This window comes from Lactuca virosa, chromosome 8, assembly GCF_052849685.1.
Source record: "Lactuca virosa cultivar CGN04683 chromosome 8, Lactuca_virosa_CGN04683_v6, whole genome shotgun sequence".
Lineage (NCBI taxonomy): Eukaryota > Viridiplantae > Streptophyta > Magnoliopsida > Asterales > Asteraceae > Lactuca > Lactuca virosa.
The window spans coordinates 292342544-292486722 of NC_136433.1; positions in this window are offsets into that span (position 1 = coordinate 292342544).

The window sequence follows — 144179 nt, forward strand, 5'->3', positions numbered from 1 at the left end:
TTGTGTAATTGTTTGTTATAAACATCTTTCAAAAGATCGCTTATGTCTTTTATAAGTGATCAAAACATTTCAAAAGCTCTTTTAAAGTTATGTTACTTTATAGTTTAACAAAACTCCGTTTTTAAAGTACAATCATAACTTAGTAGAAAATGAGTCTTTTCAGTAGCAGTTCAAGTAAAACACTAGTAAACTATAAGGGGTATAGTTTAGGGGTTCAGTTCATACTAGATACGAGAGCATGCTATAAAGAGAAACAGGGAGGTAGAAACAATACGCGATAACAAAGAGAATATACTAAGATACTATAACAGAAAGAGCATACTAAGATACTATAACAGAACAAACTTACTAAGATACTATAACATTAATGTGAGATACTACTTCATGACGTGGCATACACAGCTATGTCATGTTTTGTACCAGAGTCTCCTGGAGGGAGACCGTGAATTTGTGTATAGATCTATATGTGATTGACCATCCCACACCTTGCTGCTAGCTACAGTGGGACTTGCAGGTCTACGGGTGACGAATGTCATATCTTTTCGACGTCTCGAACGTCGTGTTATACTAGTCAAATCAAGTATGGTTACAATCATATCACATTTTACCTTAATTAAACTAATAAGTTAAAGGTAATCAGTACTACAAGATGTCAATTCAAAAGACAACTGTGTACTTATAATTTCCCATTACTTTCGTTTTGTGACAGTTCCACTTGAAAGTTAATGCAAACTATTTTTGAGTCAAGATAGTTATAAACTAGGGAAAACTTACATCTTTTCAATCGATAAACGAAACAGTCGAGTCTAGTACATTTAGTAGAAAGGGGTCCTATAATGCTAACTTTATAATACCTTAGTTTATACATCAGGAATATATATTAATCGGGTCTGACGGGTAGTAGGATGTGTGCTTTCCGCTTCATTTCCTGTTCCTTGTTTGGTTATGGGCTTAGAGCAGATTCTGTTGGATAAGGTGTCTAAGTCCATAACTATATCTGGTGTGTACTTGACCCGACCCGGCATCGTCCATTTGGGTTGCATGACATCATGCATTTGGATAGACTAATTGAGAGAAATAATACTTGTGGTTTATTAATATATTATAAGTTCTAATATATTAATAGTATTATTTAATTAGTATTGATCAAGAATTAATTTGGAATTAATTAAGTGATCAAAAGATCACTAATTAAATATATGGGTTGATTATGTAAATCATCCATAACTTGTATAGTGGGCTAAAAGGCTCCATGGATTATCAAGTTGGGTTAAACCCATTGGATGCTCCATGGGAGTTACAAACCCATGGGTCATGGAAATGAAGAGTCATGTCACATTAGGGTTTACATGGTGTAACCTTAGATGTGACACACTATATAAAGAACATGTTGCTCACCAAAATCGGCTAGACTTAGAACAAGAGAGGGAAAGTCGATTTTTACAAGTGTTATACATTCTATAAAGTTATTCCAAAGCATTTGGTGTTGTGTGAAACATTTGAGGCATCACACTTGGGGTGCTAGGCTCTCAATGTTCTTCAAGGAATCATAACAACTACAAGGTATGTAATTCTAGCCATCTTTATGTATAAAGTTCCCCATGTATGCTAGATAGGATTATGAACCTTGGAAAAAAGTATTTTGCATGTATTTTAGAGAAACATAGATCCAAGGTTTTCTAGGTTTGCATGTACACTTAGGAGTGTTAGAATTGCTCAAAACCCATCAGTGGTATCAGAGCCTAGGCTTGTTTGTTGATACTTGATGCAAAAAAGTGAAAAAGTCGATTTTCTTGCTGTCTGCATGATGAACTCGCCAAGTCCATGGGGGGACTCGCCGAGTCCATGACCAATCTCATCCTACTCGGCGAGTAGGTTCGTGCACTCGACGAGTCGGAGCCTCATAATGCAGATTTTCGACTTTTGCTGCTGGAAATGGACTAGAAACATTACCCTAAACTGTTTTGGTGTTATTAAACTTGTTTTAGATAGTGTAATGATTGTTCTAATCCATTTACAATGGCTAATATCAAAATTACATGATTATATGTGTTCATATGTTCTTGAAATTTTGATATGATTAATTCATGTTCTTATGAGTTCTTGATAGATCATAGGAATTATTTGTTTAATGCTGAATTCATGATCTTTATGTGTTTTAATGGAGTCCATAACTTGTCCTCAAGTTATGGATAACCAAAAGTCTCTTTGTTTTAATTTCTTTAAAAGAACACACAAGTTACAAAAATGAAGAGTCTTCATTTTAATAACTAATAAGTTATGAATTGAAAAGGTTTTGTAAAGTTATAAAACTTTCCCTCAAGTTTTGGAACATGTAAAGCCATCTTAATAAACTTTAGTTCCAATCCCTAGAATTTTAAAAGTTAAAATTCAACCCTTATACTTTATAATATTATAAGTTTAATAATATATATATATATATATATATATATATATATATATATATATATATACATATATATATATATATATATATATATATATATATATATATATATATATATATATATATATATATATATGTATAAGATGAAGTCGTTTTACTGTTAGTAGGCCTCATTCACGAAGTCGGTCTATAAGGGGGGTATAAGGTTGTTGCCTATAAAATGGCAGCTTAATGGGTGTCCACTATCACCCACCGCTTCCTTGACTAGTGGAGGGTCGTTAGCCGAACGGGTAGGACAATGACTTAAAAATTCTCATTAAAAGTATAATGATTATTATAAAGTAACTAAATGTTTTATAAATTCCAAATCTTAGTTACTTTAGGAAAATGTGAATAAGGTGCTAACCCATGAAATTACACTTTGCACTTTGATTAAGTCGTTAGTGGAGCGTGTGTAGTTAACCGACACATTAACTTGGACTTAACAAGGTAGGCAAAGGGTGACTTAAGGTTTTTCATAGGTCGGTGGAGCGCGTGTGGTTAACCGACACATCGATTAAGTGAAAAACATTAAGGGTACCAAGTAATTTGCATGGTTACTTCACACCTTGTTTTGTGATCCTCGGTATCCCAGTCACAAAACATGAAGGGCACACTCGAGATTGAAACATGCCATTGAAAAATTTCAATGAATCTCAAAAGAATCTAGGAGTTTCAAAACCAAATAAAACCTAATAATTTATATTTCGTTTTCATGGTGGAAATTGGTGAATCGTCATTCACCTACCTTTCAAATATGTTTTAGCTTAGATTATGGCATCCCTCTTCTAAGTTATAATATATTGTGATTGGATCCTAGCCTTAATATTACATTTGGGTGTTTTATTAAGGACTATCTCTATATCTAAACTAAACTTGTCTTTTCTTCTTCTCAGATGTCTTCCAACAATGCTGCTCCTGGCTTAAACGCTACTGGCTCCTTCCCTCTCATGAACCTTTGTGGGAGAGTCATATTTGATGGATCCAACTTTACTGATTGGATCAGAAATATCAGGATGGCCACTCGATACGAGAACAAAGAACATGTTCTCGACAAGGAGCTTAAGGTACCCAAGCCAACTGCTACTCCTGAGGAGTTTGCTGAATATGAGGCACATGAAAGAGATGCAACCAAAGTGGCATGCATCATGATGGCCACTATGACAGCCGAGATCCAAAAGTCCTATGAGGACTACTATCCTTTTGAGATTCACCAGGATTTGATGGACCGCTACCATCAAATTGCTCGTCAAGAGCGATATGAAATCATCTCCTCCATGATAACAACTCGAATGAAAGATGGTGAACCCATCACGAGCCACATGCAGAAAATGCAAAGGTTTGTGGACCGTTTGATGAAGTTGAATGTGAACTTCCCAGAGGAGTTAGCAATAGATATCATTTTGCACTCCTTACCTTCATGTTATGATCAATTCCGCATGACATACCACATGAACAAGGAAAAAGTCACCCTCAGCAAACTTCAAGGACTCCTAAAGACCGCAAAATCAGGTCTTAAAGGTAAGTCGGTTGTTACCACTCCTACTCCTACTCCAAACTCCGCACCTGTCCTAGAAATCGGGAGAGGTAGAGGGAAAAAGAGGAAGAACCCTTCGAAGGGTACCAAGGGTAAGACCCTTGATGGCTCCTCTTCAAGCGGAACCAACAAAGGTTTCGTCACTCCTTTTTCTGACCCAAAAGAGGCTGAATGCTTCTATTGCCATGAAAAGGCACACTGGAAGCGGAACTGCCCGAAGTACCAGCAACATTTGAAGGATGGGAAAGTAAAACCCAACCATGCAAGTATTTACACTATATTATCTAATAAATCACCCTATTCTAACTCTTGGGTCCTTGATACCGGTTGTGGTATTCATATTTGTTCTGATTTGCAGGGACTAAGAAGAAGTGAGAATGTGGAGCATGGAAAGATAAACTTGATCATGGGGAATAGGAAAGTTTCACCTGTCACCAAGATTGGAGTTTATACCTTGTTGCTAAGTAGTGGGTTTTCTTTAGATTTGAATAAATGTTGTTATTCGCCTGAAATGGCAAGAAATCTTATTTCCTTTCATGCTTTGTACAAACAAGGTTTTACCTTTTCTTTTGATAATGAAGTTGGTGGAATAAATGCTTTCTTTAATAATGTGTTTTATTTTAAAGCATTACCTTGTGATGGTGTGTATGAAGCTGTGTATGTTGTAGATAATTTAGGAAATAATGTGTTGTGTATTGATTCTACTAATGATAATAACTTGGATAAAGCATCATTATGGCATTGTCGTCTTGGACATGTAAGCAAGAAACGCATAGGCCAACTCCAAAAGGATGGAGTCTTGGAATCATTTGACCTAAAGTCAGATGATAGTTGTGAATCATGCTTATTTGGAAAAATGACAAAGTCACCCTTCACAGGTTCGTGTGCTAGGGGTGAAGGTTTGTTGGATCTAGTGCACACGGATGCGTGTGGACACTTCAAAACTGCCACAAGGGATGCTAATCGTTATTACGTGACTCTTACAGATGATTATAGTAGATATGGATATGTCTACCTAATCAAGCATAAGCCAGAGACTTTCGAAAGGTTTAAAGAGTTTAAACAGGAAGTAGAGAATCAATTGGGCAGGAACCTTAAGATGCTTCGATCCGATCGCGGTGGTGAGTATCTTAGTACTGAGTTCCTCGACTATCTGAGGGAATGTGGGGTTGTCTCATAATTGACACCTCCCAGGACACCACAGTTGAATGGTGTAGCTGAGAGGCGTAATCGAACCTTGTTGGACATGGTTCGTTCCATGATGAGTTGAGCTACGCTACCTATCTCATTCTGGGGGCATGCCTTAGAGACTGCCGGCTATATCCTTAATCTGGTCCCAACAAAGAAGGTTGCCAAAACACCTCACGAGATGTGGACTGGAAAAGTTCCTAGTCTAGCCCACATCAAGATTTGGGGTTGCGAAGATTTCGTGAGACGCGAGACTCACGACAAGCTCGAACCTCGAAGTGAGAGGTGTATTTTCATCGGCTACCCACAGAAATCCTTTGGTTACCTCTTCTACAGACCTAGTGAGAATGTGGTCTTTGTAGCAAGGAGGGGTGTCTTTCGAGAAAGAGAGTTCATAAGCCAAGGAAACAGTGGGAGGCAAATTGACCTTGAAGAAATTCAAGAGTCAAGTGGTGAAGGAACCTCAAACCCTAGCAGTCAACTTGAGGAGGAAACTCCTGTTGATCCAATTGACGAGTCTGTACCTCTGAGGCGTTCCACGAGAGTTAGGAATGCACCTGAGCACTACTATGGTTTCCATATTACTGCGGAAGGTGAGACACTTATCAGTGATGAGACACTGGTAAGTCTGGATGAACCTAACAGCTATGAGGAAGCCATGGCAGGCCCCGAGTCTGCCAATGGACAACGAGTTACAGTCCATGTATGACAATCAAGTTTGGAACTTGGTTGACAATGTACCAGGTCGTAAGACAGTGGGGTGCAAATGGATCTTCATGAAGAAGACTGACATGGATGGTAATGTACACACTTATAAGGCACGTCTGGTTGCAAAGGGCTTTTCTCAAACTCCAGGAGTTGATTATGATGAGACCTTTTCACCAGTAGCCAAGATTAAGTCTATTAGGGTGTTGTTAGCCATTGCTGCATTTCATGACTATGAAATATGGCAAATGGTTGTAAAAACCGCATTCCTTAATGGAAAGTTGGCTGAGGATGTTTATATGAATCAGCCAGTGGGTTTTGTAAGTACAGAATACCCTAATAGAGTGTGTACGCTTGAGAAATCCATTTATGGATTAAAGCAAGCACCTCGCAGATGGAATCTTTGCTTTGATGAGAAAGTTAAAGAGTTTGGCTTTTCGAGGAGTGAAGATGAATCTTGTGTATATGTTAAGGCTAGTGGGAGTATAGTTAGCTTTTTGGTACTGTATGTGGATGACATACTACTCATAGGAAATGACATCCCAACCTTGCAGGAAGTGAAGTCCTGGCTTGGGAAGTGTTTTGCTATGAAGGACCTAGGAGAAGCTGCCTATATTCTAGGGATAAGTATTCTTAGAGATAGGAGTAAAAGACTAATTGGACTTAGTCAGAGTACATACTTGGAGAAGGTGCTGAAGAGGTTCAGCATGCAAGATTCCAAGAAAGGAGAGTTACCCATCTAGAGTAATGCTAGATTGAGTAAGACTCAGAGCCCGAGTATTGAGGTTGAGATAACATAAATGAGTCGAGTACCTTATGCCTCGGCTGTAGGCTCGATCATGTATGCTATGACCTGCACTCGTCCTGATGTAGCCTTTGCTTTGAGCATGGTTAGCAGGTATCAGGGGAACCCTGGTAAGGCTCACTGGACTGCGGTAAAGAACATTCTCAAGTACCTACGGAGGACTAAGGACTGGGTCCTTATCCTTGGTGGGAGTGATGACTTGAGAGTTGTAGGGTATAGTGATGCTACCTTCCAGACTGATAGGGATAATTTCCGCTCTCAGTCGGGCTGGGTCTTTACCTTAAACGGAGGAGCAATATCTTGGAAAAGTTCCAAGCAGGAGACAATGGCTGATTCAACTTGCGAATCAGAGTATATAGCGGCAAGCAAGGCAGCAAAGGAGGCGATATGGCTAAAGAACTTCATTGGAGACCTTGGAGTTGTACCAGCTATAAAGGAGCCCATAGAGATTTTCTGTGATAGTGAAAGTGCTGTTGCCTTAGCAAAGGAACCAAGGGATCACGGGAGATCCAGACACATTGACAGAAAACACCATTTCATTAGACATTGTATAGAAGGACTCCTCATGGCAAAGAGGGTATCATCGAATGAGAACCCGACAGATCCCCTCACGAAGGGACTGGGTAGGGTTAAGCATCTCCAGCATGCAAGGAGCATAGGGCTGAAGGATGATATTAGTTTTAGTAGTTAAATAATTTTGAAATTTGTAAAGTGTAATTGACATTTGATGATGAATAAAAGTTGTGTTTATTTATGAGTAAAGTGTTACTATCTTTTGTCAATCGTTTACTATTATTTCTTTTGCATGTTTTGACTTCCAGAATATTTATGTTGTGTTTTACATATTATTCAAATTTATCCACAGTCGGTCATATGTTGGAAGTAGATATGAATTAAGACTGTCATGAGTTGGTTGTAGAGGTCTAAGATGTTGGACATGGCCTCAACACTCATGAGTGCTCATAAGTTCTGAGTATTGGATTCAACCCACGGTCGCTGGTATCACTTCATGGAATTTATCTCGAGTGATCGCGAGACGGTAATATCATATAAGTCTTCAAACGTAGAGATATGACTTGTTGTCTATAAGTTGGTTATGCATTGATCGTGCGAAAACGCATTGGTAACTCGATGTTATAAAACGTGTGTTTGTGTGTGATTTAACAAGTAGTAGAACAAGCATATGAGTCGAAGTTTATCTGTTCCTTCTTGGATTAGAAGTGATATCTGGGCCCCTCGATGATTTTGTTTTGACCTATGTACCGGGCCCGGTCAGAACTAAGTTGATGTGTTCAATTAAGTTATATGTCAAACAAATCGGAAATCGGGAAACAAACTGCTAGACAAAAGTAAGACATTGTTCCATGTATTTGTCCGGCTGATATCTAGAACAGAGGATTATATGATCACTTATCTTAAATGGCGTATCATCATCTTCTCAGTTCCGAGAAACCTTGAAAAGAGCTACGATTGCTGATCGGTTCCTGAAGTCATACTTGCAGTTATAGTTATTAGACTTATCCAAGTGGGAGACTGTTGGATAAGGTGTCTAAGTCCATAACTATATCTGGTATGTACTTGACCCGACCCGGCATCGTCCATTTGGGTTGCATGGCATCATGCATTTAGATAGACTAAATGAGAGAAATAACACTTGTGGTTTATTAATATATTATAAGTTCTAATATATTAATAGTATTATTGAATTAGTATTGATCAAGAATTAATTTGGAATTAATTAAGTGATCAAAAGATCACTAATTAAATATGTGGGTTGATTATGTAAATCATCCATAACTTGTATAGTGCGCAAAAAGGCTCCATGGATTATCAAGTTGGGTTAAACCCATTGGATGCTCAATGGAGGCTCCATGGGAGTTACAAACCCATGGGTCATGGAAATGAAGAGTCATGTCACATTAGGGTTTACATGGTGTAACCCTAGATGTGACACACTATATAAAGAACATGTTGCTCACCAAAATCGGCTAGACTTAGAACAAGAGAGGGCAAGTCGATTTTTACAAGTGTTATACATTCTCTAAAGTTATTCCAAAGCATTTGGTGTTGTGTGAAACATTTGAGGCATCACACTTGGGGTGTTAGGCTCTCAAGGTTCTTCAAGGAATCATAACAACTACAAGGTATGTAATTCTAGCCATCTTTATGTTTAAAGTTCCCCATGTATGCTAGATAGGATTATGAACCTTGGAAAAATGTATTTTGTGTTAGGGTCGAAATGTTGTAATAGTCGAAGTTTGTATTTAGGGTCTTCGAACATTTTTGTAATGTATTTTACTAGGGCATAATATTCGAAGCTTCATGTTTAGTCCTTAGTATATTTTTTGTACGCTTTTCTCTTCTATAAATAGGAGTGGTTACTAGTGTCTTAGAAAAAAAGTCTTTACAGAATATTCATTGTACTCTGTAAAATTTGCAAAAGCGTAATAGAGCCAAACAGATTATATTTACATCGGTGTTCAAATCTTTCAATTCTACTTTGAATTTACACTCTAATTCGTTCAATACTTGATTCATTGTCTCATCAATTGGTATTAGAGCAGGAATCATATCTCTGATCTGATTTTCACTTTGTTCAAAAGGTTTTTGAGTCAATTTTTTGATTCAAAAGTTTCCGCACTTTTTGAAAGTGAAAAATTGTTTAGATCTAAGTCTGTGATTCGATTCTGCACTTAATTCATTGAATCGAGTGTTCTAAGAGTGATTGTGATTTGAATCATACATTTTGTTGTCAAATTCTCAAAGTTTCTTCAAAAAATCTCAAGGATCTATTCCGTACAACAATGGCGTCATTCAATCTGAATTCCATGACTTCATTTTCTCATCTTCTAGGATCATCCACCAAAATTCCTATGCTCATCCCTGAGTATTACGATCAGTGGGCTGATCGTATGCAAGATTATCTCAATGAATTGGATGAAGAATTGTGGAATTGCATTTCTGGCAATCTCAATCCACCATCGAATGTTCAACCAATTGGTTCTTCCTCTGGAAACTCTGAAGTTGAAAATCAATCTGATCGTCTGAAAAAGCTGGAGAAAAGGTGTGTAAGAGAGCTAAGAGGAGCTTTGCCTCCAGTTGTTTACAACTACGTGAGGAGTTGTACAACTGCAAAGGAAATCTGGAACAATCTCAAGGAAAAATGTCAGGGAAGTGAGAAGACGAAAGTTAATTCTGTGAAGCAATGTTTAGTGGAGCTGAAGGACTTCAGACAGAAAGATGGTGAAACAATTGAAGTTTATTACGATCGTCTTAATGAATTGATATATCGATGCAATCGATATGGTATCACCAGATCAGCCATGGAATTCAATCTGATATTTGTTATGGGACTTCGAAAGGAATGGCGTAGTGTGAACATGATGGTGAAGAATCAACAGAGCTTTGATACGTCAACATTGAATGACTTGTACAACCAACTTAAGACTCATGAAAGCGAAGTGAACGAAATAGCTGAAGAATCGAAGGCTATGTTGGGAGGTCCACTAGCTTTGGTTTCGAAGATCTCTGAAAAAGATGCTGAGAAAGATGCTTCGGATGAAGATGAAGGGTTCATCATGAACTCAGATGATGAGGCAGTTGCCTTTTATTCAAACAATCGTGTGAAAAAGTTCTTCAAAAAGCCTTTCAATCCGAAGGCAAAGTCGTCTGAGACAAAAGGGAACTTTCTGAGTAAAAGTGCTGGGGAAGAGAAAAAGAAAGATGAGATGAAAGATTCGAAGCCTGTTGAGGGAAAGTCTGAGAAGAAGCTAAAGGGAGATGCTGGGATTGATTGTCATTATTGCAATGGTGCTAATCACCTTGCTAATGACTGTATGCTTCGAAAGAAGGATGAGAGAAAGAATAAGGTCAAGGATGAGGCGTACTATGCTGAAAAGTTGGAGGAGGTTCGTGCGAAAGCCAAGAATTTGTCTCTGGTTGCAAAGGGTGCGAATGAGGATGAAGATGGTACTTATCAAATCTGGTCATCTGGATCAGATGATGAGGAAATGTGAAATCCAACCCATGGAGCTATGTTTGCAAAAATGGAGGAAGAATCAGAGGAGGAAACATACGAAGTGCATGGAAGATGCTTCGTATCAAAAGCTGCTGACAAATCACCAATGACCACAAAGGTACGAAACATTCTTGAATCTTTTAATATTCCAGTACATGCTTATAATTCTGAATTAGTATCTTTTGATGAAACTGTTACTTATTTTGATTCGATTGTTGTATCTGCTAGCAATGAGGCTAAGAAGCTGTCAATGCAATTGCTAGAGACATAGAAGAAATTAGATTCGAAAATCACTAAGATAGATTGTCTAGAACTTCAAATAACGAATATCATGGTTGATAGGGACAATTTATCTAGTGATAATAAACTGTTGATAGCACAAAGAAACATTTACTGTAATGCTGCTAAAATTTTATATAGGAAAATAACTGAACTTCATCATTCATGCGAAATCAGTAAAGAACAACATAGAAAATTGCTGCCATTTTTAGCTTATGAAAGAGCTAAGGTAGATAACATTTCGTATGACTGTGAAAAAGAAATAGCTGATTTTGACAAAGTTCCGAATGACAAGTATAGATATGGAATTGTCAAAGTTGATGAATGTCTTGATTCGAATGATTTAGTTAACATTGTAAATGATACTTTGACTAAATCTGAACAAATTCACATTTTGAAAAAGACTGAGAATTCATCATATGATTCTCAATCTAATTTTGCTGACATTGAAGATAATTCTGACAATATTAGTGAAATTAGTGAGCTTGAAGATGTTGATTGTTCTCAGTTGTCTATTGTTAATGTTGCTTCGAATTCTAAAGGGAAAGAAAAAGTTAAGGATTTGATAGTTGAGAAAGAAACTGATATTTCCTCAACTTCGAAAGTTGGTGAAATGAACTTCGTGGATCTCAAAGATTACCAAATTGATGATAGTGATGATGAAGATGTAGAGAAAGTTTCGAAAGAAAAGAAATCTTCAAAGAAAGAAGTAATTCCACGAATAGTTGTTGACCAAGTGTATGGTGATACACAAAAGTTCGAAAAAGTGATGAATGAAAAAGGTGAACATTATCTTGAAACAAACACGGTGGTTTTTCCAAATTTCAAATGCACAGATGATGTCATTTTTCCAAATCAAGTTTTCGTAACTACCGGAAATGTTGAGAATATCAAACCAGAGTTCAAGAAGATGGTTGAGGAGGATAATTCAAAAACAACTGAGGAAGGTTTTTTCGCAAATCAAAACACAGTTGAAAACAACTTAACAAAGAATTCGTATATTTTTCAACGACAAAAATCACAAAAACAATGGTTGAAAAATCAAAAGTTGAAAAAGAGAAAGTAATTCGTGTTGAAAAGGAAAATGAAAAAGTTGTCAAATTAAACTCTAAGGAATTTAAAGATCAAATTGACAAATTTTCGAAGGAAAACAACATTTCAAAAAGACAAGCACGAAAGAAAATATTTTGGCAAAATATTGAGTCTCAAAAGATGTCTGAATCACAATCCATCAAAAAGGTTTTCAACGTTAAAAATGATTCTTTTTCAAAAACTCAACAATCATCTCAATCAAATCAAACAAGGTCTGAAGTACATAAGCAAACAAAGTTTTCGAAAGTTTCTGAAACTAACAAAACAAGAGATTTTTCAGAAAGATCCAATTCAAATCAAAAAGTTTTTCAACGTCAACATTTTAAATCAAAAATTGATACATCCTATGCTTACTCTTATGTTACCAAACCCAAAGTTGATTTTGTACCTCAAAAGCCAAATTTTCCTAATTACACAAAGAAAGAAACTATGAGGACGTCACAGGAAAAAGGAATGACTTCAAGGAAGAACATTGATCATTGGCTTGACGGAAGAGGAAAAATGTATCAGTCAAATAAATATTCAAAAGAGCAAATTCATGAAGCATACGAAAAGTATGTCAATACTTCTTCGAATGGCAGCTCATCATCTAAGGATTCGAATATCTCAGTCAAAACATGGAGACCTGTCACAAAAGCGAAGACTGTTCAATCACAAACTCAAGATGCGAAGGGAAAAGTCAGTGAACATTCGAAACTATCAAACACTTATGTTTCAGTTCCTTTAGATGATGAAGTGAACTTAATTGATAGTCTCAAAACCAAAGTTTGTGATTGGGTTAAAAGTTCTTCATTTCATTCGAAATTGAAATCTAATTTCCAAGGACCCAAAAAGCCTTGGGTACCTAAAATTTTTCATTGATTGCAGGTATTGTGTGACGATCAATATGATAACAAATGGTACATTGATAGTGGTTGCTCTCGTCACATGACTGGAAAGAAGGAGAATTTAAGAGATTTTCGAAGTCTCAAAAATGCTGGAGTAGTAAAGTTTGGGAACAATCAAAAGTGTCAAGTCATAGGATATGGAAAAATCACAAATGGACAATTCACAGTGAATCGTGTTGCATATGTTGAAGGTCTTCAACATAACTTGATTAGTGTTTCTCAACTTGTTGTGGGCACTGACAATCAAGTTCTTTTCAACGAAGAAGGAAGTGTTATTTCGAATGTTAACACAAACGAAATATTACTGAAATCTAAAAGGAAAGGTGACATGTTCACTTTGGACATCAATCGAATTGTAGGCAAACCAGCAGCATGTCTTCTTTCGAAAGCTACATCTGATTTAAGCTGGTTATGGCATCGAAGACTTTCACATCTCAACTTTCGAAACATAAATAAACTTGTGGTACAAGATCTGGTAAGAGGTTTACCTGTACTTAAATTTGACAATGATTCTTTATGTGCAGCTTGTGAAGTTGGCAAGCAACATAAACAAGGTCATCCAATCACAATTGATTCGAAAATTGTTACACCTCTTGAGTTGATACATATTGATTTGTGTGGTCCTTCGACTGTTTCAACTCTCAACAATAAACGGTACATTTTAGTTATTGTTGACGATTTTTCCAGATTTACGTGGGTTTATTTTCTCAGGCTCAAATCCGAAGTTGCACAAATTATGATTGACTTTATCAAAAAGATGGAAACCACGTTGAAGAAGACTGTTAGAAAAATCAAGAGTGATCATGGAACTGAATTTAAGAACAAAGTTCTTGATTCATTTTTGGTGGACAAAGGAATTTCGCATAATTTTTCATCTCCATATACACCACAACAAAATGGTGTTGTAGAACGAAGGAATCGCTCATTATGCGAAGCAGCAAGAACCATGTTGGCATATGCAAATTTACCTCAATATCTATGGGCTGAAGCTGTTTCAACTGCATGTTTTACTCAAAACAGATCGTTCATTCATCGTCGATTCAATATTACACCATACGAAATTCTGAATAATCGTAAACCTAATGTGAAGTTTTTTCATGTTTTCGGATGTAGGTGTTTTATTATGAATCTCAAGGATCATATTTCGAAGTTTCAAGCAAAAGCTGATGAAGGAATTTTTCTTGGATATTCGCACAATTCAGTGGCATATCGAGTGTTAAATAAGCGAACACGAAAAGTGGAAGAAACGTTCAATCTCACATTCGATGATTATTATGTTAAATCAAATAAGCATAGATTTACGAATCATCCAATTTTACAAGAAACACAAGTTGAAACTGAATATATACAAATGGATGATACTGATTATGATTTGATTTTTGGAATTTCAGATCATGCAGTTGATGCTGAAGTTCATGCTCCTGATAATCACATACCAGAATTTTCAAAACTTACTGATGATTCACCATCGACTCCTCAAGAAGGCGAAACTATGAGTGATAGTCCACTGGAGGGGGAGCAATTGGATTTGAATACTTTAGATGATGAAGAGCATTCTTTCGAGGGAGAGAAAGAACAATTGAATGCTGAAATTGAGGGGGAGCATGTTGTTGAGGGGGAGCATAATGTTGATGATGCTTGTTCGAATGCAAGCTCAGAAAATGATGAAATATACGAAGATGCCCCTTTGGAATTTGATCCAGTATATCCACCCATGGAAAAATGGACAAGAGACCATCCGAAGGATCAAGTTATTGGGAATCCACAAGAGGGAGTTCTGACAAGAGCTCAAATTCGTGCAAAGAATGAGGTATTGAATACTCATCAAGAATTTTGCATGTTTAATGTTTTCATCTCTAAAATTAAACCAAAAACAATTAAGAATGCAATGGAACACTCAGATTGGGTTGTTGCAATGCAATCGGAGTTGTCTGAATTTGAACGAAACAAGGTTTGGAGATTAATTCCTAAACCTGAAAATGTTTCGATTGTCGGGTTAAAATGGATTTTTAAAAATAAAACCGACAAAGATGGAAACATTATTCGAAATAAAGCCAGACTTGTTGTAAAAGGATATTCACAACAAGAAGGAATCGACTATGAAGAAACTTTTGCCCCTGTCGCAAGACTCGAGGCGGTTCGAATATTTTTGGCTTATGCAGCTCACAAAGATTTTGATGTTTATCAAATGGACGTGAAATGTGCATTTCTCAATGGAGAGCTTGAAGAAACAGTTTATGTGGAACAACCCCCTGGTTTTATTAATGAAGAATATCCTAATCATGTTTATATTTTAGATAAGGCAGTTTATGGTCTGAAACAAGCACCAAGAGCATGGTATGCAACACTTACATCATTTTTGAAACAATCTAAATTTAAACAAGGATCAGTTGATCCCACATTATTTCGAAAGAAAGTGGGGAATCATCTAATGCTTGTTCAAATTTATGTTGATGATATTATTTTTGGCTCGACTGACCCTGCTTTGTCTAGAGAATTCGAAGAATTGATGAAAAGCAAATTTGGAATGAGCATGATGGGAAAAATCAATAATTTTCTTGGATTGAATATTCGTCAAAACAGAGAAGGGATTTTCATTAATCAGGAAAAATATACGAAAAATCTGTTAGAAAAGTTTGGATTGACGAATAGCACAAAGCTTCGTGTACCAATGGCAACAGGCATAAAGCTAACACCATCGTTGGACAAACCTGCTGTTGATATAACGTTGTATAGGAGCATGATTGGTTCATTACTTTATCTAACAGCAAGTAGACCTAATATCATGTTTTCTATGTGTAATTGTGCTAGGTATCAGTCTAATCGACGCGAACCACATCTTACTGCAGTGAAGAATATTTTTCGTTACCTTAAAGGCACAATTTCGTTAGGATTGTGGTATCCTTCGAAAACTGGATTCTTCGTTCAAGCATACTCAGATGCAGACTTGGGTGGTTGTAATCTTGATCGAAAAAGCACAAGTGGAGGATGTCAATTTCTTGATGGCAAATTAGTCAGCTGGCAGTCGAAAAAGAAAACGTGTGTGTCAATTTCCACAACTGAAGCAGAATATGTGGCTGCTGCTGCTTGTACTTCGCAAATAATATGGATCCAAAGTCAATTGCGTGATTATGCAATTAATATGAAAAAGATTCCATTATATTGTGATTCTCAAAGTGCAATAAGAATTTGTCATAATCCTGTGCAGCATTCGAAGACTAAACACATAGCTCTTCGTTATCATTTCATTAAAGATCACGTGGAGGATAGAAACATTGAAGTACATTTCGTGAAAACAGCTGATCAGTTAGCTGATATATTCACGAAAGCTTTGGATGAAAAATCTCTAATGCGAATAATAGAAGGTCTTGGAATGATCGATGGCAATTCTGTTCCATGCGAAAAAGAAGAATGATAGGCGAAAAAGAATGAATCAGAGGCGCTGAATAAAAGATAACACAAAGTCATTCAACATTCAGAGATTACTGTTCATGGTCAACGCTTCGACCGCTTCGAATTCGCATGATTGTCACTTATTTTCAGTGTTGAGTTAGTGGTTACTGTTCATAATCAACGCTTCGACCGCTTCGAATTCGCATGATTGTCACTTTTTTTCAGCGTTGAGTTAATGGTTACTGTTCATAGTCAACGCTTCGAACGCTTCGAATTCGTACATATGTCACTCTTCAAAGAATGCCAAATATTCGTCTGTTTGCAACAAATTCAAAAAGATTTTTTTTTTTTGTCTTTAAATTTTCGAAAAATCAAAAATTCAAAAAGATTTTCTTTTGTTTTGTCCTTAAATTTTCGAAAAATCAAAAATCCAAAAAGATTTTCGTTTGTTCGGTCTTTATTTAAAAAAAAAAATTCAAAACAACAAAAATATTTTTATTTTTTAGACTTTTGTTGCAGATTATGATGATGATTCAGAGGGGACAATGCAGGCAGTTTTAGGGTCAGGTAAAATTTTTCGTATGAATTGATATGTTTCTCATTATTCGAATTAGTTAGGTTGTCCCTAGAAGCATGCTGCTGCATGTCGTCCAAAGCCTCCATGACTCAATGTGTGTGTACGAAAGCCTTAATGAAATGTTTCGTACGAAAATTTCTTCCCAATCAGGCTTATATTCACATTAGTCTCTGAGCTACCTTACTCTTCTCACAATGAGTTAAGAGTTTCCTGTTTGGTCCAAAACATAACAGAGGTACTTTTCGTGTCTTACACCAATCTTTTTCATCCAAAACATTCTTACATGATCACACACAAAGACGTATATCCGAGAGGTCTCTGATCAAACCCATCGAGACTTAGATATATAAAAACTCTGTGTTTATGATCTGACATCATGAGTCCGTGATGGAAGTGAAAACCAAAAATCTTACAAATTAAGGAATTGACGGGGAACATTGTTCCAGATATATACGAAACTTTTGTTTCTGTACCAATGTTCGAAACTCCAAATCATATTCATTTCGAATGAGTGGTCTTGATCAAGCATTCGAAACCCACGATGTTTGTTACCCAACAAGATCCAGTATACAAATTTTTTATGAATATGATTTCCGTGTGAGTTTCATTCGAATGTCCTAGTCATGTTAAAATTTTTCAAAGCCGACTTGTCACTGACTACACTGGTCATACAAGTAATTTCTGTTACACTTTATCACCTTATGTTTAGGTTGACATGTAACGAAATTTTGAACCTACCCACGAAGCATTCTTAAAAGAAGCCCTTTGATACTTATCAAAAAATATTCGATTGTAATTCACGGGAACATACACAAGCTGTTGATCATCTCTCTTGATGATTAACGAAGCAACCTTTGCCTGGGGTTTAACTGCCTTCGTGTCAAATTAAATTTTGACATAACAAAATTTAAAATTTTTTTTTTTTTGTTGTTTCTTGTCTAAACTTTCTTTGGCACACTACACACACGAAATCCTTCAGGTTTTGAGTAATACCAACTCAGGCTGATGATTTCGAACATCTGGCAAATGACTTCGCTTTTTATCCCAAAAGTGAAAGAGCCTTGCCTCCATTCGAAGGGTTCTAACGGTTACAATTCTATTAAGGGGATAATGACAGGCTGTGTATACGTGACGTATGGTATTCTGCCCGGTTTTCTAGGTGATGTGACAGACACTTTTTGACGCATGGCTACCTTTCCGCTGTACAGGTCCGATTTTCAAGGTGCCACATCAGATCTCATTAAATGCATCCCGCTTCAAATTCAAATCATTTAGCGTTACATATAAAAGGGGGTTCAAGAGTACTTTATACGTTTACGCGATCAAAACTCAAAACTTCCCAAATTCTCTGTTCTTCATCTTTTTCAAACCCTAACAATGGCGACTACTGCTCATGTCGATCCTTCTACTGAAGATACTTCTTCTGCACCAGTTATGAAGATTCAATCTACCAATTATTATGTGGATGGTGAACTTTCTCAATGTCCAGAAGAATTCAAGATGCTTATTGTTTCTTTAAAACACTCTGTTTTATCCAAAGCAATGTTCAATTCCTTTTCTGTTCCAGTATCCTGGCTTTCTCAAGCAGGATTTACTGCCACATACAACAAAGCCTCTGATTCGATTACTTTTCACCTAATCAATGAGAAAAAGGTTAGGCTTTCCAAGAAACTGTTTTGTCAGATTCTTGACATTCCAAATACACCTCCTTTTGTTGAATTTCAATTCTCCCAAATAATTCATATGTTTAATGAAATGGGATATCAGCCCCCATTGTCAAAGATAAGTGACTTTAAGAAGTCTGGTCTTCCAAAAGTATGGAATTTTTTGTTTGGGATATTTTTGCGTTGTTTAACCGGAAGAACAGTTGGATTAGATAAAGGAAGGATGGAGGTTTATGCCATGGTGGCTGGTTTATACTATGATCTTCCAGCAGACTACTCTACACAGCTATGGAAGGAATTCCAAAAAGGAGTAGAACATACAAATGTTGTTCATGGCATTTCGTGTGCTAGGTACTGGAGTCTAATTCTGCAACATTTTTACAACAAGGAAGGCATCTTGGTTTCAAATGAAGAAGATAAGGTTACTTTTCAATCTTATCACTTTCCGAAGGAAGTTGTTGACAATGATGATGAATTTCCAAACGTTGCTCGGATTCCAGACGCGATGCTTAAAAGGGTGGATCCTACGAATCCTGTTTTGATTGCATATCTGAAAACATTCGATTCTTCTATTCCTACGGGAATTTTGTTGCCACGCGACGAAAAGAAGACCAAAAAGTCGAAGAAAGCTGATCCTGCTTCACCTGAAAAGAAAACGAAGGGTTCAACATCCTCTAAATCTCCAAAGAAGAAGACAGAAAATGTTGCAGTGACAGTTGAAGCAACACAAGTGATTGAGCCAATAGTGGAAGAGACTCAAGAGAACGTGATTATTCCTTCGAAAATAGGGATGTTTCGAAGAATCAAGATGAAATCCACTCACAAACGAAAGTCACCATCACAGAAGTTGATTCGCAAGCCTCAAATTACTCATCAATGAGTTTAATTCGTGAGGTACCTGTTCCTGTTTCTCCCGGATCCAAGAAAAGAGCAGCAGAAGATATGGCAAAACACTTGTCACAACCGAAAAAGAAGAAGACGAAGAAGACTCGAAAGATTGTTTTATCTACTGAGTCTACAGAAGAGGATGAACGAATACCAGAAACTCCAGAGTTCACTTCTATCATTACAAGTTCCATTCCTGAGAAGACTGTTATCATACCACCCGAAGTTTCGATTGCCAAGTCAATTTTTGAGGAGGTTCGAACTTCAGGCATCCCTGCACACGTATCTGATACGGATGCAAATGTCAACATGGGTGAAGGTGGTTCGAAAGATGCAGATCAAGGTCCAATTATCTCTACTCCTTTCGAATCATTGGTTTCTGTTACACCAACATCTACTATTCCTCTCACATCAACCACTGTTTCACCAACCTTTGAACATATCATCAATCAACCAATTACTTCTATTTTTTCCTCTCAATCCACTGATACACCCAAACCATCTTCACCCACTGAAACTGATAATGAAGGGTTTGGTGGAACATTCGAAGACTTAGAGTTTCATGATGAAGAAGAAGAATTTCCTGATCATATGTTAATGACAATGAAGCAATACAAAATTCTTAATCAAAAGTTGAACTCCATCATTCAATCCCAAGCTGATCTTGGCGGAGGTTCATCTATTTCAAGTTTGGAGGTTGATTCTATGCTCAAGATGTTTGAATCAAGAGTAATCAACAAAGTTTCTGGAATGATGAAAGCCTCAGAGTCTGTTATTTTAGAAAAGGTTGATTACACAGATCAGAATTCTGAGCTTCGTGTTAAAACTCTCAGATCTGATTTTATGGGAGAAGTTAAGGATCTGCGAAGCATAACAAAAGAACGACATGTTCTTTTTGTTCAGGAAGTCAAGGAAGTGAGGGAGGATGTTAACTCCCAAATTCACGAACTTCGTGAAGACATGAAAAAGGAAATTCTATCTGTTCAACATGATTATGCGTCCTTGAATCAGAAGGTCGATATCATTTGTGATGATGTCACTCGATTTGTCAAGCTATACGAAGGTTTGAGTCCTCAAATAACTCAAATCTCCAAGTCTGTAAGTGAAAATTTTGAAGGTGTGATCAAGTTGTTAAAGGAGTTGAAGGAGATCTCAACGAAACCGGTTTCGTCACCGTTGATTACTCCAGAATTTTTATCCCAGAAGTTTGTGCAGTTCGAAGCCATACTTAACAAACAACTTGCTCCACTATTTCGCATATCCAGTGTTCTTCCCACAACTACTGCCCCTCCTGTTTTCACAGGGGTGCAAGGGGGAGAAAGGAAGTCAACAGAAGAAGAAGCGAAAGTGGTGGGCAAGGTATTTTCATCTAGCATCTCTTCAACAAAACCAATAATTGTGTCTGCTCAACCAGTGACCTCAACAATTGTAACAACATTACCAATTACAAGAACAATTTCGAAAGGAATTGTAATTGGTAAACCTTTGGAATCTGGTGGAAGTGGTTCGAAGCTAAAAGACGTAACTGAAAAATCTGCTTCGAAAGACAAAGGAAAATTAATTCTGGTTGAAAAATCTAAAGAAGAAAAGAAGGCTGAAGCTGAAGCTGAACTCGAGAAAATGAGGCTTATTCAAAGCATCATGACTCAGAGGGCTGGTGATCCGAAGGGCATGAATAAAGGTGATCCAGCAAAACATTACAACTATGAAACAATCGAAGCCTTGGTTGCCTTTAATCACATGTACTCATTTGATAAGAAGCCAAAAAAGAGTTATGTGGTTACAAACACTGATGCATGCCAGTTGGATTTCCCTATAAATGAGATGATGTTCATCATGCCTCAGTTCAAAGCTGAAGGGAATTTCAAAGAAAAAGATGAAGGGACTCATATGAAAATTCGTTTTCATGCAGTACTTGGCAAAGCCCCTGAGGATGTTTGGTCACTGATCAAGATCAAGAAGGTGATAAGCATGAAAAAGGATGTGGTCTTTGAAAACATTGTTCAAAATGTTAAATATGTTGTGGCCAGGGCAAATGGAAAAACATGCGAATTCACTATTGCAGATTTTCCTCTGATGAACTTGTATGACCTTATACAAGTGGCATTGCTTCTGAAAGACAAATCCTTTTCTTTTCTGCAAAACACAGATCCAGAGGAATTCAAACTTGGAGTTGCTCACATCAAAATCTTCATTGAGAATTATTATGAGTGCCTAGCACTGACTGATGTGGAGTTGGCTACTACAAAGGGAATGGAAGTAAAAGTTCCAATGGCTCCTTCGTTGACTCAGACTGAGTTAAAGAAATATGCTGATGGAGAAATATGTTTAAAGCCATTTGGAATAGTTTTTGCTGGAAAGGATAAAGCTGGAAAAGCGAAGCGGTTTTTGTTCCAAGCTAGCGAAGTGGAGAGATATTCTACATCTCAATATACGAACTTGATTGTTCGTATGAACCACTGCAAAAAGAACAATGAAGGAGACAAGAAGGAATTGAAGAAAATTATTTCTTGGTATACTGAGGTTCGAAGAGTTTTGCTGTACTCCATTACTCTACTTACAAACTGAAGACTTCGACTTTGATTACAAAGGGGGAGATTGTTAGGGTCGAAATGTTGTAATAGTCGAAGTTTGTATTTAGGGTCTTCGAACATTTTTGTAATGTATTTTACTAGGGCATAATATTCGAAGCTTCATGTTTAGTCCTTAGTATATTTTTTGTACACTTTTCTCTTCTATAAATAGGAGTGGTTACTAGTGTCTTAGAAAAAAAGTCTTTACAGAATATTCATTGTACTCTGTAAAATTTGCAAAAGCGTAATAGAGCCAAACAGATCATATTTACATCGGTGTTCAAATCTTTCAATTCTACTTTGAATTTACACTCTAATTCGTTCAATACTTGATTCATTGTCTCATCATTTTGCATGTATTTTAGACAAACATAGATCCAAGGTTTTCTAGGGTTGCATGTACACTTAGGAGTGTTAGAATTGCTCAAAACCCATCAGATTCACCCAGCCTACTATCTATCTGATCTTAGCTATATATATGTTCCGTATACACCAAGTAATCATAAGGGGTACCAGGTATGGGCCAGGTCATAGGACACTAATTCAATGCACCATTTTCTAGTACAAACCATACTTTTCAAATAAGAACTTTTGGTATACAAAACTAGAAACTTACCCAGTAAAGGGTTTAATCCATTTTATTAAACCAGTATAACTTAAAGGATCTTAGGTGGTTAATTCTATAATACCTTAGTTTATACATCAAGGTTATATATAATTAATATCTGATAGGTAGTTGGATGTGTGCTTTCCGCCTCATTCCCTGTTCCTTGTTTGGTTGTGGGCTTAGGGCAGATTCACACAATTAACTATCTGTTCGATATTAGATTATATATAGCTAGTATGAACTAAGTGATTATAGAAGGAACCAATGTGGTTACCATTTTTATTATAAGAAATAAGGGTTTTCTTAAAGAATCTTTTCATCAAATATAAAGGAACTATTACAGTTAACTTCATGAGTACCAAGTGAATACGCCAGGGTTATATACAACGATGATCTAACAAATAATGGGATGTGTGCCTTCCACCTCATTTCCTGTTCCTTGTTTGGTAATGGGCTTAGGGCAGATACACACAACCAATTGTTTGTTTACTCTGAGTTTTAAATAACTTGAATCCATTTAGTACTCATAGAAAGGATTGTAGAGTCATTTTTACTTATCTGTCATCAAAGCAGGAAATACAGGATTTTCCGGAGGAACAGGCGAACTTTTCTAAACAGAACTTACAACTTACTACAACTTTCTTACAACTTACTTACATCACTAAAATCTTATGAAATCACCAGCTTAAAAGCAGATCTACACTTTCAAAATAACTTGTATTCTCAGGAGACCAGTAGACAAGTACGCGCACTGGGATTCAGAAGATGGAGCAGTATAGCTTCATGTCTTTTTATTATTTGCTATGTATTCTATATTATGTGAATCACATACTTTGTAAACACTTTCTTTCTAATGAAATGGGTGTTTATTACTTTGCTTGCTATGATGCATGACTTGTGATACTAAACATGACGTCCTCCACCCCATAACATTTCCGCCGTTCCAGTTTTGGAGTGTGACAGATTAGTATCAGAGCATTGTTTATAGTGAACTAAGTGTTGGGTCTAAGTGTTGCGTCTTTGGGCTCGGTTAATAGTCCATTTTGTTTACCCGGTTTGGGCCTGTCCAACCGTGGATTATTATTAGGGTTGGCGTATATATTATGCATGCATGTATAGCTTTCAGGTTATCGTTCTCATTAATTACTTTTGCATTGTAACCCTAGCACACCTCTACAGTCAAAGTTCTTCATCGAGCTCTTCTGAGGTGTGAGATATTAATCATTCGACACCATTTGATCCATTCCTGTGTTCTTTACTTGATTAATATTGTTTTTCTGTTTAGAATCTATCGATCTATAGCGCAATATTCTCATCAATTGGTATGAGAGCAGGAGACTGTGTAATACATACACATCTCTTCTATTTGAAGAATCCTTTAGGGTTTCCGCTTTTATCAATATATAGAAGCTGTCTTCTTCTTGTCGACGGTATCTCTTGTGTTTGATAAAACCCTAAGTTCAACTTTACAAGTGTGATTCTAGCAGATTCAAAGAAAAGGTTCATCATGTCTCACGACGACTCTCAAATCAATCCGATCAACATATCCAACAGTATAGGATCCACTACAAGGGTTCCCATTCTTTATATTCAAGATTATGAAGTATGGGCGCATCACTTCGAAGACTATGTCGTTGGATCTGAAGACAATGGCTATCTAATCTGGGAAGAAATAACATTGGGTCCGTTTGTTCGCTCTGGAACGAACAGAACGGTCAAGACTCAAAAAGAGTACAACCAACTCTTGGCTGACGTAGATAAGATCCCTCAAGACAAAAAAGACAAGGTGTTATGCAACGTTAAAGCCATGAGGATGATCAGATTTGCTTTGCAATCCGACACTTTTCATCTGGTAAGTTCATACACAACAGCTAAAGAAATATAGGATAGGTTGAAAGAACTATATTCAACTGATGAGGATCTACAGCACTCGATCCAAACCCTATTGCTCTCTGAATTCGGTGCTTTCGAACAAAAACCTAAAGAGAAACTCATTCAAACATTCGATCGTTTCAACCATTTGCTTAGAAAGATGATGAAGCATAGTATTGAAAGGAAGGTGATCGAACAAAAGGTTACATTCATGAATGGCTTAAGGCCCGAATGGATGGCAGTGGTCTCAACCGAGAAGGCTCATGAGCAATTTAAATCATATTCACTGGCGAAACTGATGGGTATACTCAAATCTCATGAAAGCGTGGTGACAAAGGAAGCGAAGGTAGTTTCGGGTGTGGGTTCATTGGCCCTTGTTTCTAAGAGCAAGAATGTAGCAGACGAAGAGGAGGAATCTGATATGTCAGAGTGTGATCTGTCCAATGAAGAATATGCTATGATGGTTACAAACCCAAAGAAGTTTGCTCGCAGAAAGTTCCCGGTCAACAAGAACCAAAACTGGCAGGGAAGTTATAGCTCAGAAAAGGTGAAAGAAGAAACCAAGAACACCACTCAAAAGGACGACGGAAATAAGGAGAGTAAGCTTGTGGGAGACTCTGGGTACGATTGCAACTGCTGTCATGGCAAGAACCACTTTGCCAAGGATTGCATGCTAAGGAAGATGGCTGAGAAGAAGGATGGTGAAGATAACGAAGCTTACTACATGAGAAAGTTGGAGGAGATAAAGAAGAAGAAAGCAACTAACGTCTCTATGAATGCTTTAATTGTGCAGGAAAATATTATTGATGATGAGTTTGGTGGAGTAGAAGTCTGGTCAACAGACTCTGAAGATGAAGATGTACGCAAACCCTCGCATGGAAGAGATTATGTGGCGAGAGACTGAGTTGCTGAGTCAGCTGGGAGATGCTTAATGGTTACAACCGAAAGTAAGCATGAGGAAGCGAAGCTTAAGGAAGACAAATGTTTCGCTGCCAAGCCTGTGAGTGAAAAGATCAGCGATTGCGATCAGTTGATCAAGAACGTACAATCTATCCTAGAATCACTTAAAGTACCAGTAACAAACCACGAAAAAGAATTAAATGAATTAAAATTCAAATTTTCTAACTTAAGTGGCAGTCTTATGCAAACTCGCTTAGCAAATTCTAACCTAACTGACCAACTCAGCAGGGAGTCTTCCAAGAGTGAGGAAAGAAGGATGTGGATAAAGCAGAAGGAGTTAGAGTTAGTTAGGGCGAGGGATGAACTTATTTATGTGCAACGAGACAATTTGAAGTTTTTAAAACAAAGAAATGTTTTCTGTTTGATTGCTAAACGCTTATATACTAACATCACACAGTTACATCTAGATTGTGAGATAGGTCAAAAGATTCGTAAAATGATTTTGTCATTCCTTAAATTTAAGGAAGACGAAGTCATTGCTGAATGTGAATATATTGTGTCTTCAGATGAGATTTCAGTAACCTACAAATATGGACTTGACAAAATTGAATCATTCATTGTGTCCAAAGAACATAAGTGCATGCTTAAGAATTTACTGGATGAAAACGATAAATTAAAAATCAAGACCGAGACTATACAAAAGTTTGACTCATCAAACGCCAAATTAAGTTCAGAAAATAAAATAAATTTTGAAACCACTTCTGAATTTGATGAGAACAGTGAGATGAGCAAAATCTCCGTAGAAGACGAGGTCGATTATTCAGAATTTCTTAAGAGCGAACCCGAAGCAGCAAAACCACTCATATCTGAAAATTCGGTTGAGTACGCTCGGGTGTCAAAGGACAAATCCAAGAAACTCAAAGAAAAGACCGTTGTCTATCAAAAGGTACAAACTACACCAAACCAAGTGTACGCAGTCACTGAAGTAACTAAGAAGCAAACGGCGGAGTTGACATCAATGGTTGACAAAGATAATGTTGAAGGTTGTGATAACCTCTTCTGGTCCGCTCCCATCGATAATGCAGACGAAACAATTGGTCTGTCAGAGCAAACCTCATGGAGAGTTAAGTGACGATATATTCCCGAACCACTCAACAATCCCTCAAGCTTTGATAAACCCAGTACAAGTGGTACAAAAGACATACCAAACAAACCACTGAAAGCTACCAGTGATTCATCAACAACAACCGAAGCTCATGAGAGGAAAATAAAACCTAAGGCCAACATTCACTTGACTCAAGAGCAACTTGTTGAATAGAAACGACAGAGGAACAAAAGATACATGAAGAATCTCAATGAGAGAAAGCAGTTTTGGCAATCCCAAAACCCTTCTTATGTTCGCTCTAAAAAAGCTTCTATTCTCAAAAAGGAAGCACATGCCAAGTCTCATTCTTGATATCACTGCCAGTCATGCAGTCAGGTAAACCGAACGACCCTTTTCGGTCCTAATTCTTGTAGTCACAAGAACCAAAAGTTAAGTTTCGGTCCCAACTCTTACTACGCCAAGAACCGAAAGTCCTGTTTCGGTCCCAACACAAGTGTTCAGAACCAAAAGTCAAGTTTCGGTCCAAAATCCTATCCTCCTCACTCTCAACCAAAGTCCAACTCTGTGAAGGATGTCAAAGGAAAGGGAAAGCTGTACTCAGATTCTGAAGTCCAAAATACCAAAAAGTCAGCTAACCCTAGGACTCCAAAGAAAACATCAACTGTGAAACCAACTAACAAAAACACACTCCAGTTAAAACAAGATAAAAATAAAATCAAAGTTTACACCATCAAACAAAAAGATGAAACCACTTTCATAAAAAGAACATATATGGTTTATCTTTCGGTTGTAGTTCCCTATTCTGTAAAAGACTCACCAGGGCCCAAGAGACTTTGGGTTCCTAAATCTGCTTAACTTTGCAGGTTATCAGTGACGAGCAGTTTGATGAAGAATGGTATATTGACAGTGGCTGCTCTCGTCACATGACTGGAAGGAGGGAAGAGTTTAGGGAGTTTCGGTCCCTTAAGGATGGTGGGTGTGTTAAATATGGAAACAACTCATACGACACGATCAAAGGGTATGGGATGATCACCAACGGAGAGTTCTCAATACGAAAAGTAGCCTACGTGGAAGGATTGCAGCACAACCTCATCAGTGTTTCTCAACTAGTCGTAGGAACCGGTTTGAAAGTCTCGTTTGACGATGAGGGCTCAGAGATAATTGAAAAGCAAACAAAGAAAGTTCTGTTCAAATCTGAGCGCAAAGGGGAGATGTATCCTCTAAATCTCAACCCGATAAAAGGAAAGCCAGCAATATGTTTGCTGTCGAAGGCGAACTCAGATGAAAGTTGGTTATGGCACCGAAGACCATCGCATATGAACTTCAAAGATATTAATAAACTGGTGCTTGGTGATCACGTGCGTGGACTTCCTGTTCTCAAAATTGACAAAGAACATCTGTGCACAGCATGCGAGATGGGCAAGGAAAGCCGAAAGAGTCACCCTTCTCGTATCAATACAAAGATCATCGAACCTCTTGAACTACTCCACATCGACCTATGTGGCCCTTCGGCTATCGAAAGCTTCGGTGGTAGTAAGTTTATACATGTAATTGTAGATGATTTTTCACGCTTCACCTCGGTTTTCTTTCTTAAACAGAAATCAGAGGTGACTGCCAAGCTGAAGGTTTTTATCAAGCAAGTGGAATTACAGCTGCGAAAGGTGGTAAGAAATATAAGAAGCGATAATGGGCTAGAGTTCAAAAACAAAGACTTTGAAGAATTTCTGGCAGAAAAGGGAGTAACTCACAACTTCTCTGCTCCCTATACTCCACAACAGAATGGGATCGTTGAAAGGCGAAACCGTTCTTTATGTGAAGCCGCCTGAACCATGCTGAGCTTCGCTTCACTTCCACTATACTTCTGGGCTGATGCAATTGTTGCTGCATGTTACACTCAGAACTGATCCTTCCTCAACAAGCGATTTTCCATCACTCCATACGAGATTTTGAATAATTGTAAGCCCAATGTAATGTTTTTCCACGTGTTCAGTGCAAGATGCTTTATTTTCAACTCCAAAGAGAACCGAAACAAATTTGATGTCAACGCAGACGAAGGGATCTTTCTTGGTTATTCGCTTACTTCAAAAGCATATAGGGTTCTGAATAAACGCTCGAAGAAGATTGAAGAAACCTACTATGTTACTTTTGATGACAATTACGTGAAGAAAATACGAACAACCGAAAGTCCAACGGAGGAAATCTTTCCAGAATCAGGTCAAGTCTCGGTTCCTATTTCCAATATGTTTGAAGAGTACATGCTGCTCCTTGATGAACCAGAGAAGGCGATCCACTCAGAAGCGAAAGTTACAGATAACAAAATCGATTCCTTGAAGAAAATCATCGATGAAGCTGCTAAAGTCATGGAAAGCGAAACTCATCAACCAACCGAGAAGCAGACTCAAAGCGAACCTACTGCATCAGGTGATCATCCAGCTACTGATGATCCTCCAAGAGAAAGCACTATACTCCTGGGGGAGGGTTCGTCTACACTAAAAGCAAACGACATGCCTTTCCAGGGGGAGAATCCATCAAAAACCCCAACCCATGAAGATCCATTTGAGGGGGATAGCACTGAACCTGACATAGGATTCGGTTCGCCATTTGAGGGGGAGAATGAAAATGCAAATGACGAAGGCGATATGTCAGAACTGGAAGAAGAAGTCAATGCTGAGCTGGATCCTGCCTATGATCCAAATTACCCTCCTCTAATAAAATGGACAAAGGATCATCCTAAAACTCAAATAATTGGTGAATCATCTGAGGGTGTTCTCACACGCTCTCAAATGATAGCGAAGCAAACTGCTTTATTCTCTCAAGGAGAATTCTGCATGTTTAATTCGTTTGTCTCTAAAGTCGAACCGAAGATGGTAAATGCTGCTCTTGATCACTCTGATTGGTTGCAAGCTATGCAAGACGAACTCCATGAGTTTGAACGAAATCGGGTTTGGAGGCTGATTCCCACACCAAAGGATGTATCTGTAGTCGGTTTAAAATGGGTTTTTAGAAATAAGTTGGATAAAGATGGTAACGTCATTCGCAACAAAGCGAGACTGGTGGTGAAAGGATATTGCCAGGAAGAAGGAATAGATTATGAAGAGACCTTCGCTCCAGTAGCAAGGTTGGAATCAGTAAGAATCTTTTTGGCATATGTTGCACATAAAAACTTCAAAGTTTTCCAAATGGATGTAAAATGTGCTTTCTTGAATGGAGAACTAGAAGAAACGGTATACGTTGAGCAACCACCCGGATTTGTGAACGAGAAGTATCCTGATCACTGCTACATTCTGGATAAAGCAGTCTATGGATTGAAGCAAGCCCCGAGAGCCTGGTATGAAACTCTAACACGTTTTCTCATAATTTCAAAGTTCAAACAAGGTTCGGTCGACCCATCCTTCTTTCTCAAGAAAGAAGGCGAACACTTAATGATTGTTCAAATTTACGTCGATGACATCATCTTCGGCTCCACGAATCCTAGCTTAACAGCTGAATTCAGATAGTTGATGGAGACTAAGTTTGAAATGAGCGCAATGGGTCCGATTAACTTTTTCCTTGGACTGAATATAAGACAGGGACCAGAAGGCATCTTCATTAATCAGGAAGCATACACGAAGACTCTGTTAGCGAAGTTCGGCATGACGGGAGACTCCAAAATAAAGGTTCCAATGGCATTTGGCACGAAGCTGACTCCATCTCTTAAGAAACCAGCTGTGATATGACTCTTTATCGTCAAATGATAGGATCTCTAATGTATCTAACAGCGAGTAGACTGGATATAATATTTTCTATCTGCTATTGTGCCAGGTTTCAAGCAAATCCTAGACAACCTCATATGCTTGCGGTGAAAAATATCTTCTGTTATTTGAAGCGAACCTCGTCTCTTGGTCTTTGGTATCCTGCAAAATCCGGCTTCTTTGTTCAAGCTTTCTCGGACGCTGATCTTGGTGGATGTGTATTGGATCGAAAGAGCACAACCGGCGGGTGCCAGTTCCTTGATGGCAAACTTGTCCGCTGGCAGTCAAAGAAACAAACTTGCGTGTCTCTTTCCACAGCCGAAGCTGAGTACATCGCTGCAACATCCTGTACATCACAGGTCATATGGATACAAAGCCAACTTAGAGATTATGGCTTAAGCATGAAGAAGATCCCTCTCTATTGTGACTCTGAAAGTGCGATTCGAATATGTCATAATCCAGTGCACCATTCCAAGACCAAGCATATTGCACTGAGATACCACTTTATTAAGGACCACGTTGAAGATGGTAATGTTGAAGTTCACTTCGTTCGGTCCTCATATCAACTGGCTGACATCTTCACTAAGGCCTTACCAGAAGCAAGCTTTAACAAGATACTCCAAGGCTTGGGAATGATGGAAGCTGAGTCAGTACCGAAACCTCTTTCTTCTCACTAAAATTGAACAAGCGAAATAGAGCGAACGTTCGGTCTATTTCGGTTCTAGAATTTTTCGGGAACCGAAATGAACCGAACGCTCGGTCTATTTCGGCTCTAGAAGTTTTCGGGAACCGAAATGAACCGAACGCTCGGTCTATTTCGACTGTAGAATTCTTCGGGGAACCGAAATGAACCGAACGCTCGGTCTATTTCGCTTCATCTTTTCTAAGGTATGGTTTCGGTTGTATATTTTTGTAAAACTTTCTTATTCTTGCGTGTGTTTATATTTAGTATTTATTTTCTTTTCTGTTTTTATTATTTTTTCAGAAATTCCAGAAATCCAAAAATATTTTATTTTCTGTTTTTATTATTTTTTCAGAAATTCCAAAAATCCAAAAATATTTTATTTTCTGTTATTATTATTTCTTCAGAAATTCCAAAAATCCAAAAATATTTTCTTTTCTGTTTTTATTATTTTTTCAGAAATTCCAAAAATCCAAAAACTACAAAAATATTTCTATGTGTTTTTAAGTTTTATCTCTCAATTCTTAAAATTAATTCAAGTTCACAGATGCGAAACACAATGACGATGGGGCAGGTATAACATTCTTATCTATGTACTAGTTTAGTGTCCCTAGAAGCATGTTGGTGCATGTAGACCGAAGCCGCCATGACACTGAGTGAAGCCTTAATGATTCGATAAACACTAATCGTTTCTTCCCAATCAGGCTTCTAAAATCACTCAAGTCACGAGCTACCTAACTCTTCTCATAGTGAGTTAAGAGTTTTCTGCTTTGTCATTCTTGTATAGCAGAGGTACGTTCGGTTCCTTCACCATCTTCTCACATTTCTCCATTAAGTTTCGTTTCATAAAAGTAAGCCTTGAGACTCTCAGCTATTACCACTGAGGTTTATGGTTACACAATCTCTGTGTTGATGATCTTAGTTTCGTTTACCACATGCTAAGTGAGACCCAAAATCCAACACCTTGAACGAATTGACGGTGAACGCTAAGCTGTTCAAGCTGTTACTTGTTACGTCACGAATTTTTTTTTTATTTTTGCGTGATGTTTATGAAACTGTCTAACACCAGGACGTTTCTTCCCATAAGATCCAGTTTTATTTTTTTTTGAGATTTCATACATCCTGTCACTGAATATTTTAGCACACCTACTTGTTCAACAGGCCTCATCGGTCTCACAAGTATTTCATCCAACTTTCGGTCTTATTTGAAGTATCGATGTTCGGTTGAAGACTACCCACTGAAGCCTATAATTGAAAAGATGCCTTTCAATGTTTCTTTACAAACATTTGATCGTAATTCACGGGAAACCACACAGACACTTCTCAGTCTCTCTTGACTTTGAAGGAAGAGATTCGTGCCCGGGATCCACAGTTTCCTGTCTAAATAGTCATCACTTCAATCCCACAAATGTTTTGCTTTATTTCTTTTTCTTTGGCACACTCTTGCACGAAGATCTTTATGATTTTCCAAACTCTTGTTTGTGGTACTAATGGCACTTTTCAGATTTGTGCTTTCGGTTCTAACAGATATGATGGTTCCCTTTCTTATGGAGGAGAGACGGTTGCTTACCATGAAGCGAACAAATGAGTCTCGTTTGTGGCTACTTGTATTTTCAAAATTGAAGAGATGGTAATTGGATAAGCATTTGAATTGTGCGCGTGAATTTGAAACGGTTCCTACACCCACGCCTGCTGACGTATATCTAGGGAAACCAACCTGTCAAATCGCGCTTTTTCAGGCGACGTTTCAGATATCATATCATCATCACATCGGATATTTTCTATCTCCTGACAACGGTATAAAAGGGGGTTCTCACACCTACTGTACCTCCATACCTTCTTCAACCTCTCTCTTACAAACAACCGGCGATATACAACTGTTCATCTTCTTCTTCACTACAACAATGGCGGAATCATCCTCTTTTCAAGATCAAACAGTGTCATCATCTTTGCTTACGATAAAACCCAATCAGAATCTCATCATTCAACTCGACCCTTTCCTTTATGATTCGTACATGCTTCACGTTGTAGAGTGTCTCAAGTATTCTCCCTTAGTGATTGCTCTCACACAAGTCGAATCAGTTCCCATGTCACTTTTGTCATAGGTCTATTTCACCGCTTCATACGACAAACGCAAGGAACGGATCTTCTTCGATATCTTTAATCAAAAGACATCTGTATCCAAAGCACGCTTTTGCTCACTGCTAAGGCTTGCTGCAGATGCTTCTGTCATCTCACTGGATTTCATAAAAACGACTCAGTTGTTTTCGATGCTCTATGACATGGGATACACGGACATTCTAACAACGGTGACGAAATTCAAGAAGTCATGTTTACCACCTCAATGGAATGGTCTTCTTACACTTCTCTACAAGGGGTTTGCAGAAAGGGTTGCAGGGTCGGATGGGGCGAGTATAGGTTTCCTGACCATTCTTTATAGTCTTTACAATGGAATCAATTTGGATTATGGTTCACTAATCTCGGCACAACTGGTGTAGAGTCTCAACTCCTCATCCAAACAGTCTGAGATTTCATGCGGTCGTTTCTGGACATTAGTCACTCACAGAGCCATTCAGACTTTTCAGATTCCTATCATGGAGGGTGCTCTGCGGTCTTCTATTGCTACTTTTCACACGGTCAAAATTATTGTGACTGACCCTACAAAGTTCATGTACATCGGTTCTATTCCTGAATAAATGAGCCGATGTGTCTCCAGTGAAAGTAAAGTCATGGCTGATTACAGGAAGTTGCCTCCTTCGGGTCCACGCCAACTCACTCCTAAGATCCAGAGTGCTTTGGAGGTAGCTGACATACCTGCCAAGAGAGGAAAGAAACCGGAGTCTAAGAAAGCCGAGACCGAAGGTCCCTCATCTCCTAAAAAGCGTAAGGCTGATACTGATGTACCTTCGGCTTCCAAAAAGAAAAAGGTCAAGAAGATGGCTAACCGACCAAAGGCACCGAAGCCTTCTGCTTCCAATGCAGAGGACAATCCAGCCAATGAAGAAGAAGAAGTTCAAAACGAAGACTCACCAAGGGGAAATACTCCTCCCCGCTCTCCAACTCCTAAGGTACAGATTCCCGTTCCTACTCCTCCTCCTTCTCCAAAACAAACAACAATACCAATCACAGTTGCTACCGTTCCACCACCTGTCTCTTCTCAACCTACTACTACTGCTCCGCTACCACCACCAATTCTTTCTCAAGCTACAACAACCACAACCACTGGACCTTTGGTGAGTGTCAACGTATCTGATACGGGGGCACATACCGTTGGCATTAACACCCCTGTTACCACCAAACCTCTATCACCCTCACCTTCAACCGACTCTGAGCCTATTCTGGGAGGTGCAGACTTTGAATTTGACTCCACTTACTATAGTCCTTATCGACTACCAAGTGAAAATGAGGATGACGCTCCGGTGACAAAGCTACATTTACAAGCTCTTCATGATAAGCTTGACAAGTTAATTGGTTCCTCTGCAACTTATTCCGAAGTTGTTTTAAAAGCTTTTCTTGATACTGCTCTTCAGCAATATACAGACTCAATTAACAAATCTACAAAGGTTGTGGATGCTTCCACATCTACCCGCAAGAAAGCCACAACAGAAGTCACAGATCTTGTTCATGAGTCAAAGATCTTTTTGGAATCACTCAAAGCCCATGTCGATTCCAATGTTGCAAAGGTTAATTCTTCTGTTGATTCTCTCTCCAAGTCCCTTCAAGAAGAGAAAGCAAAATTTGATTATGTTCGAACTGAGTTCTAAGCTGATGACACTTCTCTTCTCACTTCAGTCAACTCTCGCCTTGATAAGCTTCAGGCTGACCTGGCCACTGAAAAGAAGGTTATGGACGAACTTGATCAAAAGACTACACAACTTGAAGTCCAGTCAGCTCATCTTTCTCAAGCCCAGACGGAAATTGCATCCCTTAAGACTGAGCGGGCAGTTCTTAAAAGTTGTGTTGGGGATGTTCTCTCGATTCTCAGTAATCTTGTTAATGCTCATGATCCTGTTCTCACCCTTACTATCTGTAATCACTTAACTGCTAAACTTCTTCATGCTATTCAGATCTTAAGTCAGATTCAGGGTGTTATGGAGCCTGTGGTCATTCCGCAACAAGGGGGAGAAGCTGATCAAAATCCTCCAGTTCTACCCAAAGTCATTATCGAAACCAAACCAAAGGTTAATGTAGCTTCGGGTTCTGGTGGACAGGAAAAATTGAAGGGTGTTGTGAAAAATAGTAATGACGAAGAAGAAGAAACGATTGCTGAGGCTTTAAAGAGGAAGAAAAAGGATAAAGAGATCAATGAAAATATGAGGATAGCTAGAGAGGCAGAAGAGAAAGAGCGAAAGCAGAAAGAAGCTCAAGACGCACTGATTTGCAAGCAGACTCTCTTTCCCACTTGGACCCAGGAAAGATTAATCAAAGAATCGATTGAGTCTCCTAGCACTCACTGGCTGGAACCTGTTGCCTCGTTTGAATGTGAAAACATGAGGGATTCTCAATTTGACATGGCCATCACCTGTAGGGCATTCGTGTTCCATAGTTTTGATTTAACAGTTGAAGTTCCTTCTCCTCACCCACAGGTTGATCAAGATCTAATCGATTATTATCTTGAATTTGTCCAACCTCAGTACTTGACATGGAGTGCTCAGAAAATAACCTCGGTCAAGGTATTGAAACCAACTGTTGCTGGAAAATTTATCAACGTTAAGTTCAGGGTGACCCGAGGTTTTGATAACTCAGTTCATATGATTTCTTTAGCTGATCTTCCAAACCTGAACCCACACGATTGGATTCTGTTTTTCAACATTCTTCTTACCAATCAACAACAGTATGAGCCAATCCTCGATCACATTAAAAGAATGTTGGCTTCCTACATCCATGAAGTTGCTAAGATGGATCAGGAGATTGCAAACGTTTTGAGAAAGAAGCCTATCGTGAAGTCTATCGGGAAGCCAAGTGATCTAAATAAGATGAAAATGGGCAAGATTGCTCCGGTTCATCACACTGTAATGTTCACTAGAGGCGAAGGTGAAAAAATTCTTTTCGCTCTTGTTGACAAACACCTGTTCTCCACAACCTGTTTGGAGCACGTACTTGATATAATTCACAGGTGTAAACAGAACAGTGATTCGGATAAGAAGAACTTCTCTTACATGCTTCGGTGGTATATAGCATTTCGTCACACTCTTTTGGCCATTATACCGAATGTATTCAAGACAGTAAGGAAGTCTACACTTGCTCAACCGAATTGATCTCTCGCCTCGACGCAAAGGGGGAGATTGTTGGGTCTAAGTGTTGCGTCTTTGCGCTCGGTTAATAGTCCATTTTGTTTACCCGGTTTGGGCCTGTCCAACCGTGGATTATTATTAGGGTTAGCGTATATATTATGCATGAATGTATAACTTTCAGGTTATCGTTCTCATTAATTACTTTTGCATTGTAACCCTAGCACACCTCTACAGTCGAAGTTCTTCATCGAGCTCTTATGAGGTGTGAGATATTAATCATTCGACACCATTTGATCCATTCTTGTGTTCTTTACTTGATTAATATTGTTTTTCTGTTTAGAATCTATCGATCTATAGCGCAAATATTCTCATCACTAAGTATATCAACCGATAAAAGATATACAACTATAAATACAATGGGGCCGAAGTGCTCTGGATAAGAATATATTTTAAATATATAATGATACCTTATAAAATTATACATACGTGCTTATACATATATACATACCAGAACAAGTATCACAAGAAGAACAGAACATAAGTATTTAAAGGTTGAACACTGCAGTCAAACCTGGACAGTTATGTAATCATAGCTAGGATCAATATAGCCTGATCAACTATATTCATTCGAGATGTGACCGACATGTGTTTGGGAGTGATGTGGTGTTGCAACAGTCTTAAAACTTACCTAACTCTATTCAATGGAATTCTAGATCAGAACATAAAGATAAGATACTATGGGAGTATTTTATGATGCTATAACACGATAACAAGTTTAAAACATACCAAGTACATTACATTAAAATACTATAGGAGTATTTTAGGCACTATATAAATAACTTATGTGATACTTAAAAGACCCTTACGGATAGGTCTATAATCTTGGAATATATACTCCCAAGGTTATATATAAATGAGATTTTATAGACTTAGAATTTGTGATCTACGCTTCACTACCCGTTCCTTGTTTGGTTGTGGTTTTGGAGTAGGATCACTTATTTGAAGGTCTATTTAATCTTAAATTATATACAACTTGTATACATTGTGCAATTATAGAAGGACTCTGTAAGGATCACCCCATAATGTTTCACTTAATCTCATAGATTCTTTAGACACTTCCGTTCTCGCACGACAAACCCAAGTAGATGTAACCACTTCCTCATAGTAGACAACAGAAAAGTCAAGGAGGAACAAGAGCAAGTTGATGAGAATTTTTCGAGGAAGGATCAGCCGAAGTAGCCAAAACGTCTTATGTGTCACACTAATAAATAATAATCTTGTTTAACTTAATGAGTTAGTGGAAACACTGCTCACATTATTTGTTAGGATTATTTTCTTACATGCAGCTGGTAACAGTTATTCAGGTAACAGATATTCATTCGAGGATAGCCATTCCAAATTCATAAAGTTTATTAGGTATAGACTCTATTATGAATTGTTTCCAGAACCCTGTGGAAGTCAGGACCCGATACACGTAGAACTAGGATAACCTTGTCTTTCAGCTTTCGGCTTATATCCACTGTTATAGACTTATTCCATCTCGTCTTTGTATTCTTTTAGCAAAGATGCCTCCTCGCAGATCAAACAGACGCACTACTCCGATAACTCCAACTCCAATGCCACAATTCGATCCTACTTCTCTTCAAGCAGCGATATCCTCCGCAATGGCAACTGCTCTAGCTCACTTCGGCGAAAGTGGTACCCTCGGATCTGGTAGCGGTACCCACGTAACCAACCCCGGAGTTACTCATGGACACCCAAGGGAGTGTTCGTATAAGGACTTTATGAACTGCAAACCCAATTCCTTTAATGGAAATGGTGGAGTCATCGCTCTGATGCGATGGTTCAAGGAAACAGATTCGGTCTTCGAAATCTATTCATGCCCAGAAGGGAGCAAAGTGAAGTTTGCTGCCTGCACTTTCTCAAACAGAGCCCTAACATGGTGGAACAACCATGTTAAGTCACTGACCCTGTCAGTGGCTAACTCAATAGGTTGGGAGAACCTAAAAGAGTTAATGTTGGAAGAATACTTCCTGAAGGGCGAGGTTCAAAAGCTGGAACAAGAACTATGGGAGCTCACGATGGTCAGCTCAGACATAGTGGCCTACACTGACCGATTCAGCGACCTGACAGCACTATGCCCCGGGATAGTTACCCTGGAGAGCAAGAAGATAGAAAGATACATCTGGGGTCTATCTGCCCCGATCCAAGGAGATGTGCTGTCTTCTAACCCAACCACATTCGATAGTGCTAAACGCCTGGCCCAGCGACTCGTTAACCATGGAGTCCGCCATGGTGTGGAAGTCCCCGTTCCTGAGCCATCGAGGAGAGAGGACTATAAACAGAAGTCGGGGAACAAGAGGAAGAAGAAGCGAACAACACAGGAAACCTCGCAGGAGCAACAAGCGAGTACTATGTACGCCGCCACAACACCTGCTACTCCAGCACCTGGCAGTTGGTATGCTGGAACCCTCCCGAAGTGTGGAAAGTGCAACGACCTCCACACCGGAGTATGTCGAGAAATGCAGTGTCTGAACTGCCACAGAAAAGGACACACAGTCCGTTTCTGTAGGGCACCGGCTCAACCGATCTCCCAAGTCCCTGGAGTTGAAGAAAACCAAGCCTGCTATGGCTGTGGTGAGAATGGACACTACCAGAGGGACTGCCCGATAAAAAAGAACTCAGGAGCGGATTGACGAATTCTGATGATCACCGCAGGAGAATCAACCCCGGAGTCGCTAGCGAGCAGCGTTACTTTTTTCGAAATAGTAATTACTTTAAAAAAAATTAATTTATATTAATATAAGATTAAAACTTGGGGAAAACAGTTAAAAGTAATTATAATAACTCACTTATTGAAATAAGTCACAGTATTCAAGAGGACTAAAAGATCCGTTCAGAGAAGCTATGATGGCTTAGTATGTACATCAGGGTTGTGCATAGCTAAGATTTTGTAGACTTCGAGTGAGTGATTCCGCCTTAATTTATGTTCCTTGTCTGGTTGTGGATTTGAGGCAGAGTTACTCAGTCGACCGTCTATTCATCTTAATTATTCATAACTTGTATATTCCAGGCGATCGTAGTGGTACCAAGGAGGATCGTGGTATAAAGTATCGACGCTAGTTATCAAAGCACTTTCACAGTATGTACTCGCTCATCGCGGTACGATACGTAGAAGTGTAACATCAGGGGGGAAAAACAGAAAGCACTAGAACATTTACAAAGAGTAAATTTTCGAGCACACTAGGGAAGTACGTTATCGTATAACAGACGTTTCTTTCAAATCGGCCAAACTTTATTCAGTAAAGAGTCTGTTGCTATCATTTGTCATGATTTGGCGTGGTCCTCACCACACTAAGTTCATATGTTTCTATCGCCTCGACCGTCAAATTCACGAAACCTTCGTCATTAGTAACGACAGTCCGACCTAGACCTCAGTTTTGTCCTTCGTATTCTAAACCCCGAAGTACTCGTGCGAAGAGTACTTTGCTCTCGGAAGCCTTGCTGCCGTATGTTCCGCGGACCTTTCCGAAGTACTACTCGTCCAACAGACCAAGTTCGAGCACAGAGGCTAAAGACGAATACAACCCACCTATCACTATTCAGTGTATACGCGAGGGTGGTATATGATTATGATTACATAGATCTAGTATGTGTGCTTCTGCCCTATCTCCTGTTCCTTGTTTGGTTGTGGACCTGGGGCAGAGTCCCACATCCGACCGTCTTACTAATCCTAATTATATACAACTTGTATACATGAGGTAATGATAGATGGACCGAGTGTGAATCCTATCATGGACACTAGGGCAAAGTTGTCAGGTCTACCAGTGGGTATTCTGCCAATCAGAGGAGCGCAACCCTAGTAGTACTGCTAAGAAAGCTAATTTCGGGACGAAATTCCATCTAACGGGGGGATGATGTGACAACCCGAAATTTCTTTTGAGTGTCAGACTCGTTTCTGCTACCTTCTAGCATTGTTTAGAGTCAAATTGAGTGTTCTAAGCCTAGTATCTTCAAGTTAGGGTTTAGAATTGGGTTCCATAAGTTCACCACTTCCCAAAATGGCCAAACACTCCAACATGAGGAGTGTTTGGCCGTACACTTGGGTGTGCGGCCGCACACCCCCTCCTGGCATCACACTCTCCCCTATAAATGAAAGTCTTAGCCTTCATTTAGCTCTTTTCACCCTCCCAAGCCAATAACTCATTCTCTCTCAACTATCATCCGATTTTTCATCCTAGATCTTCAAGATTGTAAGTGTTCTTCCCTTGATTTGTTGATTCCTTTCACTATCTATTAAAGGTCATTGATTTCATCCATGAAATCACTTCATTTTGGTAGATCTTCATGTGTTCTTTAGTTTCACCAAGAACACTTACTAAGTTCTTGGGCACCAAACACCCCTAAAGGCTTCTATATTGTAAGTACCACTTCCTATGGTTGTTAATTACTAGTTATGATCCTTAGAAAACGTCCAAACCATGATCATCAAGGAGTGTGCGGCCGCACACACCCCATGTGGCCGTACACCCCTTTGTTTAGTGCTTAATGGCCTCAAACTCAAGTTGTATGCTAGCACATGATCAAGAACACTTAGGGGATGCAAGATAGGACCTTGGAAAACACTTTTGTGCACTTGTTAGCATGAGTGTGCGGCCGCACACTCCATGGTCGTACACCCATGGCCGCACCCTCCTCAAAGTGGCCGTACACTCCCCTTAGGTGAATCACATGTGATTCTAACACTTGGTCCAAGTGTTTCCTAGTCCCTAAAGGTGTCTCCTTGCATGTGGATGCTTCTAAACCCTATATTTATGCCAATATATGCCATTATATGTCATTTAGGACTCGTTTGTGTCTCGGGACTTCATTCGTGGAACTTATCATCCTTACGCGCATATTCGTTGAATCACCCACATAAGGTGAGTTCATACCCTTGTAATCAATCTTTTAAACTGTTTTAAATGCTTTTAAGGGGGGGAATACAAGTTGAACACGATGATAATTGTGTAATTGTTTGTTATAAACATCTTTCAAAAGATCGCTTATGTCTTTTATAAGTGATCAAAACATTTCAAAAACTCTTTTAAATTTATGTTACTTTATAGTTTAACAAAACTTTGTTTTTAAAGTACAATCATAACTTAGTAGAAAAATGAGTCTTTTCAGTAGCAGTTCAAGTAAAACACTAGTAAACTATAAGGGGTATAGTTTTGGGGTTCAGCTCATACTAGATACGAGAGCATGCTATAAAGAGAAACAGGGAGGTAGAAACAATACGCGATAACAAAGAGAATATACTAAGATACTATAACAGAAAGAGCATACTAAGATACTATAACAGAACGAACTTACTAAGATACTATAACATTAATGTGAGATACTACTTCATGACGCGGCATACACAGCTGTGTCATGTTTTGTACCAGAGTCTCCTGGAGGTAGAGCATGAATTTGTGTATAGATCTATACGGGATTGACCATCCCACACCTTGCTGCTTGCTACAGTGGGACTTGCGGGTCTACGGGTGACGAATGTCATATCTTTTCGACGTCTCGAACGTCGTGTTATACTATTCAAATCAAGTATGGTTACAATCATATCACATTTTACCTTAATTAAACTAATAAGTTAAAGGTAATCAGTACTACAGGATGTCAATTCAAAAGACAACTGTGTACTTATAATTTCCCATTACTTTCATTTTGTGACAGTTCCACTTGAAAGTTAATGCAAACTATTTTCGAGTCAAGATAGTTATAAACTAGAGAAAACTTACATCTTTTCAATCGATAAACGGAACAGTCAAGTCTAGTACATTCAGTAGAAATCGGGCCTATAATGCTAACTTTATAATACCTGAGATTATACATCAGGAATATATATTAATCGGGTCCGACGAGTAGTAGGATGTGTGCTTTCCGCTTTATTTCCTGTTCCTTGTTTGGTTTTGGGCTTAGAGCAGATTCACCCAACCTACTATCTATCCGATCTTAGCTATATATGTTCCGTATACACCAAGTAATCATAAGGGGTACCAGGTATGGGCCAGGTCATAGGACACTAATTCAATGCACCGTTTTCTAGTACAAACCATACTTTTCAAATAAGAACTTTTGGTACACAAAACTAGAAACTTACCCAGTAAAGGGTTTAATCCACCTCATTCCCTGTTCCTTGTTTGGTTGTGGGCTTAGGGCAGATTCACACAATTAACTATCTATTCGATATTAGATTATATATAGCTAGTATAAACTAAGTGATTATAGAAGGAACCACTGTGGTTACTATTTTTACTATTAGAAAAAAGGGTTTTCTTAAAGAATCTTTTCATCAAATATAAAGGAACTATTACAGTTAACTCCGTGAGTACCAAGTGAATACGCCAGGGTTATATACAACGATGATCTAAAAAACAATGGGATGTGTGCCTTCCGCCTCATTTCCTGTTCCTTGTTTGGTTGTGGGATTAGGGCAGATACACACAACCGATTGTTTGTTTACTCTGAATTTTATATAACTTTTATCCATTTAGTACTCATAGAAAGGATTGTAGAGTCATTTTTACTTATCTGTCATCAAAGCAGGAAATATAGGATTTTCTGGAGGAACAGACGAACTTTTCTAAACAGAACTTACAACTTACTACAACTTTCTTACAACTTACTTACATCACTAAAATATTATGAACTCACCAGCTTAAATGCTGATCTACGCTTTCAAAATAAGTTGTATTCTCAGGAGACCAGTAGACAGGTACGCGTACTAGGATTCAGAAGATGGAGCAGTATAGCTTCATGTCTTTTTATTATTTGCTATGTATTCTATATTATGTGAATCACATACTTTGTAAACACTTTCTTTCTAATGAAATGGTTGTTTATTACTTTGCTTACTATGATGCATGACTTGTGATACTAAACATGACGTCCTCCACCCCAGAACGTTTCCGCCGTTCCGGTTTTGGGGTGTGACACTTGTGTAGATGATAATGGTCAACCCAGCTTCAAAATGGATTGGGTTCCAAAAGCCAATTAATCCCACACTCTGTGTCAGAGCAGCTATGGAGGAATATCATCAGACTTCGGTTTGTTGATAGTGGTTGTTCCAGGCACATGATAGGAGACATCTCTCAACTGCACGACATTCAGAACTTTAATTGAGAGTATGTGTCCTTTGCGGGAAGGAAGAACGGAAAGGATCACAAATGGGGATCGTACTTAATGATGTGAAGAATTTTTGAACTTGTTAACTTCGTTCCTGAGTTGAAACACAGTCGAGGATGAATATGTTGCTGCATGTGCATGCTGTTCTCAAGTCGTCTGGATGCCACTTCAATTGCTAAATTACGATTTGAGTTTTCTTCTCGATACTTCTAAGTTTTTCTTAAAATGATTCGTTTTGAAGAAAAAAAAATTTATTATTTATTTGGGCATTTATTTTGTTTCCTTTCTTCCCCATGCACAAATTAAGGGGGAGAAATCAAAATACAAACAAAAAAATTATAAAAATAAAAAATACAAAAATATGTTTTCTTTCGTCAGTATTTTTAGGAAGTGATATGAAGTTTAGTGCTAAAGGGAAATCTGAAATTCGTGTAGTGCACTGAAACTAAATTGTTTAGACTCTATGCTCAATGTGCTGGTAGGCACGAAGGATTCCAAATTAAAGGACTAGACACAGCTGACAAAGAAAGGACTAGACAATGTTAACACATTTGGACTTAGATAGTTTCATTTGGACTGACCATACGACACTTGGATAGATTGAGGAGTGAGATAAACATGGGAGCCTACAAGATACATTAAAGTTAGTTACCATCTAGAACTGTGGCTCAACACTTCTTCGATGTACGAACTAATGTCCTTAATTCTGGTGCTGATAGGGTGATTGGGGGGTTCTGATAAAGTAGGTCTGTGTGAAATTGGTTTTCTTTCTTATCCTCTCTATCAGTCATATGTTGCCCCCTTTGCGTGATCGGAAGATCCGACCTGGGACGCAACATATGCACCTTTACTTCTATGCATCTCTATTTATGCTTTTCTCTATCTATCTATGTAAGTCATATGTTGTCCCCTCTACGTGATCGGAAGATCTGACCTGGGACACAACATATGCACATTTCTATCTCTTAAACCCTTTATCTATGTTAGTCATATGTTTTCCCTCTGCATGATTGGAAGACATCCGACCTGGGATACAACATATGCATCTCTATATCTATCTTCTCTCTCAAATAATTGAACACTCACCTAAAGTAAAGAACTCTTTGGAATTCCTTGATTTCCAGGGTATGTCGTGAAATGGGGAACACATTCTAGTGCACTTTAAAATTGAACTAACCAAAGATTGACTGTAGATCTCGCTGCTGAATTTAAGTGGACAACAATATCCTTGGTCATCGTCAGCAAAATGGTCTATTAGGAATATAATCATAATTTCTTGTCATTTATTATCTGTCTAATTTGTCAATATCATTTGTGTTTAAGTGGACCACAATATTGGTGATTGATCAGAGCTAAACATGCAGGTGTGTGTTGATAAACAATATTGAATTGCTTGACAACTTTGATCCCAAAAGTTTATGTTTTGTACATTTTGTATCTTATTTTTGTTTTTGTTAAATTTGTTCATATTTTTCCTCTATGCATAAATTTAGGGGGAGAATTAAACAAAATCATAACATTTAAAAATCCAAAAATATGTTTATTTTTGTTTTATTTCCTTTTCAGAAAATTAAAAATCCAAAAATATTTTATTTTTGTTTTGATTGTATTTTTAATTTTAATTTTATTTCTTATTTATTTCTATTCAGTGCTAAGTTTATTTTTACTTTTAATTTTTTATCTCAAAGTTTCGTTTTGTCTTAAAAAGCAAATTCAAAAAGGATAAGAGACTCAAGGAGACTGTATCGGAATTTTCTGAGCAAGGAGAAGAAACATGGAAAGGAGTTGATGGTCATTACACTTCAATCTATTTTCACAAGGAATTGAAGGATTGACACTGTACAAATTGTTAGTTAGGCAGTATATTTCTAAGAACTGTCGTATTTAAGGACTTAAAAGTCTAAAATTGTACAGATGTCATGGCACCAGGGCGATGCACCTCGCAAGGCATGATTATCGCTAAAAGTCTCGCTAAGGGCCAAGTTAATTTGTTAACTTGAAAAACTGTATTGAGATCTATGATCTAGGATTTACAGGAGCTAACATCAAAAATGCCATGAGTAGTTCTCTGATAGTCAACAAATCGCAGTGCGTTCCTCCGTGTTCACACATATACTGCGAGTAGTCTCTTTCTGAGCCAAGGTTACATCCTTGAACAATTGTGGTGAGAAGGGTCTTTATGACTCTGTGATCCACATGGACTTTTTAGTCATGATAACTTTTCAATGCGCAACGGTGATTGTTAAAGAATACTCATTCGAAGGAACAAGAAGTGAAGATTATTTTTCAACATTCAATTTTTCAACCCTAGAAGCAAAGTGAAGCTGTACTTGAAGTTATGTGATAGATTGCATTGAAGCCTGCTCAATCAATTTGTTGCTATCTATGAACTTGCTGAAGTCATCTAGAAGAATCGGTCTCTCTGTTATTTTCTCTGAAGTTTCTCAAAGCTGGAAGTGCTGATTTTACAAGAACCTTTACAAGATGCCTTACACCCAATGCGCATTCCAAGTCAAATTCTCTGAAGGAAGTCCAACTGTTCAAGATGAAGTCTTTCATTTAGAAATTCATATGTTCATCTTGAAGTTGTGAAGAAATCGAAGATTAGAGCTGAAAGCCAAAGATCAAGGAAGACTGAAAAGAAAAAAAGCAATAAACCAAGGGAGAGATTGTTAGGACTAAATTATGGTTTATACTAAGTGAAAAGAAAGCTATAAACCAAGGGGGAGATTGTTAAGTCATAAATTGTGGTTTATACTTTTCTTTTCATAAGATATTAGAGTTCTCGGTCTGGGACCGAAAACACCATGTTTTGGTGTTGTTTGGACCAAAATCACATGTGATTTTGGTTAGAATTAATATTTTTTTTGTTTGGGTTTTGGGTCGGGCCTTGGTTATTAGGTCTAGGTATAAATAGTGTCATTTTAGTCTTGTAAAGAGAGTGGGACGTTTTGGGGGTTGGCATATGCTTAGAACGTGATTTGGAGATAAACAAGAGAGAACCAGGTGTAATCAAGAATCTTATGTACCCGACTATTCAATAATAGTGTGCATTGAAGATTAACCATTGTGTTCGATCTTATTCTATATTTCGTATAGTCTAATTCATTTGATTGGGATTCTGCACCATTAAGTGAATCTGATTGATACATCGTAGCATTTTCGGTTTTGCAATAATAAAGAAAATTGGAAACTTAAATGTCTCCAACATTCTCACGTAATTGGTCAATTAATGCATTAAATTCAATTTAAATTCAAATCAACATTCTAATTGAAAAACATAATTTTCGGCCAATCTCTTTTGAATTCACGATAATTGGCGGAAACCTTGCAAAAATTGGTTCATTCACAGCTAATATTGATATTTTTTCCAAATTCAGTTTTGTAAATTATTAAACATGTAATGCTTAACAAAATAGATTAATTTTTTTAAAAAGAAAAGCGTGTATTACTCGGGTCTCACACCTAATATACAATATACTGGCAAAAACGTAACATTCCAAAATAAAAGATAATGATATTGCGCTTTTGATCATATATATATATATATATATATATATATATATATATATATATATATATATATATATATATATATATATATATATATATATATATATATATATGCCGAAATAATAATAAAATAATTAGTTTATTGGATGATAGTATATTAAAAGTAAAAAATATATATACAAATTTAGTATTTTAGTGGGAATTTTTGGATTTATGAAAAATATAAAAGAAAAGGAAATTTTAGGATTTAAATGGGTTTTGTACTTTTGTTGGCTTTTCCTCGTTGATTAGGGAAAGAAGAATAGATCAATGTGGTCTCCTCGTATCTATGTGTCTAAGGTGAATAGTGTGGATTTTACGGGTACATAAGCTAAACGATTAAAGTTTTTATATGAAAATGTTTGCCACTAAGGTGTTTTTGACAAAAATAGATTTTAGTTGGAAGCGGGAAGTTGTAGTTTTTATTTGGTATACGAGTGTTTGACAAAAATAGCTATAAGCTTTTGAAATATATAAAATTATATAAAATGACAATTGATTAAAAATAAATAAATATATTAATATATTTTTAAGGGTAATTATGGAAATTGATTTTGAAAGCTCAATAGTTTTTTGTTAAACGCTACATGAAGTAGCTTTTAGATTTATAATATTTTGTTTAAACGAAAAGCTACACACTCGTACTGTCAAACGAAGCTTTATGTTTAAATTAGAGCGTTTTGTAAAAAGCTAAAACCTAGAAACTCTCAAACGTTGCCAAAAGCTTCATGCCAAACACGCCCTAAGTGTTTTATCACGTAGAATATTTTTATTCTAAAGTGTTGAGATTTAAATGGTATTGCTACTAGTTTTAGAAGGTGTTTTGGATTTTATTTTGGAGTTAAAAATGATTTTTATCCAAAAAGACTTATTGACTTATGAATGTTGGAAAATGAGTTTTTTAAAATGTGTTTTGATTAGTTTCTATAGTGGCAAAAGTCAATAAGTTCCTTTTTAAAAAGTGTTTGGTTAAAAACGCATTTTCAAAGGTTTAATGAGAAGTTGTTAACCAAAAAGTCATAAGGAGTTTACAAAAGTTAGAAATCATAACTTCTTAAAAACTCATTTTCAAAGGAGTTGTTTTAAATTGTATTTTTCTTATGTCAAACGTTTTTTAAAACTTATTGACTTTTGAAGAATTCAATAAGTTAATAAGAAGTTTTTAAATGATCGACCAAACAGCCTCTTAACATGCCATATATTTATAGTTAAATGTTAAGGGTATGCTATTAGTTATGATATTAAATTTTTAGCATGCCAAATGTTTGATGTTACTTTTTGGAACATGTGATGCTCTTATATGGATAGTTATAAAGAGGTATATGTATCGGTATTATGATAAAGGCTTAAGCATGTCGTATATCTCTCAGATGATAGTATTATACTCGTGAAATGAGTATTTGTTTATATGTTATGAATGAATTGATCGTTTTCTAAACATCTGAGCAAAGCCCCATAATGGGACACAACAACACTACTACGAAACTAGTTATCAAGGATATAAATTCCCCATTGGACCAGAAAAGGATGATTTGTTCTCTTGTGCTTAGTAAGGAGCCATTGTTTAATCGACAATGGGTATCGACTACTTATATGTGTTATTCTATATATATATATATATATATATATATATATATATATATATATATATATATATATATATATATATATATATATATATATGTGTGTGTGTGTGTTTAAATGAAAACACTAAAAAAGTGAAGACATGAATGTCACTACATTTAGGTTTGTATTACATTATGAATCTTGTATATATTGTCTTATATCCTTATTCGACAATAAATATATGAATAGTGTTACATTAATATTCACATAGAAATTACTACAAATAAATATATGAATAACCACACTTTAATATTCATATTAGAATTTATTACAGTACCACACATGCACACGCACACACACACACACAGACACACACATACACACACACACACACACACACACATATATATATATATATATATATATATATAATATTATAGCAGAATAATAGTATAAAGTAGTGTCTTTAGGTCTTCATTTTATTTAGCGTATTCATTTATATATATATATATATATATATATATATATATATATATATATATATATATATATATATATATATATATATATATGATAAAGTAGTAAGATAGTAATTTATCAGTAGGGGCATAGATTCTTCATATGTGTTAAAGTAACGATTAGTAGTTTACTAACTAAGGGTATAGATTATACATGTGTAATAGAGTAATAAGTTTGTAGATAACCGACAAGAAGTGTAGATTCCGAATATGATAGCGTAATATAGGAATTTATGTTGACAATCGTGTTTACGAATTGTTTAAGTTAAGATTATCATAAACATTATGTATCACATTAAGCTTGTGGGGACTAATCCCATTATCTCACTAGTATTTTACTTATGTATTTGTTTAAATGTGTTGTGTACTCAAGTTTGGAAGCCAGTGACTAGAAGAGCATTACTAATAAAGGATTATGGAGGATTTAGCAATGTATCGTGGTTGTATAATCATTTTTCTACTACTATGGTTGTGATATTATTGTTGTAACACCAAACATTGTAAACTCGAATAATTTTTGAAAAGGTTCTTGTAAAATTGTATTTTTATCATGATTATATGTCATGATATTTGTACAACCATTATATCTTTTGGTTTTGAAAAGTATGAGTGTTACAACTTGGTATCAGAGAAATAAATTAAAAGAATAAGGTTGGATTATCCTTCGTAATCTTAAACAATGAGAAATAGGATGCATGTTCCCTTAAGAAAGTTAGGTTTATGCTTGGGCTTACATACGTAGACTGATGTGATATATGGTTAGAAAGATATCTTCCTATGATATCTTGAGAACTATGCTTTATTTTTTAGAAATGTTAAATTCATGTTATATGACCAGAATGGTGCTACCACTAAGTTAGTTGCTTGTAGTTTGATTTTTTTCTTGTAAACAACTGAGTGAGACGTTAGATGAGATAATGTCGTAACAAGTTCTCATATTATCATACAATTAAAATTTTGAGCATGTAATTAGAAAATGAAATCTTTTGATGCTTCTTAACTTTTTCTAATTTATAGAAAAATGGAAAGTATGGGAAGCAAGCATAAAGTTCATCAAGAAGAAGTAAACGTACGTTTATCTAAGAAGAACCTTCAAGAATTCCTTGTTCTAAAGAATAATGACATGTCGATTCATATGTACAGTGACAAGTTTACAAGTATGCTGGTGATATATTCTAAATTATACATATTTTAAGGGACATTTTATGGTCATTTTTATAATTAAAATATGACAAAAGGTGCTTAATTCCTTTATCTTTATATTTTCTAGGTAAAAAGTCCATGTTTGTTAATTAGAAACATGTTAACACGCTGTCGTGGGCATACTAGGAAAATAAAATCTCACTGTTAGTTGCACTAAAAATATAGCACAAGGAAGCAGGGTCGAATCCGCAGGGACACAGCCTAACGGTCAATGCCTTTTTCCATCAGACAAATTCTAGTCAAAACATAAATTATTAAAAGGTGTATTTTTTTGAATTAAACTAAAAACTAAAATTTGAAGTGAAAATAAACTAAATGAAAATAAATAATAAAAACGATTTCAGTTCTGTTGCGACTTTCCTAGTCATGCAATCAGTTCATATCTGATTATTCAGAATGCGTTGTATCTAAGTTGGCACTGAGAAAAACTGACAAGCTCTAGTATAATCTCTTTTACCTAAATTAGCTAACCAAAACAAGCTCTTTGAATTAACCCTAACGTTTTACTGTTCAATTAATTATGCTCTTAATTAAATCAGAAAAACAATTTTATGACCTGTGTAAAATTCCCAACAATATCCAATACTTCTCACAAGCTCGGAAGTGTAAATATATGATTTTTACAGTTTATATTAGAGTTAAATCACAACACGAAACCAATATGATACTTGTTACTTTTTACTAGTTGACAAGAATAATTACGGATTCTATTAACTGGTTAACTGGAATGATAAAAACCCTAGCTTGGTGATCAGACTAACAAGAATTAAAAATCAAACATTCATTAAGCTCGAATTGGATAATCTAGATAGAAACACAAAAAGAAAACCAAATCTAAAAACTAATCACATGAAAAGTACTAGTCTATGCAAAATTGAAAACTAAGGTTTAGCCTGACATGGATAAAACTGAATCTAAACTAGATAAAAGATACATCAACCGAATAATCTAGATAAACTAAATGTGTGAGATGATTCACAACTTCAAATCTTCAGAAATCGCTGAAAGGTATCATAAATCGTCTTCAAAATGGTATTTTGTCATCCGGAATCGTCTAACCTCCTGGATCTAATATTGAGGGTCGTATTTATATGCAAGACGAAAACTTCCAGAGAAATGCGATCACATATTCTGAAAATACGAGCCCATATTTTCTGATTTTTTCTAGGTGTACCCCTAAATGATGTACGAAGCTATTTTCAACGTTTTCGGGACTTCGGGACAAAAATGCGATCGCAAAATTGAAAAATGTGATCGAATATTTTGATTTTTTTCTTCAGATGACTTATTTAAACCCTCGGAAAATTCGTGGCAAAAATGTGATCGCAGAAAAAATGTGATCACTATACGATCAAATTTTTGGCCTATGTGGCCACATTTTTGGCCTTTTTCACAACCACGAAAGTCGTCCAAAATTTTGTCTAGTTTTCATAACATTTTGAATCTCGTCAACCGGAGTTACAAGTCATGAGATATGGTTAAAATACTGACAGGGGGTCAAAGATGCCAACAACATCCTTTAGGCTTCAGATTATAGCAATTTATCTTCGTATGATCAATTCGATCGAATGTTTCTTGACCAAAACATCTTCCAAGCATTCCTCAACATCCTCCTTCAGCTACAACTCCATTTAGGCTCCAAATATGCATCCAGTTGCTTCCAGTGTACTGCTCCACTTGAACTATTTGAAAATGAAACAAAAATGCTAGTAGTATGGAAATTTTGATAAAAGACATGAGCTAACCATTAATTAAACTAAATTACATGCAAATGTACAAAATATGATCCTAAATGATAATAAAAACTTCCCTAAAAGATGCATAAAATGGCACTTCCGATCTTCCTCGTTGTGAAATCTCATTATACCACACATCTTCTTTGTCTTGATCAACTCTTCAAATTTAACTTGCTTGGTTCTTGATTTCGACTTGAACTTGACTTGGATTTAACTTTGAATTTCAGATTTCTTCAAGTTTCTTGATGTACCATTTATAACATATATGTTGACTGGGCGTAGATTTTACTTTGAGGCCCACCATATCTTCAATACTTCAAGAATGATAAAAAATTATGTGAGTATAACAAGATTTCCCTCCCAACCTCAAAAGGCACAAAAACTATAGGGTTCAATACTTCAAGGAAAAATAAGGGTTATCCAATCTAGGTTCTTTTTAAGGTATCTAAGGAAATTATTTCTAAAATACTGTTCGTTTTTCCATCCCATACTTCCATTGTAAAAATTATCCGACTCATATGTTGGTTCATATTTCGAATACATTTAAAGTACTTATGATATGAAAAGATAATTCTTAAAATTGATTGTAATGAAACTGTTATTTTCGGTAACCATCACACTTTATCTTAACAGAGTTATCTAATGTAAAGAGATATCCTCATCTCATGTAATTTTTTTTTTCAATTTTTTTTTTTAAATGCAAAAAATAAAAAACTATAAATAAATTTTTTTTGTGTTTTTTTTTCTTTATGAATGCAGAAAATTAAAAGGAAAATATTTTTTTGATTTTTTAGATTTGTATATGCAAATGCAATGCAGAAAATAAAATGCAAAAAGAAGAATAAAATTTGAAATTTGTTTCCTAAAAAAACTGAAAATTTAAAATTTTTAACACAAAATGCAAATTTTTACACTAACCTCCTCCCCAAGCTTAAAATGATGCATTGTTCTCAATGCTCAGAGAGGAATTAACAGCTCAATAAAGTATATAAAAGCAGAAAGGGTGCAACTAGGAAAAAATATACCTGATAAGTTTGCAGAAATGCTGATTTTGATGATAAATGTTGGCGAAAAAATATAAATTTCAGAAACTCTGTCAATCCTCTAATTTCCCCAAGCTTGCTTGTAACTGCGACCATCTCTTTGTTGAAAGTGTAAAAAAAACTAAAAACTACTCCTCGGGTTGCCTCCCGGAAAGCTGCCATTTTTTAAAGTCGTTGGCTCGACTTTGAGCAACCAGGTTTACTAATTGATGTGGTTGGGACTTCTATGAAGCTTAACTCTTTTCCTTGTCACTCCAGATCACTTTAGATATGGAAAGATCAGTGGATCTGGAACTTGCACAACAAACTAGAAAGACTCCAGATTGTATTCGGATAAGTTTTTCAGATGATTAGATTTCTTTCATTTTCTGATCTTCTTTTTCTTTCTAGAATAATTCTCTTTGAATTCTTCAGATTCTTTTCTTTTCATTTTCTTTTCAGAAACTTTCTCAACAGAAATCATCACCCTTTCTTGAATCCTTTTTCCAGAAATCTTCTTTTGTTCCTCCCCAAGCTTATCTTTTTCTGCCAACCCCTTCTCTGATGTTTCTTCAGCAAAAATTATATCTTCCTTCTCCTTTTCAATTTTATTACCTTCTACTATTTTTTTTCAACAACCAATTTCCCTCCTTTAATTTCCACAAGATTTCCCTTTTCCATCTCTTTTGATGTGTCTAATAAATTCATGTATACAAATATTCCTTGCATAGAGACATTAGAAAACTCACAGCAACCTTCAGATAAAGGACTGCTGGTACCCAGATAATTAACATAAATATTATCAGAAGGAAAATTATCATCATTAATTTTAAAATTAACCACTTCCTCATCAAGCTCCATTGAAATCATGCCATTAAAAACATCTATTTTTGTTTTTGTAGTTTTCATAAATGGTCTTCCCAAAATGATAGAGTTTGTATCTGATATGTCCAAATTACCCATGTTCATACTATAAAAATCAGCAGGAAAGATCAGATTATTAACTTTGACAAGAACATCCTATAGTACACTTTTTGGGTGTACCGACGAGTGGTCAGCCACCTGCATAATTGTCCCAGTGTTTTGTAAAGTTCTCATTTTTTATTTTTCAAAAAACAGAAAAGGGAAGGACATTGAATGTAGTCCTACATCAAGCATGACATTTGAAAAGTTAAGGTTCCCCACTTTACAAGGAATTGAGAAAATCCTCGAATCCTTACACTTTGGAGGTAAACCCTTTTACGAAATGGTAGAAATATTTTCGCCAGCTTTGATAGTTTCATTAAATTTCATTTTTTTTCTTTGAAACACATAAATCTTTCAGAAACTTTACATAATGAGGGATGTGTTTGATAACATCTAAAAGTGGAAGATTTACCTCAACCTTATGAAAAATTTCCATAATATCTTTATCTACTCTTTCGCGCTTCGTACTCTTCAGTCTTGATGGAAAGGGTGGTAGATGCATGTAATCCTTTAGATTCGGTTTCACTAGTTTTGGGGTTTCGTTTCCTTCATCCTTTTCAGCATATTCTTCAACCAAAACCTCTTCAAACTCTTCTTCTTCTTTTTCTAATTCTTTTACATTTTCTTCTTCTACCAGGACTTCTTTATATTCTTCATCTTCTTTTTCTGTTTCAGAAATGCTTCTGCCTTTATATCTTTTCCCACTGTTCAAGGAAATAGTACACACATTGTGCTTCAGATTGTTTTTAGTGTGCCATGGTAACTTTCCTTGAGATTCCAGACGTGAGACGACCCACAGAAGTAGCAAGTTAAGACACCTGTTGTTCCTAATTCTTGATACTAGCTCTGGTTTTGGTCTAAAATGCTTGGGTGCTCGTGGCAAGAATCTTCACAATATCTTCTAAGGCCACACTAGAACTACCAGGTTGCTGATTTGAAGACTGATTCTGAAAATTCTGGTTCTGATAATTTTGTTGTTGAAAGTTCTATAGAAAGATCGACTGTTGATAATTTCACTGTTGATGGAATCTGGGTGGCAACTGATATTGTTGTTTCTGCTGAAAATTGTCGTTCCATCCTTGATTATTTTGCTGAATTTTTTTTGCTAATACCCTGCAATAGCTTTTATCATAGCGTTGTCTTCTTGCAATAACGGGAACATGTCAGTGGGGTGTTCAGTCTTCAAGCAAATCCCATATTGCTTATTCCCAACTTCTTTTTCTTTCGTTAGGAGCAGAACAACCTTTTTTAGTTCAGAAATCTAAGACTCCAGATGAGCATTGTTGACTTTCTTGACTCCCATTGGTTGATCCAAATACTACTCGTCTTCATTACTAGAATGTTTTGATGCTGTCGCCAGTTTCTCGATCAGCTCCCGGATTTCTGTTGGTGTCATATCACCCAAGGAACCACCACTGGAAGCATTTATCAGGCGCCTCTCCATGGGTGTTATACCTTCACAGAAACAAGTATAGAGTTCGTAATCATTGATCGCATATTGTGGGAACCGAACCGAAAGCTTTTTGAATCTCTCCTAGTAAGTGTGTAAAGCTTCTCTTTTTCCTTGTTTGATACTATGGATTTTTGTTCTGAGACTGGAAACTCACGTTTCTGGAAAATATTTCTCTAAAAACAACTTCGCGAGTTCTGTCCAAGTATTGATCGAACCGGATGGGAGCTCGTATAACCATTCTCTTGCTGAATCTTGAACTGAAAAGGGGAATGCCCTTAACTTTACCTAATATTCAGTAACAACATGCAGCTTCATTCCTGAACATACCACATGAAATTCCTTGAGTAATTTATTCGGGTCTTCATTTTCTAGACCTCAGAATGTGGGAAGAAGATGTATCAGCCCATATTTGAGTTCAAAGTTCTAGGCTTCTGGAAATGTAATGCAGAGGGGCTGCTGATTGACTTCTTGAGTGACCCACTATCTTAGAGTTTTTTGTGCTTCGTCTCCACTCATGGCTGGTTCTTCAGATTCAGTTTTTGAAGAGTCTGTGGTTTCAGATTTAACTGGGGGTGGTGGGGAGTAACTTTTATAAAGGCTATTAGAAGGTGAAGATGGGGGTACTTTCGGAAAAGATTGAAAATTCGAATCTGGTTTGTTCCACAAGGGACTACCTTGTGGTGTGGAGATTTCTTATGGTAGGGAGGATGATGATGAACCAAAAACCCAGCTGATTGTTTTTTCTTTGCTGCTTCTTTCTTCACTTTCCTTGCAGTTCTTTCGATTTCTGGATCAAAAGCAAGAGGTGTACCTAAATGAAAATTTTTAGGCATAAAACTATTAGATAGCACCATGTCCCCGACAACGGCGCCAATTTGCTAACACGGCGTCGCGGGCATATTAAGCAAATAAAATCTCATTGCTGGTTGCACTAAAAATATAGAACAGGGAAGCAGAGTTGAATCCTCATGGACACAGCCTAACGGTCAATTGCTTTTTGCATCAGACACATTCTAGTCAAAACATAAATTATTAAAAGGGGCATTTTTTTGAATTAAACTAAAAACTAAAATTTGCAGTGAAAATAAACTAAACGAAAATCAATAATAAAAATGATTTCAGTTATGCTGCGACTTTCCTAGTCATGTAATCAGTTCAGATCTGATTATTCAGAAAGTGTTCTATCTAAGTTGGTGATGAGAAAAACTAACAAGCTCTAGTATAATCTCTTTTACTTAAATTAGTTAACCAAAACAATCTCTTTGAATTAACCCTAACGTTTTACTATTCAATTAAATAAGCTCTTAATTAAATCAGAAAAACAGCTTTATGACCTGTGTAAAATTCCCAACAATATCCAATACTTCTCACAAGCTCGGAAGTGTAAATATATGATTTTTACATTTTATATTATAGTTTAATCAAAACACGGAACCAATATGATCTTGTTACTTTTTACCAGTTGACAAGAACAATTATAGATTCTATTAACTGATTAACTGGAATGATAAAACCCTAGCTAGGTGATCAGACTAACAAGAATTAAAAATCAAACATTCATTAAGCTCGGAACTAAAAAATCTAGATAGAAACACAAAATGAAAACCAGATCTGAAAACTAATAACGCGAATAGTACTAGTTTATGTAGAAATGAAAACAAATCTAAACTACATAAAAGAAACATTAACCGAATAATCTAGATAAACTAAATGTGTGAGATGATTCACATCTTCACGTCTTTAGAAATCCCTGAAAGGTATCAGAAATCGTCTTTAGAATGGTATTCTGCCATGTGGAATAGTATAACCTCCTGGATCTGATACTGAGGGTCGTATTTATATGCAAGACGGAAACTTCCAGAGAAATGTGATCGCATATTCTGAAAATACGATCACATATTTTCTAATTTTTTTTAGATTTACCCCTAAATGATGTACGAAGCTATTTTCAACGTTTTCGGGACTTCGGGACAAAAATGCGATCGCAAAAGTGAAAATGCAATCACATATTTTGGTTTTTTTTCTTCAGATGACTTATTTTGACCTTGGGAAAGTTCGTGGCAAAAATGAGATCACTATACGATCGCATTTTTGTCCTATGTGATCGTATTTTTATCCTTTTTCACAAACACGAAAGTCGTCCGAAATATTGTCTAGTTTTCAGAAAATTTTGAATTCGTCAATCGGAGTTACGAGTCATGAGATATGGTCAAAATACTGACAGGGGGTCAAAGCTGCCAACAACATCTTTAGGCTTCAGATTGTAGCAATATGTATTCGTATGATCAATTCGATCAAATGTTTCTTGACCAAAACATCTTCCAAGAATTCATCAACATCCTCCTTTTGTTCCAACTCCATTTAGGCTCCAAATATGCATCCAGCTGCTCCCAAAGTACTACTCCACTTGAATTATTGAAAATGAAACAAAAATGCTAGCAGTATGGGAATTCTGATAAAAGACATGAGTTGAACGTTATTTAAACTAAATGACATGCAAATGTACAAAATATGATGATAAATGATAATAAAAACTACCGTAAAAGATGCATAAAATGGCATCCATCAAAGCGAAAACGAGATAAAATGGAGCTTAACTAATGAGTTTGAGTAAAACACGAAAAGGCTTGCTAAATTATAAATCGGCTGATGGGCCCCATTTAAGTTTAACAAGGTAGGGATTATGTTATTTTTCTTAAAAACTTTATCCTAGTTAAATTGTTAGTAGAACCTTGAGGCTATTTTATGTAATGATATGTGAATATGTAAGAAGTTTAGTATGTGATAAAGGATTATCCGGTTTTATATGAAAGCCTTCATTGTGAATAGATCAAAAGAGAAGTGTAAGTTGAGTTCCATAAAGAACGCATAAGATATGATTAAATTGTCTCGAGTACTCAGAGAAGGATTAGTCCTTGTATAGTTCAATGATGGACGATACGAAGCCCAAGTTTAAGTATATTGGAAAAAGGGAAAATGCAGAATTTAGAAGATTCGGTACCTGAACTTCAATAAAAAAATGTACAAGTACAAGGCCAAGATTTTTGTTCCATAAATGGAAAGAAAGATATGGATGGCTAGTTTCTAAATCAAAAAACGATGCATCATTTCGACTCTTATAGAAAGAGATATGACTATTTTACTAAAATATATCCAGAGTGGACAACTTTCATCAATTTAAAGAAAACATGATTTTTTAAGGGCTTAATGCATATTAGTGATGAAGAGATTAATTTTTATGCAAAAAGGAATTCCCTAGGATATATAAGACTTCAAAGAGTAATCACAAAGCTTATGAATATGATGAGAATAACTTAATTATGAGAAGACTAACACAAATAATGGAATGGAAAGAATAATGAAATTTTTTTTATGAAGTTGTGTATATATTGGCCCGAAAATAATTCCGTTAATGACATTAGCTTTCCATTACTTGGGAATTAATTGTTGTAAAGCTATTTTCATTCTAATAGTATTAAAATGGAATAAATTAATTGAAAATAGTATTATTTAATAAAAAAAGAAGTAATCAATAAATAAGGGGGATATAATCCAACAAAATTGATTTATGGAATTATTAGGGTAAATATAATTCCTTAAATTGGTGTATTGGTGTTGAGGGTTTAATATGTAATTAAAATAGACTTAATGTGCAAAGTATCTAGGGTTAGGGTGAATGGAGTACAAGCTTGGATAGTGAGGTGGATTATTTGCAAAATTTGACTATAACCTCTGGAATATGGATCGATTGCTATACAAATCCGATTCCTTATTCATGTATGTTATGCGGCTACCAAAAATTGTTACTCGGGCTATTGTCTTTGGTAGTGTATCAAGAAGAAAAATACTTGTGATTGTGAAGGAGCAGGTGGATCGTTAAGGTTGTGATTTGACTGCACAGATTCGACAAGCGTTGCAAGTTGTTGGTTTATCGTGGTCGACAATGGGCTGGGAAGAGAACCTTTATTTAGTCTAACGATGCTAGCACGTTATGGAATTTAAAATGCAAAATAGGTCTAGAAATACGTAACCTAAACCAGTGAGGTAGGAGAATTCGTGGTAATGCTAGTAGCAGATATATATAGGTGTGAACGTTAGTTTGGGCCTAATACTATCATAAGCACAAGATATATATTTAGGACAGGAAGAACCATAAAGAAACCCAGAGACCTAGTGGTCACTACTCAGAGTTGGAATAGTTGTATGTTTGGTAGACATTTTTGTGTCATTGTTCTCTTTTGTGCTCGTTTTGATGTACCTCAGAGTTTGTTGATTTCGATGTTAGATAGTAATGCGGCTGTAGGAGATCTTTGTAGATGAACATATTTTCCTTAATATACATGATTAAGGAATGTAAGTGAATTACGAGGTGATCTGAGGTCTTCTTGACTCATGTGATTGAGAGTTTAAGGAAGATGGTGAGTGTCTTCGATATGAAGCTTGCTAGGGAATATAGCGATCTTTTTCTCTAATGAGTTGTCGAGTGTATAATTACCATGTCAGGTAGATCTCTATTTTGACCTTATTCATGGTATGTATCCTAAGTCCAAAGCACCTTTTAAGTTGATTCATTCGGTATTGATGTTGTAGCTTCATGAGATGTTCGAGTGAGGGTTGATGGGTTTTGAGCAGTACATCATTCCTATGGTGTACATGCAAACCCTAAAGCTTTGGATCTAGTTTGTCTAATGAACATGCAATAATCATCCAAAGCCATAAACCCTAGATATAGCATATAATAATCGAATAACATATGAATTACGGTTTAGATCTTACCTTGATTGTTATGTAGCAATAACAATCTCAATTCCTTCTTGTAATTGGCTTCTGAAAGCTTAGTGTCACAAGTGTCACACCTCTAATGGCTTACAAACATCAAGAGCAAGAGGATGACTTAGGAGAGGAGAAGGGGACACCAAAAAACGTCCAAGAACCCTAAGGAATGCTTAGCCACGTTTTTGGTGCCCTAGGGGTCCTTATATATGTGAGGCTATTTGGGTTTTGAACTAGGAAACCCTAATCTGTCTGCTTAGGCCCTAAGCAGCCCATGGACTCCCTCCTTAGAAGTCTTGGGCGAATTCTTATGGTTTTCCCCATAGATTTCGTCCACTCCATCTTCTATGGAGTCCATTAGCCCAATATTTAACTATCACACAATTGACAGTTCTAGTCCCCTTTATTTAATTAATGTCTTTTAGCCACAAAATTAATTCTCATTAATTCTTGACCAATAATATTAATTAAACAATATGATTTCTATGTTAATATATTATTCATATAATATATTAATAAATCATAATTAATCTCTTTCTCCCCAAATCATCCTATCAAGTTGCTTTGGTGAAGGCAACCCAAAAGGACCATGCTCGCAATCGGGTCAAGTACATACGAAAATAGTTATGGGCTTAGACACTAATCCAACAGTCTCCTACTTGGATAAGTCTAATAACTATTCTACGTATGATTTCAGATCCTCATCAGCAATCGTAGCTTTCAAAAGCCGCTGTCAACTCTGATCTTATCAGATACACGTCCTTTAGATAAGGGATCATATATTCCTTCATTCTAGATATTGTATAGACGTGAGACATGGATTGAAATCATTCTCTCAGTCTATGTGTTGTTTCCCAATTTCTGATTTACGACGATTGACTAATTTGAACAAATCAAATTAGTACTGGCCCGACCGAGCACTTTCCTTTGTCATCACTAAATCATCGAGGGGACCACAGATATCAGTTTTATCCCACTTTGGGTAAAAGAAATAGATAAACTTTGACTCAATGCTCGCTTGTACTTACTCACCGAATCACACACAACAATACGTTTTATAACACCAAATTACTGGTGCGTTTACATATTATCAATGTGTAACCGACTCGCAAGATACAACTCACACATCTCGGTTTCAAAATGTAAGATATTATCGTCTCACCAATCACTCGTGATAAAATCCATGAAGCGATCCAAGTGAGCGTGGGTTTAATCCAATGCTCAAATTATATTCGTAAGCACTCATGAACGTTGCAGCAAACCTTTGCTATGTCTAATACACTTTAGAAAATCTACAACCAATTCATGACAATCTTCTTTCATACCTACTCCCAAAGTATGAGCGACTGTGGAACGTTCGAATAATCTTAGTATTCAGGAAGTCAAAACATGCAAAGTGAAACACAATAATAATCGAATCCAATATGGCCCCAAATTTTTGATTATAAATAGAACTCCTTTTATTTAGTCACCATATTGATTACACATTATTCATTGTATAATGTTTCGAGTAATCAACTTATTACTTGAATTATAACAACAATTGTCCCATGCTCTTAGCATGCACACTATGTTTTCCGATGATCCTTTCTTTGTGAAATAGTATAATTGAATAACATTTTCAATCACACTCATTTCACAATTCCCAATCCTTACCACAAGTGTAAGAATATCAAATTCTGTCACTTATAGAATATGTTAGATTCTAACATTTTATGCAATGATCCTTTCGTAATGTCGCAGCACCAAAGTCACAAAGACTATTGCCAATGAAATTACAAAGTCCTCTATTGGAGATTGTTGCAAGACAATTCCATAGACACAAAGTCTCACATTCAAAGTACATTCCTTTGAACATCCTTCTTGCATAAAAGTTTCTAATCTAGACATATAGATTCTTAACGTCCAACTCCCAATATAGAAACACTTCTATATTTGCCATATGACAACTCATTATTAATAGAATCATATCTAATAATAATAATTTCAGTATGGTTCATTTGTTACTATACTTCCAACTGCTCATAAGCGGCCAATCCTTGGCGAACCTTAGATTGTCCTCTTTTAATTAATTTAGTCATGTCTGGTTCTAGTCCTTTTTCCCTCTTAATGCCCTAGGCATTTGGAAAATTTTAGAACGGCCAAATAATATAGCATATACGATCGATCCTATACCCGAAACGTATGGAACACGACGCATAATGTCTTACATAAAGACGTGATACTTTACCAGTCTTTTGCCATAATATTTCTATTTGCCATGTTCTCACAATTCAAACTATGAAAAGGGATGCCGTAATCATAATCGAATTTTGAGAACACAATTCATATATTTCACTATATTTTATTAAAATCTCTCGATCTAAGCTCTTAGATTTCGAAACGAAGTATAATATTCTCTCCCTTAATTATAGCAAAACAACTTTTCAACTTTTTACAACTTTGCAAATTGAAACTTTTGTTTTCTATAATTAATATTGCTAACTTGCAACACTTAAAATAATAATCATGCTCCCACTAACATGATGATTATCTGCTTACTAGCATAACACTTATGCTTCCACTAGCTTTGACATGTATTCAGAAATCAGCTGATCTTCTAGAAAACAATGCTTATTGAATTTCTTAAGTTCATATTTCTAATACTAGATGCTTCGATAAGACTTTATCTAATCTTCTCAAACTTATACACCTTTCCTTAGATAGCTTATATGTGTGTCTAAACAATTTCAGCACTTACAGCAATAAGTCTTAAATGTTTAAACTAATTGCCAAATCTTACAATTCGAACTATTAAGAGGGATGCCGTAGACATAATCGAATTCGAGAAATGCAAATTACACAATGCTATCTCCAAAATCTTTCTTAGTGAAAGCGTTTCCTCACAATCATTTTCATGAAGGAGAGAAACCTTATGACACTTAGATTTTGTGGTGTATGTTTCCTATCCATGTGAATTTGTCATAACCACAATCACAAGATAATGTTTGTGACAAAACCAACTCATATGGACCGAACTTATCTAATCTTAATTTCTTGCCATCAACGGTCCCGCCATTGCTTCCAAGTTATTTAGCAGCTCACCCCTAACTTTCAATGTACTTTCCATTGATCAAGGTGCCTTGCCCCTATGCAACCCATTGAGAACTCATAGAACTCACATGCATAGTTGACCAACCTGGAACGGCATAGAAACAAGAATATGTCAACACGATAGGTTATAAACCTCAAGTCGTGTGCTAGTGTTTAACCATAGGTTTACTCTTGATTAGTTCTTGAACCTTTTCAAGATCATTTAGACTCCCACAGACCTCTTGACATATAAGATTCTCTTGTCAAGAAACATTTCTTGACAAACAAATACTCAAGAGTTAGTATGTGTCTTTATTAAGACAAACCTACACAAAATTTGGTACTAGCTGGTCTTTGTCTTATTCAAGACATCACAACTTACCAAAATGTAAGAACATTCCTACTTACGATTATGTCACTCAAGTCATAATCTTGGAGTTTGACTCTAAGACTTGATTTTGGAACGAAGTACGATTCATCTTATTCACTTAACCCATTTTGACAATTCCCGACTCCTCTTCTTAGCCATACTAGTGCACTAAGGTGTCCTTAGAGGATGAATTGTAATATGGTTCTTAAGACGATCATAAAACATGATACAAAAGTACTCTCCCTTCTTCTTAGATTGGAGAAACCTTTATCTTTGATTCTTCTTATTCGTTCTGCCATTCATTGAAACTTTTCAATGATTCAGAATTACACTTAATCTTGTAAGCATAATCATATTTACTAGACCTATAGTAAATCATGACGAATAATCTTATTTGTTATTTATGGTGGACTTAACCAGTGCACAACATTGTGAACTCGATCTCCTAGTCCTTCACTTGACTCTTTGTCAAGGAATTAGCCTTTAAAATTTCTAAGTACCAAGATTTCCATACATCACACGATTCAAATCATATGATTCCAAGCTTTTGTTCAATTGAAACTTGGGTGATGGGAATCTTTCCATACTTAGAAAATTACGACACTACCATAAATAACATAACTAAGAATCACATCCACTTAATATTGCTTATAATAGAAACACACAAACATCAATTTTCACAATTGCCATTGCAAGGAAATATAAATAAGACAAAATCAAATTTTATTTTATTGCGGAAAAATATATCCTTACAATGCAAATGAAAACTATGCTATTACATATTCCTAAGCAATTTATTATAACTCTAAGAAGCAACTCAAAAAATTCGATCATCGAATCCATGCGATCGTAATCCATTTCTTCGCGATCAGAATCAACTCGCTCCTTCCTCTAAGCTTCCTTTCCTTTCTTCGATCCTTCAAAACATCGAAATGTAATCTTATCACATCATGTATTAAGAATCTCCAAATAGGAACTTAATAGAGTTAGATAGTGGATATTGCCTAAAGCAGAGTCATACATCTTGACTCTCCTATCTCTTAGATCTCTTAGGTAGTGAGGGCGGCTTCGTAACCAATGCCCCTTCTTTTGGCAGTAGGAACACATGGATTCTTATGGAATGGTACACGGGACTATCTCAGACTCAGCCTTTCTCTTGCGTAGAGAAAACTTTTTTGGACTTCCAATGTTGCCATTGCCCATAGAAGGTTGGGACATTGATTTATCAGACAAATTTGCTCGACCAGTGCGCCAAATCATTTATGATTCAACAGCAATAAGTAAATAAATCAAATCAATGAGGGTCATGTCGTGGTCCATCATATAGTACTCTCTAACGAACTTACCATATGATTCGGGAAGTGACTGAAGAACCAAGTCAACAACCAACTTCCTTGAGAAATCAACACGCAACATCCTTAACCTGTCAATGTGTGACTTCATCTTTAAGACGTGTGCACACACAGACTTTCCATCTTCGTGTCTTATTGCCAAGAGGGCATGAGTGACCTTGAACTTTTCAAGTCTTCGAATACGTGGGACAGGGAGAATTATTGGAGAAGGTGGAGGAAGTGAAACATGATTTCCATTTCCATAATCCAATTGTGGAACATCATCTTCACGTGGAAAACCTTTTTCCAACGGATTTAGGAAGACCATAGTTGTCAGACTTTGACATCTACAAACGGGAGAAATTTCAAGTTTAGTTGATTGATTCCTTAATAAAACACCCAAATGAGATATTAAGGCTAGGACCCAACACAATATCATACAAATTGGAAGAGGGATGTCGTAATCCAACTTGCAGAACATTTGAAGGTAGGTAAAGGACGATTTACCAAATTCCACCATGAAAAATGAAAAAGAAGGTTAAGTTTTAAATGTATTGGAAACTCCTATATTTTTTGAGATTCATTGAACTTTTCAATGTCATGTTTAAATCTCGATATGCCCCTCGATTTGTGACTTGGATGCCGAGGATCACAAAACAGGGTGTGAATAACCATGCAAATATACATGGTGCCCCCAATGTTATAATCACCTATTCGATATGCCGGTTAACCACACACGATCCATCGAACTATGACAAACATCGAGTCACCCTTTGCCACCTTTGCTTAGAACTCAATTAGTGTGCCGGTTAACCACACACGCTCCACTAACGTCTTAGCAAGGGTACAAAGTGTAATTTCATGGAATTGCATCAATTCACTTTTGCCTAAAGTAACTAAGATTGGGAATTTTGTAAAACATTCAGTTACTTTATTATTCATTATACTTTTAATGAGGAGAGGGTTTTCCCTATCCTACCCGTTCGGCTAACGACCCTCCACCAATCAAGGAAGCGGTGGGTGAGAGTGGACACCCATTAAAAAGCCATTTTATATGCCATAACCTTATACCCTCCTTATAAATTGGCTTCGTGAATGAGGCCTACTAACGGTAAGACTAGCAGTTTAAGTTATACATATATAATATTAGACTTTTAATGTTATATATAGTATAGGGTGTATTTTACACTTTTAAAATACTAGGTGGTTTAATTTAATAAATTACACTTTTAATCAAATATAAACCATATGATTATGGATTTATTAGCTCTCATTTAATTATACTATTAATTAACTTAATAAAACCATAAGGGTGTAATTTGAACTTTTCAAAACTAGGGTTTTAGAATTTAAAATTTCAAAAAAAATTAAACTTTTAAACAAAAATTGAAATTCCAAAACTTGAGTGCAAGTTTTGAAACATTTCAAAACATTAGGGTTTAGAATTTAAATATTTCAAATTAGACTTTTAATCAAAAAATTTAAATTCCAAAAGTTGAAGGCAAGTTTTGAAACTTTTCAAAACTACCAAGATCAAATTACAAATAATTAAATTAATCAAATAATTGGTAATTATCTAAATATGACCTAATTCAATTTTATGGCAAGATAATCCAATCAAATAATTCAAATAAATCAAGTTTATCATATAAGGCAGTGATTATCTAATTAATCGACAATTATCTTCTATTTTGGGAATGATAATCACCCCAAATCAATAAAAATCGGATTTGATCAATAAAAAACGTTTATGGTAATTATCCTCAGCCAAAACAAGTCAAAATCCCGCAAATCTTTCTGTCTGACAGCTAAACTCGTCGAATTCATCCAACTCGTCGAGTTCCCAATGGAACTCGTCGAGTTCATCAGACAGAAAGTCCAAAAAACTATTTTCAAGCAAGCAATGAACAATTAAGCATCAAATACATCAAACAAACAGCCTAGACTCTGATACCACTGATGGGTTTTGAGCACTACATCATTCCTATGGTGTACATGCAAACCCTAAAGCTTTGGATCTAGTTTGTCTAATGAACATGCAATAATCATCCAAATCCATAAACCCTAGATCTAGCATATAATAATCAAATAACATATGAATTAGGGTTTAGATCTTACCTTGATTGTTATGTAGCAATAACAATCTCAATTCCTTCTTGTAATTGGCTTCTGAAGCTTAGTGTCACAAGTGTCACACCTCTAATGGCTCACAAACACCAAGAGCAAGAGGATGACTTAGGAGAAGAGAAGTAGACACCAAAAAACGTCCAAGAACCCTAAGGAATGCTTAGCCACGTTTTTGGTGCCCTAGGGGTCCTTCTATATGTGAGTCTATTAGGGTTTTGAACTACGAAACCCTAATCTGACTGCTTAGGCCCTAAGCAGCCCATGGACTCCCTCTTTAGAAGTCTTGGACGAATTCTTATGGGTTTCCCCATAGATTTCATCCACTCCATCTTCTATGGAGTCCATTGGCCCAATATTTAACTATCACACAATTGACAATTCTAGTCCCCTTTATTTAATTAATGTCTTTTAGCCACAAAATTAATTCTCATTAATTCTTGACCAATAATATTAATTAAACAATATGATTTCTATTTTAATATATTATTCATATAATATATTAATAAATCATAATTAATCTCTTTCTCCCCAAATCATCCTATCAAGTTGCTTTGGTGAAGGCAACCCAAAAGGACCATGCTCACAATCGGGTCAAGTACATACCAAAATAGTTATGGGCTTAGACACTAATTCAACAAGGGTTTATTTGACCAAATTCGTATTGGGGAGCACCGATCCCATTCGTTAAAAGAAAGACAATACACGCGGTCAGGTTTCAGTTATTTAATATTGAATAAGATCAAGATGAAAACAAGTAGGTATTTACATCCTATTATGGTTTGGGGTATTATCATGCAGTGACGGAAGGTGATTGTGTCTGCTTTGTGAGGAGATAACTCTTAGGGTTCGTTTCCACCATTTGTGTTTCGTGGTGAGCAAGTGTCTAGGGAAGAGGTGTGAGTTCTTCTTTGGATGATGCAATGGAAGGCTTAAGGTAATCAGTGGCTATCTTTTTATGGAGGTAGTAAAGGAGTTTCGGATGTAGATCGTCAGATTGAGTAAAAAAAGACGTTTGAAGGCTCTCCTTGGTTGGGAATTATTTATTTTGGCAATCGAAGAAAATTAAGAGCCAAGTGTCCTGCTGATAGACAAGTGGTAAGTCGATGTATTGATGCACAATATGGGAGAGTTGGTATATGTATCAGTTAGAGAGAGAGAGACCAAGCAGTGGGGAATGAAACGATTCAAGATCAATGAAGTCCTATGGAAGGACAAGTATGTGTTAGAAGCGAACTAGGTGGTTGAAGAAGATATGAAGCTTTGTTACCCTAAGTTGCTTCTATCGGTGTCTGATTCCGATGACAAAATCATTTGAAGGAGGGGATATGTCATTAAAATAAACTTAATGTTCCAAGTATCTAGGGTTAAGGTGAATGGAGTACAAACTTGGATAGTGAGGGAGATTATTTGCAAAATTAGACTATAACCTATGGAATATGGTTCGATTGCTATACAAGCCCGATTCCTTATTCGTGTATGTTATGACACTGTCAAAATTAGTTACGTGGGCTGTTGTCTTCAGTTTTGTATCAAGAAGAAAAAAAGGAGTGTGATTGTGAATAAGTAGAGGGATCGTCCGTTTCCATCTTGGGTTAGACAGGATCGATCAAAAGAGCTAATCCAATTGTAGGTATGTTGTACGTCGATAAACAGGTAGGAAAAAACATGATCCTTTGTTTTTGGATCTTGTTGCGTGTGTTGGTCAAAAGGTAATCAAAAGAAAGAAAAAAACGAACATAAAGATGGAGGGAATGGAGGATCGCAAGGAAAGTGAAGGGATGGGTGACGGGGATTTTCATGTGATTGAAGCTGGAATCGAGCCCAAAAACATGGTCAGTTCATGACATCTTCTTCCTCTTGTGATTCTATTTCAATTGCTTGAGAATCAGTAGAAATCTTGAAGCCAGATTACTTTCTAAATGGTGTCATTGATTATGCTTTCTTTCTACTTTCAAATGTTATGATTTTATATGATTAACTTTCAGCCTAATTGAGTGTGTTTTGATGATTTATTGGTTGCCAATATATGTTCAAGAACACTCCCAACTGTGTTATGAATCATATTCAAGAATTACACAAAATCATGAAATCAATGCCTTCCTTTTTGTTGTTAGATTTCATGTTTCTTTCTATCTCAATTCTAGTGAGTATTTTTTCTGTAAAATACCATGTTTTGAACCATCCAAACGGTCTTCAAAACAGACCCTAAAGGTCTTTATACGAGTCTTAAGGGTGGTGGAAACTTAAGTCCTCAATGTTGTTTTCTCTTTTAGCAATGTACCTTGTTTTTCCCATAAAAGCAATGTACTTTGAGTCATGCTTTTGAGGTTGAAATTGTTATTTTAATTCCATGACATGTTGCTATTGTTAAGAACACAATTTCCATTTTTATAGTTGATTTTGGTTACGTCTAAATGGGTTACGTTGTCAATCAACCCTTAAAACTCAAAGTTGGTAAATTTAGGAATATTCCCATTCTGCCCCTGTTTTTTTTTTGGAAAAAGTTATATAAAAATCATTAGGATTCACATTGGGGATCCGTAAACTCTGAAAGTTTGAATTTTGAGTCTAGTTTGTCCATGATTTTTCCCAAGACCTGATGTTGTTTCTGACTATGGTGAAAATTTCTTTTTTCATTGACTGGTCAGAAATTAGCTACACGGATATGCAGTTTTGTAAAATTCATAGAAAATTATAGAAAAATTGTATTGACTTGTCGAGTACCTTCTGAAAAGAGTGGACCAAAGCTTCCACCGACATGATGATGTGTCATCGATGTAGTTTTAAATAACAAGGATCTGAATATTTAAGGTTAAAATAACAAGAAATATAATTTTGGTTATATTTATAAACTATAATAGTTATTTTTTCTACCATTTGTAGACTTAACTTTTGATAGTTGTTATATGTCAATTTTTACTTATATATATATATATATATATATATATATATATATATATATATATATATATATATATATATATATATATATATATATATACAGAGAGAGAGAGAGAGAGAAAGAGAGAGAGTGAGAGTGAGAGAGAGGAAAGATCATTTGAGAACTCATAGTTTCCCGAGAACCTGAGAACTAAAAGTGGACCTTTGCATTAAAAAAATTAAGGGCTAAGATCTTTTATGGAATTTTTGTAAATAAATGGGAAAAAACTCGGGAGGGTATTTCAAAAAAATAACATAAGGATATTTTAGGGATTTAAAAATTATCCCCCAAATAAACATATCAGATCCCTAATTAGTATGTTTCTATCGCTCGTTCCCTTTTCCCGATTCTTCACTAACTCCATCGACCTCCTCCCTAATTCCATTTCATCCAGCAACAACAAGCAATCAATCAAATACTCAATTTTTGTTCTTTATCTTGATTAAACTTTCATCATGTCGGACGAAGGAGTTTACCATAGCGCCCCCAATGCCGAAGAGTGTGTTGAAACATCCACTGTGGTGGTGGAGCCTGAAACCGTCGAGAGGTTCGATCGAGGCCTGTTTAATATGTTTGGGAAGAATGACGAATAGAACAAATGTGAAGAGGTGGCGATCTCATCGGAGTTTGAACAGAAAGTTCAAGTCTCTCACCTGGAACCGGAGGAGAAGAAAGAAAGCTTGCTCGAGAAACTTCACAGGTCCGATAGCAGCTCCAGTAGCGTAAGTTTTGTCACACCCCAAAACCAGAACGGCGGAAACGTTCGGGGGTGGAGGACGTCATGTATGATATCACAACAATGCATAGTAGTAAACAAGCAACAACATCATCCATTGCATTAATAATATAATTGTAATACAAGTGTGTTCTGTGAAGTGTATAATGCACCAAAAATGTAAATCAAAATAAAAGATGAGTCTTGGTCGAGCTCCATCTTCTCAAAACTTGGCACCGGTACCTGTCTACTGGTGACCTGAGAATACAAGTTATTTTGAAAGAGTTTATCAGCTTTAAAGCTGGTGAGATCAAAAGTATTTTAGTGTCATTGTTTGTATGAAAGTGTTTGTAAGTACTTGATGTATAAGTTTGTAAATGTTTGTAAATGTTCGTAAATGTTTGTAAATGTTTGAATCTCCTAGAAAATCCTATATTTTCCACTAAACGTAGCCTTCTACCAAGGCATCAAATCTTTGTGTGAAAATGTTTGTAAGTATGTGATGTATAAGTTTGTAAATGTTTGTGAATGTTTGAATCTCCTAGAAAATCCTATATTTTCTACTAAACGTAGCCTTCTACCAAGGCATCAAATGTTTGTGTATGATTGACTCTAGAAAGAGTGTGTATTTTCCCAAATGTGACTATCATTAATCAAAAATATAGTTTTTACATTACCGTTCATTGTGTGAAGATCACAAAGTGAATGCAATGGGGAAATAAAATAGTACTGTAGTGTTGTATTAGGTACTACTGATGTAGTAACTACCTTAATCCAATTGTTAATTAAGGTAACATATGATATGCCTGTACCATACTACTGACTAAAAACACGACGATGAAAGACGTCGGAAGAAATGACATTTGGCACCCGTAGACTTGCAAGACCCACTGTAGCGAGCAGCAAGGTGTAGGATAGTCAATCCAGTATATATCTATACACAAATTCAACGCTCTCCAATTAAGGAGACTCTGGATACAAAACGAGCCATGACAGGTGATGCCATGCCCCGTTATGTGGCTCACATAACTGTTGTAATGTACTTGTATATGTATTGTGTGTACTAGTTGTATTGTATGTTCTCTCTGTCTAGTATGTATGTATGTTCTCTCTGTTTCTCATAATAGTATGTTCTCTTGTATAATGTATAGTATGTACTAGCTGTATTGTATGTTCTCTCTGTCTAGTATGTATGTATGTTCTCTCTGTTTCTCATAATAGTACGTTATGTTTGTTTCTCATCACTATATGTTATGACTCATGAATGAACTGACTCATTGTATGTTTCATTGTTCTAGCAATAGTATGTGTAACTTCCTAAACTATACCTATTATAGTTTACTAGCAATGTTGTTTGTATAAATGAACATGTTTGTATACCTTTTCTACCCAAAGGTATTGAACTGAAAGAAGGAACTTTTGTATCTATATACATATACGTAATATATAACTAAGATTCAAACGACCTTCGGACAAACAACCGATACCCTAAGACCACAACCAAACAAGGAACAGGAGGTAGGGTGAGTTATCAGTCCTAAGTCCTTTGAATCCTACTTATATAACTATATCTACATAGATACACATTTAACAATTTATATTAGTTTAAAATACAAAGAAGTTTTTTAAACCTTTTGAAGAGTTTTAATAAATATTGATGACTTGATGTCATTTCATAAAACGATTTGAAAGCAGTTTGGCATAAAGAAACAAGTTTGATAAAGAGTTTAACATGTAAAAGTGTTTGATAAACATTTTGAAGTAGTTTGTTTGATAAAGCAGTTTGAAAAGTAAGAAAATCCATATGTTTGATAGTCATTAATCACATGTGATTGATATAATAACTATAATGTATCTACTTGTATTCCCCCCCATAAAAGCATTTAAAATCATTTAAAAGGTAGATTAAGGGGTATGAACTCACCTGTAGTGAGTGGTTTGGATGAACGGATGGTATAGGATGCTAAGTGTCAAGTGAAGACTTGAGCACACACACAGATCCGATTTAACATATATTGACACATATATGTACCCAATTAGTCAATTTACAACTAAAATCAAGTAAAGACACCCTAAAACATGGATAACACTTGGATTCAAGTGCTAGGAGTACATTAGGGTTGCATCTAAAGGTTGTATGGCCTCTCATTGGAGTTTATGGAAAATATGGGTGTAACACATGAGTTTACGGCCCATGGTAATTTCCCCATGAGTTTACGGCCGTAAACTCATGGTATTATGCACCATTTTGTGCTAAAAGGTCTTATAAGTCACAATGAAGGGTTCTATGTTCAAGTCTAAGCCTTAGGAAGAATTTGTAGCACAATTGCACCACCTTTTAGAGTTTACGGCCCATGGTCATTTCCCCATGAGTTTACGGCCGTAAACTCAAGTGTGCTTGATTCTTTTGTTTGTTTAAGGTTCTATACTCCTCATGGAAGTGATCTAGACTTGGTTCCAAAGCTTTAGAAGGGACTAGGGCTCATAATGGCCCTTTTATTAGTGTTTACGGCCCAAGGAGATTGCCTTGGCCGTAAACACCATTTGATCTTGTGTTCTTGGTGTTTTCTAGGTGTAATCTAAGTGATTTAAGCACACAACAAGCTAGGGTAAGAGTACTTACAATATAGAAGCTTGTAGGGGTGTTTAAATTCCAAGAACACTAGTGTGTGTTCTTGGTGTTCTTGGTGAAATGAAGAACACTTGAAGATCGATCAAAATGGAGAGATTTCATGGATGAAATCATGTACTATCACTAGATATGGAAGGATATCAACAAATCAAGGAAATAAATACTTACATAGTTGAAGATCTTAGTGAAAAATCGGATGATACTTGAGAGAGAATGAGTTTCTAGGCTTGAAAATGGGAAAAGTGAGTAAAATGGCTAAGTGCCATATTTATACTCTTAGAGTTTACGGCCGTAAACTCCATGTTTGGGCCGTAAACTCCAAACTCTTGGAGTTTTGGGACTTTATTGATGCACAACAAACTCTAGAATATACGTCCTATAATTTCCTTTTTGAAGGTCTAGGCTGTAGAACACTCAAACGGACTCTAAACAGCTTAAAAGTTAGCAGAAACAAGACTGACTTCTATTGAAGTGAATGGTTGTACATAATAGAAATTTCGGGTTGTCACAAATTTTCTCTCTCCATTTTCTAACCTTTGAATGAAATTGCTTACTTAATGACATGATTACGATATGTTTCCATACTAAAAATATGTTTCTTTTGTTGAAAATTGTTAACAGTCGAGTGACACAGAGTGTGATGAAAATGGAGAAAAGAAGAAGAAGAAGAAGAAGAAGCCATTGAAGGAGAAGATCATCTCGACTCCATCGAAGATGCGGTCTCTTCTCCTTCATCCATACGTCTGTAGAAGACCACTCATACATCGATAATTTTCATCTAAATTATCTTAGAGTTTCATTTCTTTCATGATGTTCTCACTTTGTTCCGAGGTTCTCTGGTGTCTCTAACATACCATTTGGCCTCTGAGATTTACCATGGTGTCGCTTCAAAGTGTCGCCTTCTTCATGGCAGGTTCAATTTTTTATTTTTACTTTTCCGATTTTTAATCTTATATATGTAAAGGAATTATGTTGTTTTGTGTTGATTTCTACATTAATAAGGTACATGGTTACACCTTGGTTCTCAATCCAAATACGATGGAGGCATGAAAAATATAGGTTTGATTTACAATTCCTTCACAAATTGGTTCGTTTTCATCTCGAATTTTTTTGTTTCATGGAAATTGTTCTTTTTTAAGTCGACCTATTGCTTTTGATTGAGAATCGATCATCTGGATTAAAATTTTATACATTCAGAATTTGTTCTGGTTTGATTAGTGGCAAAATTGGAAGCTATAGGGAAGTATTAAGGAATATATGTGCTTTATGATTGCTATTTTGTTGGTTATTTAGTATAGATTTCCTTGATTTGCTTTATTAGCATCTCATGCATGAAACAAGAGTAGTGATAGATACATAATAGTTCATTTATATGCTATTATTGATTAATCTGATTCGTGTTCAAGTACTGCAAGTGTGAAATTCCTTACAATCCTCATAATTTCATGATCCAATGTGATGGTTGCAGTGAGTGGTAAGTCACATTATATCATTTCTTATGCTTTTTTTGGACATAGAATATATAAGAAGAATAAAATACAAAATGTTTGAAACCTTGATATGCTTTCAAACTCTAAAACAAGATTTTATTTATACAAAATGATTACCACAGATTGCTGCAACATTAACATTTACGGAGTTTGTTCCCTCAACAAAGACTATTGCTTCATTCAAACTCCCTGATTTTATATCTCTCAATGTACAACGACTACATTCATTATCTGTTTATTCATTTCTTGATTTAATATTAGACTTTTGACTTTTGACATTCTTTTTTTTCACAGCTTGGGGTTCAGTACTTCCATTACCACGCTACTTTAATGTTTAAAGTTGTTTTAACTTATCACCGAATAATTGCAGGAGCTTACAATCTCCTTGCTTTGGTTTTGTATCACATTGGAGACTTCAACCAGGTCTTGATTTATTATTTTTATTAATAAATAATTTAGATATACTATTTTGCTGTTTTGTTTGTCTTTCAAGCTCTCAAATTCAGCGGATTGAATAGCAATCCACAATGTACCAACAGAAAGCTTTATATATCAATGAGTGAGAACTTGGATTAGATCATCCCGACACCATGAAAAGTTATGGTGACTTGTTTTGTTCTATTATCACCTTTAACATACAGAGTTGGCTCTCAAGTATGTTTTATTTTCATATTTATGTCCCCTTTATACAAGTTCGTTTTCTTACTTACTACACTATTGGGTATGTAGTGATTCGCATGTAAATCACAGGTGAATCACATATGAATTACATGTGATTCACATGTAAATCACATGTAAATCACATGTAATTCACAAGTGAATCACATATGAATTATATGTGATTCACATGTAAATCACATATGATTCACATGTAAATTACATGTAAATCACAAGTAATTCATATGTGATGCACTTATGATTTCCATGTAAATCACAAGTGAATCTAATATGAATTACTTGCAATTTACATATGAATCACATGTAATTCATATGTCATTCACTTGTGATTTACATGTGCATCACATGTGCTTTACATGTGAATCACATGTAAATCACAAGTAAGTGTTCTTGTGTGAGTGTTCTTCGTTAATTATTTTTTAAAATTTTCTTGTGAATTTCACATTTGAATATTAAAAGATACAATGACATGTGAATATCACATTATATAAGCATATGTGAATCTTACATGATATAATCATATAATAAATTTTGTGAGTGTTCTTGCATTAATATATTTTTTTAATTTTGTGAGTGTTCTTGATATAATTCACATATGATTCACATGTAAATCACAAGTGAATCATGTCACACCCCAAAACCAAGAACGGCGGAAACGTTCTGGGGTGGAGGACGTCATGTAAAGTATCACAACAGTGTAAAGTAGTAAACAAGCAACAACATCATCCATTGCATTAATAGTAGAATTTTAATACATGTGTGTTCTTTCATAGTATACGACATGATAATAAGAAATCAAAATAAAAGCCGAGTCTTGACCACTCCGTCTTCTCAAAACCTGGTCATTGTACCTGTCTACTGGTGACCTGAGAATACAAGTTATTTTGAAAGCGAGTATCAGCTTTAAAGCTGGTGAGATCATAAGTATTTTAGTGTCATTGATTTGTAAAACAGTAAAGAAAAGACTTGTAATTGTTTTATGAAACTTTGTATAAGTATGAAAAACCCTAGAAAATCCCATATTTCCTATTAGTATAAAAGTAGTCTTCTATCACGACCCGACTGTTTTGAAGGTTTGCACCACTGCAAAAATGAAGGTTTTTCCCCTAGTATAACTATTATTATCTAAATATAGCTATACATAAATGTGTATGCGATAAAATCACAAAGTAACTGTAATAGGGACAATAATATTTTACCTCAGCAGTGACACTGCTAGCTATAAAGTGAATAAAACATAGACTCCAGGTGGTATCGAATGAACAATACGCCTCGAAAAGTCTAAATGAATGAAGTGTAGACTCTAGATGGTATTGAATGAACGATACGCCTCGGAAAGTCTAAATGAATGAAGTGTAGACTCCAGGTGGTATCGAATGAACGATACGCCTCGGAAAGTCTAAATGAATGAAGTGTAGACTCCAGGTGGTATCGAATGAACAATACGCCTCGAAAAGTCTAAATGAATGAAGTGTAGACTCTAGGTGGTATCGAATGAACGATACGCCTCAAAAAGTCTAAATGAATGAAGTGTAGACTCCAGGTGGTATCGAATGAACAATACGCCTCGAAAAGTCTAAATGAATGAAGTGTAGACTCCAGGTGGTATCGAATGAACGATACGCCTCGAAAAGTCTAAATGAATGAAGTGTAGACTCCAGGTGGTCAGTCCCGTGGGGAGTAGTGTATGTACTAGTGAATCTTCACATAGTATACAATAGTGTCTCTTCATATAGCATGTAATATATTCGTATAGACTCATGAATGAACTGACTCTTGTGTGATTCCTTGCATTAGGAGTAGTAAATAGTATCTCCTAACTATACCCATTATAGTTACTAGTAATATAAGTATATGAATAAATGGAAGTATGCCTTTGCTACCCAAAGGTACTGAACTGACTGATAGAACTTTTATGTCTATATAGGTATACATAATATATAACTAATATTTAGACGACCTTCGGACAAATAACAGGATACCCTAAGTCCACAACCAAACAAGGAACAGGAAATAAGGCGGGTTAGTAGTCCTAAGTCCTTTAAACATTACTTATATAACTATACATATATAGGAATGCAATTGACAATATAACAGTTTAAAAGAAGTTTTGTAAAACATTTGAAAAGTTTAAGAATAAGACTTGATGACTTGATGTCAATTTATAAAGCGATTTAAAAGCAGTTTATTTGATATAAACAGTTTAAAGTATAAGAAATCCCTTATTTGAAACATAGTTTAAAGTACATGAAAACCTTTGTTTGAAACATAGTCATAATAGAATTTGAAAGGAAAGATGTAGTTTAGAAAACAAGTTTGATAAAACAGCTAAAAGTGTAGTAAATCCATAGTTTGATAGTTAATAATCACATGTGATTGATATGATAACTATCATGATTCAACTTGTATTCCCCCCCATAAAAGCATTTAAAAACATTTAAAAGGTTAATTATGGGGTATAAACTCACCTGCAGTGAGTGGTTTGGATGGAAGTGCAGGATAGGATGCTAAGTGTCCAGTGAAGACTTGAACACACACACAGATCCTATTTAACATGTAGTGATACATAAATGTATCTAATTAGTCATTTAACAACTAATTAAGCAAGTAAAGACACCCTAATACATGGAAACACTTTGTTTCAAGTGCTAAGAGTACTAAAGGGTTGTATCTAAAGAGAGTATGGCCTCACATTGGAGTTTACTTCCCATATGGTAACAATATATGAGTTTACGGCCCATGGTCATTTCCCCCATGAGTTTACGACCGTAAACTCATGGTAAATTGTACCATTGTGTGTTTTAAGGTCTTATATCCCTCAAGGAAGTGTTCTAGGTTTGTATCAAAGGCTTAGGAAGGGACTAGGGCTCAAAATGACCCTTCATTTGAGTTTACGGTCCATGGAGCACTCCTTGGAGTTTACGGTCGTAAACCCTTGATTTTACGGTCGTAAACCCATGAGTTTACGGCCGTAAACTCATGGTCACTCCAACCATTTCGTGTTTTGGGGTTTCTAGCTCATGCATGCAAGGTTCTACTCCAATATCCAAGCCCTAGAAGGTGTTGGTGGTATTTATGCACCACTTGATGGTGTTTACGGTTCAAGGAGATCCCTTGACCGTAAACCCATGTGTTCTTGAGGGTTTTTGATATTTTCCAATGGTTTAACAAGTATACTAAGCAAACAACTAGATAGGAAGAGTGTACTTACTTATAGGAAGCTTGTAAGAGTGTTTAAAGTCCAAGAACACTAGTGCGTGTTCTTGGTGTTCTTGGTGTTTTGAAGAACACTTGAAGATCTACAAAATGGAATGATTTCATGGATGAAATCACGTAAGATCACTAGATTAAGGTAAAGAACAACTAATCAAGGCAAGAAACACTTACTTTCTTGAAGATCTTGAAGAAAATTCGGATGATACTTGAGAGAGAAATGGGTTTTCTAGGCTTGAATTGGTGAAAAAGTGATAAAAATGACTAAATGTCATATTTATACTCCTTGGGGTTTACGGCCGTAAACACCATGTTTGGGCCGTAAACTCCAAACTCTTGGAGTTTTGAGACTTTATTGATGCACCATAAACCCTAGGGTATCCTCTCTCTAGTTATCTCCTGAAGTACTAAGCTTTAAAACACTCAGACGGACTTCAAACCGGCTCAAATTTAGCAGAAAAGTATTTGACTTTTATTTGAAGTGCTTGACAGTAGGGTTTGTACGAATGGAAATTTCGGGTTGTCACATCATCCCCCCGTTAGAAGGAATTTCGTCCCGAAATTAGAGTTTAATCGAACAAGTAGTTAAAAAATAACTATGTAAAAGATGAGGATATTTCAGTTCCCACTGATCCTCTCGCTCCCAAGTGAATTCAGGTCCTCGCTTGGCGTTCCAGCGAACCTTCACTATCGGGATTTGGCTTTGCTTTGTTTGCTTGACCTCTCGATTCATGATCTCTACAGGTTCTTCCACGAAGTTGAGGCTCTTGTTGATCTCGATCTCGTCGAGTGGAATTACAAGAGTCTCGTCCGACAGGCACTTTTTCAAGTTCGAGACGTGGAAAGTAGAATGTACGTTACTGAGTTCGCGGGTAAGTTAAGTTTGTAAGCTACAGGGCCGATTCTAGCGAGAATATCGAAAAGCCCTGCGTAACTTTTCTGTCGGTCACTAGAGGCTTTCAATCGTCCACAAATCTGAACGATCTTCTCTAATGATGCCCTCTAACTCTAGATCGTGAATTTCATAGCTAGCTTTGAGGGTTTCTAACTGATGGGAGGCTTAGGTAATGACCTTACCTCTTTACATCAAAATGCAACTGAGCCCTGGATTTGGAAGTGTCTACTTGAATTCCCTCCTCACTAACAATGTGACACAGGGATTTGACCCATCGAATCCAAACTCGCATTTAGAGAACTTAGCGTAGAGCTCTTCTGATCGAAATGTTTCCAAGGTCTGCTGAAGCTGTTGACTATGCTCCTCCTTACCACGAGAGTAGATAAGTATGTCATCAATGGAGACGATGACGAACTGATCCTAGTAAGGACGACACACCTTATCCATTTAAATCGATGAATATTGCGAGTTCGTTTGTTAATCCGAACGGCATCACTACGAATTCGTAGAGCCCATAACGAGTTCGGAAGGTTGTCTTCGGAACATCCTCCCCTAGCACTCGTAGTCGGTGATACCCGGATACTGGATCGACTTTTGAAAAGAAGATCGTCTTATTTCAGTCGATCAAATAATTCGTCTATGATAGGCAAAGGGTACTGATTTTTGATGGTTAGCTTGTTGAGCTTCCTGTAATTGATGCATATACGAAGTGATCAGTCTTTCTTTTTGACGAACCAGACCGGAGTTCCCCAGGGTGAGAAGCCTGGTCTTATAAAGCCCTTGCTGAGTGGTTCGTTAAGTTGATCGGAAAATTCTTGCATCAATGCAGGTGCTAGATGATAGGGCGGTTTGGCTACTGGGGTAGCCCCTGGAATTAAGTCGATCCTAAATTCGACTTGACGTTGCGGAGGTAATCATGGGAGTTTTCTGTTCTATCTGAATCTATTGTCTCGATCGGTGAGGAGGCATTTGATTGGATTCTAAGTTTATCCACATGGCAGTACTATCACTCGTAGTCTTGGGCAGTCTCCGTCCTAAAGTTCATATCAGAAGTCATATTTGGTTCATCAATCACAGCTTCGGGTATACGAGTCGTATATAATTAAGACTGAAAAGGCAGTCGAATAAATGATTCTTCTTTAAGCTCACATCCAAACAAGGAAAAGAAGTTAAAGCGGAATCATTAGTTCTAAGCCTGTAGAATCTTGACTATATACCACCCTTGCGTATACCTTCTCCAGCGATGGATCAACCGTATGGGTCTTCAGGTTGAACTTGACGTACTGAACGAGTGATACTCCGGGGAGGTTTGCTGAGGTGTCTTCGGGAAGGATACGAAACATAAGATACTCTCCACATGAATACTTCGGAGTTCTGAAATGACGGCTTCGCTAGAAAGGCGATTTCGGAGAAAAGAATTTACGCGAGAGACTGGCATTGTGAGGGTAGGATTTGCTCAAGTTATATGAAAATGTCGGACTACTCGGAATAAGAGGCATTAGACTTAGTTCAAAAAGGTTTTACAAACTAAACACAACGGTGCAACTTTTAACAGAGTTTCAGTACTTAAGTTTACTACAAGACTACTGCTGCGAATAAGGTATACTACAAAAGCAAGTATACGCAGCACGAGAGCCCCTTAACTGGCGGGATCTCGCAAAAGACAAGACTCGAGTTGCACTAGTGTTTAACAGTTTACAAGTCTATTATAACGAAACGCCCTAGTATTTCAACGTGGGTCTGGAGTAGTCTCTCCTGCGGCTGTGATCCTTAGTATTTTCCCGTCTGTGCCAGAGTTCTTCGTTATTGGACAATCCTTCTCGAGGTGTCCTATCTCACCGCATAGGTGACATATCTGGCTAGCACCAGCATCGGTGGTGGAAGTGATGTGTCAGGTCGGAGTTATGCGGACACGGTTGCTTTCGTTGCTCCTTCTTTTCGAACAATTCCTCTTAAAGTGTCCGATTTCACCGCAACCATAGCAAGCCTGGTTGACTCCGATGTCAGGGACTTGAGTGATGGGTCGTGCCGGTGCTCCACAGCTACGAGCATGGTGCCCTATTTTGTGGCAATTCCAACATTGTATTTCATGGCAAGCCCCATTATGATGAAAGCGACACTTGTCACACTTCGGAAGTTTCCCCTCGTATGGTCTGATCGGTGCTGGGATGGCAGGGGTTGCCACTTGTTGTTGTTGCATGGCAAGTCTTTGGGATCGCTTGCGCTCCTTTTGGGCCTGACGCTTTCGTTTCCTATTCTCGGTCTTTCGACTTTGCAAGTCTGTGACTGTTATCATTTGTTGGTTTCCCGGATCGATACAACGATCGGAATTATCAACCCCTTTGCTAGCCTTGCTTGCGTGTTTAGCGTTGAGGTTTGCAAGGACAGCTGCCACTGCAGCTGTTACCGCGGCTTGGAATGTAGCGGCGTCGATATGGAGGATAGGGGTTTCGTTGCTCGGCTGGTTATTTCTGGATGACGACATGATTCTGTTATACAAAGGAAAATGAGTTCGTGAGTGATTATGGTTGAACCTAGATGTATTTCGACCATTTATGTAAAGAGTAGGAGTAAGATCTCGAGGGTTTGACCTACAACCCTATGATGCAGTCCTAGTAAAGAGTAGAAGTGAGTTCATAGAATGGTTATAAGATGATTGCTATCCAACCTTCGACAAGAATTGGAAGTGATCCCAGAGCTAAATTACCATAGCTCGATAACTTGACTAGAGTGAGTTTCAGATAGAATTCTAACGATAGCAGGATAAAAGTATTTAAACAAAGGTTGACACAGAAATTAGCCGACTGCCCATATCGTTGAAAATTATGATGTAATAAGTTTGGGAAATTTGACCTTGTAGTAGGTCTTACATCATATCTGGAGTAGAAAAGTTTTGACAGCATAAAGGCCTAACTAAAAGTACTTACGGTACTGGGGCCGTTACATAAAAAGTGCTACATAGGGCATAGACAGGAAAACGATTCCCTATAACAAGGAGGGAAATATAAAGCATCTTTTACTGGTGACGGTCATCCCTCTGGTGAACCCTTAGTTCAGCCAGTTGACGTTCCATATCTAGCAGGTGTCTTTCGTACACCCTCTGGTGTACTCGGAGCTCTATGACTTCGGCTCGAGTTTCAGCTAGTGTTTAAAGTAGGGCCTCATGGTCTCCCCTAGATCTCTCGCGAGCATCTTCCAGATGAATGGTGCGGAGGGTATGCTTCCTCGCATTAGCGTCAACTTCCATGGTTCGATGGAGAGATGTCCTGCCCTGAATCTCGTTTCGGGCCACTCTGCGGACCAGAATTAGCAAGACTCTGTCTGCTGAGCCTCCCTCGCTCAGGTCATAAATGCTTTGGTCTCCGTCGAATGGTATGGGCTGATTATGTTCTTGGCTCCATGTTTCCAAACATTCTACCCAAGGAGGCGTCGGGCCTTGAAAAGCCGGACGAGGGTTAGGATTTGGATTGGGAGTCACCGGGGGTAGGTTCTCAACCTCGGGTTTGGAGTTAGCACCATCCGAAAGGCCTTCAGCATGGTGATCGTCCAAAGGGATTGGATGATTATTTTCTGACTCTTCTCCAAACCCTCCAGCATTGCCTTCGTTCGGGATGTACGGGTCGCCGTGGGGACGGGGTCCAGCCATGTTATCTATGCGAGAATTGGGGTAACGAAATAATTATTAGGCGTACTAGATAATTATATGATGATCTTCATCATTTACTCCAATATTTGTAAAGTGCATACCAGTTATATATAATCAAAACAGGACAGGCCTTCGAATAAGTGACCTTAACTCCAAATTCACAAAGAACAGGGGGTAAGGCAAAATTTCACAGATTCTAAGTCTATGTCATCCTAGTTACATATAACCTTAGTGTATCCACTTAGCAACTATTGACCTATTAATGAAGATCTTTAGTTCTCAACTAAGTAATTATAGTAACACAAAATACTCCTAATGCTTTCATTGTGGTAGTGTTGGTAAGTTTTTAAACTTGTTGCCATATCACAAACATTCTTGGGAATATGCTAATCACTCCTCAAACCAGCATAGTTGATCAGGCTATGCCACTCCCAGGACTGACCATACATCCCCGAGCTTACTTGTGATATTTCAACAATCGTAATACTTTTGTTTTTGTCATTGTCACACTGATTTTAGTATGAATGCAGGCATGTATACTTAGTTAAATATTTTATTATTTAAAAGTATAAACTCTTGGTCAGAGTATTTTAATCCCATTGTATTTATAGTCTGTATATCTTTTATGGGTTGATATACTCGATTCACTATAAACAATGCTCTGATACCAATCTGTCACACCCCAAAACCAAGAACGGCGAAAACGTTCTGGGGCGGAGGACGTCATGTAAAGTATCACAATAGTGTAAAGTAGTAAACAAGCAACAATATCATCCATTGCATTAATAGTAGAATTTTAATACATGTGTGTTCTTCATAGTATACGACATGATAATAAGAAATCAAAATAAAAGCCAAGTCCTGACCGCTCCGTCTTCTCAAAACCTGGTCATCGTACCTGTCTACTGGTGACCTGAGAATACAAGTTATTTTAAAAGCGAGTATCATCTTTAAAGCTGGTGAGATCATAAGTATTTTAGTGTCATTGATTTGTAAAACTGTGAAGAAAAAAATTGTAATTGTCTTATGAAAACTTTGTATAAGTATGAAAAACCCTAGAAAATCGCATATTTCCTATTAGTATAAAAGCAGTCTTCTATCAAGACCCGACTGTTTTGAAGGTTTGCACCACTGCAAAAATGAAGGTTTTTCCCCTAGTATAACCATTATTATCTAAATATAGCTATACATAAATGTGTATGTGATAAAATCACAAAGTAACTGTAATAGGGACAATAATATTTTACCTCAGTAGTGACACTGCTGGGTATAAAGTGAATAAAACATAGACTCCAGGTGGTATCGAATGAACTATACGCCTCAAAAAGTCTAAATGAATGAAGTGTAGACTCCAGGTGGTATTGATTGAACGATACGCCTTGAAAAGTCTAAATGAATGAAGTGTAGACTCCAGGTGGTATCGAATGAACAATACGCCTCGAAAAGTCTAAATGAATGAAGTGTAGACTCCAGGTGGTATCGAATGAACGATACGCCTCGAAAAGTCTAAATGAATGAAGTGTAGACTCCAGGTGGTATCGAATGAACCATACGCCTCGAAAAGTCTAAATGAATGAAGTGTAGACTCCAGGTGGTATCGAATGAACGATACGCCTCGAAAGGTCTAAATGAATGAAGTGTAGACTCCAGGTGGTATCGAATGAACAATACGCCTCGAAAAGTCTAAATGAATGAAGTGTAGACTCCAGGTGGTATCGAATGAACGATACGCCTCGAAAAGCCTAAATGAATGAAAAGCATATTCCTACAGACTCTAGGTGTAGGATGGTAAGTCCCGTGGGGAGTAGTGTATGTACTAGTGCATCTTCACATAGTATACAATAGTGTCTCTTCATATAGCATGTAATATATTTGTATAGACTCATGAATGAACTGACTCTTGTGTGATTCCTTGCACTAGGAGTAGTAAATAGTATCTCCTAACTATACCCATTATAGTTACTAGTAATATAAGTATATGAATAAATGGAAGTATGCCTTTGCTACCCAAAGGTACTGAACTGACTGATAGAACTTTTATGTCTATATAGGTATACATAATACATAACTCATATTTAGACGACCTTCGGACAAATAACCGGATACCCTAAGTCCACAACCAAACAAGGAACATGAAATAAGTCGGGTTAGCAGTCCTAAGTCCTTTAAACATTACTTATATAACTATACATATATAGGCATGCAATTGACAATATAACAGTTTAAAAGAAGTTTTGTAAAACATTTGAAAAGTTTAAGAATAAGACTTGATGACTTGATGTCAATTTATAAAGCGGTTTAAAAGCAGTTTGTTTGATATAAACAGTTTAAAGTATAAGAAATTCCTTATTTGAAACATAGTTTAAAGTACATGAAAACCTTTGTTTGAAACATAGTCATAATAGAATTTGAAAGGAAAGATGTAGTTTAGAAAACAAGTTTGATAAAACAGCTAAAAGTGTAGTAAATCCATAGTTTGATAGTTAATAATCACATGTGATTGATATGATAACTATCATGATTCAACTTGTATTCCCCCCATAAAAGCATTTAAAAACATTTAAAAGGTTAATTAAGGGGTATGAACTCACCTGCAGTGAGTGGTTTGGATGGAAGTGCAGGATAGGATGTTGTGTCCAGTGAAGACTTGAACACACACGCGGATCCTATTTAACATGTAGTGATACATAAATGTATCTAATTAGTCATTTAACAACTAATTAAGCAAGTAAAGACACCCTAATACATGGAAACACTTTGTTTCAAGTGCTAAGAGTACTAAAGGGTTGTATCTAAAGAGAGTATGGCCTCACATTGGAGTTTACTTCCCATATGGTAACAATACATGAGTTTACGGCCCATGGTCACTTCCCCCATGAGTTTACGGCCGTAAACTCATGGTAAATTGTACCATTGTGTGTTTTAAGGTCTTATATCCCTCAAGGAAGTGTTCTAGGTTTGTATCAAAGGCTAAGGAAGGGACTAGGGCTCAAAATGACCCTTCATTTGAGTTTACGGTCCATGGACAACTCCTTGGAGTTTACGGTCGTAAACCCTTGAGTTTACGGTCGTAAACCCATGAGTTTACGGCCGTAAACTCATGGTCACTCCAACCATTTCGTGTTTTGGGGTTTCTAGCTCATGCATGCAAGGTTCTAGTCCAATATCCAAGCCCTAGAAGGTGTTGGTGGTATTTATGCACCACTTGATGGTGTTTACGGTTCAAGGAGATCCCTTGACCGTAAACCCATGTGTTCTTGAGGGTTTTTGATGTTTTCCAATGGTTTAACAAGTATACTAAGCAAACAACTAGATAGGAAGAGTGTACTTACTTATAGGAAGCTTGTAAGAGTGTTTAAAGTCCAAGAACACTAGTGCGTGCTCTTGGTGTTTTGAAGAACACTTGAAGATCTACAAAATGGAATGATTTCATGGATGAAATCATGTAAGATCACTAGATTAAGGTAAAGAACAACTAATCAAGGCAAGAAACACTTACTTTCTTGAAGATCTTGAAGAAAAGTCGGATGATACTTGAGAGAGAAATGGGTTTTCTAGGCTTGAAATGGTGAAAAAGTGATAAAAATGACTAAGTGTCATATTTATACTCCTTGGGGTTTACGGCCGTAAACACCATGTTTGGGCCGTAAACTCCAAACTCTTGGAGTTTTGAGACTTTATTGATGCACCATAAACCCTAGGGTATCATCTCTCTAGTTATCTCCTGAAGTACTAAGCTTTAAAACACTCAGACGGACTTCAAACCGGCTCAAATTTAGCAGAAAAGTATTTGACTTTTATTTGAAGTGCTTGATAGTAGGGTTTGTACGAATGGAAATTTCGGGTTGTCACAAATCACATATGAATTACATGTGATGCACATGTAAATCACAAGTGAATCACATATGAATTACATGTGATTCACATGTAAATAACATGTAATTCACATGTGATTTACATGTAAATCACATGTAATTCACATATGATTCACTTGTGATTCACATGTAAATTACAAGTGAATCACATATGAATTACATATGATTTACATATAAATCACATGTAATTCACATATTAATTACATGTAATTCACATGTAAATCACATATAAATGACATGTGATTCACATTTAAATCACAAGGGAATAACATATGAATTACATGTGATTCACATGTAATTTACAAGTGAATCACATTTCAATTACATTTATATGCAGACATGCTTTTTGTGTGAGTGTTCTTCATTAATTATTTTTTAAAATTTTCTTATGAATTTCACATTTGAATATTAAAGGATATCAATTACATGTGAATATCACATTATATAATCACATGTAATCTTACATGATATAATCACATGTGAATATTATGTAATATATATACATGTGCATTTCTGTGAGTGTTATTGCATCAATCATTTTTTTTTTTTTAATTTTCTTGTAGATTTTGAAAAATTTGTGGAAAATATTGAAGAGATGAAAAGTGATAAGTTGAAGATAATATGGAATTCTTGATATGAAGAAATGATAGCACTATGAATCTTTGTAGTTTTTATTTTTTATATTTTATTTTGTATCGAATAAAATACTTGTAGTATTATTTTATAGATTGATTAATAAAAATGAGATTTTTTATGATTACATACGAATATTATAGTTTAAAAAATATGCATATATGCATTTGAAAAAATATGTATATATGCACCTTTGATTTCTTTTGTTAAAAAAATTAGAGTTTTTTTTAATATTCTAGTTTTTTTGTATTATTGATTTTAAAAATTTTACTTTTAATAAAAAAAGCGGTTATTTTAAAAAAATTGTAGTTTTTTAAAAGAAAATGCAGTTTTTTTTAAAAGAAAATGCAGTTTTTTTTTGAAAAAATTGTTGTTTTTTTTAAATGCAGTTTTTTTTAATTGCAGTTTTTTTGAAAAAAAAAATTTGCAATTTTTTTTTAAATAAAACATTCATGTTTTCTGAAAAAAAAATTAAAAATTCGCCACTTTTTTAAAAACATCGAAAATTATTTTAGAAAAAAAAATCCGAAATTTGATTTATTATGCTAATTTTTAGATCTTTTAATTAATATTTCCAATAACAAAAAAAATTAAACATTAAATAGGATGGGTAAGATTAAAAAAAATCTACAAGAAAATTAATTTTTTTTTCCACAAATAGGAAGATTTCCTTATTTTCTTCATATATATATATATATATATATATATATATATATATATATATATATATATATATATATATATATATATATATATATATATATATATATATATATATATATCTGAGAACTAAAGGTGGAGCGTTAGATCAAAATTAACTCATTAAAAGCATTATCATCATATGAAAATGCCTTTATATGATGATAATGCATTTAATGAGTTAATTTTCCACAAAAATTAAGGTGGAGCGTTAGATCAAAATCCACAAATAGGAAGATTTCCTTCATATGAAAATTAAAAATTGTGAGCGTTAATTTTTTTCTTCATATGAAGATTTCCTTATTTTCTTCAATTTATCACTTTTCACCTCTTCAATATTTTCCACAAATTCTTCAAAATCTACAAGAAAATTAAAAAAAATTGATTAATGCAAGAACACTCACAAAAATGTATATGTATATATCTTGTAAGATTCACATGTGATTATATCATGTAAGCTTCACATGTGATTATATAATGTGATATTCACATGTGATTGTATCTTTTAAGATTCAAATGTGAAATTCACAAGAATATTTTAAAAAATAATTAACGAAGAATACTCACACAAAATGCATGTGTGTATATAGACGTAATTTATATGTGATTCACTTGTGATTTACGTATGAATCACATGTAATTAATATGTTATTCACTTGTGATTTACATGTGAATCACATGTAATTGATATGTGATTCACTTGTGATTTGCATATAATTCATATGCGATTTACTTGTAAATCACATTTAATTCATAAGTGATTCACTCCTGATTTACATGTGAATCATATGTGAATTACATGTGAATCACATGTAATTCATATGTGAATTGCATGATGTTTACATGTGAATCACATGTAATTCATATGTGATGCACTTGTGATTTACATGTGAATCACATGTAATTTATATGTGATTCACTTGTGATTTACATGTGAACCACAAGTGAATCATATGTGAATTACATGTGATTTACATGTGAATCATATGTAACTCATATGTGAATTACATGGTATTTACATGTAAATCACATGTAATTCATTTGTGATTTACATGTGAATCACATGTAATTCATATGTGATTCACTTGTGATTTACATGTGAATCACAAGTGAATCACAAGTGAATCATATGTGAATTACATATGATTTACATGTGCATCACATGTGATTTACATGTGAATCACATGTAATTCATATGTGAATTACATGTTATTTACATGTGAATCACATGTAATTCATATGTAATTCATTTGTGATTATATCATGAAAGATTCAAATATGCAATTCACATGTGATTATATCGTTCATAAATCTCTTATTCACATGATATTGTATCTTTTAAAATTCAAATATGAAATTCACAAGAAAATTTATTAAAATAACTAATGAAGAACACTCACACAAAATGCATGTGTGCATATAGACATAATTCATATGCGATTCACTTGTGATTTACATGTGAATCACGTTTAATTCATATGTGATTCACTTGTGATTTACATGTGAATTACAGGTGATTCATATGTGAATTACATGTGAATCACATGTGATTTACAAATGAATCACTTTTGATTTACATGTGAATTACATATAAATCACATATGATTTACATGTGAATCACATGTGATTTACATGTGAATCACTTTTGATTTACATGTGAATCACTACACACTTATTGTCTTTCTTCCAAATAATTACTAAAATATTATACCAATTCATACAAATCATATATGATTTGTAAGGGGAGATATTCTAAAATATCAAGGAACTAACATATAGTTCAAAAAGACTTTTATTTATAACCTAAACTTGTTTAATTTACTATCATCCATGTGTCCAAAATATCTTTCACTAATTGGTTTTATGTTTCAAAATCTATTAAAATTTTTCTATATATTAGTTTTAAGTTTCTACAATTTATCAGTAAATCCATTTACATTTTTGAAATGTGGGTGACCATGTACCACCTGCATATGGACTCTTTGGACTCTTTCTAATGCTCAATCCATTTTCTTTAGTAATACTAATCCTATTGAAATATACAAGTTACATATATAAGTCTATTAAGTTGTTCATTAATGTGAACAAATATGGAACATTTACCACATGTTGTAATCTGTACAGAACTTATCAGTTTTGATGTTTTTACTATTTAGCAGATTGACTACTTTTTCCAACAGACTGTAGACAATTTCAATATCAAGATAACTTATTTGATTATGATTATAATGTGATATTCACATGTGATTGTATCTTTTAATATTCAAATGTAAAATTCACAAGAAAATTTTAGAAAATAATTAAAGAAGAACACTCACATACCATGCATGTATGCATATGAACGTAATTCATATGTGATTTACTTATGAATAGCATCTCATTTATATGTGATTCATGTGTGATTTACATGTGATTTATATATGAATTACATGCGAATCACATGTAATTTATATGTGATCCACTTGTGATTTACATGTGAATCACATTTGATTCATATGTGAATTATATGTGATTTATATGTAATTTATATGTTATTCACTTGTGATTTACATGTGAATGAATAGACACTTATAGTCTTGTTTCGAATTAGTTACTAAAATATAGATGAGATAGCTACAAAAAGGAGTGAAATTCACATGTGATTTTATCATGTGATATTCATATGTGATTTTATCATGAAAGATTCAAATGTGAAATTCACATGTGATTATATCATATTCACCTATGATTATATAATGAAAGCTTTACATGTGAGATTCACGTCTGATTATATTATGTAAGATTCATATTTGATTATATCATGTGATATTCACGTGTTATTTTATCATGAAATATTCAAATATGAAATTCACATGTAATCACATGTGATTATACGATAAAATAAATTAGATTTTGAATTCAAGCATAAAAGATTATGTTTCTAATCACATGTGATTTAACAATGTGCATATATCTCTTTGTTCATGTTACATCCTAATAAAATAATCGGTCGCAATAGTTCTATAATTTATGCACATCATACAATTGCCTAGAATAAAGCTTCACAATGTTTATTATTGAAATTTTTTTGTTCATATCATAGGTTTTGTTTTTGTCGAATAAAATAAATTATAATTTGATAATTACAATATGGAAATCATTCATACACTTTACTCTCATGTTTAGAATATACTATGTATAACTACCTAGAATTAATTTATTTATGTTTGAGAAATTGATGAAGAATTGCATTGGAAATAAGCTTTGAGCACTTGGAACCATGTCGCAGACAAGCCAATATAGATAAAAGAAAAAGAATTAAATATAGAAAATAATTATATTCTTCAAAAGAAATGTCTAAACAGTATCACAAAGGAAACAAAAAAAATCACAAAACACATTTCAACGAAGTAATGATTCAAGGATGAAACAGTATAATGATGAAAGGAAATAAGATATTTCTCTAATCTTCGAACACCGGGAATGATTTAACAAATAGACGAATTTACGTAATTTCAAGGAAACATAATAAATTCGTTCATTGATCACAAATCAGTTAAACGAAAAGCGCAAAACCAAAAAAAAATTATAGCATACGTTAAAACAATAAAAAGCGGTACATGAATTCTTGATCGATATCCTCCATCTTTATGCCGCCACTTCCTTTTTCAATCAAATCATAACAAAAAACGACGAACACAGGCATCGATCATCGGATTGTTGAAACGACTGCTTCAAAAAAAAAAAGAAAATAAGTGTGTGTCGGAGAAGAAGATGTCAACAGATTGCTGATACGAGAATAGATCGAGCTTTGTTGATAATGTAATAGGGCAAATCGTGAGAGAGACAGAGAGAGATGTTTCAATCTTGGTTTTGTTGGATAAGGTGTCTAAGTCCATAACTTATTTGGTATATACTTGACCCGACCCGGCATGGTCCATTTGAGTTGCACTTCACCCGAACTATTTATATGGATAACATTATGAGAAGAGTATATTTGCAGCCTACTAATATATTATAAGTTATAATATATTAATATGAAATTGTATTCTTTAATTAGTATTGATCTTAAATTAATTATGAATTAATTTAGTGATAATAAGGTGACTAATTAAATAATGGGCTATTGTACTTATATAGTGTGGGCTAACACTCATAAGGAAATGGGCTAAGCTTGAATGGGAGTCCATGGATGATCCATGGAGCTTTTAACCCATGGATCCTTGGAATAGGAAAAGACATGGGTTATTAGGGTTTGCATGGTTCATAACCCTAATCATCTACACTATATAAAGAGGCTTATGGTGCTTGAAAAGGTACTATGTGTGTGTGCATACGGTGTGGCCGATTTCTAGAGTATTAGAGTGGTCTCTCATAAGTTTTCCAAGTTTGTGGTGATTTGTGATTTCCATTTGAGGCATTCACATTATTGGTGCTTGGCTCTCAAACTCTCAAGGAATCAACTCACTAACAAAGGTATGTAATTCTTCTAGTATCTTTTATGTTTAAAAGTACCCCATGTATGCTAGATAGGTTATGAACCTTGGAAAATTATTTTGCATGTATTTTAGACAAACATAGATCCAAGGTATCTAGGGTTGCATGAAATCCTTAGGAGTGTTAGTTTGCTCAAAACCCAACAGTGGTATCAGAGCCTAGGCTTGTTTGTTTGATACTTGATGCAAACTTGTTGAAAAACTCAAGTTTTCTGCATTCTGCAGCATGAACTCGTCGAGTCCATGGGGGGACTCGCCGAGTCCATGAGTAAATTCATCCTACTCGTCGAGTAGGTTCGTGCACTCGACGAGTAGAAAGCCTCAGAATGCAGATTTTCGAGTTTTGCTGCTGGAAATGGACTAGAAACATTACCCTAAACTGTTTTGGTGTTATAAAACCTGTTTTAGATGGTGTAATGTTTATGCTAATCCATTTACAATGGCTTATATCAAAATTGCATGATGATATGTGTTCATATGTTCTTGGAATTTTTGATATGATGTTCATGTTCTTATGAATTATTGTTAGATCATAGGAATTATTTGCTAAATTGTTTATTGATAATTCTTGATCATTTATGTGTTTTAATGGAATCCATAATTTGTCCTCAAGTTATGGATTTCCAAAGGTCACTTTCATTTATGCACACTTAAAACACATAAGTTACATGAAAATGAAAAGTCTTCATTTTATGAACCGTCCAATCGCGAGAGTCTAAACTTTGTTGCACTGGTCCGAGTTCGCCTGCCTTCGACTTAGTAGGGTTCGGTCCGTTTAGGTGCCCAGTTAGGTGCCAAACAGACCCCATCGCCCTGCCTCCAAGAGAAGAAATGGCACCAATCGATTCAATAGAAGGCATTAAGCAGACAGAGCGAGAAGAGAGGATATCCTTTATCCTATTGCAGCTAATTCATAAGTTATGAAATGAAAAGTTTTGAATAGTTTCAAAACTTGTCCTCAAGTTTTGGAATTTGTAAATTTAAACACACTTTAATATACTTTAATTCCAAACCCTTAGAGTTTTAAAAGTTAAAATTCAACCCTTATACTATTTATAACATTAATGGTTAATTATTATATATATGTATAAGATTAAGTCGTTTTACCGTTAGTAGGCCTCATTCACGAAGCCGGTCTATAAGGGGGGTATAAGGTTGTTGCCTATAAAATGGCAACTTAATGGGTGTCCATTCTCACCCACCGCTTCCTTGATCGGTGGAGGGTCGTTAGCCGAACGGGTAGGACAATGACTTTAAATTCTCATTAAAAGTATAATGAATATTATAAAGTAACTAAACCTTTAATAAATTCCCAATCTTAGTTACTTTAGGAAAATGTGAATATGGTGCTAACCCATGAAATTCACACTTTGTACCTTACCAAGTCGTTGGTGGAGCGTGTGTGGTTAACCGGCACACTAACTTGGACCAGTAAGGATCACGAAGGGTGACCTAATGTTTATCATAGATCGGTGGAGTGTGTGTGGTTAACCGACACATTGATTAGGTGATAATATTAAGGGTACCAAGTGAATTTGCATGGTTATTCACACCTTGTTTTGTGATCCTCGGCATCCTAGTCACAAAACTTGAAGGGCACAATCGAGATTGAAACATGCCATTGAAAAGTTCAATGAATCTCAAAAGAATCTAGGAATTTCAAAACCAATTAAACCTAATAATTCATTTCGTTTTCATGGTGAAAATTGGTGAATCGTCATTCACCTACCTTCAAATATGTTATAGCTTAGATTACGGCATCCCTCTTCTAAGTTATAATATATTGTGTTGGATCCTAGCCTTAATATTACATTTGGGTGTATTATTAAGGATTCGATATATCTAATCTAAACTTGTTTTCTTCCTTTTAGATGTCTTCCAACAACAATGCTTCGGGCTCTAACCCTACTGACTCCTTTTCCCTCATGAACCTTTGTGGGAGGGTCATCTTTGATGGTTCCAACTTCATGGATTGGATCCGGAACATCAGGATGGTCACTCGTTACGAGGACAAGGAATATATCCTCGATAAGGAGCTAAAGGAGCTTGATGAGTCCACTGCTACTCCTGAGGAGGTCGCTGAGTATCAGGCACATGAAAGAGATGCCACCAAGGTGGCATGCATCATGATGGCCACCATGACAGCTGAACTCCAAAAGTCCTATGAGGACTATTACCCTTTTGAGATGCATCAGGATCTGATGGAAAGGTACCATCAGAGTGCTCGTCAAGAGCGGTATGAAATAATCTCCTCCATGATCACTACCCGTATGAAGGATAGCGAACCAATCACGAGCCACATGCAGAAAATGCAAAGATATGTGGACCGTCTAATGAAACTGAATGTGAACTTCCCTGAGGAGTTGGCAATTGATATCATTTTGCACTCCTTGCCCTCGTGTTATGATCAATTTCGTATGACATACCACATGAACAAGGAGAAAGTCACACTCAGTAAGCTTCAAGGACTTCTGAAGACTGCCGAAAGTGGTCTTAAGAATAAGTCGGTTACTACTCCTACTCCTACTACTACCCCTGTTTTGGCTATCGGGCAAGGCAAAGGGAGGAAGAGGGAGCACCCTTCGAAGGGTACCAAGGAAAAGTCCCTTGAAGGCTCCTCATCTGGAACCAAATGTGGTTCTATCACTCCTTCTGCCATCCCTAAGGATGATGAATGCTTCTACTGTCAAAATAAGGGGCACTGGAAGCGAAACTGCCCAAAGTACTTGCAGGATGTCAAGGATGGGAAAGTGAAACCATCCTATGCAGGTATTTACACTATATTGTCTAATAACTCACCATATTCTAATTCTTGGGTTCTTGATACAGGTTGTGGTATTCACATCTGTTGTGACTTGCAGGGCCTAAGAAGAAGTGAGGATGTGGAGCACAGAAAGATAAACTTAATCATGGGGAACAAGAAGGTTGCACCTGTTGCCAAGATTGGAGTTTATACTTTGTTGCTAGATAGTGGGTTAAAGTTAGATTTGAATAAATGTGTGTACTCGTCTGAAATGGCGAGGAATATTATCTCCTTTCATGCTTTGTACAAACAAGGTTTTACCTTTTCTTTTGATAATGAAGTTGGTAGTATTAATGCTTTCTGTAATAATGTTCTTTATTTTAAAGCATTACCTTGTGATGGTGTGTATGAAGCTATATCGGTTGTAGATAATTTAGGAAATAATGTATTATGTATTGATTCTTCAACTAGCTTGGATAAAGCATCTTTTTGGCATTGTCGTCTTGGACATGTAAGCAAGAAACGCATAGGCCAGCTCCAAAAGGATGGAGTCTTGGAGTCGTTCGACCTCAAGTCGGATGATAGTTGTGAGTCTTGTCTACTTGGAAAAATGACAAAATCACCCTTCACTGGTACTTGTGCAAGGGGTGAGGGTTTGTTGGACCTTATACATACTGATGTATGTGGACCATTCAAAACCGCCACAAGAGATGCTAATCGCTATTATGTGACTTTTATTGATGATTTTAGTAGATATGGTTATGTCTACTTAATCAAACATAAGTCAGAAAGTTTTGAAAGGTTTAAAGAGTTTAAACAGGAAGTAGAAAATCAATTGGGCAGGAACATTAAGATGCTTCGATCCGATCGAGGTGGTGAGTATCTTAGTACTGAGTTCCTCGACTATCTTAAGGAGTGTGGGATTGTCTCACAATTGACACCTCCCAGGACACCACAGCTGAATGGTGTAGCTGAGAGGCGTAATCGAACTTTGTTGGACATGGTTCGCTCTATGATGAGTCGAGCTTCGCTACCAATCTCTTTTTGGCGGTATGCCTTAGAGACTGCCGCCCACATCCTTAATCTAGTCCCTACAAAGAAGGTTGCCAAAACACCTCATGAAATGTGGACTGGGAAAGTTCCCAATTTGGACCATATCAAGATTTGGGGTTGCGAGGCTTTCGTGAGGCGCGAGACTCATGACAAGCTCGAACCTCGAAGTGAAAGGTGTATTTTCATCGGCTACCTACAAAAATCCTTTGGTTACCTCTTCTACAGACCCAGTGAGAATGTGGTCTTTGTGGCAAGGAAAGGGGTCTTTCGAGAGAGAGAATTTATAAACCAAGGAGACAGTGGGAGGCAAATTGACCTTGAAGAAATTCAAGACTCAATTGGTGAAGGAACCTCAGACACTAGCAATCAACCTGAGGAGGAAATTCCTGTTGATCCAGCTGACGAATCTATACTTCCGAGGCGTTCCTCAAGGGTTAGGAATACACCTGAGTTTTATTATGGATTTCATATTACTACGGAAGATGATACATTTATCAGTGACAGTACACTGGTAAATCTGGATGAACCTAACAATGTTAAGGAAGCCATGGCAGGCCCAGAGTCTGCTAAATGGAAGGAGGATGTGGACAGCGAGATACAGCCCATGTATGACAATTAAGTTTGGAACTTGGTTGACAATGTACGAGGCCGTAAGACAGTCGGGTGCAAATGGATCTTCAAGAAGAAGACCGACATGGATAGGAAGGTACACACTTATAAGGCTCGACTGGTCGCGAAGGGTTTTACTCAGACTCAGGGTATTGATTATGATGAAACCTTTTCACCAGTAGCAAAGATTAAGTCTATTAGGGTTATGCTAGCCATTGATGCATTTCATGATTATGAAATATGGCAAATGGATGTCAAAACCGCTTTCCTTAACGGAAAGTTGGCTGAGGATGTTTAGATGAATCAGCCAGAAGGTTTTGTCAGTGCAGAGTACCCCAATAGAGTGTGCAAGCTTGAGAAATCCATTTATGGATTGAAACAAGCATCTCGAAGTTGGAATCTTTGTTTCGATGAGAAGGTCAAAGAGTTTGGTTTCTCAATAAGTGAAGATGAGTCATGCGTGTATGTCAGAGTTAGTGGGAGTATAGTTAGCTTTTTGGTACTGTATGTGGATGACATACTACTCATAGGAAATGACATCCCAACCTTGCAGGAGGTTAAGTCCTGGCTTGGGAAGTGCTTTGCTATAAAGGACCTTGGAGAAGCTGCTTATATCCTAGGGATAAGGATATTAAGAGAAAGGAGTAAAAGACTAATTGGACTTAGTCAGAGTATCTACTTGGATAAGGTGTTGAAAAGGTTCAACATGCAGAATTCCAAGAAAGGAGAATTACCAATCCAAAGAAATGCCAAACTGAGCAAGGCTCAGAGCCCGAGTACAGAAGATGAGATAGCTGAGATGAATCGATTACCTTATGCTTCCGCTGTTGGCTCGATCATGTATGCTATGACTTGTACCCGTCCTGATGTGGCCTTCGCTTTGAGCATGGTCAACAGATATCAGGGGAACCCTGGCAAGGCTCATTGGACTGCGGTAAAGAATATTCTCAAGTACCTGCGGAGGACTAAGGATTGGATCCTTACCCTTTGTGGGAGTGATGACTTGAGAGTAGTAGGGTATAGTGATGCTAGCTTTCAGACTGATAGGGATAACTTCCGCTCTCAGTCGGGCTGGGTCTTTACCTTAAATGGAGGGGCAATCACTTGGAAGAGTTCCAAACAGGAGACTGTAGCTGATTCTACTTGTGAATCAGAGTACATAGCAGCGAGTGAAGCGGCAAAGGAGGCGATATGGCTGAGGAACTTCATCGGAGACCTTGGAGTTGTACCAGCTATTAAGGAGCCTATGGAGATTTTCTGTGACAGCAATAGTGCGGTTGCCTTAGCCAAGGAACCAAGAGATCATGGCAGATCCCGACATATTGATAGAAAATATCACTTCATAAGACACAAGATAGAAGAGGGACTCCTCGTGGCAAAGAGGGTATCGTCAGATGAGAACCCTGCGGATCCCCTTACGAAGGGACTGACGAGGGTGAAACATTTGCAGCATGCGAGACGCATCGGGCTGAGGGACGATATTAGTTTTACAGATTAGATAGTTATTACTGAAACTTGTAAAATGTAATCGACGTTTGATGATGAATAAAAGTTGTGATTTATTTATGAGTAAGGTGTTACTATCATTGTCAATTATTTACTATTGTTTCAGCTTTGCATGTTTTGACTTCCAGAATAATAAGTTTATTCAAACTCTCCACAGTCGGTCATATGTCGGAAGTAGGTATGAATCAAGACTGTCATGAATTGGGATTGTAGATGACTAAAGGTGTTTAGCCATAGCAATGGTTGCTACAACATTCATGAGTACTCATAAGTTATGAGTATTGGAATAAACCCACGCTCACTTGTATCACTTCACGGAATTTATCTCGAGTGATCGTGAGACGGTAATATCATATAAGTCTTCAAACCTAGAGATATGAGTTGTTACCTATGAGTTGGTTGTGCATTGATTGTACGTAAACGCATCAGTAACTTGATGTTATAAAACGTGCCTTTGTGTGCAATTCAATAAGTAGTAGAACAAGCATATGAGTCGAAGTTTATCTGTTCCTTCTAGAAATAGAAGCGATATCTGGGCCCCTCGATGATTTTGGTTTGACCTATGGACCGGGCCCGGTCAGAACTAAATTGATGTGTTCGATTAAGTTCTTTGTCAAACAAATCGGAAATCGGGAAACAAACTGCTGGACAATAAGTAAGACATTGTTCCATGTATTTGTCCGGCTGATATCATGAGAGCAGAGGATTATGTGATCACTTATCTAAAATGGCGCTTCATAGTTCAACAGAGTTTTCGAGAGCTATGATTGCCGGTTGGTTCCTGAAGCTATATAGGCAAATACAGTTATCAGACTTATCCAAGTGGGAGACTATTGGATAAGGTGTCTAAGTCCATAACTTATTTGGTATATACTTGACCCGACCCGGCATGGTCCATTTGGGTTGCACTTCACCCAAACTATTTATATGGATAACATTATGAGAAGAGTATATTTGCGGCCTACTAATATATTATAAGTTATAATATATTAATATGAAATTGTATTATTTAATTAGTATTGATCTTAAATTAATTATGAATTCATTTAATGAACATAAGGTGACTAATTAAATAATGGGCTATTGTACTTATATAGTGTGGGCTAACACTCATAAGGAAATGGGCTAAGCTTGAATGGGAGTCCATGGATGATCCATGGAGCTTTTAACCCATGGATCCTTGGAATAGAAAAAGACATGGGTTATTAGGGTTTGCATGGTTCATAACCCTAATCATCTACACTATATAAAGAGGCTTATGGTGCTTGAAAAGGTACTATGTTTGTGTGCATAAGGTGTGGCCGATTTCTAGAGTATTAGAGTGCTCTCTCATAAGTTTTCCAAGTTTGTGGTGATTTGTGATTTCCATTTGAGGCATTCACATTATTGGTGCTTGGCTCTCAAACTCTCAAGGAATCAACTCACTAACAAAGGTATGTAATTCTTCTAGTATCTTTTATGTTTAAAAGTACCCCATGTATGCTAGATAGGTTATGAACCTTGGAAAATTATTTTGCATGTATTTTAGACAAACATAGATCCAAGGTTTCTAGGGTTGCATGAACACCTTAGGGGTGTTAGTTTGCTCAAAACCCAACAGGTTTATCAGATCTCTAATTTAGGATATTATTCAATTATATTTGTGATTCCTATAATGCCCCCGTCCTTTTAAGTTAAGCTACCCCTGCTCCTATAAGTTTGGATTAATTTACAAAAATGCCACCTTTGATCCAAGGCATCTATTTTTTTCAATTTAACGCTCCACTCTTAGTTCTCGAATTTTCGAGAAACTATAAGTTCTCAAATGATCATTATATATATATATATATATATATATATATATATATATATATATATATATATATATATATTAATGCATAAGACTTTAGGCAAGAATATAGTTTATATGCTTTAGGTTTTGTCCACACCTGTTGTCAAATTTTACAGTTTGCGTCCCTTATTATTTGGTTTTGCCAATTTCACCCTCTTTAGTTTTTTTAGTTTTCCTCTCAAGAAATATGTATTCACCAGTTCATGCTTAGTCATCATCGTCTCCTCTCATTTGCTGCCACATCATATTTGTCTTACCTTTTTGTCGTCTCCATGTTCCAATTGGCTTGCTGTCTTTTTTGCCGACTCCCACGTGTATTTTTCGTTCCTATTCTCAGATGCATGTCTCTTTCAGATTCTTCCAGTCGAACTCTCCACACAAAGCTCCAGAGAACCCAAATTCTCTTATTCCAGTTCACTCTTTCTTCTTCTTCGGTGTTGAGACCGTCGATTTACTGTGAAAGTAGCGGCTACACCGCTTTTGGATCTGCTCTATCTTGGGGCTCGACTTTTCCCTTTCCTATTTTTTCTTTTCCACCTATTTTTTTATGGTTTACATGTACAATCAATCAAAAATTCCTCATTTTTCTGCTTCTGGTTTCGTTGCTGTTTTCCTCGGCCGATCCTGGATTTTACGTGGATTTACGTCTTCTGAATTCCACGCCCTTTTATGTGTCTGCTCTGTAAGTATCTTCTTCGTCTTCCCTTTGTTAGGGTTTTCTGTCCTCGATTTGAAGAGAATAGAAGTAGGAAGCGTTTTCTTGTTGATGTTGATGTTGTTGCTATGGTTTTGACGTAATTTTTGTATGTTTCTACGTATGGATGCTTGGATATTGCAAAGGAGGTAACCTATCAATGTTCGTTCAAATACTTTTAGGTTGAATTCCTAAATCGAACTCCCTACACCTTATGCAACAATTAGGCATCCATTTATTCGAATATTTTCTTTTTTTTCCCTTTTTCTAATTACATTCGTTTACAAGTGATTGAATTTGATTGTTTTCTTTTACATCTGCTGATTGCACATTTTGGGTTACCAAGGTGGTTAGGTTCTATAACAATATAACTTATTTCACTTTCATCTTTAATTTATGATCCTATTTTAACATAGAAATTGAAACATAGCCCAATCTATTAAGTGTTGGTGCCATTTTTTTCAACATGTAACTGAGAGAACACCATTTACAGGAAACAATCAAATTCAGGTTCATATATTACCATCATATATTTTCATTTCAAGGAACTAATATATGTTTTCCTTTAGTCATTCAAGTTAACAATCATTTCACCTTTCACACAGTTGCTTCAAAACATTATGAAAGTATTTAGGCCAAAATATGATTATTGCACAAAAAAAAGCTTTTTAAATTGATTAATATATGGTCTAATAGAGATTACGGATTTTTTGCATGAAATGTGGCTTTTTTTTCATTTGCATTTGGGCTTTTATTTTGAGACTGATTTCCTATTAATTATTTTTTCTATATGTATCTTTAAGTGTGTGTGTGTGTATTATCAGAGTAAAACAAGAGAGGAACCAAATTGTTCACTGTATTGAAAACTCAAACTTCATGAATACAGGGTACAAGACTTATATACAAGAAAGACTTAACTAACTACTAACTCATCATCTAACAGCTAACTAATGCTAGTTAAGTTAATTAACTGAGATTAAACCACCTTCTAACTGCCTGAATTAACCAACTCTAACAAACCCACCATAGCAAACTTTGACTAACAAAAAGTCAATATGACAAAAGTCAACATGACTTCCAATACCCCCCTCAAGATGACTTCCAATACCCCCCTCAAGATGAGCGCTGGAAAATGTTGTGCAGAGCCATCTTGGACATGATTGGGATCATCTTACGACGTGGCAAGGGCTTGGTAAATATGTCTGCAAGTTGGTGAGTTGTACGAATATGTAAAAGTTTGATTGTTTTATCAAGAATCTTGTCACGAAAGAAGTGACAATCTATTTCTATATGTTTAGTGCGCTCGTGAAAGGTGGGATTAAGAGCTAGTTGAATAGCAGATTCATTATCACAGAAAATAGCAGTTGGTTCTTGTTGATACACCCCAAAATTAGTGAGTAAATGATGAAGCCAAACAATTTTAGTTGTAGTAACAGCAAGAGCCTGATACTCTGCCTCTGTTGATGACCTGGACACAATTGTTTGTTTCTTTGACTTCCAAGAAACCATGGAATCACCAATGAAAACACAAAAACCAGTCATTGATCTTCGAGTATCTGAATATCCTGCCCAATCAGAATAAGAAAAAGCATGAATCTTTAAGGAGCCATTGGAAGAAAGAAATAATCCTTGTCCAAGATTTGACTTCAAATATTTGAGAAGATGAGTTGCAGCTTGCATATGAGGAACTCTAGGATTTGTAACAAATTGACTTAGCCTATTTACATCATAGGTAATATCCGGATGTGTAATAGTTAGATAGATCAGTCGACCAATCAAACGTCTATAAGAAGCAGAATCTTGTAATGGTAGTCCCTCAAAATTAGAAGTTTTGCATGCAGGATCCATTGGGTATTGAACAGGTTTAGCTGCCAATTTACCTGTATCTTCAAGTAACTTCAAAGTATATTGTCTTTGGGAAAGAAAAATCCCTTGATCATACCTTGCAATTTCCAATCCCAAAAAATGTTGAAGTTTGCACAATTCCTTCAACTTAAATGTGTTACTTAAGCTTTCTTTAATGACATTAATTTCAAACATAGAAGCTCTAGTTAAGACTATGTTATCAACATAGACTAATAAAGCTACATAATGTTTGCCAACTCCTTTATAAAAAAGAGAATAATCTGCTTTTGATTGGGTAGATCCTTGAGAAATTAAGAAAGAAGACAACTTTGAGTACCATTGTCGAGAAGCTTGTCTTAAGCCATACAGAGATTTCTGTAATCTACAAACCAAAGTAGTATTGGCTGAACGATTGTCTAAAGCAGTGTAGCCTTGAGGTAATTGCATATAAACCTCTTCATCTAAATCGCCATTTAAGAAGGCAATATTCACATCTAATTGAATAAGAGGCCATGAATTTTGAGCAGCTAAAGTTAACAAGATTTTGACAGTAACCATTTTTGCCATAGGAGAGAATGTGTCCAAAAAATGAATGCCCTCTTGCTGATTGAACCCTTTGGCAACCAAACGGGCCTTATACCTTGCAATAGTGTCATCTGACTTCATTTTTATTTTATAAACCCACTTTGAGCCTAGTTGTTTTCGATCAAAAGGTAAGGGGACAACAGTCCAGGTGTGATTGGCTTCTAATGCTTGTAACTCTTCATGCATAACTTTGACCCATTGAGGAGATTCAGAAGCTTCTTTTTAATTCTTGGGCTTAATTTCGGAAGAAATAGCAAGAGTATAAGCCCTGTATTGTGGTGATAAACTGGAATAAGACACAACATCCGATAAAGGGTATTTTGGTCCATTTTCTACAATGATGTTATTTAGAAGATGACAATGATAATCTTGTAAGTAAGACGGTGGTCTACGTGTCCGAATTGGTCTTGTAGGCTGTTGTGATGTCTCAAAAGATTGTGATGATGGAGTAGGTGAAGATGATTGAGGATGTGGGGGCAAGGAAAAAACGGGAAAATGACTAGAAGAATCCTGATCTGTTTGAAAAGATTCATCTATATTATATGAATTAGGAATAACTATGGAATCAAAAGGATTATGATAAATATCGCTTGATGAATGTGTAAAAGGAAAGATATCCTCCTGAAATGTAACATCTCTGGAAACAAAAATTTCTTTTGTTTCCATATCCATCAACTTATAAGCTTTCATGCCCATAGGATAACCCATAAAGACACAACATCTTGCCCTTGGTGTGACTTAATTCTTGGAACTAGGTAGAGTTGAAGCAAAAGCCAAACAACCAAAAGATCTAAACCTTGAAAAATCAGGAGGGAAATTGTGTAATTTCTCATATGGAGTAATGGATTTGAGAAGTTTAGAAGGTGTTCTATTAATGAGAAAAATGGCACAAGAAACACATTCAGACCAAAAAGAAGTAGGAATTTTAGATTGAAAGAAAAGGGCTCTAGCCACATTAAGAAGATGTTGGCATTTTCTTTCAACTATTGAGTTTTGTTGAGGCCTTCCTTGTTGAAGAAATATGTCAATGCTAATTCTTTAGCATTATCAGATCTGAACACTTTGATTTTGCTATTAAACTGTGTTGACACCATTGCAAAAAAATTTGGAATAATTCCTTGAACTTCAGATTTATGCTTAAGAAAGTATGTCCACGTGAATCTTGTACAATCATCAACAATTGTAGCAAAATATTTGAAATCTTTATAATCAGATATATGGTAAGGACCCCATATATCACAGTGAATGAGATCAAAAGGTTTATCAGCCACATGATTAAAAGAATCAAATTTCAATCTCTTTTGTTTAGCCAAAGGAAACACAGTACAAACATGTTTATTCAAATCTTTATTGGAAAACAAACAACTATCAATGAACTTGAGTTTCTCATTTGCCGGATGGCCAAGTCTTTGATGCCAATGTTGAAGAGACACAACATTAACTGGAACTTCTTCAATCATATCTTCAAACAAATAGAGTCCACTTTCAACCCTAGCAGTGCCAATCTGCTTCTTGGTTGAAATCTGTTTCACAACAACACAATTGTGATAGAATGATGCTTTAACCATCTTGTTTGCAACTAACATGGACACAAAGATCAAGTTTAACTCAAATTGAGGAGCATATAAAACATTTTGAAGAACAATATGCTCATTGATCTTAATATTTCCCATATATTCTACTTGTATGAGCATATGATTTGGTAAAAGAATTTTGGTTCCAAAGATTCGTTTGAGGTTTATGAAAACCTGTTTATTATTACACACATGTCTAGTTGCTCCAGTATCTAAAATCCAAATGTTAGACTGATAATTTCTAGACTCACAGGTAAGAACATAATGAGTACCTGATTCTTTGTCATTAATAGTAGTAACAGAGTTAATAGAAGCAAGTTGACATGTAAGAACTGTTATTAATTGTTGACATTGTTGTGTGGTAAGATTAGTAATGGAATCTCTTGTATTATCTTCCTTGGCATTGTTGATCGAAACTGAAGCTTGATCAGAAACAACATTAGCACGTGGATGGCCTTGATTAGAACGATAACCATGTGGAAAATCATGGAGTCTGTAGCATTTGTCTACAGTGTGACCATATCTTTTGCAATGGGAACAAATTAGAGATGATCGATTCTTTGAAAATGATTTAAACCTTTGATTTGAATTTGAGTTACTTTGAACATTAAAAGCAATGGGAGAATTATTGATAGAAGGAATACTTATCTCTCTTTTACGTTCTTCCTGAATCAATAGAGAATTTACAGTAGGAATTGGATCCATTAGGAGAATTTGTCCCCTAACGTGAGCATACTTCTCATGTAATCCCATCAAGAACATCATAGTGTGTTCGATATCCTTCGCTCCTTCGCTCCTCCACAAGTACACAAACCACAAGTGCAATGAACTTCAAAATTAGACAATTCCTCCCATAGAACCTTCAATTTGGTGAAATAAGTGCTTACTGAATCTTCTCCCTGATTGAGATTCATCAGATCATGCTTGATTTGAAAGATACGTGGAGCATTGCTCTGCTGAAATCTATCCTTAAGTTCCTTCCAGATAGCAGATGCAGTAGTCAAATATATGACAGAAGCAGAAATCTCTTTTGATATTGAGTTCAAGATCCAGGAAATAACAATATTGTTATTCCGATTCCAAGACTTTAAACGATTAACTTCAGTAGGAGAAGGTCGTGGTAGATCTCCAGTAACAAAATCAAGTTTGTTCTTCACGGATAAAGCAATTGTCATCGATCGTGACCAAGAGACATAATTGTCTCCTGTGAGAACTTGATTTACAAGAAAAGTACCAGGATAATCAGAATGATGAATGTAATACGGATCATCAGATGATCCAACACCATTTTGTGAAGAACTGGATGCAGAAGCTGAAGGAATTGAATCAGACATGATCAAATCTTAAAAAAATCACAAGAAAGGAGATGATCAATGCGGAAGCAAAGAAGAAAACTGCTCTGATACCATATTATCAGAGTAAAACAAGAGAGGAACCAAATTGTTCACTGTATTGAAAACTCAAACTTCATGAATACAGGGAACAAGACTTATATACAAGAGAGACTTAACTAACTACTAACTCATCATCTAACAGCTAACTAATTCTAGTTAAGTTAATTAACTGAGATTAAACCACCTTCTAACTGCCCGAATTAACTAACTCTAACAAACCCACCATAACAAACTTTGACTAACAAAAAGTCAACATGACTTCCAATAGTGTGTGAGCAATATATTGGTGTCTTTAAATCAAACCCTTAACTTTCTCATTTCTCGAAACCATATCTAAAGTTACAACATATTTTTCATCTTTATTGAACTAACTTTGTTCTTTTCTGCAGCTATTAAGTTCATTTGCTTCTCCAAAAGGAAATTTCTGGGTACTTGCCATATCAGCAAATGTAAAAGAGGCGGCAAATTTCATCTCAATAGCTCCAATATTTTTATCTGAAGGACCATGAAAGTGGTTATTGGATTTCATTTTTTGATACATGTTTGAACATAAACTTAAGGATCATTTTCCCAAAAAGCGTTGTGAGGATTTTATATGTTCTTAGCATGCTAATTATTCGTAACTTACTTTATGCTATAGCATTGAACTTATAATAGCTTATTGGTTACTCTTTTCACAAACTTCCTTCAGGGGCATTTACCAAAAACATGCTTCCAGTTGCACTTTCTCTTTATTGCAAAAGTATGTTACAAAAGTCTACAACATTGATTTTTAAAATTTTCATTATAAGTTTTTGGTACCAAATCTTTTCAATTTATTCAACTGATTTCAAATATGCAACTTTTTTGGCTTGTGCTGTATTAATAAATGCTTGTCAAGAAAATATAGTAACGGTAAGTGAATAAGTTCCATATGAGGCTTGAAATTAATATTTTTGTTGTGTAAAATGACCTACATACCCTTACAGGGAGATGCATGTTACCAAGATGTTATGGATTGTCCGTTCCCTTTTTTATTTCGGTGTTATTATGGAATTTGATGCTTAGGGTTTATATTTTGGTAAAGTGGCATTGATAATTTGACATTGTTAGTCTCAATAATAGCTTTAAAGTTGCCATACCCAACTACACAAGAAGCTATCATCGATCATCTGTTATTTTTTAACAAACACTTTAACAAGAAGTATTGAATTCTAGGCAACATAACAATGTATGGGTAACTACTTTGTTGTTGATGCTTGATCCTCTTCTGATTATATTTAATTTGTGCTTCCATAACAAAAACTTTATAAAGGGACACGTCACTGCACAATGTTGAGGTATAAGTTCATCTATTTAGATGTTCAAAAAATTCATCATATGTTTCAAAGTAGAATTCGCTAATTGGAAAAGATGGTGGTATTCCTTTATTTTTACCTTGTTCTACATGAATAAGTTTCCAACCTGCGCCAAATGGTGTATGTAACGCCAGTATATCCGGGCTAGTCAATTTAGAGATAATAGGGGTCGAAAACAACTTTTTGACAAAAGATTATTTAGAATAAATAATCTTAACCAAGTTGTAGAATACGTCTCAAGGGTTCAGTACATATAAAGAACGTTGAAATCCGAGTTATAACGAAGAAGTTATGGTCCGTCGAAGTTTTACGGCAAAACCGGCACGACACCGGGAGACGTAAATAGTGAATTTACGATGGAGGACTTTTTAGCCTTAGAAATCAAAAAAAAAGTTGTAGTATACGCTAAACCGAGAACATACAAAAAACGAACGCCCAAATCTGACTTCGTATGAGGAAGTTATGAATTTTCTATGATTTGGCTTAACAGTGCACAGCCCGAAACTCGAATTTTAGATCGAGCGGTTTTTGGCCTACACGACCTAAATGAGAATTGAAGATCTCATTAATAGGAAATCAACAGTAAAAAGAAAGACGAAAACAGAGTCAGTATGTAGAAGTTATGAATTTTACGCGGATATTTAACAGTATAATCTCCTCGTACTGTTAAATTTATGATCGGTCGAGAATTAGCCGACGGAGTCAAAATGAAAGTTGTAGATCTTATTTTTACCTACGCGTGGATATAAATAACGTCAAAAACGGAGGTCGTATGTGAAAGTTACGAATTATAGAAATCGAAAGTGTGTTGTGCGAAAATGGGTGATGTGGCAAAATCTTGGCCATTGCTTTCTCCCCAAGTCTTGCCACTAGATGGTGACATGTGGCACCAAGTTCAGCCATTTTTCACCCTATAAATAGAACCTCTCCCACCCTCATTTTCTTCACACCTTTCCCATTCTTTCTTCTCTTTACTCTCTCTCTAGAACCTCTCTCTAGCCCCGAAACCCCCCGAAAAGCCTAGGGAACCTCCCTAGCACGAGGCGGAAGCCCCGGAGTGCTCGACAGTTCCGAGAAGAAGAGCTTTTCGCCTTGGGAACGCTGCTCCAAGCAAAGCCCGATTTTCTATAAAACCCGCTGTAAGTGAGCTACACATACGCTATTTTTAATATAGCTTTTATTTAATTACAGTAACGTTATTAGGAACTTATAATAAGTACTTGGGCTATTATTATGGGTTATATAAGTATTTTTTAACGCTTATATAATAGTAATAATAGCTAGACTATTAATTAGTCTCGGCGAATAATATACTAAACTCTAGTGGTAATAATACTAGGTTTCGTCGAAGGAAATTATTTTTAAGAAGCGAAGCGCTGTCTGAGTTCGGAATCACCACCTTTTCAAGTGAGTGCATGGTCCCTTTCATCTTACACATAGATATGAAGTATTTAATATAAATTACGTGCTATGTGTGCATATTGTCTGAATACTTGCTGTCTATGCCGGGTGAAATATTTTTATACACGTTTTAAATGATTTAAATTGTATATGTATTTTACATCTACAAAACGTGTTGGGTAAAACATGGGTAGATGTAATAGTTGTTGTGTGACCAAATAAAATAATGAGAGGCCTCGATATAGATGTTATTGATGATCCAGTCATCTAGCGGAGTATAGATGACGACCACGGACTATTCTAGACAGTCCAGTGGAACGCTAGCAGGCTCGCAACCTGTAGGTGTTTATTTGAACTGTGTACTCACCAGCAGTACTCCATCTCCCACATGGTTGCCTTATTTGACATGAATTGCTGAGGAACCCCAAAGCATGTGTTTTCACCTCGATGAAAGCCCCTTAGACTAGGTCCCTTGTGTTAGATGTTTTAGGGACGTAAAGTGAGGATAACGGGAACGGGTAATCGAGTTTGTTTGGTTTGATAAAGTTAATAAACTTATTTATTGTGGGTTGAAAACCCTATATACTCACCAGGTTTCCCAACCCGACCCACTCAGTTTATTTATATCACAGGTGTTGATATGAAGTCACATTACACTAAGAGATTAAGGAGATATAAATCACTAGTGATAATGAATGTAAGTTCTGTTTATGCTTATGTTTCTGTATTGACGATGACATCCCAAATGTTTTAAAATGAATAAAAATACTTTTCTTCGAAAATGCTTTGATAACGTATTTATCATGTTTTACTGGGAACAAATTCCGCAACATTTTTATTAAAAGAGGTACTCTGATTTTTAAAGCATAAACAAAATCGGTCTTTTCTGGCCGTGAAAATGGGGATGTCACAGTTGGTATCAGAGCATTAGTTTAAGCGAACTAGGAATATGGATTTATTTCTAGACTTAAACTTAGAATGCTAAGCAAGGATTGTGAGGAGTGTGTCTAATAAAATTTAGGTAAAGCACCTAAATAGACACAAGCACTAGCTAATTTAAGGAAAATGTCTCACATGCTTTTATGTGCTAAATGATTTATGATATGCATTGTATGATCGGATCTATGGTCTGTTGCCGACCGGATCTAGAAACTTTATGTGTTCAGATTTCTAAACGTTTAATTACGGTATTAGAACTAACATATAACTTTTCGGAGAAATAGGGAGAATTACACGTCGATCGTAAATAAAATCTTTCCTATCTTAATTCTCGTCATTGCACACCGAACGTCTGATTTGATATATAGATCGAAATAGAAAGAACCCGTAGTGGAGCCGGGAATGCAAATGGGAACAGGAATCAACCACCAATGATTGAACAAATACCTGTTGTAGCAGATGCTCCTGAGCCAATTAAAATGGTCGGAGTACAAGCCATGATACGGGCTATGTTGGCTGAACAACGGGAAGAGATGAGGCAAATGTTGCATGAAAATAGGGACGAACCTACAATGCCAGTTGAACAGCCCGAATTGAACAATGGGCAGTCAGAAGGAGGGAACTACAGTGGGACCGTTGGTCAAGCCAACCCACCAATAGTTCGACAAAACAACCAGTATGACGGAGTCGAGAGGAATGGATGCAAGTACAAGGATTTTCTGACTTGCAATCCATTGATTTTCACTGGAAAGGAAGATCCGATCGGAGTCATGGATTGGATCTCGGGGATGGAGTTAGCTTTCATGACGTATGGTTGCAGAGGCAAGTTACAGACCACATTTGCAGTACGTCAATTCCGAGGAGGTGCTGTGCGCTGGTGGAATACCCTGCGAAGACTCTGAGCCCCAATGAGCCCCTGCAACTGACATGAGCAGAGTTTTTGGTGCAGTTCAAACGCAAGTACTGCTCAGCCCAAAACCTGCTCGAGCTAGAGAACCAGTTCCTGACCTTGAAGAAAGGAAGCATGTCAATTGATGAATACACCAACAACTTCACAGAGAAGATGGAGTTCGCCTTGCGTCTTGTTCCGGATGAGCTGACGAAAATCGACAAGTACGCAAAGGGACTTCCATGGGAGTATGCGGTGTCAGTGCGTCAGGCACCTACTCTGTAGGCAGCTATCTGGGCTGCCAAGTCTGTGGAGGATATGATTAAGGGAAGAGCTGCCAACAAGATTGAGGTTGGAGAAAAGAGGAAGTTTGAGGGGTCTACGAGGCCCAATAAGAAGATCAAGTCTGGTTCAAAGGAGTTTAGCGAATGAGGAAACAAAGTAAAATGGTGCGAGAAGTGCAAGAAGAAGCACTTCGGGAAATGTAGCGAGGAAGTGACTTGCTACAAGTGTGAGAAGACTGGACATTACTCCAACGAGTGCACCGCCAGCAAAAGGGTGTGTTATGAATGCCGTGAAGAAGGGCACGTTGCTAAGGATTTCCCAAAGAAGAAAGAGGCGGCAAGACCAACATTCCACCGAAACCGAAGGCAAGAGCGTTCCATATGATCCTTGACGAAGAAGATGGAAATGAAAGGGATCAGGAGTGAGGATCTATGAAGTAGTCATGTAAATAGTACCACGTGGTGTAGCCTATTAGAGGCATAGTATAGGTTGAACTTGAACACCTATGTAATCGTTTCAATGAATAATATAAAACCCTCGTTTTGTTATCTAATGTGTCAAGTTGTTATATGATTTTCTTGTATGGTGACTTGGGTGAACTACAAGACAATACTTGGGACGAGTATGAGTAGGTGTGAAAGGTAGTAGAGGCCTATACTACCGGAAGCACAGGACTCACGCTTGGATCAGGGAAAGTCACAAGGTTACCAAGAAGCTAGTAATTGATACCGTTTTATTCAAATATGTCGTTACCATCGTTTCGGTAATGACTAAGAGGATGATTGTTATTCCGACCCTAGTGGTCATATCGAATTGAGTCCGACTACGATAAGTATGTTACGTGTTTCAGAGAACCAAGTTTGATGTAGCATCTGACTTAAGTCGGAAGATTGAAATAAAAGATAATCAAAGCGATAGGTAGAGGTATCGCGATAGTTGCTTGTAGCTAGAAATGCTACCTTTTAAGATGTGATTAGAACATGAAGAAATGTATAGTCTGTTCTGGAAGACTCTAAGAGACCTGAGTCTAAGCGTGGGAACATCCGATGATAAGTCATTAGAATATGACACATCGGTCCATTTTAGTAATAAAATAACTTATCTTAAGTTTGTTAAGAAGAAGAAGCGGTCTCCAATAAGGATCGAGATTGTGACTTGAAGGTTATAATTTGGAGTCTAATGTGAGATAGGGAGCAAGTGCAAGATCGAGCACCGCCTGCAATCAGGAAGTCTTAGAGTTAGATATTCATTCGAAGAAACATCAAAGTTACGGTTATTACTTAGGATGAAAAGATAACGTATGGAGTCATAATGTGAGCCCTGTTTCGTTGATGATTCCGGGACGTAATCATCCTAAGGGGGAGATAATTGTAACGCCCGTAGATCAGGGCTAGTTAATTTAGAGATAATAGGGGTCGAAAACGACTTTTTGACAAAAGATTATTTAGAATAAATAATCTTAACCAAGTTGTAGAATACATCTCAAGGGTTCCGTACATATAAAGAACGTTGAAATCCGAGTTATAACGAAGAAGTTATGGTCTGTCGAAGTTTTACGGCAAAACCGACACGACACCGGGAGACGTAAATAGTGAATTTACGATGGAGGACTTTTTAGCCTTAGAAATCTAAACAAAAGTTGTAGTGTACGTTAAACCGAGAACATACAAAAAACGAACGCCCAAATCTGACTTCGTATGAGGAAGTTATGAATTTTCTAAGATTTGGCTTAACAGTGCACAGCCCGAAACTCGAATTTTAGATCGAGCGGTTTTTGGCCTACACGACCTAAATGAGAATTGAAGATCTCATTAATAGGAACTCAACAGTAAAAAGACGGACGAAAACAGAGTCCGTATGTAGAAGTTATGAATTTTACGCGGATATTTAACAGTATAATCTCCTCGTACTGTTAAATTTAAGATCGGTCGAGAATTAGCCGACGGAGTCAAAATGAAAGTTGTAGATCTTATTTTTACCTACGCGTGGATATAAAGGACGTCAAAAACGGAGGTCGTATGTGAAAGTTACGGATTTTAGAAGTCGGAAGTGTGCTGTACAATAATGGGTGATGTGGCACAATCTTGGCCATTGCTTTCTCCCCAAGTCTTGCCACTAGATGGTGAAATGTGGCACCAAGTTTATCCATTTTTCACCCTATAAATAGAACCTCTCCACCCTCATTTTCTTCACACATTTCCCATTCTTTCTTCTCTTTACTCTCTCTCTCTAGAACCTCTCTCTAGCCCTGAAACCCCCCGAAAAGCCTAGGGAACCTCCCTAGCACGAGGCGGAAGCCCCGGAGTGCTCGACGACTCCGAGAAGAAGGGCTTTTCGGCTCGGGAACGCTGCTCCAAGCAAAGCCTGTTTTTCTATAAAACCCGCTGTAAGTGAGCTACACATACGCTATTTTTAATATAGCTTTTATTTAATTACAGTAACGTTATTAGGAACTTATAATAAGTACTTGGGCTATTATTATGGGTTATATAAGTATTTTTTAATGCTTATATAATAGTAATAATAGCTAGACTATTAATTAGTCTCGGCGAATAATATAATAAACTCTAGTGGTAATAATACTAGGTTTCGTCGAAGTAAATTATTTTTAAGAAGCGAAACGCTGTCTGAGTTTGGAATCACCACATTTTCAAGTGAGTGCATGGTCCCTTTCATCTTACACATAGATATGAAGTATTTAATATAAATTACGTGCTATGTGTGCATATTGTCTGAATACTTGCTGTCTATGTTGGGTGAAATATTTTATACACGTTTTAAATGATTTAAATTGTATATGTATTTTACATCTACAAAACGTGTTGGGTAAAACATGGGTAGATGTAATAGTTGCTGTGTGACCAAATAAAATAATGAAAGGCCTCGATATAGATGTTATTGATGATCCAGTCATCTAGCGGAGTATAGATGACGACCACGGACTATTCTAGACAGTCCAGTGGAACGCTAGCAGGCTCGCAACCTGTAGGTGTTTATTTGAACTGTGTGCTCACCAGCAGTACTCCATCCCCCACATGGTTCCCTTATTTGACATGAATTGCTGAGGAACCCCGAAGCATGTGTTGTCACCCCGATGAAAGCCCCTTAGACTAGGTCCCTTGTGTTAGATGTTTTAGGGACGTAAAGTGAGGATAACGGGAACGTGTAATCGGGTTTGTTTGGTTTGATAAATTTAATAAACTTATTTATTGTGGGTTGAAAACCCTATGTACTCACCAGGTTTCCCAACCTGACCCACTCAGTTTATTTATATCACAGGTGTTGATATGAAGTCACATTACACTGAGAGATTAAGGAGATATAAATCACTAGTGATAATGAATGTAAGTTCTGTTTATGCTTATATTTCTGTATTGACGATGACATCCCAAATGTTTTAAAATGAATAAAAATACTTTTCTTCGGAAATGCTTTGATAACGTATTTATCATGTTTTACTGGGAACAAATTCCACAACATTTTTATTAAAAGAGGTACTCTGATTTTTATAAAGCATAAACAAAATCGGTCTTTTCTGGCCGTGAAAATGGGGATGTCACAGTATAGGGTTTACCGGTTAAAATAAGAAGACATTAGTTTTTGTTCAAAACTTACATATATTTAATGTCAAAATAACATTAAGTATTATCTCTATTATAGTTTGTTTATGTGATTGGTATTTTTGGTTTTACATTAGTTAAAACCTGGTTTTGTTGTGTATATAGCCATTATGTTGCCCGAATTTCGTTAGAACTGTTCGCATTATTAAGTATTTAGTGTAGTAACGTAAGGCTTTAGACACACACACACACACACACTGTTAGAGCCGTGAAGTCTGCATGAAATATCCCTTCATCAACTAAGAATAAGAACTTAGTAAAGTCCTTGTCATATAACCGTTAATCCCGTGCGAGCGGGAAAGTTATGTATAAATCCTATACGGGCTGACGACCCCACATGTGGTTGCTAGCTAGAACCTGGTGTGACGAGTAAAATGGTGATAATTGTCCTTTTTGTTTTGTTTCCACAACATTGTTGAAGCGTTGAGGTGATGTTCTTGGCACGCCACTTGTAGTTCCATATAGAGGCTGGATATAGTCATATAGATTGGTTATAGTTTCATGTAGCGCCAATTACACTTTACGACTTGCAAACTTGTACGCTAAATAAGTAGTTGTGTCATGTTTAAGTATCATAAACACTTAAACCTAGATTGTTTGAACTTCTGTAGGTATATAACTTATAAAATAAGTAAACAGTTATACCTAGCACACACTCTTGTATAGAATTGAAATAATCTTTATATATGGTCAAAGCACTCATATAGAGTTGAAATAGTATTTATACGTAGCCAATTCACTCGTATAGAATTGAAATAATATTTATACAATCATATAATAAGTTGAAATAGGACTTAAGTTGACGTATTAAGCACTTGTACGGTTTTTACAAATAGGTTTACATTTGATAAGTTGGTTAACTACTTATAGTCTCAAATTTTATGTTTTTTGGTTAAAAAAAGTATATGTTTTATAAAAGCTGGTCAACTAGTCAAAATTTTATAAAAACACTTTTGGTTATAAAAGTACAACGTGTAAAAACTTGTAGAATTCACCAATATTTGGTTGATGTATCTTGAAAACCATGTATTCGCAGGATCGTAAACAACTGGAAGAACACGTACACTAAAGCCTTATGTTTCTCAAATTCTAGATTTATATTGTATTTCAATAATGTACTAGTAAACAACGACAATGTAATATTTATTTCGATAATAAAATAAGTTTACATGTGTACCATTTAATGTATGTTCAATAACCGTGATCCATAACTACGTCACACAACCCTGCATTTCTGCCACTGGCCGAGGGTGTGATAGATTGGTATCGTAGCTATTAGCTATAGTGAACTATTACTTTCTTAGGAAAGCATGACTATAGCTTAAAGCTTACTATCTTAGGTTTAGGTATATCCCTTAAACTACAAATCACAAGTAATATTAATTATAATACTGAATGACTACTTACGGGAATAGTGACATGATATACATGTCGCATGGTTTGTTGGATTCCATAAAAGCTATACGCCAAAATGATCATGCCCCCGACTATCCTGACTGGTCGGTGCCTTATCAGCTAGACCTGAAGTAACAAAGAATAATTAATAATACACGTGAATAGAACAAACACAAGATATAGAGTTATATATAAACCCAGTCCCATGATGAGAACACATGTATATAATACTCAAACATATCGAAAACTCGAACCCTCGATGAGAATACAATGCAAGGTTTTAGGCCAATTACCATAGCTATGTTTTGTTTTACATGGGTCAAACCACAATTAAACGTAAATTGATCACCTATGTTTAATTATGGTCAAACCGATGCACAACTAATTTTGGATTCGATAGTTGATAGACTAAAATGCTTGGAAATCGAAAACAAGTAACGCTTTATACTTCAGAATTATAAGCATTACACATCCTTATAAGACTCTAGCACTCATAAACATCAATCAATTCTGATGTTTATTGTAGAACACTAGTAACAAGGCTATAATACTCTACGTGTATTCCTATCAGATATTTATGAATACGTTAGGAAATACGCACTCTTGTGAACCATTATGAATCACAATTTCATATTTCTACTACACTATTAATATCAGTGATTGTAGTATTATCACTTATACTTACAACAATATTTTCACACGACTCATACTCTCTTTAAAACAATTGTAATAGGACGAAACAATGCCTCTCGAAAGAGCTACAAGATGTCATCCAGTAGCAACACCAACTCCGCAACCAACACTGATACCAGGAGCAACTCCATTGAACGCAACAGTAATCGATATAATGGTTATGCTACAAGTTTCCAACGGCTTGGCCAACTATGAAGCCAACATGAACAACGCCCCTGAGCAAAGTAGATTTGGAAACAATATCCATGGAATTAATAATGACGTTCCAAGGGAATGCACCTACGAAGAATTTATGAACTACGAAATCATATCCTTCTTCGATAATGAAGGAGTTGTGGGATTAACACTCTAGATTGAAAAGATGGAATCGATATTACATATCAGTTCCTATGCAAAAAATTGTCATCCTAAGTTTGCTAATGCACCTTTATGGACACATCCCTTACCTGGTGGAACAACTACATCAAGACCAAGTACATTGACTCAACATATTCCATAACTTGGAAATAACTAAAGATGATTCTCATAGGAGAATACTACCCCAGAAGCAAAATACAAGAACTGGAGCAAGAACTATTGAGCTTAACCATGAAAGGGAACTGAGGTAATAGCCTAGACATTCCGATTCATGGTCTCGTAATCCTATGTCTCAGTTTTTAACGCCAGAGAACAAGAAGGTCGATAGGTACATAAGGGGTCTTACTCCACCAATACGAGAGATGATTATGTCTTCCAAACCTAACACCTACAACCATACCAAGAAATTGGCCATCGATCTAACGAACCAGTTAGTCTACCAAAAAACTGTTGAGTTTTGAGCATTATAACACTTCCTAAGTTCACATGCAACCCTAAATGCTTTGGATATATGTTTTCTCAATTATACATGCATTTTTGTTTTCCAAATCATTCACCCTAGCTAGCATACAATTGAAGCTATATATTAAAACATAGTTTGGATGCTTACCTCGTGAGTAGGGTAGAGTTCTTGACCTTTGGAAGCTTGAGCACCTCAAGTGTGATGCCTTTAATGGTTCACAAACACCAATATGCAAAAGGTGGCTCTAAGAGAATACGTTACTTATCTCAATTGTAGGTGCAACCGATTTTGGTGTATGGAGGGTTCTATTTATAGTTGTGCCAAGTGCTAGGGTTACACTTTGTAAACCCTAATGATCCATGACTTTCCACATTCATATGCTCCATGGGTTTAACCTCCATGGACTATCCATGGGTTATCTTATAGGTTTAGCCCATCTACATAATCATGGATCACTAGCCTATACTATAAGAATCATTGATTTACATAATCAATCCCTCCATATTTAATTAGTCTCTTTTGACCATAAAATTAATTCCAAATTAATCCTTGGACAATACTAATTAAATAACCATATTAATATATTATACTTATAATATATTAATAAACCGTAAATAACATTATTCTCAAAAAACCATCCTATCAATATGCACTAGTGAAGGCAACCCAAAAGGACCATGCTACTATCGGGTCAATTACATATCAATTATAGTTATGGGCTTAGACACCAAATCCAACAGTCTCCCACTTGGATAAGTCTAATAACTATAACTGCCTATGTGACTTCAAGATCCGACTTAGCAATCGTAAGCTTCCAAAAGCCGCTGTCAACTCTGACCCAGTCAGTTGGAAAAATATGTGGAACAATGGCATACTTATTGTCTAGCAGTTTGTTTCCCGATTTCCGATTCGTCTGACATAGAACATAACTGAACACATCAATTTAGTTCTGACCGGGCCCGAGACATAAGTCGAAACAGAATCATCGAGGGGCCCAAGATATCGCTTTTAATCCTCTTAGGATAAAAGGGAACAGATAAACTTCGACTCATATGCTTGTACTAATTATTCATTGAATCATACACAACAACACGTTTTATAACATCGGGTTACCGATGCGTTTTTGTACTATCAATGTACAACCAACTCATAGTCAATAACTCATATATCTAGGTTTGAAGACTTATATGATATTATCGTCTCACGATCACTCGTGATAAATTCAACGAAGTGATTGAAGTGAGCGCGGGTTGATCCAATACTCAAATCTTATATCAGAAGTACTCATGAATGGTGTAGCAAACTGTTGTTATGCCTAACACCTTAGACAATCTACAAGCCAACTCATGACAATCTTCTTTCATACTTACTTCCAACGTATGATCGACTGTGGATAGTTTGAATAATATTATTATTCGGGAAGTCAAAACATGTAAAGTGAAACATAAGGATAATACTAATCCTATATGGCCCCAAAACTTTTGAGTGTAAATAAAACACCTTTTATTTAATCACCATATTGATTACTCATTATTCATTGTATAATGTTTTCATTTGTCAACTTAATACTTGAATTAAAACAATAGTTATCCCATGCTCCAAGCATGCACACTATGTTTACCTACGGTCCTTACTTTGTGAAATAGATCAATTGTAAACATTTCCAACGATACTCATTTCACAATTCTAAATCCTTATTGTAAGTGTGAGAATACCAAGTCCTTGACACTTACTGTAATCTTGTTAGATTCAACTTATATCCAGTGATCCTTTTGTAATGACTAGGTACAAGACGCCACAGAGACTTGAGCAACGATTTTACAAAACTTTCCACTGGAAATTGTTACAAGACAATTCCAAGGAAGCGAAGTCTCAAATTCAAAGTACATTCCTTTGAACATCATTCTCGCATAAAAGTTTCTAACATACACATAGATTCTTAATATCCAACTCCCATTATGGAAAACACTTCCATATTTGCCAAATGACAACTCATCATGAATAAAATCCTGTCTAATCATAATAATGCCAACGTGGTCCAACCATTACTATACTTCCAACTGTCCTTAAGCGAACAATCCTTGGCGCACCTTAGATTGTCGTTGACAGTTGTTCAACCACTTTAGTCATATCAAGTTCTATTCCTTTTTCCCTCTTAATGCCTTAGGCATTTGGAAAATTAGAACACATGAATATTATAGTATATGCAATCGATCATATACCTTAAGCATATGGGACACGATTCATAATGTGTTATATAAATACATGATACCTGATCGGTCTTTTGCTATAATACTTCTATTTTCCATGTTCTCACAATTCGAACTATGAAGAGGGATGCCGTAATCATAATCGAATTTTGAGAACACAATCAACATTTCCATATATACAGAATTTCCTTATGTCAAATATTTTCAACATAACATTCATATATGTCCTTGACTAAATTTGATTATAATCTCAATCAATTTTTTTTAAGAATTGAAATGAAGTATCAGTTCCTCTACCTTAATTATAGCAAAACAACTTTTCAACCCTGCAACTTTGCGAATTGAAAACTTTGTTTCCTATAATTAACATTGCTAACTTGCAACATTTACTATAATAATTCTGCTCCACACTAGCATAATAATTATTATCTTACTAGCCCAACACTTATGCTCCCAGTAGCTTTGACATGTATCCAAAATCAGCTGGACTTATAGAAATCAATACTTTGTCGACTTTCTTACCAAAGTTTAGATTTCTGATACGAGATGTTTTGATAAGACTTTATCTAGGCTTCTCAAAATCATACACCTTTCCTTAGATAGCTCACATGTGTGTCTTAACAATTTTAGAACTTACAGCAATAAGTCTCAAATGTTTAAACCTTTTGCCATTTCTCACAATTCGAACTATGAAGAGGGATGTCGTAGTCATAATTGAATTTGAGAATGTAAATAACACAATTGCTATCTCCTTAAAATCTACTTAGTGAAAGCGTTTCCTCACAATCATTTTCATGAATTGGAGAGAAACCTTATGACACTTAGATTTTTTTATGATGTATGTGTTCATATCCATGTGAATTTGTCATAACCATAATCTTAAGACAAGGTTAGTGAAAAATCCAAACTCATATGGAATTAACTTGTTCAATCTTAATTTCTTGCCACCTGGCAGCTCAAGGGCCTACCATTGCTTCCAAGTTGTTATGAAAACAATTGAGAACTCATAGAACTCACATGCACAGTCAACTTCAACTGGAATGGGCACGAAAACTAGAATATGTCAACAGGATAGGTTACAAACCTCAAGTCAGGTGCTAGTGATTAACAATATGTTTATTCCAGATTAGATCTTGAAACTTGTCAAGATCTTTAAGACTCCCACTGACCTCTTGAAATATAAGATTCTTTTGTTAAGATACATTCTTGAAAAACAAATATTCAAGAGTTGGTGCGGATTCTTATCAAGAATAATACTTCACATAATCGGTCTTAGTTGGTCTTTGTCTTATCCAAGACATCACAACTTACCAATTTCAAATGTACAAGAGTAGAAAACATTTTACTCTACATTTGATGATATGTAACTCATTATACAATCTTAGAGTATGAATCTAAGATTTGATTTTGGAACGAAGTATGATTCATCTTAATTGATTTAACCATTTCAACAATTCCTGATACATCTTCTTAGCCAAACAAATGCACTAAGATGTCCTTAGAGGATCAAATTGTGATATGGTTTTTCATAATCATTAATATGATCATAAAACACGAAATTCTAGTACTCTCCCATCTTTTCAGATTGGAGAAACTTTTATCTTTCTGCCGATTTTGATTCTTCTTATTCGTTCTGCTATACATTGAAACTTTTTCAATGATTCAGAATTATACTTATTCGTGTAAGCATAACCATATTTACTAAGCTTTAGTAAATCATGACGAATAGTCTTATCGCTCTTTGTGGTGGACCTGGACCAGTGTACAACCAAGTGTACCTGATCCCCTTGTACTTCTCTTGACTCACATATACATGTGAACAAGGAATTAGTCTTAATTTCCCAAAGATGAAAATTCTCATTCACCATACAATACAAGTTGCATGATTCCAAGTTTCTGTCCAATCGAAATTTGGGTGATGAGAATCTTTCCTTATTCGGTAAATTTTGACACTACCACAAATGAAAGAATCAAATCCATATTGCTAAAAATACAAACATCAATTTTCACATATGCCATTGCAAGGAAATATAAAATAAGATAAAAATTTCAAAATTTTATTTATTTATAAAAGGTGCGGAAAAACCTTCCCTTATAGTGCAATTACAATTGAAAACTATGTTACAACATATTTCTAAGCAATCTATTATAATTCTTAAGCAGCAGCTCAAAAATCCGATCATCGAACCATGCGATCGAAATCCATCTCTTCACAATCAGGTTCAGCTTGCTCTTCCTTTTAAGCATCCTTTCTTTTCTTCGATCCTGAAGTAGAATCAAACTGTTTGATTTTACCATCTCTTAGATCTCTCAGGTAGTCAGGGCAGCTTCACAACCAGTGCCCCTTCTCTTGGTAATAGAAACATATGGACTCTTTGGGAATGGTACACGGTACTATCTCAGACTTAGCCTTTCTCTTTACCATTTCGTCAATTGACTTGACCATAGCCGATCCCTTTCCATTGGGAAGAGAAAGTTTTTCTGGACTTCCAATTTTACCATTTTCAAATCCAAGGAAGGTTGAGGAGTAGATCTTCCAATCAAGTTTGCTTGACCATTACGCCAAATCATTGCTGATTCAGTAGCAATTAGCAAATATGTAAGATCAAAGAGGGTCATGTCGCGATTTGTCATATAGTTATATTTAACGAACTCACTATTTGACTTGGGAAGTGACTAAAGAACCAAGTCAATAGCCAACTTCCTTGGAAACGCAACACCTAACATTCCCAGCCTGTCTATGCAGCTTCATGTCCAAGACATGAGCACATATAGACCTTCCATCTTGATGTTCCATTGCAAGTAGGGCTTGAGTGACCTTGAACTTTTCAAGTCTTTGAACTTGTGGGTTAGGGAGAATTATTGGAGGAGGTGGAGGAAGTGAAGTTACACTGCAGCACGAAGAAGGGATTAATCTTCCACCTTGATCATCTTGTGGAATATCATCTTTATAAGGAAAGCTTTTTCCATAGGATTCGGGAAGACCATAGTTGTCTGAACTAGACATCTACAAGGGATAAATTCAAGTCAGTTGATTTACGTCCTTAATATAACACCCAAAACGAAATATTAAGGCTAGGACCCAACATAATATTTTACAATTACGAAGAGGGATGCTGTAATCCAATTGAAAAATATTTGAAGGTAGGTAAATGACGATTTACCAATTTCCACCATGAAAAAAGAAATAAATTATTAAGTTTTTAATTGGTTTGAAATTCCTAGATCTTTGAGATTCATTGAACTTTTAAATGGCATGTTTAAATCTTGATTGTGCCCTTTAAATTTATGACTAGGATGCCGAGGATCACAAACAAAGTGTGAATAACCGTGCAAATTAACATGGTACACCCAATGTTACAAATCACCCAATCAATGTTCTGGTTAACCACACGCACTCCATTGATCTATGATTAACATCAAGCTACCCTTTGCCACACAATGTCAGTCCCAAATTAGTGTGCCAGTTAACCACACACGCTCCACTAACGACTTAACAAGGTGCAAAGTGTAATTTCATGGATTAGCACCATTTTCACATTTTTCCTAAAGTAACTAAGATTGGGAATTAAATAAAAGTTTAGTTACTTTATAATTATCATTATAATTTTAATGAGGGAGAATTAGTGTCCTGTCCTACCCGTTCGGCTAACGACCCCCCACCAGTCAAGGAAGCGGTGGGTGATAGTGGACACCCATTAAAACACCATTTTATAGGCAGCAACCTTATACCCCCCTTATAGACCGACTTCGTGAATGAGGCCTACTAACGGTAAGACCAACTTATCTTATATATATATATATATATATATATATATATATATATATATATATATATATATATATATATATATATTATTAAACTTATAATATTATAAAGTATAATGGTTGAATTTTATTTTTTAAAACTATAGGGTTTGGAGTTAAAGTTTCATTTAATGAGACTTTGCAAATTCCAAAACTTGAGGGTAAGTTTTGAAACTTGTCAAAACTCTTCAAGTCCATAACTTCTGAGTTTTAATGTCTTTTAAAGAAGTGACTTTTCATTTTTCATAACCTGAGGACAAGTTATGGAGCACATTTAAAAGAATTTAGATCACTAACTTAACTAACACAATAATCAAATAATCCATTCATGATCTATTCAAACTCATAAGAACAAAATAATTCATATCAAACAAATTTCTTGTAATTGGCCTAATCATATAAACTAATACAAAACATGAAACTTTGACAATTATCTTTCAATTGGATGAGCATGATCACTACCATATCTTAAAAAACATATTTTTATGATTCAAAACAGTTTGTGGTAACGATCATATCCAATTTTGGCCAAAAACACGAAATTCTGCACTCTGATCAGTCAAGTCGGCGAGTCCATGAATTGGACTCGTCGAGTAGCTTTATTACTGCATGTACTCGTCGAGTTCCCCAGTGGACTCGGCGAGTTCATCAGGCAGAATGCAGAAAACTCGATTTTTTTTAACTTTGAAAACAAGTAAGCATCAAATATAATAGAAAACAATCCTAGGCTCTGATACCACTGTTGGGTTTTGAGCACTATAACACTTCCTAAGTGCACATGCAACCCTAAATGCTTTGGATATATGTTTTCTCTATTATACATGCATTTTTCTTTTTCCAAAGCATTCACCCTAGCTAGCATACAATTGAAGTTATATATTAAAACATAGTTTGGATGCTTACCTCTTCAGTAGGGTAGAGTTCTTGACCATTGGAAGCTTGAGCACCTCAAGTGTGATGCCTCTAATGGTTCACAAACACCAATATGCAAAAGGTGGCTCTAAGAGAATAAGTTACTTATCTCAATTGTAGGTGCAACCGATTTTGGTGTATGGAGGGTTCTATTTATAGTTGTGGCAAGTGCTAGGGTTACACTTTGTAAACCCTAATGATCCATGAATTTCTACATTCCTATGCTCCATGGGTTTAACCTCCATGGACTATCCATGGGTTATCTTATAGGTTTAGTCCATCTACATAATCATGGATCACTAGCCCATACTATAAGAATCATTGGTTTACATAATCAATCCCTCCATATTTAATTAGTCTCTTTTGACCACAAAATTAATTCCAAATTAATCCTTGGACAATACTAATTAAATAACCATATTAATATATTATACTTATAATATATTATAAACCGTAAATAACATTATTCTCAAAAAACCATCCTATCAAATTGCACTGGTGAAGGCAACCCAAAAGGACCATGCTACTTTCGGGTCAAGTACATACCAGTTATAGTTATGGGCTTAGACACCAAATCCAACAAAAATTTTAATCAAGAAAGAGGATGCCTCAAGATTTAAGGATAACAAAAGGAAATACGATGATAGTTCCATGGGAACCTCAAGCCAATCCTCTCGGAAAAAGAAATAAATCAAGAAATTTTATATTATAACAACCACTTCAAAAAATTGATACTTAGGTAAACACCTATTATGCAACATATGTAACCGCCATCACAAAGGTGAATGCTACTTCATTAAGAAGTGCAACAAAATGGGACACAACAACAACTTTTGCAGAAACCCATCACATACAATAAAGAACCAGGGAATAGGCATGAGAACGGGTTCTAGCAGAAAACAAACTTGTTACAAGTGTGGTGAAGTCATGTATTTTAAGAGAAATTGGCAAACATTGAAGTACCATAATGTGCAACTCGAGTCAGAGCATTTTTTATTGGAAGAAGAGACGAGATCTAGGAACCATCTGCGCTAACTGGTACGTTTCTCTTTCACAAATTATATGTTGAATTACTTTTGATTCGAATGTGCAGAGGAGTGTTATGAACCTTGAACTTAGACACATACTAAATCGAAAATCAGTAGACTGGAGGAAACCTATAAAGTAGAGACGACTAGTGAACGATTAGAATTCTACTTACGAAATTCTAATAAACTTCATTTTAACACTTAATAAACATGCCTTTTACGACAATCTTATGTCTATGACTTTTGGAAGTTCAATGTTATTATCGATATGATCGACCATATCTATGTCACGCTAAGTTATTGGGTTACGGAAAAGCCATACACCCCCCCCCCCCTTTGACTAATAAAGGAATCTTGATCACTTACGGGGACAATTCAGGACGAAATCTCAAACTCATATCTTACGCAAGGGCTCAGGAGTATCTACACAAGAAGCTCTATGCTCTCATGACACATATGGTAGATAAACTGAGCAAGGAGATAAAATACATACGTCAAGTATGCAACCTATCTTGATGTACTTCCTGTAGATGTACCTGAAATATCACCAGTTCGACAAGTCGACTTCCGAATTGACTTCTTCCCATCAGTAGCACTAGTAATAGAGTCTCATTATCAGTGGAATCCATTAGAGATGCGAGAACTATCTAGCGAACTGAAAGAACTTCTTAACAAGGGCTTTATCAGAACAAGTTTCTCACCTTCGAGAGCATCAATTTTGTTTTTCAGGAAGAAAGATAAAACCTTTTGAATATATATATATATATATATATATATATATATATATATATATATATATATATATATATATATATATATATATATATATATATATATATATATATATATATATATATATATATCGATTATCAAGAGATGAAAAAATTAATGATCAACAATTGTTACCCGCTCCTAAGAATCGATAACATGTTCAACTAGTTACAAGGATTCATCTATTACTCCAAGATAGATCTAAGATCAGATTAACATCAACTCATGATGTTGGAAACAAATGTGTCAAAGATCACATTTAGGATTCGGTATGGTCATTACTTTTCGGATCGACCAATTCTCCAGCTATATTCATGAAGCTTATGAACCAAAATCTCAAACCATACTTGGATGATTTTGTGATCGTATTTATCGATGACATATTAATATACCCATGACCCAAGGTGGGACACGACCAACATTTATTGCTAGTCCTTGAACTACTAAAATTATATTAGATAAGTACACTTTCTACAACATGTGTTCAGCAACTAAAGGACCCATGTCGATCCTTTTAAGAATGAAGTAGCATTCCAAAAGATGAAACAAATATTGTGAAATGCACCAATACTACCCCTTCCAGAAGGAACAGAGGACTGCGTTGCTTACTACAACGCGTCAAATCAAGGATAAGGTTGCGTGTTGATGCAAAAAGGACTAGGTTATTGCCTAAGCTTACCTAAAACTCAAAGTGCATGAGAACAGTTACACCACCAATGACCTTGAGCTGGAAGCTGTAGTCTTGCCATGAAGAGTTGGAGACATTACATATATCATAAAAAATGTGACATCTTTATATATAACAAGAGTTTCCAACACAACTTCAACCAGAGAGAACTCAACATGAGGCAACGAAGATGGGACGAACCTATGAATGGTTACAAATATGAGATTCGTTATCACCCCGGTGAGGAAAACGTTATGATATATATCGTGAGCCGAAAAGCACACATAAACCCCATTAAAATGTGAACTTTATCAATGACTATCCATTGTAACCTTACCGCATTGGTTCAAGAAGCTCAAATCGAGGCTCTGAAAAAGGAGAACATCACGAGTGACGCTTTATGAGGAATGTATAAGCAATTTGAGCTTAGGGATGACAAAACACGATACTTTTTTAATTGAATTTGGACACCCAAATTCGGTGATATCAGGATCTTAGTCTTGGAAAAAGCTCAAAAATCAAAGTATTCCGTCCGTCCAGGCTCTGACAACATGTACTTAGATCTGAACAAACTTTATTGGGGGCCTAACATGAAAGCTAAAATTACCACTTGTATGGGCAATGCCTAAATTAATCTAAAGACTTAAGGAAAAACAGCAGAAGAACATCACGAGTGACGCTTTATGGGGAATGGATAAGCAATTTGAGCTTAGGGAGGACAAAAAACGATACTTTTTGAATTGAATCTGGACACCCAAATTCGGTGACATCAAAAGCTTAGTCTTGGACAAAGCTCAAAAATCAAAGTATTTCGTCCATCCAGGCTCTGAAAAAATGTACTTAGATCTGAACAAACTGTATTGGGGGCCTAACATGAAAGCTAAGATTACCACTTGTATGGGCAATTCCTGAATTACTTTAAAGAGTTAAGGCAAAACAACAGAAGAACTTGGATTTATGTAACTGTTGGAAATACCTGAGTGGAAGTGGGAACCAATCTCAATGGACTTCATCATGAAACTATCCAAAACACAAAGTAACTTTGACACTATTTGCATAGTAATCGATGGATCAACTTGTTGGATATAGTGTCTAAGTCCATAACTTTATTTGGTATGTACTTGACCCGACCCGACATGGTCCATTTGGGTTGAATGGCATTGCAATACTTGGATAGACTAAATGAGAGAATAAGGCACTTATGATTATTAATATATTATAAGTTCTAATATATTGATAATAGTATTATTTAATTAGTATTGATCAAGTATTAATCTAGTATTAATTTGGTGATCAAAGTGAGACTAATTAAATATATAGGGTTGATTATGACAATCATCAATTCTTTTATGGTGGATTAATGATCCATGGTTTATGGGTTTGGTTATAACCATATGGAACTCCATGGATACTCTATGGGAGTTACAAACCCATGGGTCATGAGAAATCAAGAGTCATGACAATTAAGGGCATTCATGTGTAAACCCTAATTGTGACAACACTATAAAAGGAACCCTATGGCTAGCAAAATGATGACCTAGTGGACCTAGTGTTACTAGAGAGGGCATAACCGATTTTGAGTGCTAGAAGTATTCTCTCAAGTTATTCCAAGTCTTGTGGTGTTGTGTGAAGCATTTGAGGCACAACATTTGGGGTGCTAGGCTCACAAAGTCTTGAAGGAATCCAAGCAACAACAAGGTATGTATTTCTACTAGTTTTTATGTTTTATGTAATCCCCATGCCATGCTAGTTAGGAAATAACCTTGAAAACGAAATTTGCATGTATATAGAGAAAACATAGATCCAAGGTTATTAGGGTTGCATGTACACTTAGGAAGTGTTAGAATGCTCAAAACTCATCAGTGGTATCAGAGCCAGGTTTGTTTTCTGTATACTTGATGCAAAACTGCTTAAAAATCGAAAATTCTGCACTCTGACGACAGGATTCGCCGAGTCCATGGGGAGGACTCGCCGAGTCCATGAACAAATTCATCCTACTCGGCGAGTAGAATAATGCACTCGGCGAGTAGGAGCGTGCTGGGCAGTTTTTTCGAGTTTTGTTGCTGGAAATGGATTAAGATCATTATCCCAATCTGTTTTGGACTTGTAAAATCTGTTTTTCAAAATGATAATGATTATGTTAACCCATTTTACATGACTTTTATCAATTTTCAAGTATTGTATATGTTTATATGATTTCTTGAAATTGCTTGACATGAATTTGTGTTCTTATGAGTTTTTAGAAGATCATAGGAATTATATGTAACCTCCATGTATGTTTAATTCATGATCTTAATGGAAATGGTGGTGTCCATAACTTGTCCTCAAGTTATGGATAACCAAAAGTCACTTCTTTAAATTGTGATTAAAGAACTAAAGAAATTTCATAAAATGAAGAGTCTTCATTTTATGAACCATTAAAACTCATAAGTTACAAATTGAAGAGACTTGGAATAGTTTCAAATCTTGCCCTCAAGTTTTGGAATTTGAAAAGTCTTACACTTTAATACTTTCATTCCAAATTAAACCTTAGATTTTTTAAAAAGTTTAAAAATCAACACTTATACTATTATTATAATTTTATTATATAGATATGTATAAGAATATGTCATTCTTACCGTTAGTAGGCCTCATTCACGAAGCCGGTCTATAAGGGGGTATAAGGTTGTTGCCTATAAAATGGTGACTTAATGGGTGTCCACTCTCACCCACCGCTTCCTTGATCGGTGGAGGGTCGTTAGCCGAACGGGTAGGATACGACTTTAAATACTTGTTAAAAGTATAATGAATTATAAAGTAACTATACATTATAAATTCCCAATCTTAGTTACTTTAGGAAAATGTGAAATTGGTGCTAGCCCATAAAATTACACTTTGTACCTTACCAAGTCGTTAGTGGAGCGTGTGTGGTTAACCGGCACACTAACATGGACTAGTAAGAGTCGCAAAGGGTAACTTGACTTTATTATAGATCGGTGGAGCGTGTGTGGTTAACCGGCACATCGATTAGGTAATATTGTTGAGGGTACCAAGTCAATTTGTATGGTTATTCACACCTTGTTTGTGATCCTCGGCATCCCAGTCACAAACTTGAGAGGGCACAATCGAGATTCAAACATGCCATTGAAAAGTTCAATGTATCTCAAAAGATCTAGGAGTTTCAAAACCAATAAAACCTAATAATAAAATATTTCGTTCTTATGGTGGAAATTGGTAAATCGTCATTTACCTACCATCAAATATTTTATAGTATGGATTACGGCATCCCTCTTCCAACTATAAATAGTTTGTTGGATCCTAGCCTTAATATTTCATTTGGGTGAATTATTAAGGATTCCTAATCTAATGAAACTTGTCTTTCTTTCCTTTCAGATGTCTTCCAACAATGTTTCTGGCTCAAACCCAACAGGCTCCTATTCCCTTATGAACTTGTGTGGTAAGGTCATCTTTGATGGATCCAATTTTAATGAGTGGATCAGAAACATCAGAGTGATTACCCGCTATGAGGACAAAGAATATGTCCTCGATAGGGAGCTTAAGGTTGTGAGTGAAGCCACTGCTACTCCTGAAGAGTTTGCGGAGTTTGTTGCACATGAAAAGGATGCAACTAAAGTAGCATGCATCATGATGGCCACCATGACTCCTGAACTTCAAAAATCCTATGAAGATTTCTACCCCTATGAGATGCACCTGGATCTGATGGAAAGGCACCATCAGAGCGCGCGTCAGGAGGGGTATGAAATCATCTCCTCCATGATAACCGCAAGGATGAAGGATGGTGAACCCATCACCGGTCACTTGCAGAAGATGCAAAGGTTCGTTGACCGGTTGCTGAAGCTAAATGTTGACTTTCCTGAGGAAATGGCGATTGACATCATTCTCCATTCCTTACCTCCAAGTTATGATCAGTTTCGTATGACTTATCATATGAACAAGGAGGAAGTCACACTTAGCAAACTTCAAGGACTCTTAAGGACAGCTGAAAATGGCCTTAAGGGTAAAGCGGTTGCTACTTCTACTCCTTCAACAGCCCCTGTTCCGGCTATTGGGCAGGGAAAGGGTAAGAAGAGGAAAAAACCTTCGAAGGGTACCAAGGGTAAGACTCTTGATGGTTCCTCTTCAAGTGGGACAAAGAAAGGTCCCATTACTCCTTCTTCAAACCCAAAGGAAGCACAGTGCTTCTATTGCTAGGATAAGGGACACTTCAAACGAAGTTGCCCTAAATATCTGCAAGATCTAAAGGATGGGAAGGTTAAACCCACCCATACAGGTATTTACACAATATTGTCTAACAACTCATCTAATGCTAATTCTTGGGTGCTTGATACAGGTTGTGGTATTCACATCTGTACTGATTTGCAGGCACTAAGAAGAAGTGAGCAAGTGGAGCACGGGAAGATAAACTTAGTCATGGGAAACAGGAAAGCATCACCTGTTACCAAGATAGGAGTTTATTCTTTATTGCTTAATAATGGGTTAATGTTAGATTTGAATAAGTGTTGTTACTCACCCGAAATGGCGAGAAATATTATTTCCTTTCATGGCTTGTACAAACAAGGTTTTACATTTTCATTTGATAATAAAAATGGTGCTATTAATGTTTATTACAATGATGTATTTTACTTTAAAGCATTACCTTGTGATGGTGTATATGAAGCTGTGAATGTTGTAGACAATCTAGGAAATAATGTGTTGTATATTGATTCTTCAGATAGCTTGGATAAAGCATCCTTGTGGCATTGTCGTCTTGGACATGTTAACAAGAAGCGCATAGGCCAACTCCAAAAGGCTGGAGTCTTCGAATCATTTGACCTCAAGTCAGATGATAGTTGTAAGTCTTGTTTACTTGGAAAAATGACAAAGTCACCCTTCACAGGTACTTGTGATAGGGGTGAAGGTTTGTTGGACCTTGTACACACGGATGTGTGTGGGCCCTTCAGAGTTGCTACAAGGGATGCTAATCGCTATTATGTGACTTTTACTAATGATTACAGTAGATATGGATATATTTACTTAATCAAGCATAAGTCAGAAACCTTTGAAAAGTTCAAAGAGTTTAAGCAGGAAGTTGAGAATCAATTGGGCAGGAACATCAAGATGCTCCGATCCGATCGAGGAGGAGAGTATCTTAGCATTGAGTTCCTTGACTATCTTAAGGAATGTGGGATTGTCTCACAATTGACACCTCCCAGAACACCACAGTTGAATGGTGTAGCTGAGAGGCGCAATCGAACCTTGTTGGATATGGTTCGTTCCATGATGAGTCGAGCTTCGTTACCAATCTCTTTCTGGGGGTATGCCTTAGAGACTGCCGCCCATATCCTTAATCTAGTCCCTACTAAAAAGGTTGCCAAAACACCTCATGAGATGTGGACTGGGAAAGTTCCCAATTTGGACCACATCAAGATTTGGGGTTGTGAAGCTTTCGTGAGGCGTGAGACTCATGATAAGCTTGAACCTCGAAGTGAGAGGTGTATTTTCATCGGCTACCCACAGAGATCCTTTGGTTACCTCTTCTACAGACCCAGTGATAATGTGGTTTTTGTAGCAAGAAGAGGAGTCTTTCGTGAGAGAGAATTCATAAGCCAAGGGGACAGTGGGAGGCAAATTGACCTTGAAGAGCTTCAAGAGTCAAGTGGTGAAGGAATCTCAAATGCTATCGACCAACCTGAGGAGGAAACTCCTGTTGATCCGATAGATGAGTCTGTACCTCCAAGACGTTCCACTAGGCTGAGGAACACACCTGATTTTTATTATGGTTATCACATCACCACTGAAGGTGATACATTTATTAGTGATAGTACACTAATAGATTTGGATGAACCTAATAATTACAGGGAAGCCATGGCAGGCCCTGAGTCTGCTAAATGGAAGGAGGCTATGGACAGCGAGATTCAGTCCATGTATGACAATCAAGTTTGGAACTTGGTTGACAATGTACCAGGTCGTAAGACAGTTGGGTGCAAATGGATCTTCAACAAGAAGACCGACATGGATGGGAAGGTACATACTTAAAAAGCGCGACTGGTTGCGAAGGGCTTTACTCAAACTCCAGGAGTTGACTATGATGAGACCTTCTCACCAGTAGCTAAGATTAAGTCTATTAGAGTATTGTTAGCCATAGCTACATTTCATGATTATGAAATATGGCAAATGGATGTCAAAACTGCTTTCCTTAATGGAAAGTTGGCTGAGGATGTTTACATGGCTCAACCAGAGGGTTTTGTCGATACAAGATACCCTAATAGAGTGTGTAAGCTTGATAAATCCATTTATGGATTGAAACAAGCATCTCGCAGATGGAATCTTTGCTTTGATGAGAAAGTCAAAGAGTTTGGCTTTTCTAGGAGTGAGGATGAGTCTTGTGTGTATGTCAGGGCTAGTGGGAGCATAGTTAGCTTCTTGGTGTTGTATGTGGATGACATACTTCTCATAGGAAACGACGTCCCAACCTTGCAGGAGGTTAAGTCCTGGCTTGGGAAGTGTTTCGCTATGAAGGACCTTGGGGAAGCTGCCTGTATCCTAGGGATAAGGATATTGAGAGATAGGAGTAAGAGACTAATTGGACTTAGTCAAAGTACTTACTTGGATAAGGTGCTGAAGAGATTCAGCATGCGAGATTCCAAGAAAGGAGAATTACCAATCAAGAGTAATGCCAAGCTAAGTAAGACTCAGAGTCCGAGTACAGAGGCTGAGATAGCTTAGATGAGTCATATACCATATGCTTCCGCTGTGGGCTCGATCATGTATGCTATGACTTGTACTCGCCCTGATGTGGCCTTTGCTTTGAGCATGGTCAGTAGATATCAAGGGAACCCTGGCAAGGCACACTGGACAGCAGTAAAGAACATTCTCAAGTATCTGCGGAGCACTAAGGATTGGGTCCTTACCCTCGGAGGCAGTGATGACTTGAGAGTGGAAGGATATAGCGATGCTAGCTTCCAGACTGATAGGGATAATTTCCGCTCTCAGTCAGGCTGGGTCTTTATCCTAAATGGAGGGGCAATTACTTGGAAAAGTTCCAAGCAGGAGACAGTAGCTGATTCTACTTGTGAATCAGAGTACATAGCAGCAAGTGAAGCAGCTAAGGAGGCGATATGGCTAAAGAACTTCATCGGAGACCTTGGAGTTGTACCAGCTATAAAGGAGCCAATGGAAATTTTATGTGACAGCGAAAGTGCGGTTGCTTTGGCTAAGGAACCAAGAGATCACGGGAGATCTAGGCTCATTGACAGAAAATACCATTTCAACAGACATCGAATAGAAGAAGGAGTCCTCGTGGCTAAGAGGGTATCATCAGATGAGAACCCGACAGATCCCCTCACGAAGGGACTGAGCAGGGTTAAGCATTTACAGCATGCGAGGCGCATTGGGCTGAAGGATGATATTAGTTTCAATAATTAGATTCCTGAAACTTGTAAAATGCAATTGACATTTGATGATAAATAAAAGTTGTTATTTATTTATGAGTAAGGTGTTACTATCTTGTGTTGATTGTTTACTATGTTTCAATTTTGCATGTTTTTACTTCCAGAATAATTATGTTATTATTCAAACCATCCACAGTCAGTCAAACTTTGGAAGTAAGTATTGATTTAAGACTGTCATGAATTTGGCTTGTATGATTTGTCTAAAAGTGCTTTGGACAATGCAATGGTTGCTACAACATTCATGAGTACTCATAAGGGTTGAGTATTGGATCCAACCCACACTCACTTGCATCACTTCATGGAATTTATCTCGAGTGATCGTGAGACGGTAATATCATATAAATCTTCAAACCTAGAGATATGAGTTGTTGACTATGAGTTGGTTATTCATTGATTGTACGAAAACGCATTGGTAACTCGATGTCATAAAACGTGCCTTTGTGAATAATTCAACAAGTAGTTAGTACAAGCATATCAGTCGAAGTTTATCTGTTCCTTCTAGAAATAGAAGCGATATCTGGGCCCCTCGATGATTTGGTTTTGACCTATGTACCGGGCCCGGTCAAAACCTAATTGATGTGTTCAATTTAGTTCTATGTCGAAACAAATCAGAGATCGAGAAACAAATGTTGGACAATAAGAAAGACCATGTTCCATGTGTTTGTCCGGATGATATCATGAGAACAGAGGATTATATGATCACTTATCTTAAATGGCGTATCATCATCATCTCAGTTCCGAAAGACTTTGAAAGAGCTACGATTGCTAGTCGGATTTTGAAGTCATATTTGCAAATAGTTATTAGACTTATCCAAGTGGGAGACTGTTGGATATAGTGTCTAAGTCCATAACTTTATTTGGTATGTACTTGACCCGACCCGGCAGGGTCCATTTGGGTTGCATGGCATTGCAATACTTGGATAGACTAAATGAGAGAATAAGGCACTTATGATTATTAATATATTATAAGTTCTAATATATTGATAATAGTATTATTTAATTAGTATTGATCAAGTATTAATCTAGTATTAATTTGGTGATCAAAGTGAGACTAATTAAATATATAGGGTTGATTATGACAATCATCAATTCTTTTATGGTGGATTAATGATCCATGGTTTATGGGTTTGGTTATAACCATATGGAGCTCCATGGATAGTCTATGGGAGTTACAAACCCATGGGTCATGAGAAATCAAGAGTCATGACAATTAAGGGCATTCATGTGTAAACCCTAATTGTGACAACACTATAAAAGGAACCCTATGGCTAGCAAAATGATGACCTAGTGGACCTAGTGTTACTAGAGAGGGCATAACCGATTTTGAGTGCTAGAAGTATTCTCTCAAGTTATTCCAAGTCTTGTGGTGTTGTGTGAAGCATTTGAGGCACAACATTTGGGGTGCTAGGCTCACAAAGTCTTGAAGGAATCCAAGCAACAACAAGGTATGTATTTCTACTAGTTTTTATGTTTTATGTAATCCCCATGCCATGCTAGTTAGGAAATAACCTTGAAAAAGAAATTTGCATGTATATAGAGAAAACATAGATCCAAGGGTATTAGGGTTGCATGTACACTTAGGAAGTGTTAGAATGCTCAAAACCCATCACAACTAAGTCCTCCCACTTCCTGAGAATCAAAGAGACGAATAACTTGGAAAAGCTGACCATGACCTGTCTTAAGGAATTCATCAAACCGCACGAGGTGCCGAGTTCTATCATTTGTGATAGAGATAAAAGATTACTCTCGCGAATCTCGCGATTTTGACAATCATTGTAATACTTGGGGATGCGCCTAGGTAAGAACACAACTTACCATTATTAATGGTCAGAACTATCCAGACATTGGGAGATATGCTTCGAGCCTGCGTAATAGACCCTGTAAGTGCATGTGCTACTCATTTATCATCAATTGAGTTTTCCTATGAACAAAAACTATCACACCAGCATATGTTGGAGAGCAAAGTTATCCATGTGATGATGATGTAAAAGGTTTATTCCCTATATGATATAGAAGGTCTTGTGATTTGTATAAGGTGTGCTTCTTATAGAAGGCATGTAGAAGGATACTTATAAAAGGTGTATAGAAGGTTTCACATGTAGAAGGCTTATCTTCTCTATGATGTAGAAGGCATTATGTGTTTTGGATAGTGCTTCCCAATAAATAGTAGTTCATTATTCTTTTTAGGGTGAAAGCTTCCATTTTGTATAGATGAGTAGATTAGTTTGATAGAGTATTGTAGTTGAACAAGCATGTCACGTCCCCAGCCGAGGCAGCGGAACATGTGAGGTTGTGCGACTAAGTTCATGGATCACAAGTAAACTGAATATATAGCACAAGTATAACAATAAACAAAACAATGTTTGTATTCCATCTTGGTGTTTGAATACATGGTTCTTACAGATAATAATATAGTACATGAATTACCTTAAACAGGTAGGCAGAGATAACAAAAACTAGTAAACTAGATTGCCTGGAATCCATGACTATTCGTCATCGGAATAACTTGATTAATGATTTCCTGAGAATACATGTATTTTTTAGGGCCAACGCAAGGTTGGAGAGTTATAGGTTTTTTCCTAACTGCAGTAATACTTTTAGAAAGTCTAAACAGTATTCTTGTTTGTAAGTAAACCATACTTAAAACTGCGTTTGTAAAGAGTCTTTGAATAAGCTTTGAGAATAAAAATGTATCTTTGCATAAGTAAATCCATACTTAAAATAGTTTTGAAAGAAACCAAGCCTATGGTTTGTAGTATAAGAGAGAGAAAGAGAGAGAGAGAGAGAGAGAAAGAGAAAGATTCTAGTTAATGTTTATAGTGAGTCTTATGACCGAGCTATGTGAGTGAATGTACCCTATAAAACGCTTCATTGTAATCGTACTAACGATTCTAGATACTTATCACCTGCTTTGATTGATCGGTCGAGTTTGTAGCTAGCAACCGTAGGTGGGGATGTCAACATCGTATAGATCTATACATACATATCTCGCTTCGAAGATTAACGGTTATAGTAATATGGGTATGCTAAGTGCTTAGACTTAGCTAATGAATATAGTCTCATTAAAAATCCCTTAACTAAGGTATGTGAATAGCTCTCAACCCTAACTTATTTTTGGATAAGTCACTAAGCATAATGAATTTCATTCTATCAAGTTTATAAAAGCCGAATATGCTTGGTATGTATGTATAGTGTAAGGTACTCGCTTTTATAAAGAGGTACGTCTCATAGTAATGATCATAAGTACATGTATAAACTTTATGTATTTAAATATATAGATATACATGCATGGTAATAGTTTGAATCATTGAAATACTACAAAGTTTTATGACATGCATTGTCACATAAATCATAGGGTTTTGTATAAAATGGAATATGTTATTTTACTAATTGTTTCATTTTTAAAATAACATAACATATGTGTATCAAATGTATGGCTAATTTATGTGTACATAATATGTATTTATTAAAATAATATTTCATAAACAAGTTGAGGTTTGTAAGGATTTTTCACATAAAATAATAATATTTATATATGTTTTTCATCAATCAATATATATGCACATGTATTCTCCCCCAAAGCGTATAAAACATAAAAGAGGGGACGTAACACTTACCTTAATGTGTGATCATCGGTTTATTTCGAGAAACTTGACGTGAGAAACCGCAACTTGACGCTTTTAAAACGAACTACGGGGACTATTTTTGTTACCTATTTAACCAAAGGGGAAGTTTTGGTTATTTAACATAAACCAAGAAGGGACTGATTTGTAATATTAATCAAGGAGGGGATTGTTTTAAATAAAAAGAATAGGAGTTTGAGTATGGGATTGATTTTGGTAAAAATAAACAAAGGAGGGGCTGAAATGCTTGATTTAAATCAAAGTTTGGAGATTGGGACTTATTATGTTAAGAAATTCCAATGGATGGTTGTTTTTAAATAAATGGAAATGAAGTTTGAGGATTTAATCCTCTTTCTTCCTGATTACGATCGCATGCGGTAATCAAAGAAAAAAAAGAAACACGATGGTCTCTCCGTTCTTGAGTCTCAACTGGTTACTAATGAAAGAAACAAAAACAAATGAGGTGGTGGTGGATACTCACGATGGCAGCAGGAGGTGGTGATGGCGGTACAGTGGCAGTGGGTGGCAGTGGGAGGTGGCAGAGCTTCTTTCGTTTCCTTTTCAAACCAACAATGTCAACGAAGGAGGGGGGCTATAGGTGGTTGAAAGGATGGTGGAGGGCAGTGGTGGTTGGTTGCTGATCACATTAGGTATAAGATGGAGCAATAGGGTGGTGGCAGCGAGTGGTCCACCGGTGGCAGTGGGTGGCTCCTTTGCTTCCGCTGCCTTGTTTCTCTTTTTCTGCCAACAGTAGAAGTCAAAGGGGAGGGGAGGGGATGTAGCGGTGGATCAAAGGGAGTGTTTGGGGTAGTTATTGATCGACCAAAACTATGGGAAGAAGGGTGGTGATGTGGTGGTTCGGTGGTGGTTTCTCGGTGGTGTTCTAACTCTGGAGAGAAAAGGAGAGTAATGGAGAGGTAATTAGAAGTGTTTTCTGATGAGTTTGTGAGGATTAAAGGAAGCCTTAAGCTTCTATTTATAGTGTTAGTAAGAGTGTAAGGCCATATATGTCTTGGAAGGTTACACTCACAAAATCATCCCATGCTTGTACCATTTGAGGTAAGTGTACTCAAAGAAGGAGATGGGAGGGGATTTTACAGGTCAGCAAGGTAAGAAGGAGAAGCCAAAAATCTGATTTTTCAGTCTTGCAAGCACATGTGGGCCCCAAGGTGATGTCATGTTTAGCAAAGAGTCCCAAAATCAATCTTAGTTTGGTGTATCGAAATCCGACATCTAATATTTTCTCGAAAGTGTCATATGATAGAGTCGAGTTTAAGGATTCGAAAAACCTGAATGGATTAATATTTGAAGTTGTTGAATTCCGGGAAATCGCATTTAAAGTTTTGTATCTAAATTTCCCGAAACGCTCGATTTTTCGAGCTTTGCAAATATTTTCGCTAAAAATATTTCAAGTATGAAATTAAATATTAGACCATAGCCTAATTCCAAAACGCACTCTGAATTTACATATGAGGTGTGCAAGAGCCTCAACGGATCGACTCGGTTTTAGGAGTTTAAAGAAATATTAGTGTTTTACGGGTTTGTTTTCTTATGATTGTCGTATATTTTGCATACGAACTCCATTTTGAAATCTCTTTATATTTTTGGAAACAGGGGAACATGTACTATGAGATTAGAATGTTTGCTTCGCTCACAACTATTTAATACGATTTTCAGTTTTTCAGACGTATTAACTAGGGTTGTAGTTTACGCTATTTGATTCATTTGAGATTTTCCACGAATGGAAGTAAGATACCATCTGGTATCTTATAATAGTTGTAATGACTTCGTTTATTTTACAAAAGATGCACTAAAACACAATGAGTCAAATTACAAATAGGTTCACTGTGAATTGATTGTCTATAGTTTTTGATCTAAATTCGGGGATGTCACAAAAATCACATGCTCCTATAGGTTTTGTTCTACTCCACATTTTATCTATACAAATATGCTTAAATGTTAATTCCTTATTGTCGATTATTTACTTCTAAATTTCTGGAATGTCAAATCAAAGCTTCATGTCCTAACAACGTAAAAGAAACACCTTTTAAGGTTTTGTATGGACGAAAATGTCGATCCCCAATATGTGGCGCAATGTTTGGAGAGCATAACTGACAAGAGAACATGTTGGTAATACACTTCTTACTGGCCTAGAAATCATTCAAGAGATTACAGAAAAGATTGTGCAAACTAAGGAACAACTAAAGGCTGAACATGAACATTTCGCGAATTATGCTAACGTAAGAAACAAGCCTCCCGAATTCCAAGTCAAAGACCATGTAACTTCAAATTCCTCCCCTTTTGAAGGGAACGATACGGTTTGGAAAACGAGGTGAGCTAAACCCGCGACACAAAGGATCTTAAAAATTCTTGCGTGACTTGGTCCTGTTGCGTATCAACTCAAACTTCCTCAAGAACTAAACAATATGCATGACATCTTTCATGCGCCAAATCTCAAGAAGTGTCTGTCTGATAGCATTCTTGCTACCCCTTTCAATGAAATCTATGAATGAAATCTATGAAACCAATTCATTATAAACTAAGAAAACCATATTGGCATTCCATACTCGCTAAATATATGCGTTCGATTTGGTATATAACCTTGGAATGTTTGATGTGGCCATTCATTGTTCCTTGTGGGCTTAGGGTAAAATTGTTTATTCGATCAACTATTTAATCTTGAATTATATATGACTTGCATACATGAGGTGACTATAGAAGGATCACGTGACGATCAAGCAAAACATAAATGCCCCAACTTTTCAAAGATACCCTGACTATGAGCATAATTTTGGGACAAAATTATTTTAACGGGGGGAGACTGTAACAAACGAGAAAATTAGGTCATCGTTCACCGGTCTCAGTCACCGTGAACACCCCTAGTAATATACCTAATGTATTTTATTCCATCCTTTTCATGCAAATACAATTTTCATACTTAGAATTGCATACGGAATACCCTTTTTTGTGCCCAATGAACATTGATAGTTAACGAAACACTAATCACAGTTTAAGTAACGAATTAATGTGTTTAAAATAAGATTCATGTATTAAGTGTTGTCATGAACAAATAAAACTCTAAAGAGATAAAACACGTTAACATGATTCTTTAGATATAAAGAATGCTGAAAACAAAGATCATATGCAAAAGTTACACCCTTATTAAGAAAACAAATCAGTTATATTACTGAGTTTTCAGGAAACGGACGTTGATCTGATTCATTGGGTTAGATATGCATCCCGTTAAGTATTTTTGAGCACGTTTTTGAACTTAGACTATATACCATATTATTTGATTTCATTCTCAGAATATATTTAACAAAAAGTTATAACACTTTCGTTAAATCAGTTGAAACGAGAAAACTATAAATATAACTGAATAATAACTTCAAATGCGTTTTTAACATAGTTTCATCTTTCGTTCTGGAATTTTAATCACATATTTGGAATCACCACGTTCAGGACATCTAATGGGCATATTCGAAAAATCCGAACGAATTCATTTTTCATTAGAAATTGGCACGCCGTTCGAGGAGGCGACACTTGTCCCACCTATGTGGTGACACGTGTCACAAATGTACTGGAGCTCATCTCTCCTCTCCACCTATAAATATAGGAGCTGGTTTACTTCTCCTCACCCTCTCTTCCTCTCTCTCTCTCTCTCTCTCTCTCTCTCTTTCTGTCTCTCTCCCTTGTGTTTTTCGATGACAGGACCACTGCCGGCCACCACCTTCGCCACCTTTCATCGCCATGCACCACCACCTGATGCCACCACCCATCCTCCAACATCCCTCTCCTCTGTTCCAGCAACTCTGACGAGACCAACATCAGCTCCAGCATCCCAGAACCATCAAAAACAGCCGGTAGCCACCACCAGCCCCTAGCAACAGCCTTCGACCAACAACAAATGCCCTGAAAAATTACCCTCAAAACCACCTTTTCCCCTTCTTCTAGCGGCCTCGAGTCCCAACTCAAACAACATCCGGAAAACCACTTTTCTAGCCATTTTCTGTGTAAAAACCATTTTTCTGGCGAAGGTTTGGCGAGATTCTAGTAGCTCGAAATCTGCAAAAAGTACTTTACCTGACTCGCTTTTATCCGATCTACAACCCTTAAGTGTTGTTTTGCTCTGAAAGTGTGTCAGGTGTAAAGTCAGAAAACGCAAGACGCATCCCATTTCCCGATCCGAACAAATTTCTAGGGAATCCAAATAGTTTTTCGTACTTGCTTTCGCCAGATTTACAACCATAAAGCGTCATTTTGTGAAAACGAAATGTCGTTCGTAAAATCCCAAGTCACGGTTCAGATCCCGGTTTCAGATTTGAGCAAAACAATGATAAAGCACTCAAAAAAAGTGAGTTATATGGCCCCTTTTAATCCTTTAATGTTTTCAGGTGAGAATACACGCACAACTTGCTATTCCGTTTATATAAACACTAACCCGTTAGTTAAAAAGTTTATATAATGCAACGTTTTTGTTATATATATATATATATATATATATATATATATATATATATATATATATATATATATATATATAACCAATGAGACGATGATCTATATATTTAATGTTTTGAAGAACAACGATTTAAAAATTTAAGGTTTGAATAACAAAAAAAATATAGTTTTGGTTATATTTATAAACTATAATAATTATTTGTTTATCGTTTATAGACATAATTGTCAAAAGAGTTGTTATATGTTATTTTTCACTTAATGATAGATCTACTGTATTTAAACTTGTGCACATATTGGTAACATTAGTTAATAGGTGCAAAATACTCGTTATGTTTTTATATAAACATTTGATTTATTATCTAATATTTTTATAAAAGGGGTTATAAATTTGTCGATGAAAACTATTTATTAAAATAATAACACATTAGTTTTTGTTCAAACCCTATATATTTGATTTCAAAATAACATTAAATTATATCTTTGTTATATTTATAAATGTAAATGTTAAATGTTGCCTTATAATTATAATCATTAAATAATTGTTATTGTCGTTACATGCAATTATCTAAAAACATCTATTTAGTTTCTTTATGTGATTGGTATTGTTGGTTTTATGGTTAAAACATGGTTCTGCTCTATATATAGAAGTTATGTTAGCCGAATTATGTTAGAACTGTATGCACTGTTAAGTCTTTAGTCTAGTAAGTTAAGGTTTTAGACGCACACACTCACTCTTAGAACCGTGAAGTCTGCATGAAATATATCTTCATCAACTAAGAATAAAAATTTAGTAAAGTTCTCTGTCAATAAACGTTAATCCTTTGCGAGTGAGGAAGTTATATATAAATCCTATACGGATTGACGACCCCACCTGGTTACTACCTACAACCTAGTATGACGAGTCAAATGGTGATTACTGTCCTTTTTCTTTTGTGCCCACCATGTTGGTGAAGCATTATGGTGATGTTCTCAGCACGCCTCTTGTAGTGCCATACAAAGGTTGAATCTAGTCATATCCTTCGGTTTCATGTAGCGCCAATTACACTCTATTGTGCATGAACTTCTGTAAGTATTGTAACGACCCAATTTTTCGAATAAAATTTGCATTTTTAAATATTCAAAACATTCT